General features: G+C 41.7%; 3 protein-coding genes across 6 annotated transcripts; all 3 read left to right on the forward strand.

Moving 5' to 3' along the window:
* Positions 1-11,130: 11,130 nt before the first annotated feature.
* On the forward strand, positions 11,131-100,182 carry RECK (reversion inducing cysteine rich protein with kazal motifs). 4 transcript variants are annotated; one of them, XM_077912517.1, is made up of 22 exons: positions 11,131-11,287; positions 23,025-23,083; positions 26,032-26,106; positions 27,444-27,480; positions 29,831-29,916; positions 31,541-31,588; positions 45,741-45,774; positions 47,902-48,099; positions 50,301-50,568; positions 52,763-52,942; positions 58,110-58,322; positions 59,888-60,024; positions 62,067-62,207; positions 63,861-64,049; positions 66,003-66,125; positions 69,822-69,993; positions 81,599-81,791; positions 82,901-83,111; positions 84,656-84,729; positions 85,552-85,707; positions 86,612-86,716; positions 88,341-89,371. In XM_077912517.1, the coding sequence occupies exons 1-22, from the start codon at positions 11,188-11,190 to the stop codon at positions 88,533-88,535; spliced, it is 2,994 nt and encodes a 997-aa protein (XP_077768643.1). In that variant the 5' UTR covers positions 11,131-11,187; the 3' UTR covers positions 88,536-89,371. The 4 variants fall into 4 exon arrangements, with proteins under 4 accessions (XP_077768643.1, XP_077768645.1, XP_077768644.1 ...); XM_077912519.1 differs by lacking the exon at positions 88,341-89,371 and adding an exon at positions 99,703-100,182 and having other exon boundaries at positions 11,132-11,287; XM_077912518.1 differs by lacking the exon at positions 88,341-89,371 and having other exon boundaries at positions 11,132-11,287; positions 86,612-88,226.
* Positions 100,183-107,666: 7,484 nt separating this feature from the next.
* On the forward strand, positions 107,667-127,399 carry GLIPR2 (GLI pathogenesis related 2). The gene is made up of 5 exons (XM_077912531.1): positions 107,667-107,778; positions 116,999-117,107; positions 117,438-117,541; positions 119,332-119,409; positions 125,900-127,399. The coding sequence occupies exons 1-5, from the start codon at positions 107,766-107,768 to the stop codon at positions 126,058-126,060; spliced, it is 465 nt and encodes a 154-aa protein (XP_077768657.1). The 5' UTR covers positions 107,667-107,765; the 3' UTR covers positions 126,061-127,399.
* Positions 127,400-130,394: 2,995 nt separating this feature from the next.
* On the forward strand, positions 130,395-132,935 carry CCIN (calicin). Its single transcript, XM_077912522.1, has one exon. It carries the CDS (start codon positions 131,118-131,120, stop codon positions 132,882-132,884), a length of 1,767 nt encoding a protein of 588 aa, XP_077768648.1. The 5' UTR covers positions 130,395-131,117; the 3' UTR covers positions 132,885-132,935.
* Positions 132,936-144,179: the final 11,244 nt, after the last annotated feature.

Genomic DNA, 144,179 nt, shown 5'->3' on the forward strand with positions numbered 1-144,179 from the left:
TGGGACCAGGACTGAGGGACTGAGGAAGAGGCAGGGAAGCAACTTCTGCATGTCCTGCAGAGGACACATGCCAAGTTCTATGTCATCAGCCATCCGGTCTGGTCTCTCTAAGTTCCAAGACAGCAGTTTGCCCTGTGACCTCGCTTCTCTATGCATCTAAAGATTGTTGATTTATCAGTTTGTTTAGCTTTTTAGTTATCAGTAGAGTGTTGACTACCAAGCTTCTTACATGTTAGACCAAGAACTAGCCATTCCCGCTTCAAATAGCTCCAAAGTGCAGTCAAGTGCAAATATAAAATGTGGTCAGGAGGCACCTGGGTGGGTCCATCAGTTAAATGTTTGCCTTCTGCTCACATCATGATCCCAGGGGTCCTGGGATCAAGAGATCAAGCCAGAGCCCTTGTTGGGCATCCCTGCTCAGGGGGGAGCCTGCTTCTTTCTCTGTCCCTCCTTCCTGCTCGAGCTCTCGAGCTCTCAAATAAATAAATAAATAAATAAGAAATCTTTTTTTCTTTTTAAAAGATTTTATTTATCCATTTATGAGAGACACAGAGAGAGAGGCACAGAGGGAGAAGCAGGCTCCATACAAGGAGCCCGAGACGGGACTCGATCCCGGGTCTCCGGGAGCATGCCCTGGGCCGACGGCAGAGCTAAACCACCGAGCCACCCGGGCTGCCCATAAATAAGAAATCTTAAAAAAATAAAATAAAATGTGGTCAGGTGCAGAATAAGAGGCATAATTATAGCAGAGAAAGAGATACACATCAAATTTTGCAGAAAACACAATTATTATACTTCTAAACATTAACCAGAAAGCTATTAGTAGTAATATGAGTTCAGAAAAGTTAAGGAGATAGAAATAACTTCTCAAAAGTCAATTGTATTCCTACATACCATCAATACAGAAAAGGAAAAAAAGCATGAATAATGTGCTATTTACAGTGGTAAGAAGTATCCAATAATTGGAAACAAACATAATTCCAGACATGATAAAGAAAAAAATTGTAAGAGTGTTTTGGGAGTACCAGGGAAGGCAGAGCTGTTGACCAGGGAATCACTCTCAGGAGAAGGAGGGAAGAAGAAATACAATAAAAATAACCTTAATTTCTAGAGTAGAAGCTCTCAAATTGTATCAAACAGAAGACCCTCTTTACACAATTTTTTTTTTTTTAATTTATGATAGTGACACAGAGAGAGAGAGAGAGGCAGAGACACAGGCAGAGGGAGAAGCAGGCTCCATGCACCGGGAGCCCGACGCGGGACTCGATCCCGGGTCTCCAGGATCGCGCCCTGGGGCGAAGGCAGGCGCCGAACCGCTGCGCCACCCAGGGATCCCCGGAAGACCCTCTTTAATATGGACTCTATGTCTGAATATTTCGATTTCTCTAAGTCAGAGCTGAGGTAAGGCCCATAGGAAAGCTGGGCTTAGGGCTCAGAAACCTAGTTATTTAGTCTTTTTAAATCCCTCCAAGATTCCACAGAGCTACATATGTTGCTAGTGAAGAGCAACTGAACAATACAAAGATCTTTTCAAGGGAACAATGTTAGATTCTTCCTGCCAGATTTGAACTTACTACAAGGTAGCAATTACTGAAGTACATATTATTGCTTTGTAAAGTTTTATAAAATCAGTGGTATCAGAGGCATTTGAAAATTCCAGCTGTAAGAATGAAATACATATATGTCAGGTCAAAATTCACAGTGTGAAGAAAAAGATCACTTCTTAATAGTGGGAAGTCACAACTTAGAATTGAATGAAAGTTGCCTCTGATATGCATGTCACACCATACTTTGCCATACACTTCCAATGGATTGGAATTAAACATAAAATACCATCGTGATTACAAAAAGCTAAAAAAGAATGGAATAACATATTTATTCCAGCTGCGGAGAGGGTGTGATTCATTATTTTGGAAGAGAGAAGGTATCAGGATTAAAATAGACAAGTTCAAACATACATTCTATGAAACTCCTGAATAACAAAGTTTCATCAAACAAGTATCAAACGACTGCCAGATGGAAGTTTGTCAGACTCCACAAGTATTTCTTTAAAATATATATATATCCAAATAACTTTTAATAGGTAGTAAAACAATGGGCACATGCAAACTTGTGATTTTTTTTATTATTATTTTTTTAATTTTAAAGGCTTTATGCATTTATTCATGAGAGACACACAGAGATAAAGAAGAGAGAGACGTGGGACTCGATCCTGGGACTCTAGGATCACACCCTGGGCCGAAGGCAGGAGCCAAACCGCTGAACCACACAGGGATCCCCTGATTTTTTTTTTTTTACACACTGGGAGCCACTCTCACATTAGCATGCATGCCATTGAGTTGACTTCTTTTTATATAGACCTCAGAATAAATCCTTTCCTGCCATCTCTGTGCATTTTTTTTATCTTCTTTAAATGTGTCCTTGATTAGTAAAAGTGTAGTTCTGCACTGATCTTTTCTTTAATTTAGGCTGATGCACATCCGCTCGTGCATATATAATTGTACCAGGGAGTACACATAACACTGTTCTCAATTAAGTGTTGGGCAAGCCTCAGAATCATCTGCTTGGTGCATGTTCTCATCATGGTGTCATAACCGATTGCACAATAAGAAATGAACATGTAACTGGTCACACAGTAAAAATGCCACATTATAAATAGTATTGGGATTAACCATAAATTTGGGGTGCTACTTCTCTGGCTACATTTATGATAAGGAATTGAGCAGTTATCCAATCTTCTAGGTGAACCACTATTTTTTTCTGATTTTTAATGTCAAACTAGCATTTTTTAAATTAATAAACTTTGTCTTTCAGAGCAGTTGCAAAAGTGGGCAGAAAGTACAGAGAGTTCCCATACACCCCCATCTCCACACTACCATCTCCCTCATTATCAGCATCCCCCACCAGAGAGATTATCTTTGTTACAACTAATGAACCTACACTAACACATCATCACCCAGAGTCTATAATTTATTTTAGGATTTACTCTTAGTGTTTTACAGTCTGTGGATTTGGACAAATGTATAATGACGTGTTCAGCACTATAGTTTTATACAAAATCACGTTACTGCCCTAAAAAGCCTCTTTGCTCTGCCTCTTCACCCCTCCATCCCCATTAATCTCTAGAAATCCCTTATCTTTCTACTTTTCCAGAATGGCATATAGTTGGAATCATACAGTATACAGCCTTTTCAGATTGGTTTCTTTCACTTAAAAACATACTTTTAAATTTCCTCTATGTCTTTTCATAGCTTGATAGCTCATTTCTTTGTAGTGTTGAACCATATCCTACAGTCTGAATGTACTAAATAAATGTTTATTTATCCACTATCTACTGAAGGGCATCTTGGTTGCTTCCAAGTTTTGGCAATTATGAATAAAGCTGCTATAAACATCCATGTGCAAACTTTGGTATGGACATAAATTTTCCCAAATCAATATTGAAACAAAAAGTTCTCAGTATTTCTTCTTCAAGGTACTATCTTAATTTAAATAAAGGGTAGTTTGAGACTGTAAATGAGCTCTTTCAAAAACCATGACCCTTTGCAAAGTACTCATCTGTGTGAATGAGAATTTTCTCTACAGGCAACCAAAACAAAATACTGAAGTAAATTGAAGTCTGAAACTGATGTGAAGGCAATTATCATCCATAATTCCAGATTTCAAGTTTTGTGTTCATCAAAATCTCATTATCTTTGAATTCTCATTCATTACCTTTGAACCAAGTAATTGTTATAAACTTAAACTTATAAAAGAAATGTAACAATAAAACTAGCTTTCCTTCCTCTGTTTTACATAGCAGAAGTCTACAAGATTTTGTTGAAAAAAAGATTCTACTGCTAAAAAATAAAAATAATATTCTTTGAAAATTACTGGAATACACAGGCAAAGAGAGTAGAGAATGGGGGCATTCTCACAGTCTTGTGTTTTATTTTTTATTTTAATTCTAGCCAATGAACATACAGTGCAATATTGGTTTCAGGTGTAGAATTAAGTGATTCAGGGAGAATGTAGTGATTTATCACTTTATATAACACCCAGTGCTCATCACAAGTGCCCTCCATAAAACCCATCATCCAGCTAGCCCATCCCCTGCCTACCTCCCTCCATCAACCCTCAGTTTGTTCTCTATTGTTAAGAGTCTCTTATGGTTTGTTTCATGCTCTCCTGTTTTTCTTTTTCCACCTTCCCATATGTTCATCTGTTTTGTCTCTTAACTTTCTCATGAGTGAAATCATATGGTATTTGTCTTTCTCTGATTGCCTTATCCACTTAGAATATTACCCTTTAGCTCTGTCCATGTCGTTGCAATGGCAAGATCTCTCTTTTTTTTTCTTTTTTTTTCTTTTTTTTTTTTTTTTTGATGGCTGAGTAATATTCATTCATTTGCCCATTAATCTGTCAATGGACATTTGGACTTTCTCCATAGTTTGGCAGTTTCATGTCTTTAGAGGATTCATCAAGCCTAGCAGGTATTTTACCAGCATCACAGATTGAGGGTTACCATGCTGATTTTTTTTTTTTTTTTTAGATTTTATATATTTATTCATAGAGACAGAGACAGAGAGAGAGAGAGAGAGAGAGAGACGCAGAGACACAGGCAGAGGGAGAAGCAGGTTCCATGCAGGAAGCCCGACACGGGACTTTATCCCAGGTCTCCTGGATCACACCCTGGATTGAAGGTGGGGCTAAACCACCGAGCCACCCGGCCTGGGCCTGTCCCCGTGCTGAATTTTATACCACATCGGTATTGGGTGCCTTGGGGTAGGGCTTGGCTTCTCTTCTTCCTGTGAGATCTCAGTACAGGGGCCAATGGGAAGGTCATATGCACAGATTCTGCTTGAAGGCACAGGGAACACCTTTGTTCTACAAAGCCATACTCCTAGTTATTAAATTACCAGTGAACATGATAACCATTAGAAAGCATTTTCTCTGGCTGGACAGTTGCTTCTAAGCAACAACTTCTAGAAGGGCTGACGGACAGTTAGTTGTCTCTGCAAGTCCCCTTCCTGCTAAGCTACTAAAACTTTTTATTTTTATTAAAGATTAAATTAAAGGGTGCCTAGGTGCCTCAGTCACTTAATTAAGCATCTGCCTTCAGGTCAGGTCATGATCCCAGGGTCCTGTCAGGTTTCCTCCTCAGTGGGGAGTCTTCTTCCTCAAGCTTAGCTGTCCCCTCCCCCCCGCCCTTGTGCTCTCTGGTTTTCTTTCTCTCTGTCAAATAAATAAATACAATCTTTAAAAAAGAAAAGATTAACTTCAGAAATTTACTATGCATAAATTCCCGAAAACAAAATATAGAGTCCTAGCTAATTAAAATCAGCAAAACCTGCCATGTTCTTTTGTTTTGTTTTGTTTTTTTAAGATTCTATTTATTTATTCATGAGAGAGAGGGGAGAGAGAGAGAGAGAGAGAGAGAAAGAGAGGCAGACACAGGCAGAGAGAGAAGCAGGCTCCATGCGGGGAGCCCGACGTGGGCTGGGTCTTCAGGACCAGGCCCTGGGTTGAAGGTGGCGCTAAAACACTGAGCCACCCGGGCTGCCCTAACCTGCCATGTTCTTAATCAGAAAGTTTTTCTCCTCTAGACACCAAAGAGAAATTTGGAACTATATAAATGAATGAAGAGCATCAGAAATGCTTAACATGTGGGTAAATATAATAGACATTATTTCTGGTTTTAGAATCCCTTGTTTAAATAATTGGCTATTTAAAGCAAAATAATAGTGTGTGGAAGTAAGATATATGACAACATTAGCACAAAAGATAAGAAGGGGAAAATGGAATCATACTGTTGTCACGTTCTTACATTTTACATGAAGTGATAATTATTATTCGAAGATAGGCTGTAATAAGTTAAAATGTACACTATAAACCCTACAGCACCTACTGAAAAATAAAATAAAGGATAATAGAGGTAAGCCAATAGAGAAGGTAAAATGAAATCACACACAAAAAAATGCTCCAAACATTCTATTATTTCAAAAGAACGTAGGAAAAGAGAAAAAGTGGGAAAATGGAAATGAAGCAAATAGAAAACAAATAGCAAGACAGTAGATTTAAACTCAGCCATATCAATAAGTATATTAAATCTCAATGACCCTCTAGGGGGTATTATGCTAAGCGAAATAAGTCAGAGAAAGATAAATACAATATGATTTCACTCACATGTGGAATTTAAGAAACAAAACAGATGAACATAGGGGAAAGGAAGGAAAAAGAAAATAAAAACAGGGAGGCAAAATGTAAGAGACTCTTAACTGTAGGAAACAAACAGGATTGCTGGAGGGAGGAGGAGGGGGAGGGTAACTGGGTGATGGGGCATTAAGGAGGGCAGGTGATGTAATGAGCACCCAGTGACAGGACAAAATAATTTTATAAGTGCCATACTGACCTCTAAGTGTTAACCTTTCTTTGGAATGAAAGATAATTACAACAATGCTGTAGAACTATATAAGCCCCAAAGTAAACCTCATGTGTAATTTTAAGTTTTCTAACAGCCTTACTAAAAAAGAGTTAAAAAGAATTGTAGTGGCTACATGTCTTCATACATTTGTCAAAACCCATAAAATGTATAAATTACACCAAGAATGAACCCTAGTGTAAATTATGGACTTGGGGTGATAATGTCAGTGTAGGTTCATTGATTGTAACAAATGTGCCCCTCAGTGCAGGATGTTGATAGTGGAAGAGCCTGTGCCTGTGTGGAGGTGGGGGTGGGATATGGGAAATCTCTATACTTTCTGCTCAATTTTGCTGCAAACCGAAAACTGCTCAAAAAATAAATAAATAAGCTCTGTTTAAAACAAAACAAACAAACAAACAAAAAAACCTCACACACAAAAAGCAACTCCAAAAATGAATAAAAAGACAGGTGAAATTCATTTTAATAATGTTTTATATTCTTATTTTCATGCTAAGTCTTTAAATTCTGGTGTTAGCACATTTCAATTTGGACTTGCTGTATCTCCAGTACTCAAGAGCCACATGTGGCTAGTGGCTATCATATTAGATAGTATAACTGGAGAGTTTTGGCTCTTCTCCCCTGGGGTGGAGATGGGAAGTAAGGTGGAAAGTAAATCCAACCAGTCAGTTCTGTGACCCAAGTTAAAGATTGTCCATATCTTTCATTATAATTCTACAGTGTTTAACATAATTCACTGTCAAGCACTGTATTAGACAGTTTACCTATTTATTTATTTATTTTTAAAATTTTTTAAAAAATTATTCATAAGAGACTCACAGAGAGAAGCAGAAACATGGTCAGAGGGAGAAGCAGGCTCCCTGCGGGGAGCCCAATGCAAGACTCAATCCCAGGACCCCGGGATCATACCCTGAGCTAAAGACAGATGCTGAACCACTGTGCCACCCAGGTGCCCCTGTGTTAGACATTTATTTTTTATTTTTTATTTTTTTTTGTTAGATATTTTAAATATAGTATCTTCCTTCATCTTCTCAAGAAGTCCAAGATAAACACAAAGGAACATAAACAGAGAAGTTAAATGACTTTGCCCAAGGTCACAAGGCTAGTTAACACAATGAACTATTAATACGATTAACAGCTAGTTAATGCAGTTTGGACTCAGGTGTGTGTTTAGCCAATGCTCTACGCTGCATCATGTTTCTGCTGTCTCACGGGAAACCTGCTTATGGTGGTCTGATCAAAGGGAAACAGGAAATTAGCTATTGTCTCCATCAAAATACAGTAAGATAACCCCAAAATGGATGTGCTATTTGTTAGTGTGACTGAATGAACATGACTGAGGCTGTGTCAGATCACTTGCCTCAATGGGCAATCATCAGTAGTTTCCAGATCCTATCTGCTCAATACAGTCCACCCATAGGAGGGTTATTGAGCCCGATAGTAGGCCAGAAAATGCTTGGCCAAGAAGGGCCTCGATGTCCCTATTCTTGACTTCCTCCAGGATATAGTGACTGGTCAGCCGTCTTTTGGCGTGGGAGGATCTCAAGCAGCTTCTATTTGGTGGCTCATCATCACAACTCCGATTTTAGCCATTTTTTTTAAACATGTCTGTCTCAAATATAAATCTCAGTAGCAGAGAAATTGTCTCTCCTGCCAGGTCCCCTCAACTTCACTACATAACTACATGGATTTATTCGTCCAGAGCAACTTTGCTGTCATATCTCATAATAATTACCTGGAAATAAAGTCATTTCTGATTCTATAGCTAAGAGATCTCCAAGTATTCACGCATTCTCTTTGTGCATCAGACTCCAAGTGTCACCTCTGTGAGTCAACAGGAGTGCGGCCAACCACTCCTGTTATTGGGGGCTTATGTGGAGTGCAACTGACCAGTCCTTTATCCTCCTCCTTCTTCAGCTTCTCTTTCATAGTCAATGATTTCCGATGGGGAGGGTGGATAGTCTTTCCTTTACAAATCGTTATGAGTTGAACTGAGTGTCCCTGCCTCCCCCATATTCATATGTTGAAGTCGTAAAATCCAGTATCTCAGAATGCGACCCCATTTAGAAACAGGGATTATTATAAATGTTATTAAGATGAGGTCATACTGCAGTAGGGTGTGCCCCTAAGTCAACATGACTAGGGTCCTTATAAAAAGGATAAATTTGGGGCAGCCCCGGTGACCTAGCAGTTTAGTGCCACCTGCAGCCCGGGGTGTGATCCTGGAGACCCGGGATTGAGTCCCACATCGGGCTCCCTGCATGGAGCCTGCTTCTCCCTCTGCCTGTGTCTCTGACCCTCTCTCTCTCTCTCTCTCTCTCTCTCTTCCTGTATCTCTCATGAATAAATAAATAAAAACTTTTTTTAAAAAAAGGATAAATTTGGACACAGACACACATACAAGGAGAATTCCATGTAAAAGTGAAGGCAAAGATCAAGGTGATGTGTCTACTAGCCCAGGAGTTCCAAAGACTGCCAGTAACACAGCAGAAGCTAGGAGAGAGGCATGAGTCAGATTCTCCCTCACAGTTCCCAAAAGAAACCGACCCTGCCAACACTTTGATCTCAGGCTTCTAGCTTTAAGAACACTCTGAGACAATAAATTACTGTGGCTTAAGCCACCCAGTTTGTGGTACTCTGTTAGGGCAGCCTAGGAACCCAATGGTCTAATGAACCATCTGCATGGCTTATAACTATCAGTATACCAATTGAATTACCTTGGGAGTGGTATCTATTACCTGTATGATCCCATTTTTCCATACGGAAACCTGTTTACAGGCCTCTCTATGACATTTTCTAAGGTGCACAGAGCTAAGGAGTCCAACTGTCCTGTTTTGCCTGGGACTAAGAAGTTTCTGGAACATGAGACTTCCTGTTTTAAAATCAGGACAGGGCAGCCCCGGTGGCTCAGCAGTTTAGCGCTGCCTGGAGTCCAGGGCGTGATCCTGGAGACCCAGGATCAAGTCACACGGGATCAAGTCGCACGACGGGCTCCCTGCATGGTGCCTGCTTCCCCCTCTGCCTGTGTCTCTGCCTCTCTCTCTCTCTCTGTGTCTCTCGTAAATAAATAAATAAAAATCTTAAAAAAGAATAAAATCAGGACAGTCCCAATCAAAGCAAGATGTGTTGGTCACCTGACACAAAGCCCACTTCTTGCTCAGATCCTTCCAGGGCACAGTCGGGCCCAGAGCAACCATCTTAGTTCCCTCAGCTGAGTGGATTACCATAGGAACTGGGGAATTTTGTGCAGAGGATATATATATTGTGACAGAGGGGTGAAAGCACCACAGAGGTCCAGAACTAAAGGTGAGAGGTTCCGAAAGAATAGTGGCAGAAGTTCAGGGAGGGTGTGGGGATGAAGCTGGAAAAGGTGATTGGGTCCAATTGCTAAGAACCTCTGACCCCATGTTAAATGATTGTACATCATTCTGTCTGAAGAAAACAGGTGGCCCCTCAGACTTCGAAGCAAGAGAGCTGTCATCAGAGCAGATGTTTTAGAAAGATTATCATAATTTATATTTTCCTTTTGTAAGCTTAAAAGAGAGACTAGAGGAACCTAAAATACATATAAACTAACTTCAATATATGGACTTTGGAACTTGAAAAACTGTAAAAGGAAATTATGAGATAATAGGGGAAATGTAAACACTTACTGGATGTTTAATAACATTAAGGGATTTTACATTTGTAGCTGTGATTATACTTTTTTTAAAAAGGGGTAGGAGTGCCTGGGTCCTTCAAGCATCTGCCTTCTGCTCAGGTCATGATCTCACGGTCCTGGGAGCCCCTGATCTGTAGGGAATCTGCTTATCCCTCTGCCCCTCCCCCTGCTCCTGCTCTCTCTCTCTCTCTCTCTCTCTCTCTCTCAAGTAAAATCTTTAATGTGAAAGAGGGGAAAACAAGGTTTTAATTCAGGAACGGAGAGAAAGGGAGAGAGGTGCTTTGGTAACAGCGGCCCCTTCCAAACATTCCCCACAACAGCTGTGGGGGCAAGGGGTGGGGTAAGGACTCACCTCCAAATTACCTCTTAAACAAAATCTAAACCTGACATTCAAGGCTCTCCATATCTAGGTACACAGCCATTCCAATACCTACCTTGTCCCAATAGGAATTAAGTACTTAACTGTACATCAAAGACACATAGAGGCTACATATGCCAAAGAGTTTTGGTGATGAATCTGTCCCTCGGTCCCCTGTTAGTGGATCGTGTCTTCGGCAGTGCCCCTCAGATGTTAGGGGAGGCCGAGTTGACCTGAGTGCCTTCTTTGCGTGTGAGGCAGCGTCTGGGCAGAAAGGATATTAAAAGGCTCACTGAGGGTAAAGAGGAATGAGAGGGAGAGGTCCCTTTGGTTCAGTCTTGGAGTAAGCTCTAGTTCTCAGGACAACTTGCGCTGTGGGTCTCCTTGGGCAGGTGGGTCTCCTCTTTGAGCCTCAATGATCCCAGCTGCAAGGCTCGGGAGGTGGTAGAGGTGTTGCAAGGGCCCTTCCAGCTCTGACACCTCCTGACCCTGCACGTAAGGAACACTGGCTGCGGGACTCCCCTGCAGAAGCCGACACACAGCTGGGCCTTAACAAAGAGCCGGGGTCTCGGGAATGTTCCCGCCCCCCTGCAGGTTTTGGAAACGCCCAGAGCCGAGGGGGCGGGGCTTGAGAGCGTCGCAGCCAATCACGAAGGGGCCAGGCCGCCGGGGCGGGGCTTCCGCGAGCAGCGGCGGCGGCCAGGCTGGGTCCGAGCATCCCGCGGCTCCGGACCCCCCGGCCCGGACATGGCGGCGGTCCCGGCCTCCCCGCGAGGCGCGCTGCTGCTTCTCCTGGCCGTGGCGGGGGTCGCGGAGGTGGCAGGGGGCCTGGCCCCGGGCAGCGCGGGTGAGTAACTGCTGGAGCAGCGGTTCGGGGCGGTCCGGGGCGGCCGCCTCCGCGCTCCAAGATGGCGCGAGGCAGGGGGCGGGGGTGCGCGCGACCCCCAGCCCTGGCCCAAGCAGGGTGACCCGGGGTCGGGAGGCCCCGGCGGGCGGGCCAGGGCGCCGAGACGGGACGAGCGAGGAGCCGTCCCCGCCCTCGCCGTCTCCGCCCCGAACATTGGCCGCACCGGGAACGGTGACCCGGGTTCGAGGCCTTGCTCTGTCACCCACGGGGCAGGGGCCCTGCCCTCGCCTTCACCCGCGCAGCGGACTCGGGTCTGCGTCCGAAGAGGGTGCAGTGCCTTTGCCCGGGACCGTCGCGGGGGCTGGATGGGATTTGCGAGGTGCTGCCGCCCTACCGCCGCCCTGGCCAGTGATTGTAACTTGACCCCCAGTTCAGAAAGGGCAGACCTCGGGCGGCGAGCCTTGATGGGCCCCACAGCCTGCCAGGTTCAAGTCTCAAGAGCCTGCTCCTCTGCTGCCGTCCGCGGCGGGTGCGCTGCGCTGTGAGTCCAAGGTAGCGCTGGGCTCCGGCGGGAGAGAGACTAAAACTCAGTAGACCCTGCTTTCTGGAGGCTGGTAGGCTTAAGGAGAGTGTGTGCTTGCTCCTGAGGACTTAAACCAGGGACGGATAAGAAATTGTTCAGTGTCTCCCGCGTGCTGGACTTTAGAAGTTGATGCCAACGGAGACATGGCATCCATCTAGGGTGGGAGGAAAGTGGAATGAGCCCCCCAATTGCGCACACGTTAGATTTATACGTGCAAACTGGTGGAGAAGGGCATTGCCTACAGGGAGAGACGCCTAGAGCAAAATCAATCCCAACAAGATAGGTTACAGTGTTAGAGTTTTTGTTTGTTTTTAAGACAGAGTACTTAAGAAGGAAGAGAGTTGTATCAGGAACCTGGGATTAGATAGTTAATTATAATTGGATTCTAAATGTGGCTGTTAATTAGACATCAAAAGAGGGAAAGAGAATGAGAATATGGCTGTGTATTCTTGGCTACCATCAGCTGACCTTTCTGGGCCCCATTTTTCTCATTAAGTTGATCTAAAGCACTACCAAAGCTATGGCCCATAGAATACTGGTTGTCCGTTCTCATCCCACAACCAGTTGATTTTGTGGGAGACATTCGAGTGGAGTAATTAAGAATATAATATTGAACAAGTTACTTGACCTTAGTCTTTTTGTGCGTTTAATACCCACATTTATTATATATAGTACCTTAAGGATTTTATTGTGAGAATTAATAAAGCAATATATGTATAGGATTTAGAATAGCATCTAGTAAGCACTGAAATATTAGCTATTAAATAAGTTTGGGAGACACTGCACATTGTACTGTTCTCTTATAAATTCACAAAACAGGGGATCCCTGGGTGGCTCAGGGCATGATCCTGGAGTCCTGGGATTGAGTCCCGTCGGCATCAGGCTCCCTGCATGGAGCCTGCTTCTCCCTCTGCCTGTGTCTCTCATGAATGAACAAATAAAATCTTTAAAAAAAATTTCACAAAACATTAGATTTACAATAAAAGGTCCAAGGATTCCTGTAGTAAAGAAACTTGTTTGCTGGGGGAATGGGAAAAAGATTGGTGATAGGTATGGAGTTTCTTTTAATGGTAATGAAAAATTAAGTAGTAATGATGGTTGCACAGCTCTGAATATTTTAAAAACAACTGAATTGTACATTTTAAAAGGGTGAATTTAATGGTTTGTGATTGTTAATGTATGAACTCAGGCATATTAAACATTTTAAGAGTTTATTTGAGCAAAAAATGATTTGAATCAGGTAGCTCCAAATGGGAGGTGACAAGAGCTAGAGGAAAGATTTTGATAGAGAAGAGGTGAAAGCAAAGAAATTACTTGATTGGCGATAGCATAAGTGGTAGCCTCACTGGGAACCGCTAACCGGCTGTTTTTGATTGGTTGTCTTTAGGTTTCGCTTTTTTAACCTTGAGGCATTATAGACTTACGTTTGGTTTTGCTTAAGTAGGCTACCAAGGCATTAAAACCGCCTCAGTCTAATGACCTCCTTGTTTAATTAATTTAACATGATTTATATCTCAGTATTATTATAGAAAGAGAGAAGCTTGTTTGCTTATGGAACTCCTTTTTTTGCTCATGATACCTAAAGAACACTTGAGAATATTCTGGGCTAGATAATTTCTAAAGGCTTCCAGCTTTAAAAATCCATGACAACATACAGTTTGGATTGTTTGATAAAAAGAAAAATTCCAAGTTTGATCCAAAAGTCATATTTGTCCCTTGTACTAAGTTCTAGGAAGCATATATTGCCTGGTCCTTACGTAAAGGACATTGACTAATACAATGGACAAAAGCTTCCATTGTGTATTTGTAGGAAGTGTGGGGAATGTTCTTCAATCCTAAATAAAAATTGAGAACACAGTATTAAATTGTGTTTCAGCGAAGGCCTGACTTTTATTCCTGATCAGACAGTCTTCTTTTTCCTTTTCAAGGCTGGGTACCCTGTATGCTCTGGTATAAGGCTTTACTTACAAGTCTTATCTGTTCTTAGGGGTTTTTATTGCTATTCTTGGGGGTGGAGGTGAGGGAATGATACTACTTGCTCAGTGATTATTATTTCTTATGAAGTTTGGGCACAAACTTCTACCTTCTACATTAGAGTAATGCCACTCTTCCTATCCTAGTGTACTTTCCAGTCCCAGCACTGCCCCCCTGCCCCCCCATTTCTGATGTTTTCTTTGAAGTATAGGATAGGGACCCTATGCTGTGGTCTCAGGATCTATGTGTCATGGCATCTATTTAAGATGTTTTGTAATGGTACAAAAGAGGGTAAGATGAAACATTAAGGGCTAAATTTCAATAAGTTGGCATTTAAGAATTATGTAATAGTCAGCCTAGGATCCTGAAAAAGAATGTAGTGAATTTTAAGTTAGAAAAAGCAAACGCCTATCTGGAGGGAAGTAATAGAAAGCAGATTCTCTTCCCAAAGACATATCTTGGCCCACATTGTGGAAAGAACTAAGATTAGTAATAGACCAGATATGACAGTTTATCCTGGTATGCTGCTAAAAGTCCTATCTCATATCTATAGATTTAAGCAGTCTCAATAACCATACTTTTCACTGTGTGCCTCTTCTAGAAGAAAGTGTGACGATGTCGAGGAAGTGGTTTTTGTATAATTTAAATGTGATTTTTATTTTTAATTTTTTTAAATAATAAATTTATTTTTTATTGGTGTTCAATTACCAATATACAGAATAACACCCAGTGCTCATCCCGTCAAGTGCCCCCCTCAGTGCCCGTCACCCATTCACCCCACCCCCTGCCTTCCTCCCCTTCCACTACCCCTAGTTCGTTTCCCAGAGTTAGGAGTCTTTATGTTCTGTCTCCCTTCCTGATATTTCCCACACATTTCTTCTCCCTTCCCTTATATTCCCTTTCACTATTATTTTAAATGTGATTTTTAAGAGCAAAACATCCTACAAAGGTCTATTTGTTCAAAAAAAATATATTGAGTGCTGGCTATATGTCAGGCACTGTTCTAAGTACAGTGCTACTCTTAAGGAGCTTACATTCTACCAGTGGAGAGAGACAGTAAACAGATAAATAAAATGATTTGTGATAGTGATAAGTATGCTGTGAAGGAAACCAGCTAATAACAGAATCTTGTGAGTAGAGGGAGAGAGATTCTTTACATACTGATTACAAGAGAGGCCTCTTTGAGAAGGTAAAGTTCACAAACAAAATCTGTAGACTGAAAGTCTAAAAAAGGAATAAGGACCAGAGAGTGAAGAGACCCAAAGGCAAGAAGGAATCAGTATGGTTGCAACATAGTGAACAGGAGAGCAGGCTAGGGTTAACAATACTGAGTCTTGCAAAAAGCCACATAAGGATTATGGATTTTATTCCTTGTGCAGAAAGAAACCAATAGACTGTTCTGTAAAAGATGTAAGCTTTGATTTATATTTTAGATCACTCTGGCTGCTGAATGAAAAAAAGTAATTGTAGTGTAGGAGTAACAGCAGGTCAACTAGAAGCGCTCTGCAGTGGTTGAAGCAGGAGATAGTGGTGAATTACAATGAAGTGGTGGTGGAGATAGAAGAGAAATTAAAGATTACATGTAGATTTTTACCTCAAGCAGTTTAGTTAAAAAATGATGCCATTTACTGAAGTCTGGAAGATGAAGAGGAGCAGATTAGAGGAAGGTTGGCAGATGAGCCGAGAAGAGCATCAGAATTCCATTTTTATATATATTTAAAATGGATATTAGGAATAACTGCCATAGGTCCATTTCATACCTGTCAGTAATCCATTCAGCAAATATTTGTTAAGCTGTTATACTGTGATAGGTGCCAGGCATAAAGGGGTAAGCAAAAATAGACGTGGTTTCTGCTTTCATGGTGTTTGTTTATTAGGAAATTCATATATATATCTACATTGCTAACATTATGTGGTTGTATTAGTACATATCTATATTCTAGATCTGAAGAATATATGAGGAAAAATGTAGTTTAGTCAAGTATGTAGCACATAATATGGATGCTGTAAAGCACACAGATAACATGAAAAAGACATCAAGAAAAGTATAGTATTAAGAGAAACTTTCTGATCATGGAATATACTACTGGGTACCAGACATTTATACTTTTAGATTTGTTGTTTTATAGATGAGAGGCCTGCAGCATAAAATGGGCAAAGGAATTATGCAAAAATACTGGCTATTAGCCTCTTTGGGGAGGACCTTAGGAGAGTCGTTTGCTTTAGTTGTTTCAGAATGATGAATGTCTAGGTTAGGGCTCTTTTGACCCCCTAAGGGAAGAGAAACCAAGGTAGCTCGGGATTAGGGGGCTAGTATGTAGCATCTAGCAGGGAAGCAGAAATCCAAAGGTAGGAATTTCAGCAAAGCAGACCTTGGGACTGCTGTGGGAACTAGAAAGCTTCCAGGAGCTAAAACTACTATTAGAGACCATCTCTCTCTCCGTTCATAGCTTCTATGTGCATCTCTTGCATTTCCCACTCTCCACCAAACTCTTTTTATTCATTGTTTCTGGGCTACCATAAAACTTCAGCTTCCCTAGCTCCACCTCTTCTTGACCTTATGGCTTCAGGGCCCACCACCTTCAATGCCTGAATCTATGCTGCACACTTCTGTGCCTGAGTATTTGATTGGGTCCAATTTATCTTTTCACTTAGGCCAAAACCTCATATGATATTGCTAAATTATGCATTGGTCACCATATGAAATATGGTACTAAAGTGCCCCAGTGGGAGAAATATAACTTTTGTACTTTTTTCTGATAAAAGTCATTGTGTAACTAGGAAATTATTACTTATTAATCAATGAATATCATTTTTTGAACTGAGCAGTATGCTAAATGGATATAAGAAGTTTATAGTCAGGGATGCTTGGGGGGCTTAGCAGTTTAGCACCTGCCTTCGGCCCAGGGCATGATCCTGGAGTCCGGGGATTGAGTCCCACATCAGGCTCTCTGCATGAGGCCTGCTTCTCCCTCTCCCTCTGCCTGTGTCTCTGCCTCTCTCTCTCATGTCTCTCATGAATAAATAAATAAAATATTTTTTTAAAAAAGTAGTTTATAGTCAAATTAGGGATACCATAAGTACACACATGAATTGATTAGAGAAAATTTAAATGTTAAATTTGCCATTTCTGACTAGAATATCAGGGCCTTCAGTAGCCAAAAAATCAAGAGTTTAGAGTTATTGGAGGAGAAAGTCTTACTAAAAGTTGAGGTGGGATTTAAGCCTTGAATGGTGTTTGGATTTAGGTCAGCACAAAACACTAAACATTTCAGTCAGAATGCTGTGTTCAGGGTAAATGTAGGCTTTCCTTGTTAAAAAATAATAAAAGATCAAGGAAGGTAAAGTTGTAAGAAGACTTGGAAGGTTTAAAATTGGAATACCAAGAGGCCATTGTGAGCCCTTTATTAGAAGAGTGACATCATGAAGGGTCTATCTGGCAGTCATATTGGTAATAGAATCAAATGAATATAAATGACTGTTTTGGCACTGGAGTATAAGACAAACAATGGAGAAGGATATCTGTAACTTGCCAATGACTCAGAAAAAAGTATGTCTAGACACATAAATAAAGCAGTATGATGAAATGTTAGCAATATTGAATCCAGGTAGTGGGTATATGGGTAATCCCTTTACTGTTTGGCTCTTCCTTAGATGATGATATATTTTGTATAGAAACACAAACACATATATTTTTAAAGGAGTAAATGTATAAAATTGCAGGAATGTACTTGTAAGTTGAAGGGGTAGCTATCATTTAAATGTTTTTAAAGTGTCAATTTCCAGGCTGTTTTGAAAACAAAAATGTGATTAAAAGTAAGATGAGTTTTTTTATTAACATCCTTTTTTAAATATTTTATTTATTTATTCATGAGACACACAGAGAGAGGCAGAGACATAGGCAGAGGGAGAAGCAGGCTCCATGCAGGGAGCCCAATGTGGGACTCGATCCCGGGACTCTAGGATCATGCCCAGGGCTGAAGGCAGGTGCTAAACCACTGAGCCACCCCGGCATCCCAAAGACATCCTTTTTATTAGACTGACTTTTTCCAGTATCAGCTCAGATTTAGTTTTTCTCCCCTTCAATAGTGGTAGGATACATATATTCTGTTGTAATTCTGTAGGAAGACATTAATTAGGCGGAATCTTTATTTTCTTTAAAAAAGAAAACAAGAATGGCTTTTCATTAACTAAATTGAATTATAGATTTTAGGAGGTTTCTGTGGCAAAATTCCTCCTAGCTTAAAAAATCCTATAATTCCATGAATATTTTAGTTTTAGATTAGGGCATTTATTTTTGTAAGTGCTGGTGGGTCTTAGAAGCTGCATTTTTCCCTTGTGGCTGGAGCATGTACTTCCTGCTTGCTGGCCTATCTTTAGTACGCACTTGGCCCAAGCTGTTAGCCAAACCTTGATGTTTCTAATTATTGGGTAATTCTGCTTGCATATTTCTAGGTTGCACTAATACCTTTTTAAAGCCCGTATACATGGCCTTCAGCCATCTCTTTGGTTTTTATTAATTTTATAATTATAGACCCTTAGAATAAGGGTGCAAAATATGACACTCATCCTTACGTCTTTAGTGAGGATAACACCTGAGCTTTTTATTTTCATCATGTCAACATCAAGTTTTATTTTGAACTAATTTACCTTTATCGGTTCAATTCCCCTTCTTGAGAATAAGCAGTTTTAAACTATTTTTCTTGAAGAACAAGAAATTAGATTAGAATCAAATTATAAAAACAAAACATTTCTAGAATTAATTGTCTTATATAAAAACATTAGGCCTTGGAGAGTTTTTTTGCACTCTAATTGTTAAATGACCCAATTAATCCATTTTAATAGCTCTAAAAAAGACAAAGACCTTTAATTGCCACATTAATTGCCATTTGAATCCCTTCTCCCTATTCTTGATGAAGGCGTATGAATTGATGTTTATTTGTAGACATTTATTTCTTGAAAAATATGTAGTGTTAAAGATTTTTTAAAGTTTTGTTCTTTCAAAGGAAGGAAAATGAGCACCAATATAATAATGGCTAACGTTAAGAACAGGGTATGGAAAGTGTGATGGAGCATAGGTCCCCTAGCCTGTTCATGGAGTGTGGCAACCCTCTTGAGGGAGGAAATGTACTATTACAGAGGAATGCTCCATTGGGAGGGGGAAGGAGTTACTACCAGAAGACTTTGGGCTGTCCTCTGTAATCCGTATTGTCAGAATGATCAGAAAGCTTTTGGAAAGACTAGAAAGAAATATGTCAAAATGTCAACATAGATTCTGGCAAGACAGTGGGAGTATAGATCATTTTTCTTATTTTCCAAAGTTTGAGGTTTCTTTTTTTTTTTTTTTTTTTTAAGTTTGAGGTTTCTTAATGAAAAAGAATTTTTTTAAAAATTTAACTTTGAGGGTAACTATAAAATTGACCTTAACTATTAAACAGAAAAAAAAATAGGCCTTTATAATGATATTTTTAATAAAACTTTCCATTGTTACTGGACTTTCATTATAACACTTTTTGTTTCTGTTCTAAATAGACCTTTGCTCCAAGAAACTGTTTTTCAAAGATCCCTAGGCCCAAATCAGACTCTTGTCTGCCTGAGTGTTTACTTTTTGCTAAGCTTGTGCTTATTGGGACCATATGTTATCCTGAGTTATCTTTGCTCATGATCAGCTGGATTTTTTGCCCTCAAATGACCTTTGTGTTAGAAAATAGTAAAAAGTGGCAACTTCTACAGCACTTCAAAAGAACACTTGATTATCACACAAGAGAGTCTTTTTTTGTTTTGTTTTTTCTTTTTCCTATCTGCCCTCCCCATTTTAATGAGTAAGAGACTGAGGACATAACAGAATCTTAGAAGATGGGGAGAGCATGGTGTGGCCTGGTAGGGGAGAAGGGGTGTTTGGAGAAAGCCTCATGACTTATTGCCCTCTCTCCCCTTGAATTAGAGTTTCTGAGAAAGCAACTCTAACCTTACAAGCAAGGGACTTTTTTTCTTCTGAAACTTAGTGGAATTTTTATATTCTTCAGAATCTTTAAGTCAAGTGTTAGAACTGAAGCCACTTTTTTTTAAATAATAGAAATAATATTGAAAAGCCAGCCGCAATAGTCTTTTATGAAACCAAATATAGGAATATGCCAATAATATCATATACCCTGTCACTGTTTTGTGGAAAACAATTTCCAGTTTTGAACAAGAAGCTTGTTGGTAAAATCTAAAGAGCTCTTTGTTTATTCATCTATTCACTCATTTTCTCCCAATACAAACCCTACCTTCAATCAAAAAAATTGCTTTCATCTAATTTATGTACTGAAATTGTATAGATTGCATTTGAAGAGATTATGTTGCAAATTTATATTTTAAACCACTGTATCAGATCCAGCTGCCTGAAACGTAATATTTTCATCTCTGCTCTTTTGACAGCCCCTAATCAATCCAGCTGTATCTTTTTTTCCATCAGGTACACTCTAGAATAATAACATGTCCCTGCCGTTTATCTCTATAGCCCATCTATGCATTTCTTGGTCTGTAATGCTGCTTGGCAGCGTTTTTCCTTTTCTCTAATTTGATGTTTCTCAAACTGGCATTCTGAAATGTTAGTAAGTGGAATGAAAAAAGTGTTCTGTGTTCTGAGAAATCTGTCTACTTAGATCCCTTTTTGGAAGATTAGTAATGTATAAACATATTAAAGGCTTTGTGAAGTGCTGCAGTAAGGAATTCTCTTTAACTTTTTTAATCCTTCATTTCCCAGTTTGTTTGAACATGAAACATTTTCTCCTGAGGGATAAATATTAACAACTCATGAGTAGAATACAAGTTTGAGAAAGGCATTTATAGTTGTCTCCTTTCTGTGTTCTCCAGAGTGACTGCTCCACACCTCTACAGTTTGACCTCAAACCCTCAATCCTTTTTGTTTTCAGACCTAATCTGTTTCATTGAGAAAATGAAGGATGTCAGCTTCCCTCTTAATTTATTAGTATCCTTATATCCGTTCCTCTTGTCTAGACTTTGTTTTACCATCAGGCTGTAACCTGGATAAAGTCAGAGAACGTAACATTTATTCACTGTTGCATCCCTAGCCCCAAACTCAGTGCCTTTTCTTAAAACCATATCCCTTCCAGCAGTCACCTCATTTCTCCAATATTCTGTTTCAGTCACAACTGTATGTATGGAATCTCAATTCTGGCACTAATCACCCAGAGTTAGAACAGACTTCATGAGTTAAAGGGCATGGTCCCCAACAAGACAGTATTTAGCCCGGATACCAGCTTAGGTGGTACCCAGGCCACCCACACTTCTGAACAACTGGCTGTAAACCCAGGTTTCCCACAACCACCTCAAAATCAGTAATTCACCAGAACGATGCTTAGAGCTCAGGGAAGCTCTATAGTTATGATTACAGTTTTATATGAAGGATACGAATCAGGAAGACCGGCCAAATGAAGAGACATATAGGGTGAGGTCTGGGAGGAGATGCAGAGCTTCTGTGCCTTCCCCTCATGGAATCAGTGTGCATCACCCCCTGGCACATCAGTGTCTTCATCAACTAGATACCGCTGAGCTTTGGTATCTAGTGTTCATTGAGATTTCATCACATAGAAATGATTGATTAGATTATTGGCCATATGGTTGAACTCGATCTCCATTCCCCAGTCTTGCTAGAGATTGGGCTGCTATCACATGGCTCAAGGCCTCAACCTTCTAATCAAATGGCTGATCTTTCTGGCCAGTCTCCATCCAGACTATTTGGCAGCAAGGGGGCTCATTAGCATAACAAAGATGCACTCTGTTACTCTAGAAATTCCAAGGATTAGAGTCTTCTCCCAGGAATCAGGGACTAAGGCCAACTAAAAAAGGGAAGGGAGGGTTTTTCCTTCCCTGATCCTGCATCTTCCTGTAACTGCTACTCTCTTTTTCCCTCCTTTAAAAAAAAAAAAGATTTATGTATTTATTTGAGAGAGAAAGAAAAGAGAAAGAGACAACAGAGGAGGGGCAGAGGGAGAGGGAGAGAATGAGAGAATCCCAAGCAGACTACCTTCTGAGCACAGAGGCCTACTCCCCGGCTCAATCCCTGAGCTCATGACCTGAGCAGAAACCAAGAGTCAGATGCTTAACTGCATCATCCAGGTGCCCTTTCCCTGCCATTTCTGCCAGACTTACTGAGAGCCAATGTTTGTTGTCTATACTTCCTCAGTTCCTCCTGTTTACTCCTTAATATCATCCATTTCTACTAGCTCCATAGAAAGTACCTTGTGAAGGTTACTAAGTGGTCTCCTAATTAGTAAATTCATTTCCTTTTTTTTCATCTTCAATGTAATCCAGATGGTTTGGTACATGACATTAACTACTCCCTCTTCTCTTTTTTTTTTTTTTAATTTTTTTTTTATGATAGTCACAGAGAGAGAGAGAGAGAGAGAGAGAGAGAGGCAGAGACACAGGCAGAGGGAGAAGCAGGCTCCATGCACCGGGAGCCTGACGTGGGATTCGATCCCGGGTCTCCAGGATCGCGCCCTGGGCCAAAGGCAGGCGCCAAACCGCTGCGCCACCCAGGGATCCCTACTCCCTCTTCTCTAATGCCCAAGGCTGACCTACCTGTCTGACTGTTCCATCTCAGTGTCTTTTCTTGTTAAACTTTGGTTCTGTGATGACTTCTCCCTAGAAACTCTACCTAGGCAATGTCATTCATTTCCCTATACCTCCTTTATGCAGGTGACTCAACTTGGATCTTTCATTATGGTTCTACCTGCAATCCAGGCTTTGGTTTCTGACTTTACTTCCATTCCATCTGGATTTCCTATAGGAACCTTAAATATAACTTGTCCCAAACAAAATTCACTACCTTTTTATCACTTAGTCATACATTTTAGGTATAATAATAGAACATAGTCTATAGGGCAATTTTAAGAATTGAATGAGATGATGCTTAAAGGAAGCTTAGTAAAATTCTGGCACATAGAAAGTCCACGTGACAGTCTCCACTGTTAGCCTACAAGTTTCTTGAGGACCATGTGCTCAAAGTTGACACTGTCCTTGGCTTGTAATAGTTATGCAGTAAAAGTTTGTTGAGTTAAAAATGAATAATAGTAATCTGTTGAATAAATGTTTTGTGTAGCCATCTGATTTAGTTTAATTATCTTGTTTATTCAATAGTGGGCAACATCTGGTGTTTATTTTTTCTCTTAGGTGCACTGTGTTGTAATCATTCAAAGGATAATCAAATGTGCCATGATGTATGTGAACAGGTAAGCTTACATGATCATTGTTGAGGCTATTGGGTATGTAACTGTTTATTAAGTATAATTGTTTTGGAGAAATCTGCTGGATAGCACCTTAACCAAGTTATCACAGTTAACATCACCAATAATGAAACAAATCCATATAGGTCTGCTGACACAATGCACTGAAAAGAAGCCAGCATCTTAAGGAGCGTTCCTATCAAAAATGCATAACCTGAGTCATGAGGAAACAATAGGGCAAACCCAGATTGAGGGATATTCCTCAAAACAACAGTTTGTACCCTTCTTAGTTGTCAGTTTTAAGAAAACTGCAGATTAAAGGGAACTACAGAGATATGACAATTAAATGCAATACATGATCCTGGATTGGATCCTGGAATTAAAAAAAAAGATTACTATAAAGGAAATTATTCGGATAAATTGGTGAAATTAGAATATGAACTTGAATAATAATGAATCAGTGCTATGCTCCTAAATTTTATGGTGATTGTGTTGCAGTGACATAGGACAATGTCCTTGTTCTTGGGAGATAACATGCTGGGATTTAGGAGTAAATGATCATGTCTATAATGAATTCCAAAATATTTCATCAAAATAACAATATCTGTATATGTAGAAAGAGTTAAAGCAAATGTTGCAAAATGTTAATATTGAGTAATCTAGATGAAGACTATCTGAGTGTTGTACTACTCTTAAAACTTTTGTGTAGGTTTGAATTTTTCTGATTGAGTCTTTGAAGTCAAGTTGCACTGTGAAACTGCAACTGCGAAAAAGAACTGCGAAATACCAAAATACTGTCAATATACCTGTTCATAAAGTTTCAACTTTCTTTCATCACCTTGGTCGTGCAGCTTTGGCCTTGGCACTTGAGAACGAATGGCCTCAGTTATCTTTTGAAGAGTTTTCCATAATGTAGATTTTGTCACTTCCTAAAATATATAGAGCTACAGAACTGGAATTAAAACTTCTCTCAAATAATATTATGAATTTAATTACTTACATATTTTTAAAGATTTTATTTATTTATTTGAGAGAGAGAGAGAGCCCATGCATGCACAAGCACAGGAGGGGCAAAAGGAGAGGGAATGGGAGAAGCCAGACTCCTTGCTGAGTGTGGAGTGTAGTGTGGGGTTAGGGGTTGGATCCCACAACCCTGAGATCACACCCCGAGCCGAAACCAAGAGTTAGCAGCCAACTGAACCAGCCAGCTACCCTTCAAATAATATTGTGAATTTAGAAAGATTTTTCAAGATACTCTTTAATTATAAAACAAGACAGTGACTCAACTTATCTAAGTAGCTGCTATAGATAGAGTTCATGTCAAACACTATAGCAGGACACCTGGATGGCTGAGTCAGTTAAGCATTTGCCTCCAGCTCAGGTCGTGATCCCAGGGTCCTGGGATTGAATCCTACATTGGGCTCTGCTCAGTGGAGAGTCTGCTTCTCCCTTTCCTTCTACCCTTCCCCACCTCGTGCACAGACTCTCTCTTTCTTGCTCTCACTCTCTCAAATAAATACATATCTTTAAAAAAAAAGAAAAAAGAAACCCACTATGGCAAATTAAGTTTTCTGCAAATTTACTGTCAGAACAACAGCTTTTAAAAGCAAAAATGGCCCCTAGATGGTGTGACCATAAGGATGCTGAAGCACTGCTCTCCTGACTTTTCTTATTTATTGAATAAATCTGGTAATTCATTTATCCTGTAGAGTTTCTTACAATCTGAATTACGCTATTTGCAACCTCATGGTATTACTTAATGTGTTACTCTTTCCTCTCTTTTTCTTAGTAATTAGTAGGTAGATTTGGAGCAGAGTTATCTTAAAGAGCTTTCTGCAGTGATGAAAATACTCTATATCTGTGCGATCCAGTATGGTAACCGCTAGCTACATGTGTCAAGTGAACATTTGAAATGAGTTTAAAGAGGTTAAGGAAAAAGATTTTGAGGAACTGAATTTTAAATTTTATTTAATTTTAATTGATCTAAGTTTAAATTTAGGTAACCACACATGGCTAACAGTAACCTAATGAGATAGGTCCAGAGGCTTGAGATTCAGGTTAGATTTTGTATTGTTTTGGTTTTGTTTTTTTGTTCAGCAGGTCTTACTCATAACTTTATTGTGTCTGGTTGTCTCTTTTTGTAATTAACATTACAGTAATTATTGATAATTGCCTAAGTGCATTAATTCACTAGTGGTTACAAAATGGTGATGTTCTAGCTCTCGTCACTTATTATAGTTGATAGTTTGGGAGAAAAATGGCTACTAAAACTAACTAGAGATAAATCCTTTTTCATTGTCCTTAGCATTCATGGATTTCACAGTCTTGACTATTTGCAGGTAACCGTGAAGTTCTATCTGATAGATAATGGTTTATAATTTACTGAGACATCAAATTATAATTGCATTAATTAAAATTCTATTTGGAAGAGAGCCAGTTAGCCTGGTGAGTGAACTTGTCAACTCCTTAGCATTTTTATTAAAAATGGCTTTGTCTCCATTTAGTGGTATTTTATGGAAGTTTATACCATAATGCTATTCACGGATTTGTTATATCAAGGGTATGACAGTCTGTTTTACATTGTCATTGGTTGACTAAAAGCAGTTTGTAGAACAGTTTACAATAAACTTTTCTTTTTTTCTTTTCTGTTTTCTTTCTTTTTCTTCTTTGTCCTTTAACAGATTTGGTAGCCTGGTTTTCTCCATTTTTGGTCATTAGAAAAGGGTCTAGACTTGCTATGGACCTTCTTGATTATTTGCCAGACTAACCAACCTTTTAAGAGATGTTACCAGCTTAATTTAGATCTTTCCAAAGGTTTTTAGTATATAAAAAGAAGTTGGAAAATATTCTAGACAACTGATAAACATAGAGGACAATAAATTTTGCCTCTTATGTCTTACGAAAAAATGCCACAAAACTTTTTCTTTTTCTTTTCTTTTTTTTTTGTCAAATAGATATTCTCCTCAAAAAGTGAATCCCGACTAAAGCATCTGTTACAGCGAGCCCCAGATTATTGCCCCGAAACAATGGTAGGTCATATTTAACTTAACTATGGAAGCTTTTGTCTAAATGAAGCCATTTAATAAGTTAACTTTTCGATTCAAGAAAATTTTCAAAGTGATTTGGGTTTATGACCAAATTAAAATGTCAGATTTAACTGAGTACTTTAAAAAGATCATCATACAAATTCCTAGGTAGAATGTCATCTTTCATCTTTTATTGTTTATCCTATAATGTATAAAAGTAAATATAAATGTATTACAGTCTTTAGATTTCATTATAATAGTTTTTCTGGAATTTGGAATTTTGCTTATTATTTTGATAATTTTATGAAAACCATAATAACTAAGTCTTCTGTTTATTTTGAATTTGAAAAGTTAAACTTCGGATAAGGGGAAATGTGTGACTTCTCATTATTCCTGTCTTCCCATTTTTTTGTGTATTGTAGATATATTGCTTGCCTGTTTCAGTCATGTAACTTAAAATGCTTCAGTGCTTGGGCCATCCTCAGAGTTTGGGATACTGGTGGGCCAGGCCAAGGAATTCTGAGCTGACATGAGACAGGCTTGCTTACTTACTTACTTACTTACTTACTTACTTACTTATTTTTAAAGATTTTATTCATCTACTCATGAGAGACACACACAGAGAGAGAAAGAAAGGCAGAGACACAGGCAGAGGGAGAGGCAGCCTCCACGCAAGGAGCCTGACATGGGACTCGATCCCGGGACTCCAGGATCACGCCCTGGGCCAAAGGCAGGCACCAAACCGCTGAGCCACCCAGGGATCCCCTGAGACAGACTTTTTTAGATGTGTTGGCTTGCATTATGTGAGAGGGGAAAAGTTGTGGGTTTGGGGTATTTTTTTTTAAGATTTTATTTATTCATGAGAGAGGCAGAGACACAGGTGGAGGGAGAAGCAGGCTCCCTGTGGGGAACCCGACGTGGGACTCGATCCCAGAACTCCAGGATCATGCCCTGAGCCGAAGGCAGATGCTCAACCACTGAGCCAGCCAGGTGTCCCATGAGGGGGGAAAGTTGATCAAACAATTCTGACAGACACATTTGCCTTTACTTGCTCTCTAGACATTTTTGGTTTTGTACTTAGAAGCAGTGATTCCAATAAGCATCCTGAGTATCCAGACTCATTATTAGTGCTCTTAGATGGGAAAATGGGAAAAGAGCAAGCAATATTTTTACATCTCAGTTTTATTTTTTTCTTCCCTGAATAGCTGTTTGATACTCATGTAGTCTGAGAACATTTACTATACAGAGCTAAACATAATCAAATTAGCTATACATAATTTCTGATATTGTCATATTTAAGAACTGGTTATATAAAAGCCTTTTGGTGATTACAATTTTAGGTTGAAATTTGGAGTTGTATGAATTCATCTTTGCCAGGTAAGCAAAAGAATTATAACATTTAGCACTTAATCTTTAAAACCTTATTTTGTCCTATAACCTGATATATCCCTCTTGAGTTCCTAACTTCTTCTTGTAGGCACCCAAATTTTCAAATGTATAATTTATTCTCATTCTCTCAGTCATTAACTATACTCTTGTCTCTACTTCTACCATTCAGTGAAACTGGTCTTTGAAAGAGTGCTAGGATCTCATGGTACCTAAATCTTATGGTCATTTTTCAGTACTTACTACTTTTGACTGCCCTGCAGCACCTGGTATTGTGACTATTAGCTCCTTTATGACTTCACCTTAGCTTCATGACCTTATCCTCTCTTACCTCCTCTTTCCTTCTCTTTACACACTTACCCTGGTAATTGCTTTCCTTCCCAGAACTGTTAACTAATCAGCCCTGGAAAGATAACCTTCAAATCCAAGTTGTTACTCATGACTTCTAGACATGTCTACCTGGATTTCTGCATCCTGGTGAAGACTGAAGTACAAATCAAAAACCAAACTCATAACTACCTATCTTGTGAATGACACTAGACTGGAATCCCTCAAGTTATCTTTGCTGGCTTTTTCTTTTTAGCTCCATTGACTCTTCTTGTAAAATCTTGCATCTGTCCTCTCTACTCCTAGTTCAAGCCATTGTTATTATGTTCTGGGGCTGGAATATTGTAACAACCTTGTATCTGGTATTTCAGCATCTCATAATTGTCCTCCCTAGCTCCTTCAAAAAAAAAAAAAAAAAAAAAAAGAGCCCTCCAGTGGATAGCCACTTCTATCAGAATAAAGCCCAAACTCTCTAGCCTGGCATTCACAGTCTTCCAGGATTAAAGCTTCCAGTCCTGATTAAAGCCAGTGCCTTGAAAAAAAGGAAGTGTATTTTATATATCTCTGAACTCCAAAGGCTTTCACACTGTTTGAAGTTTGTATTTCAAACAAATCGTACTATTTGCCTTCTTGGAATTGCCCATATCCATGCTTGTTCTCCCAATTATCCCTCTACCTAATGTCCTGGAATTATTTATATATAATTTATATCTCTGATACATATACATATACATATATATATATTGCATATATATTGTATATATATAATCTACATAATGGGATAAAGCATATATTTTCTCTATTTAATAGCCACATAATACCTAATGGAGTGCTTTGCACATAATATTGTAAACCCTTGTTGGACAGTTTAATAGTTTCTAGGAGGTCACTAGGGGTATGGAAACAGCAATATACTGTATTATGGTATAAAAGTTCACAGAATTTATGACGTATACTGATTCCACTCAAAACAATTTTTAAAATGTGAGTGATTCTAAATAGTAAACAGCAAAGAGTTAGAGGAAGCTATACTAGGCAAAGGGGCATTTCTGAAAAGAGATAAAGAGGAATGGACCATATGCCTATAAGCATATGTCTTTCCTCTTTATTTATTTATTTATTTTTAAAAAAGATTTTATTTATTCATGATAGAGAGAGAGAGAGAGGCAGAGACACAGGCAGAGGGAGAAGCAGGCTCCATGCAGGGAGCCCGATGCAGGACTCGATCCCGGGACTCCAGGATCACGCCCTGGGCCAAAGGCAGATGCTAAACCACTGAGCCACCCAGGGATCCCCTGTTTTTCCTCTTTAGATAATCATTACTGTGTCTCTTAACTTTATCCTAGGAGTCATTCATTGACATTTATACTTGCAAAAATGGATGTAAGAAATGGCATTAGGATACTTTTATAATTATATCACCTTTTGATATCACAGTAATTTGGTTGGAGAAATAGCTGCTGTGTATAAATTGAAACAGAATAGTCATTTTGCCCCATAATTAAGTGTATTCATCAAAGTCAGTTCTTGCCCACAGGAAATGTTCCTGTCTGTTCACTAAGTATCAGTTTCTAAACTACATCATGGGTTTTATACTATTCTAGGTATTCAAATTTAATATTTTGAATATAATAATCTTCATGCCATTTTTCATTTGCATGTTAATTTAAAATCTTTGCCTCTGCTTCACAGTCTAAAGGGAGGAAGGGCTCTCCTTGCTTTTCTTAACTTGTGTATCCTCTAGAGATGCTGTCTACCCAAGAGTGAGAATGATCAGAAGAGAGATTAGGGTGGCAGCGAGAAGAGAGAAAAAACAAAGCACCTGATATTATGTTGTGGGGGTTCTGAAAGAGTGACAGCATTGGGGGTAAGGGTGGGAGGAGGGCCTTAATAATTTTGAGGCCCTGCTATCTGAGCTAATTTTCCTATGGACACCTGCTTTAACTTTTTTTGGCATACCATCTGTGTTTGTTACTGTTTATGACCAAAAAATTTGAACATTTTGTTTTTTAAGGTGTGTTTAAGAAGTCTGATGGCTGGGTTGGCTTAGGCTGCTGTGAACTGGCTATTACCTTGGAGTGTCGACAGGCATGCAAGCAGGTAATACTGAGCAATCAGGCTCATAAGCAGCATGGAGTACAGTTTGAGTATTAGCTGTGTGTATGTTTTGGACTTTGCCTACCTCATACCTTTGGAGAGGTGACCCATAAAATCTACAAATTTACCATCTCTTGCATAGACCACTTCCTTTACAACTTGCTGTTTTCTCAGTTACAGTTGCTGCTATGAGACCCTCAACCTTTTCTTATTCTCTCAGTCTTTTCTTATTCTTTCTTCTCTCTGCCATGCAGGAGAGAAGAAAGAATATTATTGGAACTGAGGCCTTTTGTACTCTGTGGTCATACTTAGTCAATGCCGAGTGACTTCAAATGATTGTGTAAATTTAGAGTATGCTTGGATGGGAAGCAGATGACACAGCTGACTTATTTAGCTTTCATCTTTCCTTCACTCTTTCATCATGGTTTTACCCTGAGCATGTTCTTATATTGCTTCTCTGCTCCAAAGGTGAGCATGACTCCGACAGTGAACTGTGACTTCTCTTTGATTTGATAGATCTCTGGTCCAATTCAAGTTAGGTCCCTCTGTTCTTCCTCTCTGTGTGTATTTTCATAGTGGTTCCTCAGAGTACTATGGGAAAACTGGTCTGTTAGCTGCTCATACTCACAACTGGTAAGAGTAGACTTAACTGGAAAATTTAGATGGACTGGAAACCACAGCTGGAAAGCATTCTCTTATTTTTTTCTTTTAGTGACTGATCTCTGGATCAGAGTACATGAGACATGTTGTCACCTTTACTTTCATACAGACCACTGTACTATTTAGCCTGAGCAACAGAGCAGCACACAGCCTAACCATCTCTGCCACTCTCCTCCAGCCATTGAGATGAATCTGAGTTGCAGAGGATTTGAACTGTAATGATGGGTCTATGGGGACATAAAGAAAATTATATAAAAATAACTCTTTTTTTAAAAGATTTTATTTATTTATTCATGAGAGACACACAGAGAAGCAGAGACATAGGCAGAGGGAGAAGCAGGCTCCTTGCAGGGAGCCTGATGCAGAATGTGATCCTTGGACCCTAGGGATCACGTCCTGAGCTGAAAGCACTCAACCGCTCAGCCACCCAGGTATCCCCAAAAATAACTTTTGTTAATTGCCTGGCATGGCCTTTCCCTCTTTAGTTGCCCCCTTCGTTTCATATGGATCTTTTCCGAGGAAAAGATACTGACATAAGTCAGTATGAGAATTTCGAATATAAAGGGTTAAAGAAAAAGGAAAATATAAAAGCTCTGGCAAAGCTTCATAAGAAAATTGGCTACAGAGTGGAAATCAACTAAGAAAAAGTTCTCTGATTTACATTTTCTTCAAAGTCATCTAGTTTCTGAAATAACAAAAGGACCCTGTTATTATGTGAGATTAAAGCCATAAAATAGTGAAATTTTAGCATATCATGTAGGTTCTGGGGCTGATGTTTGTTTTAAAGAACTTGTATGAAATTTGTTTGTTGTATTTTAGAGGAACTTTTAAATATTGGAGCATAAGGTTTTCTTTGATGAAATAAAGAATACCATACTAGCAAGTAATGTATATTAATTTGTATTCTTTTTGTCCTATGTTGAATAGCATGTGTAATAAATTAATGGAGAAATTTGTTATCTTTTAGGCATCATCAAAAAACGATATTTCCAAAGCCTGCAGAAAAGAATATGAGGTATGCATTTAACAGATTTGCATAGACTATTCAGATATTCTCAGAATTGATAAAACCACTTAAGTTTTAAAAATGAACTCATTCTTACATAAGTTGCCCTTTACTTTATGGAAAATACAACCCCAACAAGATGTAGCTTGTCATTTAACTTGTTTAGAAATGTGACGACTTCAACTTGTTGAAATTGAGCATTAATTTTAAAGAAATGCCCTGTTAGCTATACATGAATTAAGAAAATAAAATCTTAAAAAAAAATTTTTTTAAGTAATGCCTAAATCACATATACAGAGACTTTAACCTGTAGTGTATTCATAATAGCAACTGGTTATACCCAAGATTGTAAAATAGTTTTTCTTAGGTTCCATATCCTTTTTTGCTCCTTTTCCTATACCTTGACCTATTCAGGTATCCATCTTTACAAACTCTCTGGAATTGAAAGAAACAATCACACTGCCAGTGCGAGTAGCTTCAAATTTTCCTAGCTCTCACATTTGGCGGAAAAAGTACTAAATTACACAGGCTATATAATTAATCTAAAGGACTCTTGTCTCCCAATAGTAGTATTTCAAACACTGTGTACTAGATGGGATAGTTCCAAGGGCAAGGATAGAGGAGATATTTCATGTCATGCAAGTATGTTCAGAAGATTGTCCCTGATGTGAAAAAGCTCCTCATTAGACTACTTTCTCTAGTTTCTAGAACTCCATTGTTAAATGTGACATTATTGTCCTTCAAAGTGGAAGACCATGCAGCTAAGGATAGTTACGTCCATATGCTTCATTCATCATTTTTATCTTATACACATTGGGATTCCTTTACCTTTAATAGTCTGTGTTCTCTTGGAGAAGAAAGAATAGTTCTCTTAGCAGCTTCTAAGTTATAGTTCTGCCTTTTTTTTTTTCTTTTCTCGGTGCCTATAATTATATCTCTTGATTAATATTTTTAAATTGGGAAAATCTTATTTATCTTTTGTCCCTTTGCTAAGTTATTTCTGTTTCTCTGAAGACACATTTCCAAATTAACTGCAACTCTCTGTTCTTATTAAAAGGAGCCTTGCTGCAAAGAAATAAAAGATCTTTCTTTTTTTTCCTTATCTCTCTACCTTTGAAATAACTAGTTTTAGTTTCTCCTGAACAAAGTGGCTAACTGTGATAATTCCTTCTTCTCTCCCACATGATGTCTGACACTGTCCATCTCCTGTAGCCTGTCCTCCATTATTTTAGTGTGCTTCCTTCTCTTGTCTGGATTTCTGCATTGCCCTAGGAAGTCTGCCAGTATGTGTTGATGAAGGACGGGACAGGAAAGGTAAGAGAGATAAACACTGTCCAATGAGAGAAATACTAAGGATAGTTTACTTTTCCCAGTCTGTCCTCCCTTATTGGCCTACAATTAAGCAACTGTTTTCCAAAAATCTACATGCAAAGAAGGTTCTTTTACATATATATAAAATATATGTGTGTAAAAATAAATATGTAAAATACATATATGTAGTATAATATATATGAAAAATATACATATGTAATATAAATCTGTTAAAAAGTGACTAGAAGTTATTCAAGATAACTCAAGACTCCATTTGATTCCTTTTTTTTTTAAAGATTTTATTTATATATTTGTGAGAGAAAGACAATATGAGCAGAGGAGGGGCAGAAGCAGAGAGAGAAGCAGACTCCCCACTGTGTGGGGAGCTGGGGGGCTAGACCCGGGGACCCTAGGATCATGATCCGAGTCAAAGGCAGATGCTCAACTGACTGTGCCACCCAGGCACCCCTCAATTTGATTTCTTATGTGTTAGAAATAAAAAGGACAAAAGTACTTCAATGCAGAAGGAGGATTCTGCATTATAAACCTCAAATAACAGTGACACTCATAATTGTTGAAGTCTAGTTCAAGGATGACTATTTTGTAAGTGAATGGGGTAAATTTGGTGTAGTGCAACCTATTTTAACTGGATTGGCTGTTTATCAATATAAGAGTAATTTCTAAAACTAGACTCTTGGTATCTTTTCCTTAACATTGGGGTGGTCCCTGGAGTGAACTTCCAGATGTGTAAGCTGTTACTTTAGGTTTACAATTATATGGGTTAACATTTACCCTGAAGGATGGTTTTATGTGGCTTGATTAGGTAGTCAAAGAGTGAGTAATTTTATTTGGAGGAGCTAATGTTAGTCTTTACTGGTAAGCTGCTGCAGTATCCCCTGAATTTCCTGAGAAATTTGCTTCTATGAATAAAGTTTAAAATTGTTAATGCCATTTAAAATTCTGTTTTGTTCCAGCCAAGCTAAGCTAAAAGAGTTAAATGTTATGTCTGATTTTAAAGCATCTGGTTCCTTTTCTTATGCAAATCAACAATTACTCATTGAATATGAGAGACAGTTTCATATAATAGAAAGCATAAACTTTGGAGTTATACCTCACTTAGAATTCCAGTTAAGCTACTTATAACTTAAACTGAAATACTAAAGAATTGTATCTGAGTGAAGAATTAAAATATATACTGCACACAAGAGGGCTCAGGGAAACCAAAAAGCAGAGTGAGCACATTTGGGATTTATCAGGGGAAACTTTGCAAAGGAGAAAGGCCTGAAAGGATTGGCATACTTTGGTAAAAAGACTTTGGACTAAAAGCATGTTAGCAAAATCACACATGGCTTATGCAGGGGATAGAAAGAAAATAGGCCTGTTTGGGCTGAGAATCTGTGCTTATTAGTTGGATAGGCAACATAGGACCAGATCCTGGAAAGATGATATTTGAGGACTTAGCCCATCATTAAGTAGAAGGAGGTGATGAAGACTCTAATAGGAGACCAACATAACAAACTCCGTATTTTAGAAAGCTAAGAGCCTTAATTGTGTACATGCTAAGTTTTGGGTTTTTTTTGTTTTTTTGGTTTTTTTCATGCTAAATTTTAGATCCCGCAGACCCCTCTTAACTTAGCTAAAAGCAGGTAAGGACCCAAACTAGGATGATAACAATAGAACCAAGTATTCAGGAATAAATCAGAGATTTAAAGGCAGAATCCATCAACAGGATTTGTTATAGTGGATTGAATATAGGAGATACTGTTCAGGAAAATATACAAAAACAGTTATTAGTGAATTGGGAGGTAGAACTAAAGAAATTGTATGGACAAGCAACACAGAAGGACAGATTGAAAGAGAGCTTAAGGAACATGGGAGATAAAGTGTTCTGATTGGAATATTAGAAGAAGAAAAGAGAATATGGGACAGAGGCAATATTTGATGAAGCCCAACAAATCTCCAGCAGGATGAAAAAAAAAAATCCATACATTACAGACACATCTCATAGGAGTCAGAAAAAAAAAAAAAAAAAAACATTGCCTTCCAAGAAGACTAACCGCTGATTTCTCAATAGCAATAGAGGAAGCCAGGCACAGTGGAATGATACCTAAACTGCTCTGAAAGAAAATAATTATCAACCTAGAATCCATATCCAGTAAAAATATTTTTCAAGAAAGGGCAAAATTAAGGTATTTTCAAAAAGCAAAAATGAAGAATTGCGATTAATGGACCTTTTATAGAAGTCTAGAAGCAAAAGAGAATGAGAATGATGAAAATACAAAGTGACTAAGTTAAAACACACAAATTATAGAAAACAATAACAATATTCAGTTTTTAAGCCAGAGAAAATACACAGCAACAATAGTATATATGTTGAGAAGGAAGTTTAAAGAAATTAAGGGATACTGAGTGTTAGATGTTTTTAAATGTAAAAACCTATATCTCAGAGGTAGTTCAGAATATAGGACTAACGAAGAGAGAGATCATGCCCAAGTCAACTGTGAAGTAACCCTGTGAAGTCAAAGAAAACTCGATGAAAGAGAAAGTGTTGAAAATCAAGTGGAGAGCTGGATTTTGAAATTCCTTTTTTAAGGACTGGAAGAGAAGGATCCAGATATGGATTAGGAGGACCCTACCTGTGTTGAATGACACTGTTGGAATGAGATGTTCCAAGAAAAAGAGAACTAACTCCCTATCAATGGAAATGTTCAAGCAAAGGTTTACTTGATTCATGTATTGTGGAAGGGATTTCTGCAATAGATGAGAGATTTGGCTAATGATCTCCCAAGTCTGCAGTTCTCTTTTTCTAACCCATACCTAAGAAAGAGTACTTCCTTCAGTACTGATGAGTACTTTTCCAGAATCACACTTTTGATTAGAGCCACCAGTATCAACCAGTGGCTTGATAACTCTGACAAAGACATGTTCAGGTATCATGGACCTGCTTAGTTCTAGGTTCTCCATGCATTTTCACAGGCACGGTCATTGGCCCACCTAGAAGTATCAGTCAGTCCACATAGATTCATAAGTTTGTGATACTAGAACCAGGGATGATCTTCAAAATACCTAAGAGCTGAAATGACCTTGGCACCAGCAGAACAGATGCTAGCTGGAAACCATCAGCAAGCCATCCTAGTGCACACTGCCTCATTAGAACCAAAGTAAAAACGAACTCATATTTTCTGTGAGTTGTGAGATATCTAGTATTATTTTTCTGTGTAGCCTTTGTCTGAAAGTTACCTCTTCAGGTAGTTACCTCTTCAGGTATTTTCTTCTAGCCCTCAAAATGGTGATTAAAGAAAGAATTTTGTTATTCATAGTTTCTTTCTTAAATGTCAGAATGTTAACATGTTGTGAGGCTGATAAATTTCCAGAGGCTTGTTAATGGCTGTAGAGTGATGACACAGATTTTAGTTTCAGGTTCATAAATCTATTTCATACCTTTATGTTGGGCTTTACTGCCATTCTTATAATGGTCATAAATATAAATACTTTTTCCATTTGCTGCATGAGCCACTGAAATACAGTGCTACAGATTTGTCATTTATTTGTTTCTTCTTTCTTTCATAGATCCTTCTCTATACTTTTATTCTTTTTAGAAATGCGATTTTCAGTTCTTTCTTTCTTGGCTTTTTTTTTTTCAGTCATTTGATCTTACCTCATTAAGTAAACTGAGAAATTATAAAGGAGAGGCAATAAGTATTTTTGTGAGGACTCTTTTATCTTAAGGCATTTAAGTTATAAACTAAACAGTTGATAAACTAAACTAAATCTGTTCTGGGGCTCTGGTTCTGTGATTGCTAAGATAAAATTAAGATTCTGAGGATAGTAAAAAGAGGCCCTAAGAATCACAAAAACAAAGGTAGTTGGCCTTGTGAGTTTCAGACTCAATTCTATCAGCACCATCCTGTCAACAGACAGCTCAGTACATAAGAGAAAGGTTCATGTATGTGTTAATTTTTGATTTTTGAAAATTCTAATGTTCAAAATTCAAAATGATATACAATAAAAAGTCTTTTTTTCAACCTTCTGTACTATGGCCACCTAGTTCCTAAAGTCATTTATGCATATAAATGCATATAAAGATAAATATATATTTAATTCTTGTCTACCCCCATAACACAAATGGTACCTTGTCATATCCCTGGATGCCAGTGTTTGGTACATATTTATGTATGCCTACACGGGCTGTACAGTGTATTCTCAGGAAATGTCACAGTAAAATGTTCTGCTTTAAAGATTTCTTATGTATTTTATTAATTTTATTTTCCTTTTTCTCTCAAATTAACCTTGATTCTAGATTTACTACCAGAAGCATAAAGGAAAGGGATGAAGAAGTAGTCCTAAAAATTTAGAGATAAGAAGGCAGGGATGTCAGGGCCAGCAGGATTCTCTGGACAAGTAGAGGCATCCAGTGCCTCATGTGATTAGATCTTTTTTGCAGTGTTCCAAGGGTAAACCATCTTGTGTGGCAGATGACTATCTAGGCAGTAGATAGTGAGCTTTGGGAGATTTAGCAAAAAGAACAATGTGGTACTTTGCCCCAGCAAAGCTTTCAGGACCTAAATGTAAAGCTTCTTTTAGTTAGTGCTAAGGAAATTCCAAGAATTGGCAGAATATAGTAAATAGAAGACTGTGAATGGGAGGCTTGTACATGATAAAATGCTATACCAAGACCCTGATCAGAGTAGATATGAGCCGTTACCTGCAGCTGATGAGCTCCAAAAAGAGCGAAACCTATTAGGTCCTGCAGTACTGGCTTAAGATATAAAACCTTGATTATATTCCATTTGTATGTGGTTTTGTTGTGTCATATTTTGTATTAGAAGGGAATAACTCCTATTCAATGTCCTTGTGCCAATGTCTGCTCTCTAGTCCGTACTTCTCAAGAGTCATCTGAATGAGATCATCCCAAAGGGATGTTGGATCAAGTTTAATTGATTAGATTGTGACCTGGTCTTTTTTTTTTTTTTTTTTTTGTGACCTGGTCTAATCTAAATGGCCAGGTATTCCCCCCCCCCCCCCCCCCAGACAATCTCATCTACTCCCGTAGTTTTAATTGTCCCAATGTAATGAGAACTCTAGAATCCTCTTTGCTAACTTCTTTCTCTGAGTTCCTGAATCACTACTGGATATGTGTACTTTTGATGTTCAAAGAACATTTCAATTCAGCCAGACTGATTGTTACCTTCCCTACTTCTCCATCCTTCTACCTCACTGCTGTGTGCACATGGACACACACACACACACACACACAAAACTTACATTTTTCATACATTTCTTGTTTGGTTGTTCTAGTGCAGTCCTCCCAGATACACAAATTAAAAGCCTAAGAGGTGTTATCTACACTTTCCTTTTTCTCACCACCTCCTACAAATAAGTGGCTATCAAGCCCTAAAGATTTGCCGCCAAAATTGATCTTCAGTCAGTCTCCTTTCCAGATCCTTGGTTACTGCCTTACCTCAGGCCCCTATACCACTTTTCTGGACTACAGTAATGCCCAACTAGCCTTCCTATTTAATTTCTCCCCCTGTTTACTCTCTCCACTTTTCATAGGGTGATCTCTTTAGAGACGAGGTGTGGTCATGTCACTCCCATCCTTAAAACTCTTCAGTGGCTCACCTGCACCATATAGTCCATGTTCCTCTACCTGGTAGATGAAGCTTTTCTCCATCTAGCCACTGACTATCTTCTCCTTGACACTTCAGTAGTATGCTACTTGTAACTTCCCAGACTGACCATGTGTTTTGTTGTAGTTGGACAACCTGTTGGTTCTACTAGAATTCCCTCTCCCAGAATCCATCCTAGTACTCTATCCAGGGGTATGCTGGAGCTAATGCCTACTAGCGAGGGAGAACTGTTTGTTAAATATTCAGGAATTTTGCCAGCCAGTTTTTAACTCAAAAACATCAATGATGGGGGTATTTTCACCACAAACATCAGTAAATATTACAAATCAGGACTTACCCTCCACCCCCACCCCTGCAAAAGCTGGTCCTATCACACCAGTACTCGTGTCCAACTGGCAATAATCTTTGCCTCAAATTCTGGCTTAGATAGTTCTTTGAAACCTTTCCTGCCTAGCCCTCTTTTTTTTTTTTTAAAGATTTTATTTATTTATTCATGAGAGAGAGAGAGAGAGAGAGAGGCAGAGACACAGGCAGAGGGAGAAGCAGGCTCCAGGATCAGGCCCCGGGCTGCAGGCAGTGCTAAACCGCTGCACCACCGGTCCAGCCCTCTTTTTTTTTTAAAGATTTATTTATTTATTCATGAGAGACACAGAGAGACATAGGCAGAGAGAGAATCAGGCTCCCCGCAGGGATCCTGATGCGGAACTCTATGGATCCCAGGATCATGCCCTGACGTTCAACCGCTGAGCCACCCAGGCATCCCTCCTGCCCAGCCCTCTTAACTCTACACACATAAAATTGCTACTTCTAAACACTTTACATGCTTAATTATAGCATTTGTTACCTTATAGTATAACTCTTTGTTTACATGTCACATTTTAATATTAAACTCTTGAGTTCCTGGGGCAGAGTCTACCTCTCAGTTGTCTTTGCATCTGTCATTCATTTCACTCAACATTCACTGAACTGATATACACCGACTGATATACTTAATGTATGTCAGGCCCTGTTCTCAGGGTATAGGAGTGAAAGGATTTAGCCATTGTCTGTAAGAAGCTCATAGTCTAGTCTATGGGAAGAGAGAAATTCAAATAGTTTATTAAAATACAGTAAGACAAGTACATTGCTAGAAGTCTATACAAGACATTGGAACCTGAAGGAAAAATAAATCCAAACAAAAACCCCTGCCCAGTGTAATGGGAAAGCCTTCACAGAGCAGGTAAGACTTAAAGGATGAACAAAAATTTGTTGCCTATAAATAGGTGCTACAGTTAGTATTTTTATAAATAGAATTTTTTAATAGAAATGTTTTCCATTCTGGAGCTGAATTATACAAAGTTTCTTTGTTTCAGAGTAAATAGCAGTTTTATGTGGAAACTTTGTGTAAATGTCTACGAATTAGGCATTCTCAGAATGAGTACAGAAAGCACTGAATTCTGTATCTGTTATCACAATACTGTTGTATAGCAAACTATCCCCAAACTTCATAACCTGAAACAATAACAGTTTTTTGTTTCTTACAAATCTAAGGCAGTTCTGATCCAGCCAAGCTTAGCGGATTTTGGCTGGGCTTATTCATGCTTCTGCAGTTAACTCACAGGTCAGCCTGACCCTAGCTTCTTTAAGGATGCTTTTGGCTAAGCTCAGCTCTCCTCCATGTGTCTCTTCTAGCCCTCTAGCTCAAGCATGTTCCTGTGGTGGTGACAGGGGTCCAAGAGAAGAAGTAAAAAAGATGCAAGTCTCAGTGCAAGCCTCTGGTTGCCTCAAGCTTGCTACTACTGTCCACTTGACCAAAGCAAATCATGTGGCTAAGTCCAGAGTTAAAGTGAGAGAAATAGAGGGAAATGTAAAGAACTGGAGCCATCACTGCCATCATTTTACCACACTTTGCTGAGCTCCTTCTAGACCTTGTGTTACTCTACAAATGTTACTTGCACTTGAATTTGCTTCCAGTTGGTTGGATGCTCTGGTGATAATGAGCAAACTTCTTTGAGCAGTCTAGACCTATTATTCTTTATTTTTAAGATTTTATTTATTTATTTATGAGAGACACAGAGAGAGAAAGCGAATCAGAGACATAGGCAGAGAGAGAAGCAGACTTTCTGCAGGGAACCTGATGCTGGACTTGATCCCAGGATTCCGGGATCACGACCTGAGCCGAAGGCAGATGTTCAACAACCAAGCCACCCACATGCCCCTAGACCTATTATTCTTATTTCAACTTTTGATGTTTTTTTATCTAACTCTTGAAATGATATTTATTATTTGGAAGGCAGAAACTAAATCACTTGTCTAGTGATATCCATATCATGATATTAAATGCTTATTCTGGTCACTTAAACTTTTTGACTAAAAAGCCATGGTGTCCACAACAAGGAAAAAACATCTTGTAGAGGCTTACAACCATGTTTGTTTTTAAAGATCAATTATTTAGGGGTACCTGGCTGGCTCTGTTGGTAAAGTATATGATTTTTGATCTTGGGGTTGTAAATTCAAGTCCCACAGTGGGCCTAGCACTTATTTAAGAATAGAATAGAATAGAATAGAATAGAATAGAATAGAATAGAATAGAATAGAATAGAATAGGTCAATTATTTAATCTCTCCAACTTAGCATATGATAAGCTAGATTCCTCATATGAAATGCAAAATTTCAAAGTGGAAGAAGTTTCAGTCCATTTATGAAAGAGAAACATTTTATTTATTGAGGCCTTAGGAACAGAGCATCTCCTTTACTTTTATTTTTTTTATTTTTTTTTCTCCTTTACTTTTAACTTGTAGCCTTGCGAACAGGGAACATTAAATAACAGTTCATAAAAGTGCTCTTTTGGATCTTTGTCCAGAAGTGACTAAAACATCCAAAATGAACCTTTTTTTTTTTTAATGAGGTTCATATGATCAGTATTTGTTTAGTTTTCCTCATCCTTGTCATTGAGACAAGTGAGCAAATGGAGAAATGTTAGAAAGGAAAAAAGAAGTCCCAGAAATGGAAAAGTATATGTGGCTGGGACAGAAAATGAATCCACAGAGCCTTCTTGTGAGCAAGTGTTTGGACCAGGAAAGTCTACCTCCCAGCTGTACCCTGATGGCTTTTCCCGCAAAGGAAGATCAATGTGGCTTGAAGGATAACTATGGTTCCCTTGACTTGGATTTTACTTTGTTTTTACTTTTTCTGCCTGGTTTGCCCCCTACTTCCCTGCTCCCAACACTAGGTGGAAGGGCTTGCTGCAATTCTCTAAAACCATTGGGAATAGAGCAGGGAACTGGAAGTAGCTACCTAAGGAAAGATTTCATGATCAATTTTTTTAAACGACTTTATTTATTTATTTGACAGAGAGCAAGCATAAGCAGGTGGAGTGGCAGGCAAGGAAGAGGGAGAAGCAGGCTACCCACTGAACAGGACCCTGGGATCATGATCTGAGCTAAAGGCAGACGCTTAACCAACTGAGCCACCCAGGCGCCCCTTGTGATCAAAATATTTTTAAGAGAAATATTATGAATCTCAAGAAGTGATGTTTTCCCCACAATTTAATGTGCTGATTCTAAAAATGGGAGACTGTTAAAAACTAATTATTCAAAAAAAAAAAACACTAATTATTCTGTGGACATAAATTCAACCTTGCATTGGCTGCATTTGGAAAAATAATCCATCTTCTTACAGTGTAGTGCCATGAGAGAGCAGTCTGTGTTCTAGCTCTGCTCTGCCTTTTGTTTACTGTGTACATCTCTCTCTCCAGCTGGATAGTGAAGGCTTTTGGATTTGAAGATCCCTCAAAATACTGTCAACTCCAGCACACTGCTGGGTTCTTTGGGTCTCTGAGGTTGTGGTAGATCCTCATCTTGGTAACACTGCAATTTTTTTAACACTGCAATTTTTATCAATTCTAGAGTAAGATGAGCAGAGTGAAGAAGCTGTTATATGGAGACAGCATGGGTATAGTATTGACAGAAGGTCAAAAGAGGCTCCATACATTATTATGAAGCCTCAGTAACTTCCTTTGCCACCAGATGGTGACCAGGCATTTGCAAGACTTAAGAATTGGCTTTAGCCAAGACTAAACAAATGTCTTAAGAAATGAAGAAATTATAAGTTAATGGTGTAACTGATTATGTATATGTCTTAAACCCTGTCAAACTAATCAGCAATAGTTTAAACATTGAAAAGGTAGAGCTACTTATAGCTTACACATTACAAACAGTTACCTAAGGTATAGTTTATACTTACTTATAGTTATCTAAGGTTAGGAATGTTTTATCAAAGAGGGGGATATGAGCAGAGTTTGAAATCATGATGAGTATAAAGTAAGCAACAGAGAATTGATGAATTCATCAAATACTGGTATACTTGAATGAAGGACCATTCTTTAAAACCTTAAAATTAATAAACATTAAAGTAGAAGTGTAAAAAAATGGTATTTATTAATACTGGAGGTACTGCTGTGTGGAAATATAAATGCTTTTAGTTCAATAAAATAAGGTAAACCTATCCATGAAAGGTCTATCAATGAACATTAAGAGAAAATCAGAAGTGCTTGAGGAACATTTCTGAATTCTGGATGTGACATCGAGGAAGACAATTGTGACCTCCTTCTACCTCGGGTTGGTAGGCTTTTTCTATAAAGGGTCCAGATATTTTAGGATTACAGTTTATATGGCCTCTGTTTACTCAACTCTACCATTGTAGCATGAAGTAGCCATATACAATATGTAAATAAATGAGTGTGACTATTATAATAAAACTTTATTTGCAAAAAAAAAAAAAAAAGGCAGCAGGCAAGATTTTGCATATGTGCCATAGTTTGCCAACCCACTTGTAGATGAAAGCTAAAGTTCTAAGTATTTCTCCTTTTTAGGCCTCCATCCCTGGCTTTGGTCAAATAAGGGGTTGAATTAGATGATCTCTGACTTTTTTCAGTTTTGTGTCCTTTAGTATCTTTCTCTGAAGCTAAGTGATTCATCAGGCCAACTCAGAATGATATTTCTTTCACTTGTAAGGTCAAATTTCAAAAAATCCAGCTTGGACAAATTTGTCTCTAGAACAAGGTTTCTGAACCTTGGCACTATTGATATTTTGATCTCTCTTTTTTTTTTAATTGCTGTTGTGGGAGAGCTGCCATGTGCACTGTAGGATGTGGAGCAGCATCTCTGGACTCCTCTACCCATTAGATGCTAGTAGCACACACCCTCCTCCTCCACACCCAATGTCCCCTGGAAAGCAAATTACTCCCAGTTGAGAACTACTGCTCTGTAGACTTGTATGAGTAACTGGAAGAATAGCAAAACTGGAAATCAGGCCATTTGACCCAGAATGGCCACCAAGATAATAAACACATTCCTTCAGGTACAAGGTCAAAAAAGTCAAACCCAAAACAGCAACCAGTTTATTAAAAAGAGAAAGACAAAAAAAAAAAAAAGACAATGAGAATCAAAAGGGCCTGGTAAGTTGGTAGTAGGTTGCTTTTTTGTGTTCTTTTTTTTTTTTGGGGGGGGGGAGTTGTGAAATGGTGAGAGGCAGGGCAGAGAGAGAGAGAGAGACAATACTTTTTTTTTTTTTTTGAGAGAGACAATTCTAAGCAATCTCCACACACAGTGTAGAATCCAACTGGGGGCTTGATTTTATGAACCTGAAATCACGACCTGAGCCAATATCCAGAGCTGGACGCTTAACTGACTGTGCCACCCAGGTGCCCTAGTAGATTGCATTTTAATATTGATTTAGATCATTTTATGGAAAATGTTCCTAAAACCACTGAACCAAAATAGGTGGCTATCTTTTACAGGTAGGTAAAAAGTCAAAGAAACATGGATGAAGAGAGATGTAGAAAAGATCATTAGTACCAAAAATGTTTGCTTTTCACTCATAATGCTGATGATCAATCTCTAACAGAAAGAATTCATACTGGATAAATTCATTAGCCCTTATCTATGAAGTATGGGTTTTTTGTTTTGTTTTGCTTTAAATGGATAAATCAAGTATGGTTTATTTCTACAGTAGAATATTCTTTAGTGGAGAAAATGAATGCAGTATAACTTCACACAGCTACATAGATGGATCTTTGAAGGTAGATTTTAAAATGTCAGTAAAGCTGGTCCTTTAAAAGTCCAGATCACATAGCTGGCTTGTAATTTAGCTACAATTAAAAGCTAAAGTCATCTTTATTCAACTTAAAGAGCACTAGATTTCCATCTACCGTTTATTTATGCCCATATTATTTCTTCTAAGAATTCATTCTCTTAAACCTGATGACTCCTAAAATTCTAAAAAAAAATTCTCTTCCAATTTTAAGGGATATTAATCATAGCTGACAAGCCCTGAATATCCAAATCACTTTAAACAAGATATTTTTTGTTTTTTGTCGTTTTACTTCTTGTTTTCCTTGCAGTGACAACACAGTGTGGTATTTTCTGAACAATGATATAAGAACTATAGAAATACTAATTCTGGTCTCAGACTCTGCTTTTGACTTGTTCTATGACCTTGGGCAGTCTTTCTAAGGAAACAGCTTGTTCATCTTTAAAATGGTAGAAAGATTCTCTAAATTCCCAGGGTGGCTACATAAGAATCATCTTTTTAAATTTTATTTTAGTTCCAGTATAGTGTTATATTAGTTTCGGGAATACAATATAGCAATTCAACAATCACATGAGAATTATCTCTGAAGCCTTGTTTAATATTTAGATTTCTGTGGTTCATTCCCAGATTCTGATTCTGTAGTGTAGGGTAAGGCCTAGGAAGCCCAGGTAATTCTGGGGCATGGCCATATTTGAAAACAATTAAAGATGATCCCTAAGGACCTTTCAACTCTAAAATGCAATGGTTACATGAAATCTCTATTTCCCTAAATGCCTTCTATTATATTATCTTCTGGGAGCTCTCTTATATACTGCAAGATATAATTGAGATGAATACATTGTAAGGCTACTGCACATACACACATAGGTACAGCTTTGGTTTGCTATAATGTGATCAGCTTATGGCTCAGGATGAGAATCTTGACTCCAAAAACAAAACAAAACAAAAAAAAAACTTGACTCCCAATAATTGTGTAAGAAGATGGTTTCCCTTTTTTCACCAGGGTGCCATCTCAGCTTCTTTGTCTTCCTCCTTGGATTTAAAGAAGAATTAAATAATTTGATATTCTGATTTTCATGTACATAGAGTGGAATAAAATTAGAAATTCTACGTGGTGGTTAATTTGTTTGTTTTTCTTTAATTTACAGAATGCTCTTTTCAGTTGCATTAGCAGAAATGAAAGTAAGTATATTGTCAATGGTTATGTGAGCAGTCCAAAGAGCAAAACACGGTTTACAGAGTACAATTTAGCTGTATTGCCAAGACCTGGCATTATGACATGGGCTGTTAGTAAACTACCTGAAGGCCCAGCAGGATTCTGATAGGCTCTTTTCTCTGCGGAGTTCAGGCTATTCATGAATTATGACAAGTGCTATGTCTTACCTGCAGATTTACAAAGCAGATAACTATTGTTAGATAGGAAGGTCATGCCCCACTTGAATAAATAAAATTACTTGCCAAAATTAAGCATTCCCAGGTGATAACAGCGTAGCACTTGCCAAGGACTGCCTGTCAATTCATTCAGCAGACATTTACTGACTACTAGCTCTGTGGAGACAGACACAGGATATGGGCTAGTGTCACTGATAAAAGTACTGTGGGAGTTCAGAGGAAAGAGGGATCACATGCTGCAGGGGCACTTAGAAGTGGCTTCATGGAGTTGGTAGCTGAGCTGGGCCTTGAAACATGGACAAGATATAAACAGTGGAGATTGGAGGAAGGACATCCCAGGTGAAGGGAGTAGTGAGAGCAGTTAACAGCTGAGCTGAGGAATAGAAGAATTGTTTGGATTCACTTGGCAGTTCAGTGGATCAAAGAATAAGAAACAGTAGCTGGCTATACTTTATCTTCTATCCCTCTCTAATTAGGGCTTAGTTCACAATTTCCAAGATAGTCTCACAGTAATCTCTGTCCTCCCCCACTGGTGAGGAAGCCAGCCTAAAGGAGGAATCAGAAGATGAGCGTCCTTGGCTTTTTCTCACTTGTCTCATCTGTCCTTAGTATTCCCCACCCCCATGCCTCAGTTTATCCTAAAGTTAATGGTGATAAATGTAGCCATTAATTATTCTTTATGTTGAAATTGAACAGTTCAGCAATGAGCACAATAAGTAGTAATTATAAGTTAAAAACAGGTGGCACAGTAAGTGTACAACAGTTTCCTGGTGCAGGAAATAGGCCTATCCTGTATCAGTTCAGCCCTAGTTTAATTTGTGTATAATTTTATCATTGTCATTATTTCTGGAAGTTGCCTGAATTCCCTGCTCATTCCCTGCTCTGTGGAATTCACCAAAAACCTGATTCTGGTTCCTCCATAACCTCTAACAATTATCAGAGATTTTCTACCCGTTTCCTGCCATACCTCACCAGAAACTTGATTCTGGTTCCTCCATAAACTCTAATAATTATCAGAGATTTTTCTTACTGATTTCCTGCCCTTCCTGCCCTTTTGATTCCCTTCAACCTCCCCCTAACCTCTCCTATGTGGGTCTCTTCGTCTTCTCCAGTATAAATCCCACATCTGCACCCCCAGTCACTCATCTGGCTCCCCCAAAATACCCAAAATGGTCCCCCTTGATTTCTAAAAATACACAAATCAAAAAATGTACTTCAAAGATAAGTTTTACTTTTCAGTATTAAAACCGGTCATATCAGTTGTGAGGTAAGGACCGTTTCAACTTAGGCATGTTCTTAGAGGTGTTCAAATTGAATAGAACTTTCAAGATTTTTTTCAAGATATACAGTTATATAACTATCAAATTTTTGAAATGAGCCTAGGATCTCTTAGTTTTTACTGGTCCTATTTTATAAATGTGAGGCATTCGGGGTCTGGTTTTATTTTGGTTTTGTCTTGCTTTGTTTATAAATCTCCACAAATCTAACATGGAAAGAAACTGTTTCAGTGGTTCTCAGCATGAGCAGTATTGGCATTTTGGGAAACTGTTTTGGTTGTGTGAGACTAACCTGTACATTACAGAACAGTTAACAACCCTGACCCCATGCACTAAATGCCAGCAATAGTCCCCAATCATCATGAAAACCAGAAACATTTGCACATGCCTCCAGAATCTTTCAGAAGGATGGTACAGCTCTTGATGAGAACCACTACACTATATAGACTGTAAGTTGACAAATAATGACTTTCTTATACCAGTGAACACCTGAATGTCCTCATGACTATGCCTATCTTCTGTGCCATGGTTTTATTTCTCAAATTCAAAAAGGTACATTTTGTTCTATTAATATTATGATGTTTTATTGTTAGCAAATGGCTGTTTCCATTTCAACATCATCTCCTTTTTTCCCCCATAGTGGGCTCAGTTTGTTGCAGTTATGCAGGCCATCACACAAACTGCCGAGAATACTGTCAAGCCATCTTTCGAACAGACTCTTCTCCTGGTCCATCTCAGATCAAAGCAGTGGAAAATTATTGTGCCTCTATTAGTCCCCAATTAATACACTGTGTGAACAATTATACCCAATCTTATCCAATGAGGAATCCAACAGATAGTAAGTAAAATGGACATATTCCTCTCATTTCAATCTTTGGTAAAACAATTTGTTAAAGGGAAGTAAATTCTTGGGGCACTTGGATGTGTCAGTAAGTTAAGTGTCCGGCTCTTGATCTCAGCTCAGGTCTTCATCTTGGGGTCGTGAGTTCAAGCACTGCACTGGGCTCCATGCTGTGGCGCCTGTTTAAAAAAAAAAAAGGAAGTAAATCCTTGTAGATATCTTTAGTCTCAGTCATTTGGGAAACACCAGACTTCCTTTGGTATTTAGATTTGGCAGATTGGGTATTATTACAGCTGATAGCTGCCAAGAAAGGTAGAGCTGTCAAGGGTATGAGGAAGCAGGCACTCTGTTTTGGGGATGGGAGAATTCATTGGTATGGATATTTTGAAAGGAACTTGGGTTATGACCATGAGAATTTCAAATGATCATACCTTTTAATCTGGCAATTTCATTTCTCAAAATTTGTCCTTCAAGAAAACTTATAAATTTACAAAAATATGTATACGCCTGTAAAGAATGTTTGCTACAACACTGATGGCAATAGAAAAAAATTAGAAATACTCATCAATAGGGTATTGACTAAAATTAATGAAGTAAATTATATATCTGTATAATAACAATACTATATAACCAACATAAAGAAAAAAGTATGTTTATCTAGAAAGAAGTCCAAGATATAGTAAACCAAAAAGTCAAGTTGCAGAACTAACTGTAGAGTATGATACATTTTTAGTTATATACCTATTCCACATTATATGTTTTTATAATGTTTGAATTTTTATAATGAATAATTATTACTTTTATAATAAAAGCATCATAAAAATGAGAAGAGATCCTGATACTTTTGAAAATCAGGGCCTCCTAATGAACCTGCACCTTGTATGGTCTTCAGAGTCTCAGCTTCATACATCCTCTACTCCATTTTCTTGATTTAGAGGTGAACACACTTTAAACAATTGACTAATTAAACCAAACTGACAAAACACGTACAAGATTTATAAGCCGATGCCATTGTTTTGATTCACAGTGAGATACTGTGAGACTTGTTTTTGTAAACCCAGAAGCAATGATATGTGCCCTCTTGTCCAGCATCTAAAGGAGAACTCTGATGCTTATAGCATTCTGTGGTGTGGCTGTATGATGAAAATCAGACGATGACATCTGCCACAAACAACCTTCATTCATTTTATTTTTTTTAAAGATTTATTTAAAAAAAAAAGATTTATTTATTTGAGAGAGTATGTGCATGAGGGCAGGTGCAGCAGAGGAAAAGGAAGAGAAAGAACCTTAAGCAGATTTCCCCACTGAGCACGGGGCCTATGTGGGCTCCATCTCAGACCCTGAGATCATGACCTGAACCAAAACCGAGAGTCAGATACTTAACTGACAGCACCACCCAGGTGCCTCAACCTTCATTCTTTTTCTTTTTTTTCCTTCATTCACCTTAAAGGCAGGAGCAGAAGCAACTTGACATCTTGTCAGAGTTTGCTATTATATTATTTAAATTACAACTTAAATTAACTTGCACAGGTATACAAAAGCTTTATACCCTAGAATGTGATGAAATATGGTTTTTGTGGTCTTTGCTATTGAAATTAGTCATCTCTTTCATTCTGTCAGGAACACAATCCTTTTTATTATTATTTTTTTAAGATTTTATTTATTTTTTCATGAGAGACACACAGAGAGAGGCAGAGACACAGGCAGAGGGAGAAGCAGGCTCCATGCAGGGAGCCTAACGTGGGACTCAATCCCGAGTCTCCAGGATCACACTCTGGGCTGAAAGTGGCGCCAAACCGCTGAGCCACCCAGGCTGCCCGATATAATCCCTTTTAGGGAGTTATTTCTAACACGAAATAATTCCAGTTTGATCTGTAATACCTTTTCCAGGAACATAAGATACTTCGCATGTAAAGACTTCTTAGGTGTAGGATTTTTCATTTCTGTGGGATTGGTGCTAAAGATCCCATGTTTGGAGACAGTGGTAAATTCTGGTAATAGATACCTAGTCCATCTTAGTCCTTCAGTTATTTGTTACACTACAAAGTAATGGAGCGAGAATTCGTAGGCCCTGTGTACTGCAGATACTGACATATGACTGAGTAGTAGTGTTACCAGTACACCATCATGTTCTTCTGTTCTGAGCAGTGCATGACATAAAATCAGCTAATTAAGTCATATATATTCTGAAAATGTAGGTTTATATTGCTGTGACAGAGCTGAAGACCATGCTTGCCAAAATGCCTGCAAGAGAATTCTGATGTCTAAGAAAACAGAAATGGAAATTGTTGATGGCCTCATCGAGGGTTGTAAGACTCAGCCTTTACCTCAGGATCCTCTTTGGCAGTGTTTTCTTGAAAGCTCACAGTCTGTTCATCCTGGAGTCACCCTACACCCTCCTCCCTCTACAGGCCTTGATGGGGCTAAATTGCATTGTTGTTCTAAAGCAAACACTTCAACATGTAGGTCAGTATCTCATTTTCCTTTATTAAAACCAGTAGAAAATAACATTTTAATTAGTGATTTTAAGTCTAGCAAATGTGTGCCATATTTTTGCATTGTGTAGACTTAAGCGTTTAGAAGATATAAAATCTTTCATCCAGCAAATACTTAATGAGCGTCATGTGTATATAAAACATTGTTTTTAAACATTGCTAAAAGAAATCAGTTTTGGGGTATAGAAGATTAACATTGGCAGGGCAATAAATATTTAAAGATGATGCAACGTGGATTCTACCCCCAAGGTCATCATTTAAATAAGCTTACAATTTAGAAGATGTTTGGATGTGACATCTAAGGGATATTCTGTTTGTTAAATTATGAAACTTTGAACTGTAACTAACCTTTGCATATATTGGTGAATGATCTAGATTGGCACTTATACTCAAAGTTAGACTGCAGTTATATTGTCATTCATTTGGATGATTCATGTAGGGATAAAATAATACAAATAGAAGATGGAAGAAACAATCTAGAGACAAGAATAAATGGAGATAACTAAGGTCGTGGTAGAACACAGGTAACAGAAGTTTGCCTTATTAAGGATATTTTAGGTGAAAATGGACCACATATTACCAGAATATCCTGAAATGAGTATCACTAGGAATGAAACAGTTTTTTCCTGTGGTTTCTAAACTGAATGGACCTTTAGCAAAAATTGTGCCTAGAATAGCTCATCAAACTTTAACAAAGATATTTAAAAAAAAACAACTAGATAATATCCAAAGAAAATTAACAGAAGAGCTTAAGAGCTTAAGAGAAGTTAAATTAGTCCTGTGATTAAGGACATTGGATTGCTGATAGGAGTCAATAAATGTATTTATTTATGGGGGAATGCTGAGTAATTCTTTGAATGTCCTTAAAAGTGTCTATGCTCTAAAGTCACTGGAGACTAGAATTGCTATGTCATCCTAGAAGAATCTCACTAAGAAACATGTGTCCCACCTTACCTTGATAATAAGGTTTTATGGTTTGCTTCCATCTTATTTCCTCTTATATGAAACCTTATAAAATGATTGTTATCATCTTATGGTTGATATCAGTTTGTCTAATTCCAGCTTATATATAGAAAACTAACTTTGCAATGTTATTAAAAGTCTGTCCAAAGTTATAGAGAATGTTAAGAACTAGAGAAAGGACTGGTTTCCAGTTCAAAGTACCTAATTTAACTCGATCACAGCTTCCTCATCTCTATAATGCTCAATGCTCCATTGAGAGCAGAGATCTTGTCTCTCTTATTTCCCATTGCATATCCAGTGCCTTGAACAGGGTCTAACACAAAATAGGCACTCAGTAAACATTAGTAGAGTAATGAATACACTTAAAAAAGTAAAGACATCTTCCTCATAGGGTTAATTATGAAAGTCAAATAAAATGTGGCAAGAGTGGAGAATTTTTCTTGTGATTTTACATGTTTTGGTAGTATCATATTTTATATTACATGTATTATGTTTCTTACATTTTTATTTCATTTATCAATTTTTAAAATTAAACTTATGTGTAGCACTTTGGAAATAGTACTGATATTATTTTAGTTATTTACAAGTTGTTTTGTAATCATCAAGTACTGCAAATAAGATAGTTATATATTAGCTACAATAGTATATAAAAGCTATGGAATTCATAAGCCTTTACATGTAGATATCTTGGCCTATCTTAAGGAATATAAGTGGCTTCGGGATAATTTTTCAGGGAGAAACTGGTGAACCCTGAGTCTGTAAAGCTTCTTAAATCTGAGGACCATGTCACAGTTTTATGTCCTGTGATTGAAACATAAATAAAAGGGAATCTATCTTTGTGGAGGCAAAACATATGCCTTACCTTACTTTACGTAAAGGCAAAAGAGAGGTCAGAAATTAGAAGATATAATTGTGCCAAGAATAAGGATATACAAATACCGTAATTAAATATTACAGTTAGCACTGAGCTATGTAGCAACCATAGCAAAAAGGAAAGAGAAGGATGACAAAAAGATGGCCAACATTTTCATGGAAAGGTTCAGTTTATGGGTCTAAATTATGGGAGATAATTTTTAGTCTTTTGACTTTTGTACTTTTTTCTTATTTATATTCTAAAATAATAGTTTATAGAATTGGAGTTTTATGGAAATCAAATATTCATTTGGCTCATCTGTGTTTCTGCATTTGTGCCTTTGTTTCAGAGAACTGTGCACTAAACTTTATAGCATGAGCTGGGGCAACACACAGAGCTGGCAAGAGTTTGATCGTTTTTGTGAATATAATCCAGTGGAAGTGTCCATGTTGACCTGTTTAGCAGACGTTCGGGAACCTTGCCAGTTGGGCTGTAGAAATCTTACTTACTGTACTAATTTTAACAACAGGTAAGAGCAAACTGTTGTACACGGAATGGAAGTGTTTTATCATTATCTTGTTTTTAAATAAGTGAAAAGACCACTTTACTCTGATTTTTACTCTGGTGCTAAGTTAAAAGGAAGTAGTATTTTTTTATTATTTCATCTTTAAATGCTATAACCCATCCAGTAAATCACCTCTGGGAAAGGAAGCACTGTAACAAAATCCTTTCTAGACTAAAGATTTTAAAGCATCTATAATTCAAAGAATCTTTTCTGTCTTTGATCTACCATTCTCCCCCTCTTCCTTCTATTACACAACCAGTGGAAACAATCCACTGCAGAATAAATCACCGTGAACAATTTGGTCATCCAAATGCCCTCTTTTCAACAGTTTACGAAGTTTACTTCAACCTGTCTGAAGGTCCCACTCAGTGATTTCCCTACTTCATACAAAAAAATATTTTCTTACCTATTTGTATTTTATTGAAGTATCAAGTATGTTCAGAAAAACAAGGGCCCAAAACTGAATGGGTGAACAAACATCCAGAAGCATAGAGAACATGATATCAGAGAAGCCAGAGAGAGAGTTCCTAAATAAGAAGGGGCTGGTTTTGTGAGTTACAGCCTGGAGATCAAGAGGGTGAAGAGGAAAAGGATAATTCAGTTGGGCCAGAAGGAAGTTCAAATGAACATAAATCCTATTCTTTTAAAAGTATTCAGAATAGGGGCACCTGGGTGGCTTAGTTGGTTAAGCATCTGCCTTCGGCTCGGGTTATGATCCTGGTGTCCTGGGATGGAGTCCTGCATCAGGCTCCCTGCTACTCCCTTTCCCTCTACCGTTCCCCTGCTTGTGCTCTCTCTCTCTCTTTCAAATAAATAAGTAAAATCTTAAAATAAAAAATAACATTCAGAATATTTTTAAAAAGGTATTCAGAATATTATTTCAAGTAAGAAAATTGAGATATCTTTACAGCTGATGATTGAGTGTTAGCCAATAAGGACCTGGCTTAGAGATTGAATAAATTTGAAATCTGAAATGTTTGAAGTTAAACTTGGGCGTGTAGTCTGGCTTCTGGGGATGGTGGAGTAGTTTGTATCAAACTAATACTTCTGCAAGTACCAATTATGAACTCTGTACAAAATATTTGGTAAGTATTGTTTTAAAGACATTAGAGGGTGACCAAAAGCAGGAGGGGCTGTATCTCATAATACAGAGAACCACACTGCATGAGAGCACATTTATCCAGTTTTTCCTTCATGGGCACTCTCAGCCCCCTTGCATGGTATAAAGAATTCAAGTAAAAAGCATTAGTCTTGGCCTGAGGAGTTAGAGATCAGAGTTTAGGACTGCCAGAGTAGCTAGATGCAGGAGTAGAAAACCCCAGAAAAGTGGGAACCATGAAAGGAGATGTCCTCAAATCTGCAAACTCCCCATAAATCCTTAAATTTAATAAAGTGACAGTATACAAGGTTAACATACAAAAGCCAATTGTATTTCTGTATGTTAGCAACAAACAATTGGAAAATGAAATTTATTTTAAAAATACAAATTTATACGATTGCATCAAAAAACATGAAATAGAGTAAATCTAACAAAAGAGGTATAAGAACTATATATTGAGAACCAGAAAACTTTATAGAAAGAAATTAAAGACAGTGAATAAACAAAGAGAGGTACCATGTTCATGAATTAGAAGACTCAATATTTTTAAGATGTTAATTTTTCTGAAACTGATCTCTAGGTTCTTTTTTTTTTTTTTTTTTAGATTTTATTTATTTATTCATGACAGACACAGAGAGAGAGAGAGAGAGAGGCAGAGGGAGAAGCAGGCTCCATGCAGGGAGCCTGACTTGGGACTTGATCCCAGGTCTCCAGGATCACACCCCAGGCTGAAGGCGGCGCTAAACCGCTGGGCCACCAGGGCTGCCCTGATCTCTAGATTCTGATCCCAATCAGAATCCCAACAGGCTTTTTATTTTATTTTTTTTTAAGATTGATTTATTTATTCACGAGAGAGACAGAGACACAGGCAGAGGGAGAAGCAGGCTCCATGCAGGGAGCCCAATGTGGGACTCGATTCTGGGTCTCCAGGATCAGGCCCCGGACTGAAGGCAGTACCAAACCGCTGAGCCACTAGGGCTGCCCCACAACAGGCTTTTAAAAATAGAAATTGGCAGACTAATTCTGAAATTCAACTGAAAATATGAAGGACCTAGGATAGCTGAAAGAATTTGTTAAAAATAACAAATTTGGAGAACTTACAGTACCTGATTTTGACCCTAATTATAAAGCAACACAAAGTGAAGCAATATAAATTGGCATAAGCTTGGGCAAATAGATCAGTAGGACAAAACAGAGATGCAAGAACAGACCCACACACAGTAAATTGATTTTCAACAAAGGGAGCAAGTTAATTCAATGCAAAAACAAAACAAAACAAAACACATCTTTTCAACAACTGTTGCTGGAACAGTTGACTGTATGAAAAAAAAAAAAAAAAACCTCAACCTCAATCTCACACCATATACAAAAACTAATTTAAGGAGTACCTAAGCAGTGCAGTCAGTTAAGTGTCTAACTCTTGGTTTTAGCTCATGTTATGATCTCAGGGTCATGAGATTGAGCCCTGTGTCAGGCTTCGTGTTCAGCATGGAGTCTGCTTGAGATTCTCTCTCCTCCCTCTACCCCTCCTGCTCATTCCTTCTCTCTCTCTCTCTCTCTTTCAACAAATACATAAATAAAATTAACTGAAGATGGATACTAGAACAAAACAAAAGCTGAAAATGTAAAGCTTCTAGAAGAAAACATAGCAGAATATCTTGAAAACCTTGGTGTAAACAAAGATTTTGTAGACAAGAGACAAAATGTACTAATTATAAAAGGAAAAAATTAATGAGTTAGGGTTCAACAATAAATACTTGTTCACCAAAAGACACCATTTAAGATTTGAAAAGGCAGGCCACAGTTTGAGAAAATATTCAGTGTATCACATTTGCACACTTACAGTCACACAAATTTGACAAAGGACTTGAAACCAAAATATATAAGTAACTCTTACAATCCTATAATAAAAAGTAAACCCAATAAAAAAAAAAAAGGACAAAAAAATCTCAAGGGTCTTTCACCAAAGAAGACATCAAAATAGACATTTAAGTATATGCAAAAGTTCTTTGTCATTATTTATGCAATATGTAATTAAAACTTCAGTGAGATGCCTCTTCACACCCATTAGAATAGCTAAAATTAAAAGACTGAGAAGCAAAAAAAAAAAAAAAAAGACTGAGAAGCATGTGAAGCAAGTGGAGCCCTCATACTTCACCGATGAGGATATGAGATGGTTTAAGCACTTTGGAGAATTTTCTTGCAGTGTCTTAAAAAGTCAACTCCATGACCTAGCAATCCCATTCTGAAGCATTTATTCAAGAGACATGAAAACCTAAGTCCCCCCAAAAAAGAAAAAAAGACTTATACAGCAGCCTTATTCATAAGAATCCAGAATTTGGAGAAAAATAAGTCAATCATGGATCAAGAAGAGAATGAAAGAGCATATTGTGGTGTATCCAAACAATAGAATAGTACACAGCAAGGAAAAAGGAAAAATCCAAACTACTGATAAACCCCATACGTGGATGAGTCTTATGTTGAATGGAAGAAGCCAAACACAAAATATAATCTTTATAATTTCATATATATAAGTTCTAAGAATAGGCAAAGTAATCTATGAGATAAAGATCAGAAAGTCATTGCCTTTGGAAGGAGGAACTGGCTGTAGGGGATCATAAGGGAACTCTATGGGGTGATAGAAATATGCTATATTTTGTTTGGGGTTTTGATTACATGGGGTGAATACAATTTTCAAAACTTACTGAACTCTTAAGATCTATACATTATATTCTTTGTAAATTATATCCCAATAAAATATTTTAGCTAAATAAAATAAATTTTTAAATTTTAAAAATTTTGTTTATCAAAAGATACCATTAAGAAAATGAAAAGGTGAGGGGTTACCTGAGTGGTGGTTTCACCTTAGGTCATGATCTCAGGGTTGTTGGATCAAGGCCGATTTTGGGCTCTGTGCTCAGTGCAGAGTCTGCTTGAGATGCTCTCTGTCCCTCTCCCTCTGCCCCTCCTGCTCATGCTCTCTCTCTCTCTCTAAAATAAATACATCTTTAAAAAAATGAAAAGGCAAACCACAAACTGGAAGAAAATATTTGTTATACATATATCTGACACAGGACTTATATCCAGAATATATAAAGAACTCTTTTATAATCAATAGTAAAAAGACAACTTTTTCTAAAGAGGGTGAATAGCTAGAAAGACACTTCACAAAAGAAGATACCCAGATAGCCAATAAGTGCATGAAAAGGTGTTTGATGTGATTGGTCATCAGCAAAATGCAAATTAAAACCAGTAGAGTACCACTGCATGCCAGCAGAGTGGCTACAACTAAAGAGACTGACAACAGTTCCAAGTGCCTGGAACTTTCATACATTGCTGCTAAAAGTGTAAAATGGTGTAACCACTTTGGAAAATAGTTTGGCAGTTTCTTAGAAAATTATGCCCCAACAATACCATTTGTGGCCATTAAGAGACACATGAAAACTGGACACAGACTCTGTCTATAAACAGGTGAATGAAAAAAAGAGTGTTTCTTAAAGTGTGGTGCATGGTCTCCCAAACACCATGAGATCAAAACTATTTTTTTATAATAATACTAAGATGTCATTTGTTCAAACTCTAAATTCGAGTATAGTTCACACACAATGTTACATTAGTTTCAAGTGTACAACTTGGTAATTTGACAAGTTTTATACACCATGCCATGTTCACCACAAGTATAGCTCCCATCTGTCCTGTTTGTATATTTCATTTTTATATTATATCTGTTTCTAAAAGTTGGATCATTTACTTTGTGATATGAAAAAATGGTACAATCTAAAGATGATAGCCCCACAAAGAGCATTTTGAAAGTTCAACTGCATCACAAAATCTTTGTTAAAAAGGAAAGATGTAGTCACAATCTTAATGTGTCTACGTTGAATCTCCATACATTCAAAGCTGATATTCTTTGATGCGTTGTATGTACTTAAGAAAATCAGATTTTCCTGCTACATCAGTATGTTAGGATTTTACCTATTCTCTCTAGAAAATAATTGCCTCTTGATTCTTTCTGGCCTTTTTTCTTTTCAGGCCAACAGAACTTTTCAGGAGTTGTAACGCTCAGTCAGATCAAGGAGCCATGAATGACATGAAGCTGTGGGAGAAAGGAAGCATAAAGATGCCATTTATCAACATACCTGTTCTTGACATTAAGAAGTGTCAGCCAGAAATGTGGAAAGCAATAGCTTGTTCACTGCAGATTAAACCTTGTCATAGTAAATCCCGGGGAAGTATTATTTGCAAGTAAGTTTCTTTCCTCGTAATGACTCTCCAGTCTTGGTTCAGACCATGATTTGAACTGTAGCCTATTTTTAGTTTTCTCTCCCACCACTTCCCTTTGCCTATACTTCCCACATGTTAAATTTCCTCCTCTGCTTAAAATACTCTTCCATCTTCACTTACCCACTGCCTATCTTTCTTAGCCTCTCTCAGATGCATGTCATTCCTATGGAATCTTCCCAGATCTCTCCAGCTAATAGTAATTTATCCTTCCTACAAATGTCTATAGGCCTTTATTTGAACTACTCTCATGGGATTTAGTTCCAGAAACATTTATTGAGTACCTTCAATGTGCAATTCTGTTTTTATATTTAATATGTGTACTTTTATTCTGTTAGAGTTTGTTCTCCTTGAGGAATTTATTCTTCCTTGTGACTCCTTTTTCTTGTCTCTTCTTTTCTCTTTTTCTCTTCAGGGATTAGCATAATCCTGATACACAGTAGGTGTTCCATACATGTTTGATGAGTAAAGGAATTAGTGAATATAGTCATTAGGGCCTGTTTCTAGGGAACATTTTGTGAATTGTTTGCTTAGGAGATCTAGGATAAAGATAAAAAAAGCTGCTGTGCTGGGTAAAACCAGAAGCATTAACCATGTAGTAATTTATGCCACCTGATCTTCAAGCATCTATTTTTCTAAAAACCAAGTTACTATCCAGCCCCTAAGTTGTTGGTGTGTGTCTTGGTGTTATGGGGCACTTGATGACTGATGGCATATTATTTCAACCTTAAACAGTGTCCACATCTATTCTGTGGCATGACTTGGGGAAGACCTGAGTAAGGAGAAAGATGAAGAGTAACTTTAGTGACAAGCAAGAGGCAACCAGTGGGAAATCTATGGATTCTTAGCATGAAAACTTAAAGAATCAAATCCCTTTTGAAGACTAAGAAAATTTTAAAGTAGTGTACTTTCCAGTTGTTATGGGCCAAACACCTTAATGTTGATAATTTTTAAAATATTTAAAAAGAGAATGGGAGAGAAGGAGGAAGAACCAAGCAAGCATAAGGTCCTGAAAGAAAGGATTTTGCAAAGAGCAAATCAGACTAGTCTAGTTTAATTTTCTTTCTTTTTTTAAATTTTTAAAATTATTTATTTATTCATGAGGACACAGAGAGAGAGAGGCAGAGACACAGGCAGAGGGAGAAGCAGGCTCCATGCAGGGAGCCCGATGTGGGACTCCATCATCACACCCCAGGCTGCAGATGGTGCTAAACCGCTGTGCCACCCGGGCTGCCCTAATTTTCTTTCAAAAACAGGGACAAGCCACATTGATCGTAGTAACAGTATGAGTATAAAATTTGAGCGAGGCCTTTGATCTCAGATAAGAGGAAAGGATGCTTTGATATTACAATACATTACTTACTACTATGCAACCTGAAGTCTTCTCTGACTTCTGATTTCTTTTGCCATTACTCTAACCTACCAATTGAAATCATTGTTATGAAAACTCACCTTCTAGAAGGCTTCAGAAACAGAATTGATGTTGACAAGACAACATGAGATGATTTGTGTGTATTTTTCTTTTTAAGATCAGATTGTGTGGAGATTCTTAAGAAATGTGGGGACCAGAATAAATTCCCTGAAGACCACACAGCTGAAAGTATTTGTGAGCTTCTGTCACCTACAGATGACCTAGAGAATTGTATACCTTTGGATACATACCTCAGTAAGTACTTTGTTTTTTTAGATTTTGAATACTTCTCCCTTCCATCTCTGCCCTTCATGTTTGCTTTGGATGCACATCTATCTGCTGAAAATGTGTGGTTTAATGATACAATCTCAATTGCAGACTCTTATTTGTTTGGCCCTTTTGCCCTTGGAAAGAATTATCATCTTAAAATACATAAGCACAAGTGATGATCTTATTCTAAGGAACTGATGTACTATTGTCAATCAAGAATTCTGAGCAATGAATCTGGGGTAATCATCTTAGATAACAGCTCCATATCATTGTCATGATTTGACCAGGAAGTGGAATTTACCCCTAGGGAATCTTTAGCTTTTAGTCTTCAGAATATTAGTGGACCTGAGCCAAGCTTGGCTTAGACCAACCCACCAACGAGGGAGTAAGGAATGACGGTCTGGGTTAGTACTTGAAAATGCAACTTTTGTCTCTGCCAAAATAATTCTGCTAAGAGCTAGGCCAAGAGCTAGAAGAGTAAGTTGGGTATCCCATTGAGGGATCCTGAAGCTGAGTGTCTTAGCAGGAGAGGACCCTGTGCCTTGGAAATCGGAGGGAACTCCTACACACCACTGTTGTTAGGGTAGCGAAAGTGTCTATTGCTGCCGCCAGGGGGCGTTAGTGCTCTGAGCTGGCTGGAAAGGGGGACCAAGAATTCAGCTCCTATTTAGTTTTCCTTTGTTAGGACTGAGTTCTACTGCAAATAACAGAACAACGGGTAAAAGAAAAGGAAAGCCATAAACAGATAGATAGATAGATAGATAGATAGATAGATAGATAGATAGATAAAGTAAATAAGTAAGTAAGTAAGTAAGCCCAGGGCTGTTACAGTACTCCACCATCCAGAGTCCACGCTCCTTTTGCTTTCCACACTGTCCTTAGTGTTTGGCTTCCATCATCAAAGTTACTTCAGGTACTTTATCATCTCAACATGGCTCCTGGAATTCTAAGCACCATGTCCTAATGTAAGGGAAAACCACCCTAGCTGTAAGGGAAACTGAGAAAGATGATCTTCTTAGCTGTGAACCCATTGTGTCATACTATTATTAGTAAGCAGGAAGAGAAGAGTAGATGCTAGATTTGCAGCTCGTGATATCAGCCACACTTTCTTAAGGCCAACATACTATGTCCCTCAACCTTTATGACCAATATAGCACCCCCCCCAATAAAAAAAACATTGTACTAGAGTTTAGACCTCCGTGGCTTTGAACAGACCACTTCTTTCAACCTCAGCTTCCTTATTTATAAAAAGATTGGGCTGTATGAGATGAACTCCAAGAACCCTTATGCCTTTATTAGCCCCAGTCTGAGTCTGGCCTAAAATCAAGTGAGCAAAACTAATGTATTCACAAGCCTAGACTCTATTTGAGCAGTGAAATATATGTGTAGAAGGGAAAAAATTAAAGAAATGTTTTTGTTTGAATTTTAACACTCTTTAAATATCACATACACTTTATATGAAGTGAGACTCTTCCATGGTCATTATTTCACAAGTTGACAAATATAATCATGGTACAGGATCCATCTTACTATAATGAATTATTATAGTTTATGGTAAAATGTGCAGAGTTATTCCTCTTAGGCATAAGCACCTATTTGGCCACCCTATCCAAAGTATACTTACCACTTTCCATCCCTTTATACTACTTATTACTTATCATTAGGTAACTTTTTAAATTTATACACACAGAGACACACATGTATACATATACTCCTAGTCTATTTCCCAAATGTAAATTCTACAATAGAGATTTGTCTATTTTGTTCACTCCTGTACCTCCAAAGCTCAGAACCTTTCCCAGTATATCATAGGTACCCAGTAAATAAACAAGTGAATGAATGTATATATGTTTATGCTAAATTCACAAATGATCAGAGAATCTCTGTGTTTTGATAATTTACTAGAATTAGGCCTCACTTTCTACTCACAAGCTCTCCATTTATTCTAGCCATAATTAATTCAGATAATTTACAGACCTCTGTTACCTTTTTGGGTTGGATAATCCGATCTGTGTTTGGTTTTTCAGGGCCAAGTACTTTGGGTAATATTGTAGAAGAGGTCACTCATCCCTGTAACCCAAATCCTTGCCCTGCTAATGAGCTCTGTGAGGTAAACCGGAAGGGGTGTCTGTCTGGAGATCCCTGCCTTCCATACTCTTGTGTTCAAGGTAAGACGTAGATGGGTGTGGATGTGGGGTGAGTGTGGATTTGTGCTGCTGGTTATGTCTTTATAAGGATTATCTTTGGAGTGAGCTCACAATGAACTTTACTTTCTAAGTTATGTTTTTCTGTAATTTTGAGGTTTTCCCCATAAACATGTGTTAGTTATATAGGCAGGAAAAGACAAAGACAAATGTAATTTTCAATGATCATTTAGATTGTAAACTGATTCTCATGATGAGCTACAGGGTTCTTGACAACAAAAGAAAAGAAAACCTTGAGCCAGTTTTTTGTACATTCTCTCCCATGTTGTAATGTTTGAAAAAGTGTACTGCACATTATTCATGTTTTTTCTTTTCTTTCCTTTAGTTATATGGAGAAAAGACATACTCAAGGAATGTACAGTTATCTCCATAAGCTTAATGTTTTATTGAGATGCATATGATTTTAAGACTGATTTATTTTTTGAAATGCAGGAGGCCTCTTGAATAAGAAATATTTATCCCATTGGATTTTGATGTCTTTATCTCTGTGCATCCTTTTAGAGTACAGTGGCAACATTTTGCTTCCTTTTCCCTATTTCCCAATTGAAAATGTTTCTTTGTCATATTAAAATCACCATTTAAAAATGTCTGTGAAAATAAATAAAATCTTGGGGCACCTTTATTGCTCAGTGGTTGAACGTCTGCCTTTGGTGCATGTCGTGATCCCAGAGTCCTGGGATTGAGTCCCGCATCGAGCTCATCTGCAAGGAGCCTGCTTCTTCCTCTGCCTATGTCTCTGCCTCTCTCACTGTGTCTTTCATGAAAAAATAAATAAAATCTTTACAAAAATAAATAAATGAATAAATAAGTATATCTGTGAAATAGGGGTACCTGGGTGGCTCAGTCAGTTAAGCATCTGCCTTTGGCTCATGTCATGATCCTGGAGTCCTGGAATCAAGTCCCACATTGGGCTCCCTGCTCAGTAGGGAGCCTGCTTCTCCCTCTCCCTATGCCCCATACTCATGCTTTCTCTCTCTCTAGTGCTCTCTCTCTCTCAAATAAATCAACAAAATCTTTTTAAGAATTATCTGTGAAGTAAAAAGGAATAGAAGATTAAATTAAATAATTAAATAACTGTGATGTCTCAAAGGATCATTTATAATATCTGTGTAATACCAGAATATATCAGCTATAGAGTCAAGATAAATCTTGTTAAAATTGGAAATGAATGGGTTTTCCTTAAGTCCAATGAAGTACTCACCTTTACTTTGAATTTATAATATGCATGCTTTCCATCACTAAAAGTTTTCCTGACCAAGTGTACTCTAAAAATATTATCAGTTTTTATAGTCCATTTTAAAAATATCTGTGATTTTTTAAATATCCTTGGTAAGCCTAAAGAAGTAAAAAACAACAAGAACAACATACCTTATAGCATTTTTGTACTGAACTATAGCTAGCTTTGGGGTATAGATCCGTAATCACCACCATCTCACGGACCATAGACTTTTCATATGAGAGGAAATAGTTTGGTCAGTGAATCAAACTAATTCTTCAACTTAGTGAAAGTTCTATTACATAATCTTTAGTACCACACAGTGCCTATAAGACTTATGTAAAATATTTTTAATGTTATAGAACAATACCATCTCTCTCAGCTTATTTTTGTTTGTACAGGTTGCAAATTGGGAGAAGCCTCTGATTTCATTGTCCGTCAAGGGACACTAATTCAGGTGCCATCATCTGCAGGGGAAGTTGGTTGTTACAAAATTTGCTCATGTGGACAAAGTGGACTCTTGGAAAACTGTATGGAGATGCACTGTATAGATCTTCAGAAGTCGTGTATTGTCGGAGGAAAAAGAAAAAGTGAGTCTTGAACTGTATTTGCGTTTTTTCTTTTTATTTTTTTTAAGATTTATTTATTTATTCATGAGAGACACAGACTGAGAGAGAGAGGCAGAGACATAGGTAGAGGGAGAAGCAGGCTCCTCGCAGGGAGCCTGATGTGGGACTAGATCCCAGATCCTGGGATCATGACCTAAGCCAAAGGCACGCCCAACCACTGAGCCACCCAGGCGTCCCTTTTCATTTCTAATATGAGATTAGTTATCTTAACTTTATAAGAACATTGGGTAGATTCCCACCAAAGAGTAAGGTCTACAAATCATATCCTCCAGGGCAGCATTTTTCAAACTGTACTCTACAGGACACTAGGACTTCTAAGGAACCTTCTTAGGAGCCTCCTCAAGAAGGGATTAATAGGGATCCCTGGGTGGTGCAGCGGTTTGGCGCCTGCCTTTGGCCCAGGGCGCGATCCTGGAGACCCAGGATCGAATCCCACGTTGGGCTCCCAGTGCATGGAGCCTGCTTCTGTCTCTGCCTCTCTCTCTCTCTCTGTGTGACTATCATAAATAAATAAAAAATTTTAAAAAGAAGGGATTAATAGCTAATAACAACTAATTAATTAATACTTACTGAACTTTTAATTGTTTTAAGCACATTCAGTCCTCGGCCTGACTCCAAAGCCCTTGCCTTCCACAGGAAAGGACCCATGTGTGTTCTTCCCATCCCTTCCTCAATTGTGTCTCTTTACCAGTAGTAAAAGTCAGAGTTTGGCATCCTAGATAGTGAACTGGAGGGTGGGAACTACACTGTTGACTAGGCATTGGGACAGAGCACATGAAGAAGTGCCTCCCTTTGATGCCCTCTCTAAAAGTTGGAGGGTCTTGTTTTCTCACTGCTTCCTTAACCATGTTTTGCTTATAGCCCTAACAACCATTCATGTCAATATAAAACCTCAAAAATTGTGGGGAAAAATGCTACTTTTGAGAATGTACTCCCCCACAGCTGTTCACTCTGCTACCCTCTCCCCTCCATTACCCTATACTCATCAACCAGAGTAGTTCAGCTTTAATATGCCTCTTGGTTTACTCTTCTGTCTGAGATCTTATTTGAAAGAAGAGTGCTTTTGGCTAAAAAGAGCCTGTAATTGTCTGCCCTAGAACAAGTCAGGTATTCATTTTTTAGCCCATATTCCACTTAGCCAAAATGTAAGGTAGGTACCATGTATCACAATATTTGAGGATAAACAAATTCATTCCTTCCATGAGTTCCACTGGCTAAATACCTATTCTTTACAGAAGAACATACTAGCGCCTTATGGGGCTAAAACTGGGGTGAGGGATTGAGGTCATGCTGTATATGATCAAATGGGGGAGAATTGGAGCGCAAAAGGAGCAGATCAAGTGTCTTCAAGGACCTAGTCATTCCTGCCAGGGCATCAGGAGAGTCTTCAATTCAAAGATGGCATCAGGGCTGATTCTGGAGAGATGATCAAAGTTCCAGAAGGAGAGGAGCAGTGAGGCAGAAAGGGAAGCCAAAAACATTCCCAGATAATAGGGAACAGTCTGGTGAGACTAGCCATTAGGGGTTTAGAGAGAAATGGTGGGAGGTAAGTATGAAAATATAAATGTTACAGATTTAACTTTCTAGTCTGTATATTCAGAAGTCATCTTTCAAGAATTTCTATTTTAAAACTTAAACTAGGGATCCCTGGGTGGCACAGCGGTTTGGTGCCTGCCTTTGGCCCAGGGCGCGATCCTGGAGACCTGGGATCGAATCCCACGTCGGGCTCCCTGCATGGAGCCTGCTTCTCCCTCTGCCTGTGTCTCTGCCCCTCTCTCTCTCTCTCTGTGACCATCATAAATAAATAAAAATTTAAAAAAAAATAAAATAAAATAAAACTTAAACTATTACATTTTTAATTTATGATTTACTCATAAATGCATGTAATGGGTCAACATTTTCTCTTTTTCTCAGGTCATGGGACATCGTTTAATATTGACTGCAATATCTGTTCTTGTTTTGCTGGCAATTTGGTGTGTTCTACCCGCCTATGCCTCAGTGAGCACAGTTCCGAAGATGACCGTCGCACCTTCACAGGTAACCATGGCCACCCATTAGTGGCCATCATCCCTTTATACCCATTTAGCTTCAAGATAGCTTTGCTGGGCTAGCCATAACTGCAGATGTACACAGTAAAATAAATACATAATCCGAGAACAAGGTACTTTCCCTCTCTGGATCTGTTTCCTCCTCTCTGAATGGAAGACATTAAACTAAAGGGTTCCTTAGGGGCACATGGGTGACTCACTCAGTTAAGCATCTGCCTTCAGCTTGGGTGGTGGGATCAAGCTCCATGTCAGGCTCTCTGCTCAGCAGGGAGCCTGCTTCTCCCTCTCCCTCTGCCTACCACTCTGACTGTTTGTACTCTCTCTCTGTCTTTCTCTGTCAAATGAATGGGTAAATAAAATCTTTAAAAAAAAAAAAAAAAAAAGATTTCTCAGGACCCTTCCAGCACTAGTATTAAAATTCCATGGGTCAAAAAGAACAGGGCCAAGTGATTGGGACAGTTTCAGTTAAGAGGAACTTTTCCACTTGCTAAAATACCCCATCCACCCCTACCATTATGTTATAAAATGTATTTGATAAATTTGTTTGTGTTCTAGTGTTTTTCTCATCACCTTTTTCCCAGTCCTGCCTTAGTTTACTGGATCATTAGGTACAGACACCTATAAATAAAGCTAGATGTAGGAAAAGCAAAGAATGCTCCCTCCAATCTAGTTTATAAAATCTAGAAATTAGATGTTAATATCTGGCTTGAGGAATTTCTGGAATGTCAAAGGGTAATACCGAAGACAAGACAAGGACAAAGTTTGTAAAGTCATCATTGTAGGTTCCTTCCACTCTTCATCTCCTTAGGGAAGGGGAAGAACAAGAAGGTACCTTAGGAAATTATTGTAATTTTGAGACTTAAGCATTTTTATGAACATCTCTGAGTTGTGTTTGGACTAGGACAATATCTGAGTCTCAAGAAATGTGGTATACTTTGTGGCCAGTAAAATCTCCTTAGAGTCTGCCAGCTAAATAGTCATTACCTTCATTTATCCCAGAACATGAGGGGTTATATGCTACAGGTGAAAAGGGTCCTGCTAGTTGGAAAGTTCATCTTCCAAAAACATTTAGATGTAAGTAAGTTGGTAAGTAAATTAAATAAATAAGTAGTCTTCCGCAGAAATCTTTAGTTCACTCTTCATCCCCAATGGTTTTATGGTTTCTCTAAGCAGAATGAATTGCTCTTATCAAAGCAGAGCTGATAAAGGATAATAACAACAATGATGACAATAAAGCCCCAGGGTTGGTACTCAGAGTGGATAGAGGATGGGGTGTTAGTCCTGCTTTCACTTCTCCAGAAACCTGCTGCACACTTCTTATTTCTGATTTACTTTTTATTTCCAATGGGCTGGAAGTACAAGGTCAGTAAACTCCTAATGTGTTCTCCTTCCACCCCTCTCCATGTGTAATACTAACTCCTGGGAAAGAAGAATCAACTTGCTGCTGCAGTGGCATGAAATGGAGTAAAGGCAGCTACCTGGCTCCTCTTTGCCCAGAACCAAGAGTATTTTAGATCTAGAGCAAAGCCATTCCCAGTTGATTCCCGACCGTGCTGTTGCTGTCAACAGCTGTAGCTGCTTCTCAAGAAAAAGGCATCTCCTCTCACTAGCCTCTTAACTTACTGGAGCATAATCCAGCAGCATAAAGCAAAAGAATGTCAAGAAAGTAGTTTTCTTGATTGATTGCTCATAAACATTTTTAAGTCTCAAAATTACAATAATTTCCCAAGTACCTTCTTGTTCTTTTGGTATTACCCTTTAATACCATTCCAGAAATCCCCTAAGCCAGACTTCAGATGTCTAACTAGATTTATACACTAGAATGGGAGGAGCATTCTTTACTTTTAGTACCTTTAGCTTTGTTTACAATTTTTTTGCTCTTTTCCCACCCTAACTACAATATTTTACCACCTCTTCATTTTTAAGATTCTTGCTTTTTTACTTTCATATTTCTACAATTACAGGTCCTAGATATATTTTCCACTTCTAGATTCCCTTCAACATACTCAATTTTGGGAGATATACAAGATATGGGTTTTTTTGTTTTGTGTTTTTTGTTTTCTCTGCCTCATTTTGTTCTACAATGGCTGAAGTTTATACCTTCTAAAACATGACCACTATGCACCCAAAACCAAATGCTATACCATGCTGGTTCGTTCTGTGAGATGCCTCATTCCCATTCTGCCCTCCTTTTTTATTTCATTTATGTTTTGGTGGTCAACGTTGGAGCCCTCTACAAGTATTTCTGGTTTATATAAATTTGGGACTGAGCATCTTCTAATATATAGAACTTAATATACTCAGAAACAAGAGGATCACCCTCTAGAACCCCTCAGGTGGACTACATTCTCCCTCCACTCTAACTTCACCACCACCATCTCCCAGTCCCCCCACTGTTTTTCTCTTCTCCTTTTTTTTCCTTTTTTCTTTTTTTCTCTTCTTCTTTAGGATTCCTGGCCTTTTATTTTTTACTACTTTGTTTTAAAGTTTGTTTTTCACTTTAGTGGTCCTTTTGTTTTATTTCGTTCTGATCTTTGTTTTCAATTTTTGGTCTCTGACCTCAGCAGAATCATCTAGGGTGAAATTTACTTAGGTTGTGGTTGATATTCTTGATGCAGCCCGCTCATACAGCCACTCTTCATGGAGCAAAATGACTAGAAAGAAGAACTCACCACAAAAGAAAGAATCAGAAACAGTACTCTCTGCCACAGAGTTACAGAATTTAGATTACAATTCGATGTCAGAAAGCCAATTCAGAAGCACAATTATAAAGCTACTGGTGGCTCTGGAAAAAAGCATAAAGGAATCAAGAGACTTCATGACTGCAGAATTTAGATCTAATCAGGCCGAAATTAAAAATCAATTAAATGAGATGCAATCCAAACTGGAGGTCCTAATGACGAGGGTTAATGAGGTAGAAGAACGAGTGAGTGACATAGAAGACAAGTTGATGGCAAGGAAGGAAGCTGAGGGAAAAAGAGAAAAATAATTAAAAGGCCATGAGGAAAGGTTAAGGGAAATAAGTGACAGCCTCAGAAGGAAAAACCTACATATAATTGGTGTTTCAGAGGGCGCCAAGAGGGCCAGAGGGCCAGAAAGCATATTTGAACAAATCTTAGTATATGTGCTGCTGAAGCACATATTTGAACAAATCATAGCTGAGAACTTCCCTAATTTGGGGAGAGAAACAGGCATTCAGATCCAGGAGATAGAGAGGTCCCCCCCAAAATCAATAAAAACCGTTCAACACCTCAACATTTAATAGTAAAACTTGCAAATTCCAAAGATAAAAAGAAAATCCTTAAAGCAGCAAGAGACAAGACATCCCCTAACTTATATGGGGAGAAATATTAGATTAACAGCAGACCTCTCCACAGAGACCTGGCAGGCCAGAAAGGGCTGGCAGGATATATATTCAGCTTTGTTTATGTGGGTCTCTACCCCAGGGATCAAGGTTTGGAAACCCCTCAATTAGCAAGCAATAAATGGAACAAAGGAAAGCCATTTTGCAAACAAATGGTTTTTCAGAGCCTTACCACCTTTAAAAACACTGTCAGAGACTGGAGGAATGCTTTTTCCTGATTTAATTCACAATTCTATTTTAACTTTATATCTCCATGTTAATTAGGAAATATGGGCAGGGAATGTACAGGTACCCATCACTGAGTCTATGTCCTCTCCACAGGTCTGCCCTGTAACTGTGCAGATCAGTTTGTCCCTGTGTGTGGGCAGAATGGACGTACTTACCCCAGTGCCTGCATTGCTCGCTGTGTTGGCCTCCAAGACCATCAGTTTGAATTTGGATCATGCATCTCAAAGGATCCATGTAATCCTAATCCCTGCCCAAAAAACCAAAGGTAAATTAAATGGCTCTTTTTATTTTTTCTTTGTTTATTTTAATCATCTGGTACTCATCACCTATTTCGCCCATCCCCCCACTCACCTCTCCTCTTATAACCATCAGTTTGTTCTCTGTAGTTAAGAGTCTATTTCTTAGTTTCTCTCTCTCTCTTTCTCTTTTTTGCCCTGTGTTTGTTTCTTAAATTCCATATCTGAGTGAAATCTTCTATGTCTTTCTCCAATTTACTTCCCTTAGCATTATACTCTTTAGTTCTATCTATGTTGTTGCAGATGCCAAGATTTTATTCTGTTTTATGGCTGAATAATATACCCTTGTGTTGTACACACACACACACACACACACACACACACACATACATACACACACCTCATCTTTATCCATTCATTCATCGATCGATGGATACTGGGCTGCGTCCATATCTTGGCTATTATAAATAATGTTGCTATAAACATAGAGGTGCATGTATGCCTTTGAATTACTGTTTTTATTTTTTGGGGGGTAAATACCCAGTAGTGAGATTACTAGATCATAGGGTAGTTCTATTTTTAATTTTTTGAGGAACCTCCATACTGTTTTCCATAGTGGCTGCACCAGTTTGCATTCCTACCAATAGTGCAAGAGAGTTCTTTTTCCTCCATATCCTCGCCAACACTAGTTGTTTCTTGTGATGTTGATTTTAGCCATTCTGACAGGTCTGAGGTGATATCTCATTGTAGTTTTGATTTGCATTTCCCTGATGATGAGTGATGAGCATCTTTTCATGTGTATATCGGCCATCTATATGTCTTATTTGGAGAAATGCCTGTTCTTGTCTTCTGATTATTTTTTAACTGGATTATTTGTTTTTTGAGTGTTGAGTTTTATAAGTTTTTTATATATTTTGGATACTAACCTTTTATCAGATATGTCATTTGCAAATATCTTTTCCCATTCTGTAGGTTGCCTTTTAGTTTTGTTGATTGTTTCCTTTGTTGTACAGAAACTTTTTATTTTGATGTAGTCCAAATAGTTTGCTTTTGCTTTTATTTCCCTTGCCTCAGGGGACCTTTCTAGAAAAAAGTTGCTACAGCCAATGTCAGAGAAATTACTGCCAATGTTCTCTTCTAGGATTTTTGTGATTTCAGTCTCACATTTAGGCCTTTATTCCATTTTTAATTTTTTGGTGTGTATGGTATTAAAAAAGTGGTCCAATTTCTTTCTCTTGCATGTTGCTGTCCAGTTTTCCCCACCATTTATTGAAGAGACTTTTTCCCATTGGATATTCTTTCCTGTGCCATCAGAGATTAATTGACCATATAATTATGGGTTTATTTCTAGATTTTCTATTCATTGATCTATGTGTCTATTTTTGTGTCAGTACTATACTGTTTTGATTACTACAGCTTTGTAATATAACTTGAAGTCCAGAATTGTGATGCCTCCAGCTCTGCTTTGCTTTTTCAAGATTGTTTTGGCTATTCAGGGTCTTTTGTGGTTCCATAAACATTTTGGGATTGTTTGTTCTAGTTCTGTGAAAAATAGGGATTACATTAAATATGTTGATTGCGGGCAGCCCCGGTAGCACAGCGGTTTAGCACCGCCTGCAGCCCAGGGCATGATCCTGGAGACCCTGGATTGAGTCCCACATCAGGCTCTCTGCATGGTGCCTGCTTCTCCCTCTGCCTGTGTCTCTGCCTCTCTCTCTCTCTCTCTCTGTGTCTCTATGAATAAATAAATAAAGTCTTTAAAAAAAATAAATATGTTTATTGCTTTGGTTAATATAGACATTTTAACAGTATTTGTTCTTCCAATCCATGAGCATGTAATGTCTTTCCATTTCTTTGTGTAATCTTCCATTTGTTTCATCATTATTTTCTAGTTTTCAGTGTATAGGTCTTTCACCTCTTTGGTTAGGTTTATTCTTAAGCATCTTATTATTTTTTGGTGCAACTGTAAATGGGATTGCTTTCTTAATTCTCTTTCTGCTACTTTTTTGTTGGTATATAGAAATGCAACAGATTTCTGTAAATTGATTTTATATCCTGTGACTTTACTGAATTGTTGGTGGAGTCTTTCTGGTCTTCTACATATAGTATCATGTCATCTGCAAATAATGAAAATTTTACTTCTTCCTTACTGATTTGGATGCCTTTTATTTCTTTTTGTTGTCTGCTGTAGCTAAGACTTCCAGTATTGTGTTGAATAAAAGTGATTAGAGTGGTCATCCTTGTCTTATTCCTGACCTTAGGGGAAAGGCTCCGTTTTTCTCCATGGAGGATGATGTTAGCTGTGAGTTTTTCATATATGGCCAGTACTATGTTGAGGTATGTTCCCTCTAAACTTACTCTGTTGAGGGTTTTTATCATGAATGGATGTTGTACTTTGTCAAATGCTTTTTCTGCATCTATTGAAATGATCATATGGTTCTTATCCTTTCTCTTAATGATATGATGTATCACGATTGATTTGCAAATATTGAACCACTCTTACAACTCAGGAATAAATCCCACTTAATCATGGTGTATGATTTTTTTTAGTGTGTTGTTAGATTTGGTTTGCTAGTATTTTGTTGAGGATTTTTGTGTCTGTGTTCATCACCGACACTGACCTGTAGTTCTCTTTTTGTGGTGTCTTTATCTGGTTTTGGTATCAGGGTAGCTGGCCTCATAGAATGAATTTGGAAGTTTTCCTTCCTTTTCTATTTTTTTGGGATAGTTTGAGAAGAATAGGTATTAACTCCTCTTTTAAAATGTTTGGCAGAATTTGCCTATGAAGCCATCTGGCCATGGACTTTTGTTTGTTAGGAGTTTTTAAGATACTAATTCAGTTTCTTTGCTGATGAGCAGTCTGTTCAAATTTTCTATCTCTTCCTATTTCAGTTTTGCTGTATATTTCTAGGAATTTATCCATTTCTTCTAGGTTGTCCAATCTGTTGGCATATGATTTTTTATAATATTCTCTTATAATTATTTGTATTTCTGTGATGTTTATTGTTATTTCTCCTCTCTCATTTGTGATTTTATTTATTTGGGTCCTTTCCCTTTTTTCTTGATAAATCTAGTTAGAGGTTTATCAATTTTATAGAATTTTTTTTTTCTAGCTCCTGGTTTCATTGATCTATTGGTTTTTAGTTTGGGGTTTTTTTTAGTTTCTATATAATTTGTTTCTGCTCTAATCCTTATTATTTCCTTCCTTCTGCTGATTTAGGTTTTGTTTCTTCTTTTTCTAGCTCCTTTAGGTATAAGATTAGGCTGTTTAGGAGATCCCTGGGTGGCTCAGTGGTTTAGAGCCTGCCTTCGGCCCAGGGCGTGGTCCTGGAGTCCTGGGATCGAGTCCCACATCAGGCTCCCTGCGTGGAGCCTGCTTCTCCCTCTGCCTGTGTCTCTGCCTCTCTCTCTCTCTCTCTCTCTCTCTCTCTCTCTCTTTCTCTGCGTCTCGTGAATAAATAAAGAAAATTAAAAAAAAAAAGATTAGGCTGTTTATTTGAGATTATTCATGCTTCTTGAGGTAGGCCTGTAATGCTATAAACTTCACTCTTAGAACTGCTCTCGCTGCATCCCAAAGTTTTTAGACTACTGTGTTTTCATTTTCATTTGTTTTCATGTACTTTTTAATTTTTTCTTTATTTCCTGATTGACCCATTCATTGTTTAGTACCATGTTATTTAACTTCCATGCATTTGTGATCTTTCCAGATTTTTTCTTGTGGTTGACTTCTAGTTTTCATAGCACTGGGTCAGAAGAGATGTATGGTATGACTTCAGTCTTTTTAAATTTGTTGAAGATTGCTTTGTGGCCTAATACGTGACCTATTCTGGAGACTGTTCCATCTGCACTTGAAAAGAATGTAGGCTACTATTTTTTGATGGAACATTCTCAATATATTTGTTAAATTCATCTAGTAAAGTATGTCATCAAAGCCACTGTTCCCTTGTTGATTTTCTGTTTAGCTGATCTGTCCATTGATATAAGTGGGTTGTTAAAGTCTTTACTTTGTATTATTGTCAATTAGTTCCTATATGTTTGTTATTAACTATTATTATGTATTTGGGTGCTCCCAAGTTGGGTGCATAAATATTTATAATTGTTATATCTTCTTGTTGGATTTACCCTTTATGATTATATAGTGTCCTTCTTTGTCTCTTATTACAGTCTTTGCTTTAAAGTCTATTTTGTCCAATATAAGTATTGTTACTCCGGCTTTCTTTTGACTACATTTGCATGATAAATGTTTCTCTATCCCCTCACTTTGAATCTGCAGGTGTCTTTAGGTCTAAAATGAGTCTCTTGTAGGCAGTATATAGATGAGTCCTATTTTTTTTATCCATTCTATCAGCCTAGGTCTTTTAATTGGAGCATTTAGTTCATTTACATCCAAAGTAATTATCGATAGACATATAATTATTGCCATTTTATTGCTTGTTTTATGGTACTTTCTGAAGATTTCCCCTATCCTTTCTTGTCTTTCTCTCTTGTGTGGTTTGCTGGTTTTCTTTAATGATGTATTTGGATTCCTTTCTCTTTATTATTTGCATATTTATTAGTGGTTTTTGAATTGTGGTTACCATTAGGTTTGTATATGACATCATCTGCATATAGCAGCCTATATTAAGTTGATGGTCATTTAAGTTTGAACTCATTCTTTACTCCTCTCCTCCCCACATTTTAGGTATATGGTGTCATATTTTACATCATTTTGTTTTGTGAGTTTTTTTTTTACTGATTTTTTTTTTTTTTACAGAAATACTCATTTTTACTGCTTTTGTGTTTCCTACCTTTACACTGTCATTTTTGGGGATGCCTGCGTGGCTCAGTGGTTGAGGATCTGCCTTTGGCTCAGGGCATGATCCCAGGATCTAAGATCGAGTCCCACATCGGCCTCCTTGCAGGGAGCCTGCTTCTCCTTCTGCCTGTGTCTCTGCCTCTCTTTCTCTGTGTCTCTCATGAATAAATAAATAAAATCTCAAAAAAAAATTTATACTATCATTTTTGGTCTTTATACTCAAAGAATACCATTTAATATTTCTTGCAGGGCTGGTGTAGTGGTCATGAACTCCTTTAGATTTTGTTTATTTGGGAAACTCTTTACCTCTCCTTCTATTCTGAATGATAGCCCTGCTGGATAGAGTATTCTTGGTTGCCGATTTTTCCCATTTGGCACTTTGCATATATCATGCCATTCCTTTCTGGCTTAGAAAGTTTCTACTGAAAAATCCACTGATAGCCTTATAAGGTTTCCTTTGTATGTAACAGTCTTCTTTTGTCTTGTAGCTTTTAATATTTTTTTATCACTGTTTTGCCATTTTTTTTAATTTTTTTTAAATTTATGATAGAGAGAGAGAGAGATAGAGAGAGAGAGGCAGAGACATAGGCAGAGGGAGAAGCAGGCACCATGCACCTGGAGCCCGACGTGGGATTCGATCCCAGGTCTCCAGGATCACACCCTGGGCCAAAGGCAGGTGCTAAACTGCTGCGCCACCCAGGGATCCCTGTTTTGCCATTTTAATTATAGTATATCTTGGTGTGGATCTGCTTTTATTGATTTTGTTGTGAGTTCTCTGTGCGTCCTGGATCTGGGTATCTGTTTCCCTCCCCAGATTAGAGAAATTTTCAGCTATTATTCCTTTGAATAAATTCTCTGACTCCTTTTTCTCTCTTCTTCTGGGACTCCTATAATATGAATGTTATTAAGTTTGATGGAGTCACTGAGTTCCCTAAGTCTGTTCTCATTTTCATAATTCTTTTTTTCTCTCTTTTGTTTAGGTTGATTACTTTCCATTACTCTGTCTTCTAGGTATTTAATTCATTCCTCTGCTTCTTCCAGCCTGCTGTTCATTCCATCAAGTGGGTTCTTCATTTAGTTTACTGAGCCCTTTATCTGGGCCATGTTATTCCTTATCTCCATGTTAAGGGTCTCACTGATGTCCTCCACTATTTTCTCAAGTTCAATTAGTATCCATATGATCATTGCTTTAAAGTCTTCATTAGCATGTTACTTATATCTGTTTTGCTTAGATCTCCTGCCATGGCCTTGTCCTGTTCTTTCATTTGGGACAGATTTCTCTGTCTTCTCATTTTGTCTAAGTTATTGTGTATTAGGAAAGTCAACTACATCTCCTCTTCTTGAGAGTAATGGCTTTATGAACAAGTCCTGTAGTGCCCTGCAGCATAGTGTATACCCTATTCCCCAGGGCCTGGTGCTTCTGAGAATGTCTCTAATGTGTGCTACATGTGTTCTGCTGTTATATCCTGGCCACTTTGTCCTTCAGGCCAGTCATCTGCAGAGGACCCTTGCCTGTTGTGGGCAGTGTTTGGTCCTGGCCTGAATATGGGGCATTTTAACTTGGTATGCTCTGGTCTGTTTGTGAAATGAGACCTGTTGCTACTGCTACTAGAACCAAGGCTGTGCAAAACTCCCACATGGGGAGATGCAGTGTGAGCAGGGGTTTGAACTAGTCTTGTGGGGGAGGGGACCTGCCACACTGGGACTCAGGCAAGTGTGACTGTAAGGGGGCAGTTCTACTGAAACATGATGGGGTGGGACTTGGTGTAAGCAAGTAGCAAATATTGGTGCTACACTGGTTCCCAAAGCTGACCCTATACTTATGCGAGGCAGGGCAGAAACATGGCACCTGCCAGCTCCTTTTTTCCCTGGAGGGATCTCTGTGTGAATGCTATCTCTCTGTGACACATACTGAGATGAATGAATAACCTCCCTACTGTGTGCCCAGGTACTCTTCAGATTGCTGTTTCCACAATATGTCTGCAAGCTATTTTCCCTGCCTTTTCTTCAAGAACAACTTCAATGTCCTCTGAGCTCTCCCAGAGCCAAGCACGTTGACCTTTAAAATTCCAGACTTTGGGGATCCCTGGGTGGCGCAGCGGTTTGGCGCCTGCCTTTGGCCCAGGGCGCGATCCTGGAGACCCGGGATCGAATCCCACGTCGGGCTCCCGGTGCATGGAGCCTGCTTCTCCCTCTGCCTGTGTCTTTGCCTCTCTCTCTCTCTCTGTGTGACTATCATAAATAAATAAAAATTAAAAAATAAATAAATAAATAAATAAATAAATAAATAAATAAATAAATAAAATTCCAGACTTTGGGCAGCCCCAGTGGTGCAGCGGTTTGGCGCCGCCTGCAGCCCAGGGCGTGATCCTGGAGACCCTGGATCGAGTCCCACGTCAGGCTCTCTGCATGGTGCCTGCTTCTCCCTCTGCCTGTGTCTCTGCCTCTCTCTCTCTCTGTGTCTCTATGAATAAGTAAATAAATAAATAAATAAATAAATAAATAAATAAATAAATATCTAAAAAAAATAAAAAATAAAATAAAATAAAATTCCAGGCTTTAAGCCTCACTGGTGGAAGAACTCACAAAATTCGGTCCCTCTTGCCTTCCAATTCAATTGCTCTGGGGATTTGTTTCCTCCATGCACTCCCCTGTGTACTAGTTTGTCTCTCACCTTTCTCCACAACTGTGGCTGCCTCCCCACCACAAGGGGCCACAATCCATTTCTCTCCCAAGCCATGTCTCTGGACTTCCTACCATCTTCTCTACCTTTAGTTGTGGAGTTTGTTCTGCTAGTCTTCAGATTGATTTCTAGAGTATTTAGGATGGTTTGATAGTTAACTAATATATTTGTGGGATGAGGTGAACCTAGGGTCCTCCTACTCTACCACAATCTTCCCCAATAGCTCCTTATCTTTTCAACTGGAGATCAGCACTTACTAAGCATCTGTTATATACAACCCAGTGAAATACAAAGATGAGTTAAGAAGACCTCTGCCCTAAAGAGTTTGGAGTCTACAGGGAAAGAGCCATGTAAAGCTGTTTGGTAACATACTATCTATGATTGGGGGCCCAGAGTGGAGTTGATGCAGCCTGGGGGAGTTCTAGGAAAGCCTCTAGAGGATGTAATACTCAACTAAAAAATGAGGAGGAAATTGCTAGCAAGATTGACAGTGGAGGAAAGGTGGTGTTGGTGAAAGTACAAAGAACAACAGGAGCAAAGATCTTGGCTGCTAGAAATGAGGAAATAACATGGTATCTCCCTGGAGCTATAGCACTTCTATAAGACCAAAACGGAAAGTGTGAGGCACAGAATGGTAGCAAATAAGATGAGAGAAATGGATGTATTCTCAGTATTAGCTATTTATACCTGATAGTAATGGATATTTTCTTCTACTTATCTATCTCTATTTTAGGGACTGGACATGAGAAATCTCTGGAAATGCAACTTCAGTTTTATGTGAAGTTATTTGTTTAGGGGCTTCTTTCTCTGCAGTTTCCTCATGAACTGAAAGTACAGTTGACCTAGACTTAATGAAGGAGCCATAGGGCAGGAGTCCTGCAGATTCATTTAGGGTTCTAGAACAGAAGTTTTACTAGCCTTCTCGGAGACCTGAACAGGATACATCCTCTCCTTGTGAAGGATGTTGTAGAAAAAAAGCAATTGGTTCTCCATCCTGAAAACCCTGATGCAGTACAAAGCAAGGGGAAGATTGTCACACATTAAAAGAAATGGCAAAGAGAACTGATCACCCATCTGGCAAAGTTTATACCTTGAAAAAAGCCCAAAAATTTCCTATGGAAAGAAGACAGCATACTGGGAATAAGAAATAAGCTGATAGGGTAATACAGTGTGTTGAAAGGTAACTTGAGGGTTGTTTTGGTATTTGTTCATTTGTTTTCTCTATTAGCTAACCCTTCTGAACAAGGTTGTTTCACTCTTATAACAATAAAATCTTAAAGTGGGAAGGTCTTGCTGGGTATAATATAAAACCAATATAAAAAGAAAAGATTGAAAATAATATAAAACCAATATAAAAAGAAAAGATTGAAAATCACAGCTACATGAAAATGAAAACTTTCTGCATGATAACAAATGACAAACTAGAAAGAATATCACAGAGAGAGGGCTGATGTCCTTACAATATAAAGAGTCCCTACAAATCAACATGAAAAAGATCAGCAGCCTAACTTAAAAATGGGCAAAAATAAAAAACCTAATAGAAAAATGAACCAAAGATATAGACGTAGAAAAGCACAAATAGTTTTTAAACATTTAAAAAGAAGCTTTTATTAGTTAGAGTAACTCTAACTAGTATATACAAACACAAAAATATCAGTACCTTAATATGATAGAAGTTCAAATATAATCCATTTGTGTGTTCAGCAGGTGGTTTTCCACATAGTGATTCAGAAACTTAAGATCTCTCCATCTCTTGACTCCCAGCTTCTGCAGACTCATAGTCCTCCATACCTTTTCCATCTGGCCAGCTGATAAGAGAAGGAAGATGAAGAAGGTTGCTCTTGAGAAGTTTTTATAGGCCAGATTTAAAAGTGACATTCAGGGTGCCTCAGTGGCTCAGTCAGTTAAGCGTCTGCCTTCGCCTCAGGTCATGATCCCAGGGTGCTGGGATCGAGTCCTGAATTGGGTTCCCTGCTCTGTGGGAGCCTGCTTCTTCCTCTGTCTCTACCTCCCTCTCTCTCTCTCTGTCTCTCATGAATAAATATATAAATTTTTAAGAAAGGGGCACCTCAGTGGCTCAGCAGTTGAGTGTCTGCCTTCGACTCAGGGTGTGACCCTGGAGTTCCAGGATCGAGTCCCATGTCAGGCTCTCTGCAGGGAGTCTGCTTCTCCCTCTGCCTATGTCTCTGCCTCTCTTTCTCTGTGTCTCTCATGAATAAATAAATAAAATCTTTTTTAAAATAAATAAAATTTAAAAATAATAAATTTTTAAGAAAAATAAATAAAACTGACATTCATTCACCTCTACTTCCAGCCATATTCCCCTACGTAGAACTCAATAATTTGGCCACAACTACTGCCAGGAAACCTGGGAAATATAATCTAGATATGTGCCCAGGAAGAAAATTAAATGAATTTGGTGAACATCCAGCCAGTGTACCACAATGCTTCACCTATCTCATATTAAGAAAAATGAAAATTAAATTAAAACTACAATTATACATCATTTTCCATCTACCAGATTGACAAAGATAAAAAAACTGACAACATAATGTAAGGAAACAGGCACTTCCACTCCCACCCAAGGGGGGGAAGGGAGGGTTGGTACATTCTCTATGGAAGGCAACTTGGCCAAGCCTATCAAAATTTTGGATGGACATACTCTTGACTCAGCATATATAAATGTTTATACTTACATAAAGGATCTCTGGAAGACTAAACAAGAAATTAATAATAGTAGCTGTCTCTGGGAAAGGGTTAGGGTGGCTGGGATGGAAGAGAAGGAGATAGACTTATTTTCCACTATACACGGTTTTGTATCTTTTCAGTTTCACCATGGGCTTGTGTTATCTGTTCAAAATATAATTGTTTAAAAAATACAAAGTTGTATTCATTCATCAAATATCTCCTGATGTACCAGCCATCTTTCTAAACGCTAGGATACAATAAGCAAGACAGAATTCCTGCCCTAATCATGTTTAATTTAGCTCCTTGGATTCTCAACTTTCCAATGGATCTTACTTCTCTGTACTCAGAATTGATAGTTTTTACTTCAAAAATTACCAAATGTCTCCTGATATCCTTGGTTTTCATCCCTCCATGTTAATGGATAGTAAGTTCTAAATATTCTTTTCCATTATTTCTTTTCAAATGTCTTCAATTTCCAAAAAAACCATAACCATATGCATTCTAACTTAAATCTTGTCAGAAAAGGTGGCCATAGTGGTGGTCATTTCAGAGCAGGAGGCTTATCCCTAAAAAGAGAAGTAATTTCCTTTGAAATTAAAATAATGCTAGTGGCTAAATTCTTCTGCTTTTATTTTATAGACCTAATATTTGTGTATTCTGTTATTTCAAATGCCCAGTGAAAGCTAAAGATTTTAATAGGTCTTCTTACAGAAAGTTATAAATGCCCAATATAGAAATGAAAGAACAGAAAAGTCTAAAGAAGAGCTATCATATCCATCCCCTCTGAAGAAGTTCAGAAATTGAGAATAAAGCAAGGCCCTGATGTGACTAGGAAAACCCAGCTACAGGGGTGGCATTCTCTCTGTGAATTGCAGCCAGCCGGTGGCAGGTCCTCAGTCCATAAACACAGAAGCTTGAATTTCTCAGCACATACTAAAAAGCCTTCTCTTAAGACAGACTCATATTAGCCAAGCTGAAAATGAAACCCAGAAAATGCTTCATTTATTATTGACTAAAAGGCCTCTAGCATCAAACCCCAACCCACCTGATGGCCTCATATCATGCCACTTTTATCCCCATGACCTTGGTTCCTGCCCTCAGGGTCACTTCCCCTTTCCTCTAGCACTGTCCCTAGCATCACACCTTTGCTCATGCTGCTCTGTCAGCCTGGCAGGCCTATGCAGTCCTCCTTATGCTCCAGGTGGCAGCCAGGACACCGCTTCCTCCTGTTGCTCCCTCCAGGCTCCCAAATCAGAATGACTCATTCCCAAGAGATTTTGTGTGTAACTTACTAGCTCACTTTGTATGCATGCTTGACTCTCCCCCTTACGTAAGTTCTTGGGGATAGGGACTGTTTCTGATTTCCCTCTTGATTTTTCCTCAACTTTTTGTACCTTGTCAGTGCCTTACTGGCCCCATCATTGCCCCTCCCAGCATTGGCTGATGGTGTCACACTTGTGTTTTTCAGATGCATACCCAAACCACAAGTTTGCCTGACGACTTTTGATAAATTTGGATGTAACCAATATGAGTGTTTGCCAAGACAGCTCACCTGTGACCAGGTTCGCGATCCTGTCTGTGACACAAACCACATGGAGCACAGCAATCTCTGCACTTTGTACCAGAGGGGGCAAAGCCTCTTATACAAAGGCCCTTGCCAGGTACAGTTGTTTGGCTGACATAACTCAAGCACACTGAGCCTAAAATCAGTTTCTGATCTTATATGGGTGAGGCAGCAGTAATACCACTTGGGAGTCTTTGTGAATTCTATCAAATCTAAAGAACTAAAATGAGCCATCCCAAGACTGGTTTTTTCTCCTAACTCTGGAGGGCCTTCTTGCTAGTGCTTATACCTCTGTACGTCTAGTGGACAAGCAAGAATCAAGTGGCTTCCTGCCGACCACCATTAGGAAGAGAATACGAAGTTACACACCCCTAGTACGCATCAGTAACGTTTTCACTTCCCCTTCTGTGGCCATCATTAGAAAACAGCCTGGGAAGAATGCAAGTTAAAAACACCAAGAAAACAGTCCCTTCCCACTCTTTCCACTGAAGTCCCACTCATACTACTGAAGAGTAAGTGAAAATTTCTCCAAGACTTAGTCTTTTTACATCAATTTATCTCTCAACCTTTTACATGTATCACTGCATGGCATCCCCTGCCTGTAGCCAACCAACACCTGACATGATTGCTTCTCATATCCTGGTCTTCACCAGCAGGAAAATTGCTTCAGCTTGTCTTCTTAGGTTTGTTTTCCCTCAGAGCTGGTGTTCCAAGTACACTGATACCATCTACCCTGAATTCCCAGTCTTTTCTTCCTATTTGTTCCCTCTCACTGACTATAAGCTTTGTCTTACTTGTCCTAACCTACCTGATGGGGCCAGAGTCTCTGCCCCACTGATCTCTCCACTCTTCCCTCTGCCTATCCCATACTCAGCATGAAATGATTAGGCTTCTGAATTTTCATGAAGATTGATCTTGTTTTCTTCAAACAGGTATTTCTGGAATAATAGAAGTCTGGGGTGAAGGGGGGCAGTATCTCATATCCGTTCACAAGGAATAAGCACCCAAGTCACAGAGAGGCTCAGAGTCATCATTTCAATTCATCTCAAGACAGCCCTATTGACCCCACCCCCAACCTGAAGTTTAGGAGCTTAACTAAGAGGGTCCTGGAATTTTATACCTGTGTCTTTTTCCTTTCTATTCTGTACTCTTGGTTAGAAAAAATGTACTATAGAGGTTTACAGGCTAAATGTGCTTTGTTGTCAGCCCTTCTGCAGAGCCACAGAGCCCATCTGTGGGCACAATGGGGAAACCTATAGTAGCGTGTGTGCTGCATACTCAGATCGTGTAGCAGTCGATTACTACGGGCCCTGCCAGGCTGTCGGGGTCCTCTCAGAGTATGGTTCTGTAGCCGAGTGTGCTGCTGTGAAGTGTCCTTCACTCTCTGTGACTGAGTGCAAACCCATCATCCCACCAGGTAGGTGGCAGGATTTGGAGTAGGGCAAGGGTGGGACTGGGGAGACCTGCTTATACACCTCCATAGAGTAGGTCACTCAGAACTGAGGGTTGACCTATTTACTTAAGTTTTTCAGAAAGTTTGGCTTGGGGCACCTGGGTGGCTCCGTTGGGTAATCAATCCTTCTCTTGATTTCGGCTCAGATCATGATCACGAGGTCATGGGATCCAGCCCTGAGTTGAACTCCATGCTGAGTACAGAGCCAGTTTGAGATTCTCTCTGTCCTCCTCCCTCTGCCCCTTCCCCCACCCCTGCTCTCCTTTTCTCTTTCTAAATAAATAAATAAAATCCTAAAAAAAAAAAAAAAAGTCTTAGCTTTACCTGATGCTGATTAGATGTATTGCTTTGGGTCTACTTTAAAATGCTGTAGTTTACCTTAGACATCATCTTATCCATTGGATTTAAAACAAATAGCAAGGGTGCATGGCTGGCTCAGTCAAAAGAGCATGTAACTCTTGATCTCAGGTTTGTGAGTCTGAGCCCCATGTTGGGTGTAGAGATTACTTAAAAATAAATAGACATAAATAAATAACAAACAATATATGGCAAACTTTTTTCAGGCCAATTCCCAGCAAACACCAATATATAAACAGATAAGGTACTATTTCATTCAAATGCAAAAAGTTTATTCATTATAAAGTTAATGAACAAAGAACTAGTAGTTAATGAATAAAGAATAAGTAATTAAAGAATGAATAATTGAAATACTTTTGATGAACACAAACATTTGAAATTCAGAGAAACATAAGATAGTGGTCTTAGATTGGCCTTAGCATCTAGTTGCATATAATCAAAAAAGTCTTATTTCATAGACTGTTGTAAGTAGTAAGTTTTCTTAGGCTACTTGCTTCATAGTGCTGTACTTTTCAGTTAAACAGAGGTAACAGAAAAGACTTTATCCTGCACACAACAGGTTAATCTGGAGTCTAACAAGTTCATTCCTCCATCCCTGGATTCATCAAATGTTTCTCGAGCTTCAGCCGTATGCTAGAGACTCTTCTAGGCATGGGGGCACAGCAGTGAGAAAAAAAAAGCCTCTTTCCTCCTGGAGACTATGTTCTGCTATTTTGTTATTGTTTTTTAACAGCTTAAAATAATTTTTAAAATTAAATTTGAATCAAACACTCATGGGATCCCTAGAACATCTGCTCTCTTGTTCTGCAGACAGGAAATCAAAGGCCCAGGAAAGCACTTGCACAGGATCACAGTCGGTTTTGAGACAGGACAGGGTCCAGGCCCCACACCTCTTGAAAGGCCAGTTCTCTCTGCTGTCTTCGGCCACCGCACCTCCCCCTGAGAAGTAATAAAGGATGTGGAGGAAGGATTTGAGTAAATGTATAGATAATAAGATCCAGATTGGTCAGGGAATATATCTAAAAGTACAGTCATCAGAGAGGACAGCTACAACTCACCTCACACAAAATGAAGGGTTGGTTATTTCAGCTACTATTTTGAATTCTCATTTTCTAATTCTGAACACATATAAAATGGTTTCTGTTATACAGGTGCTTGTTGCCCATTATGTGCTGGAATGTTAAGAGTTTTATTTGACAAAGAAAAACTGGATACTATTGCTAAGGTAAATTGCTTTATGTGCCCGGTACTGTTGAAACCATATTGATAAACCTCTCCTTAATCCTGCAGAGTAGAATGTGTTGTCCCATTTATAGAGGAAGAAAGTAATTCACAGAAAAGTGACTTGTCCAACCCTGTATAGCTCATATGTAGGAAAACTAGGGTTTGAGCTCAGGCTGTCTGGCACCCAATGCTGTGTTCCTTTCCTCTACACCTCGGCTGTTTGGTAACTTTGCTCTGCACAACACCACCTGAGCCTACCTTAGACAAGGTCCCCTGCTTGCATAGTATGTAGAGTGAGGGCTGGAGGCAGAACCAAGCAGCCAGAGGCTGGTAGATGCCCAGATTATTTCAATGCTGCCTGCCCTCACCTCACAGTCCCCATTCTTCCTGGGGGGTGCTTCCAGAGCCTGTCACCTTCCTGTGGTGACTTTGCCCTTTCCCTTTTCTGTACCGTCACTTCTGCTCCACTTCTGTGGAGACAGGGCTCCAGCCAACACTTGCCACTACCTAGAAAATTATCCCCATTTACATTGAAACACCTGTGTTTTTCTGGGAAGACTTTAATTATTTCCCTGTGGCTCCCAGCTCAGAACAGTCCCTTAAAAGGGGCTGGGGGTCTTCTGATGAGAGTGTTTATCTTGGCTACAAAGCTCAGCAGTCAGACAAAAGCCCTTGGGAATGGACCCGAGAGATTTAGAATTCAGCCAGCAGGGCCCCTTTTGGGGCCCCACACTTAGGGGTTCTAATAGACAAGGTAGCAAGGCAGCCTAGGCAGTAATAAGAAATTCCTCTTTTATTCAAGTAACAAAGTTTTTCTTTCCAGGTAACAAACAAAAAGCCAATTACAGTTCTGGAAATACTTCAGAAAATCCGCATGCACGTATCTGTCCCACAGTGTGACGTATTTGGATACTTCAGTATTGAATCTGAAATTGTGATCCTGATCATTCCTGTCGATCATTATCCAAAAGCTTTGCAGGTGGGGCTCAGCATGCCTTGTGCAACCTTCTTGTCACTTTCACGTTTGGAGGACTTAAGAGTGGGGAGGAAATGGAAGCATTTGGAAAGTTAAGGAGGGCAGGAGGGAGAAAATCCAGGCAGCCTCTGGAGAACAGAACTATACTGGGGGATCACTTTCCAGGTGGTTGAGGCCAGGCACACATCTGACAGCAGAATGGGTGGCAGACCAGAGAGACTGAGAGGTAGCTCAGAGAATGTAGACATGGAAGGCATCTGCTTAGGTACAGATGAAGTGGCTGAGGCCTAGGGAGGGAAGTGGCTGATATAGGTCATGCAGCAGATACCTGTCTCATGAGGGCTATGCTCCTACGGGAGGAGAAGCCCACCGGGACTGGTCTCACGTACCCCATTTTTCTTCCTCATATTCTAGAGGTGAGCCTCACTCCTGTGGGTCCAGGTGTCAGCATCAGAACAGTGGGGGCTCAAGTGAAGGGGGTGAATATAAGCGGTTTGTAAATTGCCGCAGTCTGGAAGCTCAGTAAAGCCTCATTGCTTTCCTCTGGGATGAGTAAGGAGGCACCAAAAGCTCATTGACTGGGACTATGGTTAATGCGGCTGTTACTGTGAAGGTAATAATGTCTGTCTAACTGTGGATGAGGGGTAAGGGCAGTGGAGCTGTGCCTCATTCCTTTTCTGATTTAATTTCCAGTGATGCTGTTACTATTGGTGTAATAAAGTAAGACTATATTAAAATATGACTTTGGTTAAGAAAAGAAGGACAGAGAAAGCATATTCTCCCTGTTGGAATATATGTGGATTTTGTCTGACTTGACCTTTTCACAGGCTCTGTGGTTTTATTTTTTATTTTTTATTTTTTTGGCTCTGTGGTTTTAGATTTTAAAAGTGTGATTATCCTCTTCCAGATTGAGGCTTGCAATAAAGAAGCAGAGAAGATCGAATCTCTTATCAACTCTGACAGCCCCACTCTGGCATCCCACGTCCCTCTGTCTGCCCTCATCATTTCCCAGGTACAGATCTCGAGTAGTGTGCCATCAGCTGGCATCGAGGCCAGAGCCCTCTGCCCCTCCTACCTCCTCCTCCTCAGCCTGGGCCCTGCCTTGCACATGGTCTGGACACGTAACTGACCACCCCTGAAAAGTGCAAAATGTTACTCCATTGAATTTTTCTACATGGTGAAAGACATGCAGGACTCCTGGTTTGTAGTTGAATAGTGGCTGAGAAAAAGCACTTGTCACCTCTGTTCACCACACAGTATTTTTTTTTAATCTGCCAATATTAGGGTTTTTGTTTTGTTCTTACAAATGTTAAAATATGTTCTTCCAAATACTAATGAAAAGAGGATGTCTGCTTTTGATGGATCAGAATAGTTTATACTTTGCTCCTTAGATGGGTCCTTCCCACCGTAAAACAAATTCATTATCATTGATAAGTGAGATGATCACTTTTTTAGAAAAGATACCTCACTTTACTATAGGCTTCATACCCAGAAACTTCATTTCAAAGTTCTTTTAAGTATTAAGGCGCTCCTGATGTGTGCGTGTGTTTGTTTACAGATAATTAACTACTCTATCTAGAAGCTAGGGGTCACCGTGCAGAGCTTGCTGTTAGAGTGAAAAATAAAGATAGTGCATCTTTGGAATTATCATATAAATCATCAGGCAAATTTAATTTACAGAAATTTAATTCAGGAACCCATCTATTGTGTGAAGCAAAGCCAGCTAAGGAAATGGCATTCACATGATACATTACAAGCAGTAAGCTCCGTGGTTACTAATGTGTGTATGTGTGTATGACTTTTGTGAAAGGAAGAAGTTATATCACATCAAAGCGTATTGCATTATGCATTTTTTATATTAACCAGATATATATTCTTCGGTATTCATCCGAGTCAAACTTAGAGTTTTTAAACATCAATCTTTAAACCAATTGCTGCTACTTATATACTTGCCAAAAAGTGAAATAATTAGTAGTTCATGTAAATAATACATGATATTTCTATTTTATTATGAAGAAGGTAAATAGCCATATTTGTAAAATGACAATCATGTATGTTAACCCAGTACTTTCCGTTCATGAAGACACATTGCTTTTTGTGATATGCACAGTGTGGATAAATGTTCTGTCTTTCTTTTTTGATATAGAATTATAAAGAATCATGGTTTATATATTTTAAAATGTCAGTCTAAGTATTAAAATGTTTGCATGTTGTCTAAGTAATTGAATACTTTGAATGTGTTTCACAGTTTGAAATAAGCTATTCAGTGTAATGCTTCTTGTTTGTATGCACCTAAACTTAGATTTTACATGAAGTATTTTTTTCAGTATTATATGTACCTTTTGAAATATATAGGGATATGCTCATTATACCAAAATATTGTTTAAAAGTGAGCACTTAAAGCTTTCGGAATATCTCAGTGCTGATGTAGCATATTTTTTGCAATTGCTTTTTCTATATAAATGTCTTCAATGCAATATACTGGAAAGCTTTTCTATTTTAATAAAAATAATTTTATATGACTATGTGTACTTCCAAGCAGTATGGACATTTAAAATGAAACCCACTGATAACTTTTGGGTAAGCTATGTCCTTTGCTCTGGAAGAAGAAATGATAGGAGTTTTATTATTCCAAGCCAAGGGCCCTGGGAAAGCAGGACAGCTGGAACAGAGCTGCTCAGATGAGAATGAGGCATGACCAGAGGGCATACTGTGGCAAGAAGTCAAGTACAGAGCTTCCCAGCTTTAGGCCCTCCAAGACCGAGGAACAGACTACGCAGTCCTACTTCCCTGCCATGGACCCAATGTTGCAGCTCCAGGGTACATCCTGAGGCAGAGAGAACTGTGGGCTCTGGAGACAGAGGGCCTATTGATTAGAGCCTGGGAAGTTCTATCCATCAGCTGAGGCTGAGGCCCCAAACCTCCATGGCTGACAACAACAGAGGCTCTCATTTTACTTCCATCACATGTTTACTGTGGGTCAGCTGCACTTCTGCTTTATACCATCTTTACTCCAGGACCCATTCCAGTGTCCTCACAAAGTGGGAGGAAAGAGCCTGGAGTTCTGGGGGAGCTACTCGGAGCTTGCTCTTGGGCTGCCGGTCCTAGCATGGTCGACAGCACAGGTGGCGCTAAGGCCCAGGCTGACGATGGACCCCTGCCCAGATCCCGGATAGGCTGCTGAGGTCACCACTTCCACCACATCATGGATTCACATCCAGCTGTGCTGCATTCCTGTGCAGGAACTAGGAGACCCATTGGTGCATTTTCTGAAGGCATGGCTGGCTGACTTGATCTTCAGCCCAGACCAAGTCATAATTCTGAAAATGGAGAGGATGAGCCAGGTCCCGCTGATAGTGGACATACTTAACTCTGGAGACTTCGCTGAAATCACCATCTTCAGTCAGCCCTATATACAAAATCAGGTGAAGAGCATACCCCCAAGCCTGGCATGGTGGCACCAGGAACATTGTACCGGAGATATGTGTGTGCACAGAGGAAAGACCACATGAGGACAAATCAAGATAGTAGCCATCTGCAAGTTAAGGAGAGAGGCCTCAGAGGAAACCGACCCTGCTGACATCCTGATCTTGGACTTCCAGCCTTCAGATCTTTTTTTTTTTTAAGATTTTATTTATTTATTCATAGACACACAGAGAAAGAGGCAGAGACACAGGGAGAGGGAGAAGCAGGCTCCATGCAGGGAGCCCAATGTGGGACTTGATCCCGGGTCTCCAGGATCACACCCCAGGCCGCAGGCGGCACCAAACCGCTGCGCCACCAGGGCTGCCCCAGCCTTCAGATCTTTGAGAAAATAAGTATCTGTTGTTTAAGCCAAAAAGCAAAACAACAACAAAAGGATGAGGGGAAGAGACAGAACCACAGCTGTCCCTTAGGTCTCTGCTTAGAAGTGACTCTCTTATTTCTGCTTACATCTTACTGTCCCAAGCAAGTCACATGGCCACTCATGAGTTCAAAAGGTAGGGAGGTATAATCCTTTGTGGGTTTGGGGGGTGGTGTAGGGGGAGCCAGCAAGGATGGAGCTGGGGGAGGCACCATGAGTATTTGGAACAATAATATAGTCCACCATGGAGGTTGTTTCTCATCAGAATAGCCAGGACTGACTAAATTTTTTTTTATAAAAAATCAGTAGTTTTGTGTTCTGAGAAGGAACTAGAGGAATGAGAGAGGTGCTTTGGTTTAGGGGAAGGGAAATATTAAAGGAGAGAAAGCTCTACAGGTCGCTCCTGCTCTCATGATACAACTGTGAGATCTCTGAAGATAGTAAGGGGCAAAACAATCCTAGGTTAGGGCAGTTTGGGGAGATAATTCGCCTCACTTGCATGTTGCTATGACGAACACACCCTGCCTGCCATGTGTATGATTGTCGGTGGCTTTCCAGCACCAGTGCAGGATGGAGCCCCCGCTGGCTAGCTCTCTAGCATTCTAACAGCTGAGTGTGCCAAGCTGGTAGAGGCCTTGAATCAGGATTCTGTAGGAGACAACTTGGGCTGTGGGAGGAAAGAAGTGATGTTCTTGCACCCCCATAATTTTAGCAGGGAGGACCTGGAAGTTCAGGATGAGGTGGGTCTGTAGGAGGACAATTTAGAACGTGAGATAACCACATGAAAAGTAGTTTCCAGAGAAAGATCCAGAGGTTTCAATGGCCATAGGTAATGAAACCAAGATACCAGAAAAACAAATGAAATAGCTCCCTGTCCAGTCTACAGAAAATAATTGGACAGGAACGGATCCCAAGAGAGTCATTGGTCCAGCCTGGATCACATGCCCACCTCTGTGGCAGAGAAGGAAATGTAGAGGAGCTCTGGTCCCACCTCAACCTGATAGAATGGATTTCTCTCAGGAAATAATCCTTTTCCTAGAAGAAGCCTTCTGATATGTCCTCTGGGGAGTGTCTTTTTTTTTTTTTTTTTTTTCTTTTCTTTTAAAAGGTTAAGTACTTGCTCAATGACTAGGAAATGCACATCCTACATTCAAGCATACCTCCCTGGATTTTTTTTTTTTAAAGACTTTATTTTTTTGTTCATGGGAGATACACACAGAGAGAGACAGAGACAGAGGCAGAGGGAGAAGCAGGCTCCATGCAGGGAGCCTGATGTGGGACTCGATCCCGGGTCTCCAGGATCACACCCTGAGCCAAAGGCAGACGCTCAACTGCTGAGCCACCCAGGTGCCCCTGGGGAGTGTCTTTCTAACAAGCCATGAGCCATAAACCAGTTCAACCTGTGAACACACAGCAATGCCTCGCCCTTGGGCCAGGAACACACCTAGAGTCACCAGAGCCCAGTAACAACCAAGGGGGTACTCTGAAAGCTGACCTACTAAGAAAGGGAATTATTCAAAGTGACTAATAATAATTGTTAAAACAAGAACAAAAATGGGAACAAAAAAGAGAGTCTGTGATGAGTGCAGAAAATTTAAATCCATTAGTGCAAAAAGAAGCAGGCCAACTTGAGGAAGATGCTGCTTACTTCTGGATGCCTCACTTCAGAACCAGTTCTATCAGGCAGTTTCCCAAGGGCTCCAGGACAGAGGACCCGAGCTTAAGTCTTGTCACTGGGCGACACTAAATGGTTGATCTCTCCAAAATCACCAGTTTTCTATAGCACAGGGATAGCAAATGTATGTCACTCATGCCACCACATCCTCATTTTGTGTCCATGGTAGAGATCACAGCTCTGCCATGGTTTCCTGGTGGTTGTCTCAGCTCTAAGCTAAGCTTTAAGCACAGCCTTATGAGCAAGAAGAAAGACAAGAATCATAAGTACCTTCACCAGTGCCTCTTATGAGTAAGAAAAATACTTCTCGGAAATCCTTCAGCAGTTGTCTGTTGTGCCTCCTGGGCCAGGATCAGGTCATATTCCCAGCCCTAGACAACTGGCCAAGGAGAGCAGCATGACTATAGCTAGTCAGGGTCTGTACACTGCTGCCCAAGCCGAGTCAAAGTCCAGGAAGATCAGTAAGAAGGCAAAGGCCAGCAACAGCATTTGCTTCAAGATAAAACCAGGTTTTTTGGCAGTCTCAGCTTGTTAGGGTATAAACATGAAAACGGTTTTACTTTTCTTTTCTAGTAACTGCCCTCAGCTGTGCTTGGTAGTAGAACCCCATATCAACATTGCCTCTGTATCTTCAGTCTTACCTCAAGTTATCTAACCAGCCTCATTTCATTTCTCAGGCCTCTTCCCTGGTTATTTTAAAATTTCAACCCCACAGACCTCTTTGGCCTCTAGCCTAAGCTCACTTCTCAGTGAGTTAGTGAGCTTGGCATAGTATCACTATTGGCACCAGTCACAGTCACTAGGCCATCTTCAAAACAAGCTTTGGGACATTTGTTTCTGGTTAGAAGGGTGGTCAGCGAAGATCTCCTGAGTGGCACTGCCGTTGGTTATGGTTTACTCATACACCACAGGAGTGGATAATCTAATTGTACAAACAGCATGCCTTGGGAGGAGTTAGGAGGAGGAGAGAAAGAAGACAGAGGCTTCTTAGATATGGTTTGGTTTGAGCAGGGCCTGATAGGAAGGCTTTGCCAGATGTCTTTAGGAGATGCATTCTTGGTAACAGGTACAGTTTGAGCAAAAGTACAGAAGCGGGAGAGTCTGTGTGAGTCCCTGTGACACAAGAGTGGATCCGACAAGTTAGGAAGGGGAGGTATCAGGCAGATCGGATGTGCTGGCCTCAACTGTCAGGCCAGAATGGCATCCAGGGTCTCTGCCCTCGCCCTCCCGGCTATCCCAGCTGACCTCCGTAGCTCTGGTGTGCATCAGACTTCAGCGTCGGGGGAGACCTTTGATTTGAGATCATCCACTGATCTCGTTATCAGACTGTGCTTTCTTCATCCTGTGAACATCCTGGACTCTACTGAAGAAACATTCACTGAGCCAGGCCAGGTGCCAGCCTCCCCTGCCTCCCACCCCAGGCCTAGGCTCCATTCTCCGGATTTAGCCTCAGCCACCAGGCAAAGAAAGTTAAGCCTGCCAGCATTGCTGATGGCCTTGGCACAAAATCCCTAGAAGACATTTTATTTTCCTTCATTTGATTTAATGGTTTTCCCTCAGCCCTGGGCTGCTCTATTTCTCAAAGGAACAGAAGGCCGTGCTCCGGAATATTCCTCTCCCCCTGTCTCCTAGCTATGGAAGTGGCTTGAGTTGTGAGCCCAGCCAGCTGAGGAAGGGACAGCAGAGGCATCATTCCCAGGAAGCTCCTTTCCCCAGTCCAGCAATCTTGGGGCTGGGAGGTAGATTTCTACTTTGTACATAGAGAGAAACAGGCCCAGAGAACAGAAATACCATCCAAGGGTCACACAGCGAGTCAGGGCAAGGCCAAGGCCTGAGGCCAGGTCTAGGCTTTCCTGGCACAAGGGGGCAGGATATGTGCTGCTCAGGGATGGAGCCAGCCATGTAGGAGAGCTCCACAAGGGTGGACATGGGGGGGGGGGGGGCAGAGTGAACTAGGTTCAATGTCAGGTCAGACTGACAAGGCAGGCACACTAGGTGGGGTCAGAGAGACAAGTCCAAGGAGCAATAGAAACCATGAGAGTAACTGATAACAGCTCTCCAGCACTTTTGACGGTTTATGCAGTGATTTTTGTCTTGTTCTCTCAATGACCCACAGCAAAATGTGCACAAAGACAGTACGCAAGTCAATGGTCGAGTAGTTTCTCAGGAAATGAGGCTGGTAGGAGGCAAAGGTAAGGCAGGAAACCTTCATACGGAGAAGCATGCTGCACCCCTACCCCCAACTCCAAACAAACACTTTCATTTTTCCAAAATGAAGTGTACTGTATTATTTTCTATTATAAAAAATAACATTTGCTTCCCCCAAAATACCTGGAAATATAAACAAAGGAAAAAGCTACCCACAAAGCTCCTTCCTCTCCCTGCCTCTACCAGTGAGTGCATAATCCTTCTCTGTACTAAGATCTCTACCTAATTGGGACAGGACCCTCCTCTGTCCACATGGGGGCAGAGGTGGTTACCTCACAGCCCTGTGAGGGGCAGTTCAGAACAGGCTTTCATATTTGGGATGTCTCTACTGTCTCTGCTAGTTTGGCCCTTTCCTGCCAGAGGGGAAGCCCCATCTTGGCTAGAACTTGGCTTAACTAGGTTAATCAGATAACATGCTACCTCTCCCTGAGTACCACCTCCCCTGCCTTCCTCCTACCAAGCTGGCACTGAACTCTGCTGGAGATGTGAGTAGTTGCTTTCCTGAGCCAGCAGTTAAGCTTTCATGTTGGCCCTGGCCCAGCAGGGAAACAGGTGGCACCCCCCATTTAGGATCATTTGAGGAAAGCTTGATAAGGAGACTATTTACAAAGTGGGGAGCAGAGTGTAAGAAACTGCAGGGAGAATGAGGGTGCCAGCCGTAACATGGGGCTATAGGGCCCCTATACCCAAAGCGGTGGGCTGGTTACCAGGACACAAGGAGAGCCCTACAGGGACCACCATTTCCTCCACCCAGCCAACCATCCATTGCTGAACCCAGTCAGAAACCTGAGGACAAGGGAGCAAGGGAGCCCCTGTGCTGCTCAGCCTCCCTGAGGGAGAGCCCAGCTGAGCCAATTTAGGGAAGGAAGTGGAGCAAAAAGAAGATACAAGCACAGTAGCTCAGGGCAATGCCAAGTCAGAGGAGGAGGAAGTGTGGCAGCATCTGCCCACTTGTTCCAGCACCGCACCCACAGTGGGGAAGGCCTCTCGGCTTCATCTTCTGGAGGTGTCCCCCTACATGTTCCTTCCTTCTTGATGCTGCTCACCTCCCGGTTCCTCTCCCAGCATCTCTCCCCAGCTCAGAGACTCCCCACCCTCCCCTCCCTGAGGAAGGACACTTCCAAGGGCTCCCAAGCGCTCTGCACCTTCCTTACACAAATACCTCCTCTCAGCAGCGCTTGAGACCCTAGGCTGGGCTGGGGTAGTGTGCGAGGTGGGCGCTCTGGATCCAGCTCGCCTGCCCCACCAGCAAGCAACCTCGAGTAGCAAACATCCCTCTGGAAGAATGAGCATTTGTTTTGTTGCTAAAAGCACAGACTGTTCTTGTGAGGAAGGGATGCGATCCTCAAAATGCATGTGGCCATGTGTCTAAGGAAATGAATCTATACCGAGTGCTTCCAAAATGCAGTGCTACTTTCATTCCTATTCTTAACTTGCCCCCATGATACAAACTGGTTATTGATGCTATGTAAAAAAGCTATTATTTATTGATTTGAGAGACAGCATGCACAAGACAGAGAGTGCCAGCAGAGCTAGGGAAAGAGGGAGAGAGAGAGAACCTCAAGCAGCCTCCCCACTGAGTGCAGAGCGTGCATTGGGCTCAATCTCAGGACCCTGAGATGATGACCTGAGCCAAAATCAAGAGTCAATGCTTGGGGTAGCCCGGGGGCTCAGCAGTTTAGCACTGCCTACAGCCCAGGGCCTGATCCTGCAGACCTGGGATTGAGTCCTACGTCAGGCTCCCTGCATGGAGCCTGCTTCTCCCTCTGCCTGTGTCTCTGCCTCTCTCTCTCTCTCTCTCTCTCTGTGTCTCTCATGAATAAATAAGTAAAATCTTAAAAAAAAAAAAAAAAAAAAGTCAATGCTTAACAGACTGAGCCACCCAAGCGCCCCCTATTGATTTTTTTAAAGTATTTTTTGGTTCTGGCTATTATTTTTTAAATTTTATATTAATTTAACGGCTTTTCTTAGGTTTTTCCAGGAGGAAGCTTATAGCTCCTTCTCTCTCCCTTCCAATATCCATGCTTCTTATATCTTTCTGTTGCCCTAGTATTGGTTAGAACTCCCAGAACCAAGTCGAATAACAGTGATGATAGCTGGAAACCTCATTATGTCCTTGACTTTAATGGGAATATCCATTATTTTACTGTTAAGCGTGACATGTTCAAGTATGACAACTCTTACTGTTTGTTTCAGGGGGCTATACTTTATTGGGAGGGTTTTAAAAAAAAACTCAGTAATGAATATTGAATTGTATCAAAGACTCATTTAGCCTCTGTTTATGTTTTCCTTTGACTTATTAATATAAACTGAATATATTTCTTAATGTGAAACCATCCTTATACCCTTGATATAAATTTTATTTGGGCATAATGTATTATTCAAATAATACACTACTAGATTCAATTTGATGACTCTAGCATTTATTTTCATAAGTGATGTTGCACTACATTTTTTTGTATTTGCTATACTTTTCAAATTATGGAATCAAGATCATTCTAGCTCCATTAAATGAACAGGGTGGGTTTTCTATGCCTTAGAATATATAAAAGGTATAAGAATCATCTGTCTCTCAAAGGTTTGACAGAACTTGGCTGCAAATCTAACTGGGTCCGTCTCTATTTGAGTAAGCAATATTATTTTCCATTTTTACAAATGACTATATTGGTTCTTTTAGATTTTTTTTCTTTTTTTTTTAAAGATTTTATCCATTCATTCATGAGAGACACAGAGCGAGGCAGAGACACAAGTAGAGAGAGAAGCAGACTCTATGCAGGGAGCCCGATGCGGGACTCAGTCTCAGACCTCAGGATCACACTCTGAGCCAGATAGGCACTCAACCACTGAGCCACCCAGGCGTCCTATTTTTTTCTCTTTTAAATAAATCTTAGTAATTTGTAATTTCCGGGGATCCCTGGGTGGCTCAGCTGTTTAGCGTCTGCCTTTGGCCCAGGGCATGATCCTGGAGTCCTGGGATCGAGTCCCACATCGGGCTCCCTGCATGGAGCCTGCTTCTCCCTCTGTCTGTGTCTCTGCCTCTCTGTGTGTGTGTGTGTCTCTCGTGAATAAATAAACAAATTAAATAAATAAATAAATAAATAAATAAATAAATAAATAAATAAATAAAATCTTAAAAATAAAATAAAAATAAAAAATTTGTAATTGCCCAATCCAGAAAAACTACTAGTGGAGAGATGACAATTTTATCTATCTGAACACTCCTGAGAAGAGATTATATCCTCTTTTCTTTTATTACTAATATAGTACATTTGATTTTTCTCTCCAACTTTAGACTTTTTTATTGATTTGATTTTGTAGAGTTTTATCTATTTTCTATGCTTTCCAGCTCTAGGATGTATTTTTCAATTCAGCTCTTTTTCTGTTTTCTAATACATAATTTCCTGTTAACTATATTAATTTATTTACTCAATTTTTAAATACTTTATTATGGAAGATTTCAACCTTATAAACAACTTGAAACTGAAAATCCGTATATTCGCCATTGAGGTTCTACAATAAATGTTTTAGTATATTTGCTTTATCACTATTTATTCATCTTTCCATCCATCTTATTTTTTTGTGTTTCAAAGTAAGTTGCAATCATCAATACATTTTGCCCCCAAATATTTCCGCATTCATTCACTAACTATAGTTCAATATTTATGGTTCTTTTCTTTATTTTTTGTAATTTGTCTAATTCCTTTCATCCAACGCTTAGTTTATTTTTTTTTTTCTTTTAAAATAAGTATATGGGGCACCTGGGTAGCACAGTAGGTTAAGTGTCTGACTCTTGGTTTTGGCTCAGGTCATCATCTCAGAGTCCTGGGATGGAGCCCCAAGTCGGGCTCCATGTTCAATGTGGAGTGTTCTTGAGATTCCCTCTCTCCCTCTCCCTGCCCTCTCACTCGCTGCCTCTCTATATATACATTAAATAAGTAAATAAAATATTTTTAAAAATAAATAGTATAATAATATTTAAAATTTATTGAGCATCAGTCATATTTTAGGCCATCTTAGGGGCATTTTTAAATCAAAGATCAAGGGATAGCCTTCTCTTTCCAGACCCCAAATTAGGTAATAGATTGTTTCTATAACTTAGTAAATGTAAGGTCCAAAATTCTAAGAGACATGGTTAAGTCAGCTTGGGCTGCTCTAACAACCTACCATCAACTGGGTGGCTTATAAACAACAGAAACCTATTTCTCACAGTTCTGGGTGCTGGAAGTCTAAGATCAGGATGCTAGTAGGTTGAGTTCTGAGAAGGGCCCTCTTCTGAGTTCAGTCTGACTTCTAGTTTTATGTTCACATGGCAGAAGGGAAGGGGGAATTCTCTTGGTTCTCTTACAAGAGCACAAGTCCCATTCATGAGGACGTCCCACCTCATGACCTAAGATCGTCCAAAGGCCCATCTCCAAATACTGTCACACTGGAGACTAGATTTCAACATACAAATTTTAGAGGGACACAAGCATTCAATCTATAACAATACAGATTATCAGTAAGAAGGGATTTTCCTTAAAGTCCCTTTATTTTCAAAGGATTAAGTAATAGTAAGTCACTATATATTTTTTCTTGACCCTTTGATGATGAAGTTTCTCTCCTTACTGGTTTTCAGATGAGGTCTCTCTCCTAGGAAGGGAGGACAATAAGAGGCTCGTCTACCGTTTAGCTCTATGGATATGATGTTGTGACTATTTCTCTCCCTTCTACCTTCCTACTTTCCTCTTATCCAACATTGACAGTGATGTCATCTAACAACAGCTTTTCTTTCTCATTTGGAGCATTGAGAGATGAACTTGGTCTGTATGTTATCAGGAATACTATCCTGCAAATCAGCAAAATATAAAATCTAAGAAGACACTCCATGCTCAGTTACATCTTACATCTATTATCTCATTGGACCAACACAGCCTGAGCCTTGTGTATCATACTCTTCTATTGACAGTTCCTACTGGAAGAATAGTCATGTGACAAGTGGCCAAGAATGACCAAAAGTTTCTTGGACCACTTTCTCCAGATTGTCCAAGGATTCCTTTTACACAGGCATAGTACTAAGTGCTTTAAAGGAATTATCTCACACAATTCTCACAACCCCTCTATGAAGCAAATACAGTTGACCTTAAACAACACAGGTTTGAACTGAGTGGATTCACTTACACATGGATTTTTTTTTATATATAAACAAGGAACAGTACAATAAATGTATTTTCTCTTCTTTTTTTTTTTTAAGATTTTACTTATTTATTCATAAGAGACACAGAGAGAGAGACAGAGAGAGACAGAGACACAGGCATAGGGGAAGTAGGCTCCATGCAGGGAGCCGGACGTGGGATTTGGTTCTGGGTCTCCAGGATCATGCCCTGGGCCGAAGGCAGCGCTAAACCACTGAGCAATCCAGGCTGCCCTGTATTTTCTCTTTATGATTTTCTTAATAATATTTTCTCTTTTCCAGCTTACCTTACAGTATATAGTACATGATATATAAAATGTGTGTTAATCGACTATGTTATAAGTAAGACTTCTGGCCAATGGTAGTCTATTAGTTAAGTTTTCAAAGCATCAAAAGTTATACACAGATTTTTGACTGCATGGGGGTGGTCAGTGCCTCTAACTACCGCGTTGTTCAAAGATAAACTGTAATATTATTAACACTATTTATAGTTGATGCAATTAAGTCTTGAGATTAAAGAATTTCTCCAAGGCTGGTAAGTAGCAGAGCAGGGACATTTTGAACCTAAGTCTAACTAAAAGCTTTTGCTCATATTATTATACTGTGTATTTTCCTTTAAGTACAACTTTGGCCGCATCCCATATATTTTCTAACAACAGTAATAAAGAGAGTATAACAGGATAAAATAAGGAGATTTTTCTGCCAAGGTTTTTAATTTCTAGTTTCTATGGCTTTCTACCCATTGAGCTACTACAGTGAAGTTTTTGTTCTAAAAACCTCTGCAGAACAAGAGCCAAAGCCTGTAGGGCTTAAAGCATAGTCTGAATCTTAAAATATGGGGAAGACTTGATAACAATGTAAGAGCTTAGAATGAGAAGGGCTGAGTCATGGGATGAGGCACATATTGGGGAAATAGATTTTAGGACAAAAACAAAATGCCTTTTTCTGAAAAGGGAGAACTGGTCGACATTTGCTGAGTTTAGGCTGCTCAGTTTGTGGAGAAGTCTATATCTGAGCATGAAAGATCTTGTACCTAACTACAGAAGCTGCAAGGGGGTAGACATTCATTTCTCTATTTTCTTTCTGAAAACTTGTGTGAAGGTATGAGACCCTGGCTCCACCAAACAGATGCTCCTGCCAAGAATCTGAGTCTGGAGAAGTTGACCCAGAAATGTGGAGAGAACCAGGAAGGATTCTGGATTGGTTGAGTATTAATCCACAAGAGACTACAGTAGATGTGACTAAGTTTCCTTCACTGTTCAAGCTTAAGTTTTCTGCCATCACTTGAATTTGGACTTAATCTACACAGAGAAACAGAGTTCCTTTTTACATATCTAAATTGTGATTGGGAAATGTTACACACGGTATAAACAGTGATGTTTAAAAAGTGCTAAATAGGGCAGCTTGGGTGGCTCAGCGGTTTAGCGCCACCTTCCGCCCAGGGCGTGATCCTGGAGACCCGGATCTAGTCCCACGCCTGGCTCCTTGCAGGGAGGCTGCCTCTCCCTCTGCCTGTATCTCTGCCTCTCTTTCTCTCTCTCTATGTCTATCATAAATTAAATTAAATTAAATTAAATTAAATTAAATTAAATTAAATTAAATTAAATTAAAATAAAATAAAATAAAATAATAAAATAAAATAAAAATAAAAAGTGCTAAATGTCATCTCATGTAATCAGGAAAAAATCCTCTAAGTATTACTATCTTTATATCAACACCTGAATCCGAATCACAGTCACTGGGCAGCAAAGCCAGAACTTGGACGAGGGCCACATGACTTCATGTCCATGCCCCACATTCTTAAACACTATAGTTAGTATTCTTATTGTCATTCATCTCTGAACATCTGCTTTGATTTTGCCTTTCACTGCTCTAGGAGGAGCCTTTAAAAAAATTTATAAATGGTTCAAAATTTTTCAGTTAACCTTTTGTTACTAAGTTTTAGTTTTATTACATCATGCTCAGAAAATTTAACTAAATGGTTCTACTTTCAGGAATTTATCATGGTTTACTTTAGGCCTACTATTGGGATCAATTTTTGTATTTGTTACCTAGAAATTGGAAAATAAAGTTATCACGTTTAAGTGGTCTTAACACAAATTAAAAAGCAGATACTGTCAGCCTGGATAAAAAGAAACACCCAACTACATCTTGTCAACTACAGCTGCCCATTTTTAATGTGATGAAACAGATTGACTAGAAGTTACAGAATGAAGTAGTGGTAAACATTTCTATAGTGCTTATTCTGTGTCAAGAATGATTCTGCGGGGGACACCTGGGTCGCTTAGTGGTTGAGCATCTGCCTTCTACTCAGGGCGTGATCCCAGGGCCCTGGGATCAAGTCCCACATCGGGCTCCCCACAGGGAGCCTGCTTCTCCCTCTGCCTGTGTCTCTGCCTCTCTCTCTCCCTCTCTCTCATGAATAAATAAATAAAATCTTAAAAGACACAGAGAGAGGCAGAGGCACAGGCAGAGGGAGAAGCAGGCTCCATGCAGAGAACCTAATGTGGAACTCAATCCTGGTACTCTGGGATCACGCCCTGAGCCGAAGGCAGATGCTCAACCGCTGAGCCACCCATGCACCCAAATAAAATCTTAAAAAAAAAAAAGAAAGAAAGAAAGAAAGAAAGAAAGAAAGAAAGAAAGAAAGAAAGAAAGAAAGAAAGAAAGAAAGAAAAAGAAAAAAAGAATGGTTCTGGGGCTCCTGGGAGGCACAGTAGGTTGAGCGTCTGACTCTCAGCTTCAGCTCAGATTATCATCTCAGGGCCTTGAACTCAGGGTCATCAGATCGAGCCCTGTCTGCTTAAGTTTCTGTCTCCCTCTGCCCCTCACCCCTGACTCTTACACATGCTGTCTCTCTCTCTCTCTCTCTAAAATAAATAAATTAATCTTAAAAAAAAGGACTGTTCTAAGCACTTTACATGTTTTAGTTCATTCATCTTCACAACCATTGTATGAGGGAGATACTATTACTATTCCCATTTTACAGAGGAGAAAACGGAGTCAAGTAACTTATCTAAGGTCATACGTTGTTCACATGAAGTTTGTATTTTTATATTTAACAGAGCATTCAGTCACAAGGGGAATAGTGTGAACAATGTTGCAATAAAGCAAAAGGTACACATTTTGTCTTATATATTTCTATACTACTCAATATACATAACCTTCAAAATATGTCAAAATCAAGGGTTTTTTAATTTATTAGTTTTTTAAGATTTTATTTCTTTGAGAGAGAGCGAGAGAGAGCACAAGCAGAGGAGAGGGGCAGAGGGAGAGGGAGAACCAGGCTCCCTGCTGAGTGGGGAGCCCAACGTGAGGCTCAATCCCAGGACCCTGGGATCATGACCTGAGCTGAAGGCTGACATTTGAGCCACCCAGGTACCCCTCAAAATCAAGTTTTATGCCAATAGGCTGTAATTCTGTGAAACGTAGAGGCCAAATGGCATTCTGCTATGGGAAATAGCAACATCCTATGTTGCTGAAACAAGGAAAAAAAAGTTAAAGTGTGGAAATTAGATAAATCTATTAATACAAATTAAAAGAAAGCAAGCTATAATGACTACATTAATATCAGACAAAGTAGATTTCACAGGAAGGAATATTACCAGAGGTAGATTCATAATGATGAGGTAATTTATCAAAATATATAAGAATTTTCCGTTTATGCTCCAAATAAAATGTTTCAAAAATGTGAAGCACCCAGAGCAATCAACACATTCAGTGCAATCCGTATCAAAATACGATCAGCATTTTTCACGGAGCTGAAAAATGAAATGAAATGAAAAATGAAAAAAACAATCCTAAAACTTCTATGGAACCACAAGAGACTCTGAATAGCCAAGGAGTGTTGAAAAGAAAATCAAAGCTGGAGGCATCACAATTCTGGTCTTCAAGCTGTATTACAAAGCTGTGATCATCAGGACAGTACAGTACTGGCCCAGAAACAGACATGCAGAACAATGGAACAGAATAGAGAACCCAGAAACGGACCCTCAACTCTGTGGTCAACTAATCTTTGACAACGCAAGAAAGAATATCCAGTGGAAAAAAGTTTCTTCAAGAAATGGTGCTGGGAAAATTGGACAGCCACATGCAGAAGAATGAAACTGGACCACTTTCTTACACCATACACAAAAATAAACTCAAAATGGATGAAAGACCTAAATGTGAGACAAGAATCCATCAAAATCCTAGAGGAGAACACTGGCAGCAACCTCTCCAACTTCAGCCGAAGCAACTTCTTGCTAGACATGTCTCCAAAGGCAAAGGAAACAAAAGCAAAAAAAAATGGAACTACTGGGACTTCAAGATAAAAAGCTTTTGCACAGCAAAAGCAAACAGATGACAAAACTAAAAGGCAACCTGTGGAATAGGAGAAGATACTCACAAATGTCTTACCAGATAAAGGGCTAGTATCCAAAACCTATAAGGAACTTATCAAATTCAACACCCAAAAACCAAAAAATCCAATCAAGAAATGGGCAGATAACATGAACAGCCATTTCTCCCAAGAAGACATACAAATAGCCAACACACATGAAAATATTCAACATCACTCAGCATCAGGAAAATACAAATCAAAACCACAATGAGATACCACCTCACACTGGTCAGAAAGGCTAAAAAGTGAACAACTCAGGAAACAACAGACGTTGGCGAGAATGCAAAGAAAGGGGAAACTTCTTACCCGTTTGCTTTCTGGCCAGCTGGTACAGCTACTCTGGAAAACAGTACGCAGTTTCCTCAAAAAGTTAAAAATAGAACTACCCTATCACCCAGCAGTAGCACTACTAGGTATTTATCCAAAAGATATAAACATAGTGATTTGAAGGGGCACCTGCACCCCAATGTTTTTAGCAGCAATGCTCACAATGGCCAAACTATGGAAAGAGACCAGATGTCCACTGACAGATGAATGGATAAAGAAGATGTGATATAGATATATAGATATATAGATATATATAATGGAATATTACTCAGCCATCAAAAAGAATGAACTCGGGATCCCTGGGTGGCGCAGCGGTTTGGCGCCTGCCTTTGGCCCAGGGCGCGATCCTGGAGACCCGGGATCGAATCCCACGTCGGGCTCCCGGTGCATGGAGCCTGCTTCTCCCTCTGCCTGTGTCTCTGCCTCTCTCTCTCTCCTCTGTGACTATCATGAATAAATAAATAAAATCTTTAAAAAAAAAAAAAAAAAAGAATGAACTCTTGCCGTTTGCAAGGACATGGATGAAACTAGACCGTATGCTGAGCAAAATACGTCAGAGAAAGACAAATACCATATGATATCACTCGTATGTGGAATTTAAGAAACAAAATAGATGAACATACGGGAAGAGAGGGAAAAATAAAATAAGATGAAAACAGAGACGGAGGCAAACAATAAGAAACTCTTAACTATAGGAAACAAACTGAAGGTTGCTGGAGGGATGGGGGTGAGGGAATCGGGTAACTGGGTGATGGGCATTAAGGAGGGCACATGATGTAATGAGCACTAGGTGTTATATGCAACTGATGAATCACTAAATTCTACCCATGAAACTAATAATACAGTATATGTTAACTAAATTGAATTTAAATAAACATTTTTTTTTAATGAAGTATATGGGGACGCCTGGGTGGCTCAGTGGTTGAGCGTCTGTCTTTGGCTCAGGGCATGATCCTGGAGTTCTGGGATCGAGTCCCACATTGGGCTCCCTGCATGGAGCCTGGTTCTCTCTCTCTCATAAATAAATGAAATCTTTTTAAAAAAATGAAAGCACAACAAACCAAATTCAGTATGCATAAATACAGACATGTAGCTAAAAACAGACTTAGAGGGAAATTTATAGCACTTACTGCTTATATTAGAAGGGAAGAAAGTCTTATAGTCAATGACCTTAGCTTCCTCCTTTAGAAACTAGAAAAATAAGAGCAAATTAAACCCAAAGTAAACAGAAAAAATAAGTAATAAATAGGAAAATCAAAGAAATAGTAAGTGAGAAAACAATAGAGAAAATCAATAAAACAAAAAGGTGGTTTTTTGAGATCGATAGTACAACTGATTCTCACTTGCAGCAGTTATGTTCTATAAAATTATGGGGGACATTAGAGAATCCTGACCATTGCTGCTAGGGAAAATACTGGGTTAGGTTCCTACAAGCTTCTGGCCACAACATTTTTGTTAACGGATCAGTAATAGATTTGCTTTATATGTTTTTGTGTAAAGACACCTTATTTAATTTATATTATTGATGCATGAACATGGGAGTCACGGCCAACAGCACTCTCACTCATGCCTGAACAAAGTTTATCTGACACATAAATTTTCTCCGTAAGGCACAACCACAGCCCTCTTGCATTCAGGAGCACTAAACAACTCTTTAGCACTTGACTTGGGGACCATTTTAAACAGGAAAATCACCAAAAGAAAACACAAAAATGGCCCAAACCTGGCAACCTGGCACCACATAGGCAGCAGAAAGGACATTTGTTTACAGTATGAGAGCTGACTCATAGCTTCTCATCATTCAACCTCAGATGGGAACTTGTGTGTTGGGCAACGCAAATTTTTCGATATTTGCACGTATTTTCCAATGACTGACAGCATTGCCAAGTATTGATTTGAGGGTTACAAGTAAATCTTAGCAAGTAGGTGAATTCATAAATACAGAATCCATAAATGAGGATCAACTGTGCTGCTAAACCTTCAAAAGGCACAATATCAGAAATAATAAAGAGTCACTGTTAGACTTTATTCAATTAAAGGACAACAATATTAGCAACCTCGTGCATACAAGTTCCACCCCTTAGGTGAATGAAATACACAAATTTCTAAAAAGATAGAAGTTCCCAAAGCTCACCCAAGAAGAAAAGGACAATCTGAACAGTTCCCTATCTATCAAAAAAGCTGAATTTGTAATTGAAAACTTTCCCTCAAAAAAAAAAAAAAAAAAAGAAAAGAAAAGAAAAAGAAAAAAGAAAAAAAAAGAAAACCTTCCTTCTCCCAAAAAAGAAAAATAAGAACACCTCCATGCCTAGATGGCTTCACCAATGATTTGTAGCAAATATTTAAGAAAGAAATAATACTAATTCTACACAAATTCTCTTCCAGAAAATAGTACAGAGAATCCTTTCCAACTTCTTTTGTAAGGTCAGTGTAGATCCCCAAATCTGAAAAACACATTACAAGAAGAAAAAAAAAAAAAAAAGACATTACAAGAAGAAAAAACTAAATGCAGAGCAAACACGATGGAGCCCCATTTCGGGCTCCAGCTCATTGCAGAGTCAGCTTGAGATACACTCTATCCCTCTCCCTCTGAACAGCACCCCCCACCCATTGCTCTCTAAATAAATAACATCTGTTTTAAAAAATAAAACTTCTAGAAGAAAACAAATATTTTGTTATCTTGGCGTAGGTAAGGAGTTCTTAAATGGGACATAAAACAAAAAAGAAGTCATCACTTGAGTCAAATACTACTTGTGTCCCGGGCTGGGACCAGCTAGGTAGCAGCTCCCTGTCTAACCAGCCCACGGCCCTCGGAAGGGGGCAACTTTGTCACTGCCCTAACCTCACTCAGCACACTGTCCCTTCCACATGCCTACTGCTAAGGCCAGCTCCACAGCCCAAGCATCCCATCCCACACAGACAGACTCCAAAGATGCCACTAAGTTTGGATTTTGTCCTCCCTGCCCCCTCCAACCCCCCCTCATTGCTGTACAAGGTACTGGGAGTGAAACTCAGTGGTCCCTCTCGGCAGGCAGTAAATGGTTCCGCTGTGCTCAGCTGTCTCCACTCATGGCCTTGAAGTTTTTAAGCAATGGACACAGCCTTCTAGAGATTCTAGAAGTGAGATGGAATTCTTCCTACAGGGTGTATTTGGTCATTTCAATGGGGACTTGTTGGCAAAATGGGAGAGGGCACTGAACACAAGGGTTTGGATCTCCACCTAGCACCAAAGCCCCTTCGATTCGGGTTGGGCCCCTGTTTCTAACACTCTACCACAGTTTGAAAGTCTGATGTGGGGGGAGGAAGTAGAGGGCACCCTTGCCCTACTGGACATTTGAAGCCTGTGATGTTGCACATTCTTATGATCAGCAGGTCGGTTCACTTCAAAGCTCCTTTATTGAAAGGTCCTGTCTAAATTTAGCTTCCTGTAATCAGGAGTTACTCTAGGGAGTGACCCAGGTGACCCAGGTCCCCTCTTCATGCAAGTGCACTTCTCACACATGGGTGGGGACATGGCTGAGACCAAGTCGCCCCAGAGCCAGGTGTGTACTGACCACTGCCCCCAATGTCTAGAAACAAAGGGACCCAAAGGCCTTGAGGGATGGATAGGACTCGAATGGGCAGGGACGAGCCAGCACCCAGGCTGAGGGAACAGCCCCAGCAAAGGCAAGAAGAGAAATCTCCGAGCGTGTTTGGGGAACATCAAGAAGTCTAGCTTGACCGCAGTGTGGGACGAAGTCAGGGAGTTGAAGAGACAGGTCTGGAGCCCAACTTCAGGGGTGGGGACATGGCTTGGTTTGCCAGGCCACGAGGGACAGACCCACAGGTCAGAGCAGGGTCAGGGCTGAGCGCTGGACTCTCACCGACTCGCACCAGAGGGTGGGCGTGTCCAGCTGAAAAGAGCGAGAAGCCCTTGGAGCCCAGGGTCACGGGGGTGGGGGGTGGGGGGTGCACTCGGAGCCCGAGATGTTTGTGGGGGTCAGGCCCCCGTGGGGAGAGCCCCGGCCCCCGGAGATGCGGGCTGGAACTGTCTCTCGTCTCTCGCGCCGCGACAGTAAGCCCCAGGTCCTCCGCACCCCCACTCGCGCCCCCACTCCGCACCCCGAGAGGGCAGCCCGGGCCCCCATCCACAGCTGGAGGGCTGGACTGTCGAGGGGGCCCAGCGCCACGCGAGTTCTCCCGAGCCGGGCGAGGAGGCGCGCGGGGCGCGGGGCGTGGGGCGTGGGGCGCCTCCTCCGGGCAGTCGGCGGGGTGGCCCCGGGCGCCGCCGCCTGCGGCTGCCGCTGCCTTATAAGGCGGGGGCCGGGCCGCGCCGGGGGCGGGGGGGGGGGAGGGAGGAGGGGCAGCGGCCGCCCGGCCTCCTGCTCGCGGTCCAGCGGCGCGGGGCGGGCGGGAGAGCGCGGAGAGCGCAGCGAGCGCGGCGGCGGCGGCAGCGGCGGAGCGCGCCGAGCGGGCCATGGGCAAGTCAGGTGAGCCCGCGGGGGCCGGGCCGGGGCGGGGGGCGGGGGGCGGCTCGGGGGTCGGGGCGCCGGCTGCGCGGCGGGGCCAAGCGCCGGGAGGCTCCGCGCCGGCAGTTCCCCGAGCAGCCGGGAAGCCGAGGCGGCCGTCGGGCCCCGGAGCGAGGCAGGGGAGGCGCGACCCGGGGAGGGTGCCCCTGCCGGGGAGCCGGAGGTCGCGTCCCCGAGGGTTTCCAGGCGCTGATGGGATTAGCGCTCCGCGTCCGGCCCAGGCGTGGCTTCGCTTTGTCTCCGGAGCAGAGTTAGAAATGGCAAAAGCCTCCAAACTGTGCCAGCATCTCTTGCTGCAAACCAGCGCCCGGCCAACCCGCCTCAGGACGGCTCTGGGCATCCTTGCCTTCCGTCGTTGTCCCTCCTCGCCGGAGCGCGCCCTCTGTGCCAGGCTAAGTGCCAGGCTCAGTCTGGCTCCCCCGGGTACATGCCGGCGCTCCCCCTGTACGTCTGAGCGGTCGCTGCCCACCCTCACCACCGTGGCCTTCCCGGCGACCTTTCGACAACGCGGACCTGGCCTGTCACTCCCTGACACCTTTCATCGCGTTGTCTGCAGGTGAAAGAGTAGCGCCCCGCGGGGCTCGGGCCCTCTGGGAGTCGGTCCTCAGCCCCGACCTCCCTCCGCTTGCGGCTGTTAGGAGGCCGGCACCCTGCTCCCTCCCCCTGGGTCCCCTCTCCCAGTGCTCACCACCCCCCACTCTGCCTCTCCCACTTCCCTGAAGTTGCAAATCCTCCCCAACCTTCTAGGCTCAACTGGAGCCTGAGAGCCAGTTCCTGATTTCCCTTTCCCCCCAGGAGGGACGCCCCACCCAGTGTCTTGTTTGCTGCAGCCCCCCCCACCCCCACCCCCGCCTCCCCGCCCCAACAGCTGGCTTGGGACACTGACCCAGACTTCCACCCTTTCCCAGACTCCTCACTGCTGGTGGCGGGGGCGTGTCTATCCCCCCACAGTTCCTGCCTCACAGGAGGCTTCAACAGAGTTCAGGAGCCCTGCTTCATGGGGAGGTTGGGGTTGTCATTCTCAGGAGGGCGAGGCTGGGCCCCTCCTTGAATCTCTTCTCCGGATCCAGACTCATGCAGTACTGGTGTTGGGAGTAAGCGGCTTTCCCTGGCCTTCATCCTGACCTGCCGTGACAGGTCTGCCTTTCTCAGCCCTGGCTCTGCTAATCACTGGCTATGTGATCTTGAACAAAGCTCTTTACTTCTCAGTGTCTCAGTTTCCCCATCTGTACAAAGGGTGGGCCATATACTCGCCAGTATGGAAAGGTGATGGAAGGAGTAGTCGGTAGTTCAAGAACAGGATGATAGGCAGGGATGGAGCAAGAGCATGGCAGACGTGAAAAAGCATTTTGACAAGTCAGCTCCTTTCTCTGTACCTTAGGAGAAAATCCACAAATTCTCTAAAGCTACATTTGTATCAGTGGTGTCTGGCTTCTTCCCTAAGAAACAGTTTTCCAGAACTTCTGATACTCTGCTGAATGCCCATTCTTCAATCGGTTCATCCATCTATCCCTCCCTCCCTTCTTCCCTCTTTTCTTCCTCCCTTTCCTCTTTCCCTCGCTGCCCTCCATCCCATCTGTTAGCTGTGTGCCGGCTGCAGACCCACTGCTGTGGAGGCCATGGCCTCTGTCCTCAGCAGTATTCATTTGGATGGTGAAATGAATCATGGAGCTGATTGAGGTGGGGGTGGATAGGCTCCAGTGAGAGGGTGAGAGGTGGGAAGTGATTCAAGCCACCAGGTGGGTGCAGGTGGAGAGTGGTAGGAGATCAGAGGACAGAGAAATCTCTGTCCTCTGCAGAGTGACCATTGAACCTCCTGGAAGGTCTTGGGGATTTGGATTTTACCTTGGGACTTTGGGTGCCATTGAAACACATTGATCTGAAAGCCCAAGTCGTGCCAGGGTAGAGGGTGGATCAGATGGGGAGAGTGGAGGTGAGGGTCAGGGGAGATGACTGCAGTTACTTGGGAGGGAGATGACAGAGGTATATCTAAGGACTGCAAAGGACGAACAGATGGCTTTTGGAGATGGTAGCCAGAAGAGGACTTGGTGACTGACTTCTGGTGAACATGAGGGAAGGGCCAGCAGTGTGAGGCTGGTACAGGTTGGTGGTGACACTTTGTAGGACCAGAGATGCCCAGTCGGGCTGGTTTCAGAGGAGGAGGGCAGTGGCAGAGGTGAGTAAGGACTGATTCAGGCAGGCATCACTCCCATCCCCACCCCCACCACACATACCCAGGGACCTTCCAGAACAGTGATCCAGGCCTATCTCCCTCACAGCCTCATGCACTTTATTTGGCTCTCCAAAGACTATGAACCCCAGGACAGTGTCTGGCTCCCCTTAGAGTCCCCAAGAGAAAGTGGTCTTTCGGGGTGACCCAGGCACCATGGACCTTCAGCACAGCCCCAGCCTTGAAGTTCCAGGCCACCACCCTGGGGTTAGCTGTACCTGCAGTGCCTATAGCACTTACAGATACTTATCCACACAGGGGCTTTATGTGGTTCCAGAAAGACCAGGTAGGAAGCCAACCCCTGCCTCTGCAGGGCCTCAGTTTCCTCATCACAGCATAGGAGCCAATCTCTTTTTAATTTTTAACTTCAGATATATGTCAGAGCTGCCTGGGGTTGGGGGCATTGCTGAAAAAATACTACACAACTGACACTGCTTAAATTCCCGAAGACAGCCCAGTGCTTAGAGATTCCCAGGACCTGCTCCTAGCCCCCGTCTCCCTGCTGGGCTTCAGTCTGCAGCAGGTGTGATGGAGGCAGAGAAGAAAGGCAGTGGCCTCGGACTCCTGTAGAAGTCTCTAGTCCCTAATAATAGTGATTAGCAATTATTAAGCTCCTAGTGTGTGCCTGACTTGAAGCTAGATATTTTATACGTTTTTTACCAACATTGGTAATAGCACTACAGGGCAGGGATTATGAATTTTATAAGTTTATAGAGGTTGAGTATGTTGCCCAAATTCACACATTGACCAGTAAGTGGACAAACTGGGATTTGAACCCAGGTTTCTGACTTCCCAGCTGTATGCTTTCCCCTCTACCACGTGGATCACTTGCCACCTGCTCCCCACCTGCTCCTCACCCCTGGAGGGACCTCTCCACACCCTGCATTTATCTCTAAGAATCTTAGTGTCTCTGCACCCACATCCCCTAGCACCAGAGGAGAGCAGGGCAGAAGGCCTTTAGGGACCAACGAGGCCAGCAATTTCCCAGGAAGCAGGCCTCTCACACCTCTGCTGGGGAGAGGCCAGGTCATCCCCACAGCTCCATTTTCATCTGTTAATTTTATTGAAAAAAAAAAAAAGAAAGAAAAAGGCAGTGGGGAGTGGTTCAAAGAAGGATTTCCTGCTTTAAAGACATTTTGAAAATCACAGATGTCATCCTTCCTTCACACAGTTGGGGAACCAGGACCCAGAGAGCCAGGGACTTGCACAGGCCTGTGGCAGGCCTGAGGGGTCGCAGCATGGGCAGCCACTCCTCAGGCCTGAGCCAGTCCTCTCCCTACCCAGGCTCCTTCAGTCCTTTAAGGCCTCTTGTCTGCCCGCAGAGGGGCAGCCTGGGGCCAGCACTCCCCCGCATCCTTGTTCCCAGCCAGATACGGGGCAGCTCTTCACTGATCATCATTTTTGCCATCAGGAAGAGGAGGATGTGAGGTAGAAAGTGTGCAAGATTTGAGGGAAGGGTGATGGCGAGGGGAGGGACATTCTTGGATCTGACTTTCATGTGTACTCATTGTGTGGCCTTGGGCAATTCACTTGTCCAACTCAAAACCACAGTTTCCTCATCTGTAATGAGAAGGCTCCCATCCTAGTGCTTGCCCGTGGTACTCGTATGGGGGGCCTCCAATCATTTGTCCATGTTCTCACTCACTCTGAAAATGGCCCACCCAGCCCAGGGGTACAGAAAAAAGTCATCAAAGAACTGATTTAAAAAATAAATAGATAAACAAACAAACAAACAAACTGATTTAAATACTATCATCCCTGCTCTCTTTAAAATCTAGGCTTTTTGTTTTTATTTATTTATTTGAGAGAGGTGGGGCAGAGGGAGAGGGAGAAGCGGACTCCCCGCTGAGTGGGGAGCCCAACTTAGGGCTTGATCCCAAGACCCTGAGATCATGACCTGAGCCAAAGGCAGATGCTTAACCAACTGAGCCACCCAGGTGCCCCCTATAATCTAGGCTTTGACAGGGCACTTTCTCCCAAGGCCAGAGGCCAAAGGGTCTCTGCCCAATAGTGATGATATTAATTATAGTTGACATTTAGGAACTGTTCACTGTATTCCAGAACTGTTCTAAAGCACTTACATAGATCAATTCATTTAATTCTCACAACAACCCTGTGAGGTAAAAACTGTTCTTCCCCATTTTCTATGTGGCAGAAATGAGGCACAGAGTGATTAAGCAACTCGTCCAAGGTCATGCAGCTAGTAAAAGGCAGAGCTGGGGTTTACCTCTCGAATTTCCTGGAACCCAGGCGGAAACAGCAGAAGCTACCCAGGCTACCCATTTGGAACTCATGCTTTGTTTTTTAAATCAACTTACACTTTTTCCTCCTAATAAACTAGCAAGACCAATCTTGCCCCAAAGATGGGACCAGGTTGCTTTCCAGCCTCTTGCCACGGGGACAGCATGGGCCTGTTCATGATTTCTACTCTGACCCCTGATGGGCCTCTTTGGTGGGGATTCTGGAGGAGACAGAGGAATGAGTCACACTGGCCCAGGGAGGCCTCTCAGAAGAGGATCAATGCTGAGGGCGGAGTCTGTCCCAGCCGACAGCCCAGAGGGAGGAAGGGCACGACCTGGGTTTTTATCTGGCAGTTAGAAGCCTGGGCCCCAAAGGAGCTTCAGGAGCCCCCATCCATCCCAGTCCAGCACCCCCTCCCCTGGTGGAGACAGCCCAGGACACTGTCCCTCAGCCGCAGGGAGCCAGGCCCAGGCAGCTCCTTCCACCTCCCGGCAGCTTTGACCTGAAGCCCCACAGCTGTCCCCTGGAGCTGCTACTCCCAAGCCCCGGATGTGCATCTGGGTCCCCCCCACCCGTCCCCCCCACACCCCCCCACACACCCCCCCCCGCAGGTCTGTCATAAAGGGCTTGGCATTCAGGAGGCTTTTAAGAAAGTTCTTTTCTCCTCTTCCTTCCTCCCTCTCAGAGATTGGCAGGCCCAACCTCACCGCGCTTCCTCCCCCTCCTCGATTTGGTGACACCTCTGTGTCTTCTATGTGCTTTCCTCTGTCGCCCGGGCTTCAGGAGGGGTGGTATGGGCCTAAAGACAGGGTTTCCCTCTTCGTGGGTCTACTACGCCTGGCCCACTTGTGGGAACTCAGACAGGTTACTTCTCTTCTTGAGCCTCCATTTCCTTATCGGAAAAAAAAAAAAAAAAAAAGAAGGTATAGTAATGGGGGCCCCACAACAGGCAGCATTAAGCAAGTAAGATCATGCCCAGGCCCGGTTGGTCACCCGAAGAAAGGACCTCCTTCGCTCTGGGCAGCCACCCTGGGCCTGTAGGAGTTCTCTGAGCCTCAGTGTACCCTCCTACAAAATAAGGACATTGTCCCTCCCCTCCCCATTGTGGAGGATGGGTGGCTTTTCTTTGACTTTTAATCTATATGTTTATCTGTGTTCTTGGGTTTTTCCTACAGAAGTGAGGTGTGCCTCTTGCTGGTGTGTTCACAGGTGATATCTTGCCTCCCTGAGGCCGAGGCCCACCCCTGAGGAGCCGCCTGGGCGGGGACTGGCCTGAGTTGGCAGGGACTCCTGGGGCCAGCAGAGGTGTGGCTCTCCTTTTCTGGTAGGCTCTCCTACCAGAAAGTCCTCCCAACCCCTTTCAGGAAACTGGCCCTGCTGGCAACAGTGACCAGCTTTGGCTTTTGGGCACCAAGCTTAGATTGGGCACAGGAACTTTCACTTTTGTTTCTTGTCACTTCCCACATCCTGGGAGTGCAGTGACCTAGTTTTTTTTAGCAGCCTTATATGTCCCTCTCTGCCAGAAGGATCGCGGGACCTACAGCACTGCTGGATCCAGTGCAACCTGAGCCCGGCACGCAGGGCTGCCTTTAAACTGGCTTCACCTCAGCTACCTACCCGCTTGCCTGATGTCCCCCTCCTCCCCATAGCCCTGGATCCACCAGCTCCCAGGTCCACCCTGGCTTTTTCTGTGCCCCCTTTGCCTCCTTCTTGCCTCCTCCAAGGAGCCTTCCCCAGTACATTGGTGGTCACTGCCCACGACTTCCCACGCTGCTCAGTCCCATGACTTCCTGTGGTGGCCCACTACGGCCTGCTGGGGACATGGGAACTGGAAGGGACATTAGCGTGGGCCTAGCCAAGCCTGTCCCTCAGATGGGGACCCTCTGCCACCTTGACTGTGTGCACTCACACCTGCCCCTGCACAGACACATACACCTGTTGTGATCCCTCCATCTCCTTAAAGAAGCTATGAACTCCTTGGAAGTCCGAGGTCATCCATTCCCTTGTCTCCTCTCACCCCACCCTGATAGGACTTTATGGGATCTCAGAAATGAAGGGACTTTAAGGTCATCTGACTGGCCTTCAGTGCCTGAATCCTTTAGAGAAGAGTCACTTGCTTGTATTCACCCAGTCTGGAGAGCTCATTACCTTGTGAAGTCACTCTTTCAATTTTTGGAAAGCTTTTTTTTTTTTTTAAAGATTTTATTTGTTTATTCATGAGAGACACACAGAGAGAGGGGCAGAGACACAGGCAGAGGGAGAAGCAGGCTCCATGCAGGAAGCCCGACGTGGGACTCGATCCCGGGTCTCCAGGATCATGCCCTGGGCCGAAGGCAGGTGCTAAACCGCTGAGCCACCTGGGGGTCCCCCAATTTTTGGAAAACTTTGATTGAAAGATCTTTCTTAGACTAAGCCAAAATCTATCATCCTGCCCTTCCCACCCATTGCCCCCAACTTTGCCCTATGGAGACCCAGAGTTCATCAGAGGCCTCTGTGTCTTCCAAAGTCCTATCTCTAGGACGAAAAGATCTAGTACTTGCAAACTTTCCTTATAAAACCCCCATTTCTAGCCCCTTCCCCACCTAGTCACTACTTCTGGACACACTTCAGATGGTCGCCACCTCCCAGACAAGGCGGGGGCCAGGCCCCAGGAAGCTCTGCCGCTGGATACTGGCTCACGCAGGACAAGCAGTGCATTGCCCGCCAGCTGGTGGGTTTCTGGCTGCCACTCTACCTGCTGACTCTTTTGCATATCATCACCAAGAACCCCTCAGGTTCCCACCAGTGGCTATGGCTTACACCTGAGACAGTCTTTTTTTTTTTTTTTTTAAGATTTTATTTATTTATTCATGAGAGACACAGAGAGAGAGAGAGGCAGAGACACAGGCAGAGGGAGAAGCAGGCTCCATGCAGGGAACCTGACGTGGGACTCGATCCAAGGACTCCAGGATCACGCCCTGGGCTGAATGCAGGTGCTAAACCACTGAGCCACCCAGGGATCCCCACCTGAGACAGTCTCTAAGAACCTCTGTGACTCCGTTCCCCAAATACCACATTAACATACTAAACCCCAAATCCTTTTTATTATTGTGATAAAAACCACAGGAGCTAAAATTTACCATCTTAGAGCATACAGTTCAGTAGTGTTATGCATATTCACCTTGTCGTCCAGCAGATCTCCAGAACTTCCCATGTTGAAACTCTGAAACCCTGCCCATTAAACAGTACCTTCCCTTTTCCTCCTCCCTCCCATAAGCCTGAAATCTTTATCTTTCAGGCCAGCAAGGGTTTGGCTCCTCTCTTGGCCGCAAAGACCTGAAGGGTTTGGGTGGCAGCTCCGCCTCTGTCTCGCACACACTCCCATCACCCCTACGTTCACAGTGTTTCCACCACCCCACCCGTTTCTTCATGTTAGCCACAACCTCCCAAATCCAGGGGTTCACTGCCCCCTACCACATTGCTATGACTGGACCTCACTAAGTGCCCTGCTGGGCCCCAGAGTCCTAACTCTTCAGGTGATTGGAACCCTGTTGGGCATCTCAACTGCCACCTACCATGGGCATGGCCTGCAGTCACCTCACCTCTCATGGGCCACATTTAGCCCAGAGCTCCCTGAAGGGGTGCCCTGGGACTTCCTTCTCCTGCATCTCCTCATAGACCCAGTGGGATTTGATTGGAAACCCCAGGAGATATGGGGAAGCTGGCCCAGGGAAGGGAAGAAGACTGATTCCCTCCCTGTCAGTCTCTGGTTCATCTTAGCCTCAGCCTCTGGGATGCAAAGAGCAGAGGATAGGAAAGGTCACTGGTGAATGACCTGTGGTAGGGGAGGGAGTGGCACTTGGTTCACCCTACACTTTGCACCCTCACTGCCCATGGCCAAGCCTCAGGGAGAGGCCCCTGCCAGATGAGACTGGCTCAGTGTGAGGGCCCCCATGGCTCTCAATCATGACCCACCAACTCCCCTCCATTTCACAGAGCAGCATCCCCTAGATTCCTAAGGTTGGTGCTCAGTGCCCTCGCAGTCAGCCTGACTGGCTCCTGCATGGGTGACTTTGGGGCCTCAAATCAGGGGCCACCTTCCCGATCCCCCAGCCCATGGTAGGTTACTTTTCTCCAAGTTTCTCTTGACCTGTGCTCACGTGTACCTTGGCCCTGGCGCTCCCTGTTTGCCAGTATCTGTTTACTAGGCTGTCTTGCTTCTGTTTGTGAGCCCTCTGAGGGCAGGACAAGGTGGCTTTATCTCTGGACCTCTCACCCAACACAGGACCCCGCGTGGAGGAGGCGCTCAGAGAGCAGTGGAACAGATGGGTGGGTGATGGGCGGCTGGCTGCTGCTGAACAGATGATGAATGAAGAGATGGACAGATGAGGAAGGGGTGGGGAGACGGAGGGAGAGTGTGGGACGGAGGGGGTTCCATTTCAGTTCCAAACTGGGGTGACTTCTGTCCGCTGTTGACCTTGCCCCTGCCCTCTTACTCTCTCCCTGCTCTAGCCTCTTTACTGTGTCCTTCCTGAGAGCACGGCCCAGTTGGGCACAGCCTCTCCCTCCTCCTCACCTCATCCCTGGGCCCAGCTGACCCCCTACCCTGCTCCCCTCCACTGCCATATTCTGAGGGTTGAGCTGGGCGTCACTCTGAAGCCTGCCATCATCCCTTTTTTTGGTGGGTCTTTTCTCTGCACTGAGACCTTCTCCATTTTGAAATGATTACAGCTTCCAAGCAGTTTAATAACGAGGTCCTGAAGGCCCACAACGAGTACCGGCAGAAGCATGGCGTCCCCCCACTGAAGCTCTGCAAGAAGCTCAACCGGGAGGCTCAGCAGTGAGTCCCCCAGAGCCCCGGGGTGACTCTGGCCCTTCGTGGGGCTGTTGCTGCAGTCCTGGAGGGGCACTGGGGTAGCTAGAAGGGTGTGGGTTTGGGGGCGCAGAGACAGCCGGGCTTGAATAACCCTTGTGCCACTTCCCACCCTGAGCCTCGGTTTGCTCCTCTGTAAAAGGGGGCTGTTGTGGGGGCTCAGAAGAGATCTGGCGGGACGCTCGTGGTTCCCACACCAGCCCGGGGCAGGGAAGGAGCTCAGGCCGGCAGTTGAGGGCTCGTACTCTGGGGCTTCCCGGGCCGGCCCTCGCTGAGGCAGCGCATGGACTCCGGCAGGTATTCAGAGGCCCTGGCCAGCACGAGGATCCTCAAGCACAGCCCGGAGTCCAGTCGTGGCCAATGCGGAGAGAACCTGGCATGGGCCTCCTACGATCAGACAGGTAGGTCGCTTTCTCAGCCCCCTCCCCTCGGCCGAGCCAGGCCCGGGGCATCTTCCATTCTGGCCCCGCTGGCCCCAGCACCCTCCTCAGTGCAGCTCTAGTGCGTAGGCCCAGGAAGGGAAAGAACCCCGGAGCTCTCTGTGTGTGCTCCCCGGGGCTGGCGGCAGTTCGCCACAGTGTCCCCGATGGCTGGCTCAGGGCCAGGCCTGCGCTGGGTGCCAGGGACACAGAGATGAGTCAGATTGCCCGGCCCTCCCCTTTCGAAGAGCTCCCAGCTGAGGAGTGGGGGCGGGGGAGACACATCATTTCTGGTTCCCTTTCTGTGCAGTTTCAGTCTGATCCTGGGGCCTCTGGAGTATGGCCAGCTACGGTTTTCCTTTCTTCACATTTTGCTTTCTTTTTTAAAAGTGTGGGTGTATTAACTTATCATCAGAAAAATGCAATTGAGTTTTTTCCGTGTTAGAAAAAAAGAAAGTGAGAGACCATCAATCCCTCCATCCAAGGTCGCAGCCTAGAGTGGTGATCCCGCCACACTGACCAAACATTCTCGAGCTTCCTGGCTCTGGCCGTGCTGTCGTGGCTTTTTAGGAAAAAAGCTGGAGAGAGCTACTTTGCCCTCTGAAGTCTTCTCCAGACCCCAGCGGGAGGATGACTATTCCCTCCCTGCTGGGCCTGACATTCCTGGGGGTTCCCTGGGGAGTGCCTGCAGGCCTGCAGGAGGAGTGTGCCGGCGTGCGCATGCTCCTGAGGAAGGGGGGGAACCCCCACCCCCGCCTGCGGCCTCCTTTCCCTGCCACGCTTGGGCCTGGGGGAAGCAGGCTCCCTGCAGGGGTGGGAACAGGGGGAGCAGGTTCCCTGCAGGGGTGGGAACAGGCAGGCAGTGGCAGTGATGGGCCCCAGCCTCGCATTGGCTCCCTCCGTGGAGCCCTGGGCCAGTCGCCACCCTCTGTGGCCCCGGTTTCCCCCACCTCTGTCCCCGCAGGCTCTTTAACCCCCCCCGGGCTGCACGTTGGGATCTTTTGCAGCGCTTTTACAAAAGACCAAGGCCTGGGACCCTCCTCCAGAACACTGATAGGTCTGTGGCAGGCCCCAGGCCTCAGCCACGTTTCAGTGCTCCCCAGGTGAGGCCCACAGCGGGAAGCAACAGCTTGCAGGAATTTGTTAGAAATGCAGACTTGGACCTGGGAAGTCAGAATCTGAATTTTAACCTGCACCCCAGGTGATTTATGTACATATCAAAGTTAAGAGCAAGACTTCCTGCTGTGGCCTTAAGGTCCACAGCTCCCAGGGAAGTGCTGTGGGTTTTCTCCTAGCAGCACTAGCTGGGCCTGCGGATGTTCCCAGTGGGGACCCCTCTGCCTGCCGTGGAGACCCTGGCCCACCAGCCCGATTGCCTTTCCTCCTGTGGATGTTTCAGGAGATAGACTCGGGGTGGGATGAGGGCGGAGTCTCTGGAATACCCAGAGCATCATTAGAAGCTCTTGGAGAACATTGCATTCAACCCGTGTACAGAGGCCCAAGAAGGGAAGGCCTTGCCCAGGATTACAGAGCAAGTTAGTGGCAGGGCAGGTGCCCCAACCCCAGCCCGGGTCCCTTCCTGATCCCCAACAAGACTCTCTCTTCAGCCTGGATACGCTCCTGGGCAGGAGATCCTGTTTCAGCTCGCTGGTGCTTTACCAGACATCTAACTGTAGGGTGGGTGGTTTAGGGTTAATGGGAGAAGGCGGAAGGAGTAGTGAGTGGGTTGCTGATTTTGCTGCTGAGATTGAAACACTGTCTTTTCCATACAGGAAAGGAGGTGGCTGATAGATGGTACAGTGAAATCAAGAACTACAACTTCCAGCAGCCTGGCTTCACCTCTGGGACTGGTGAGTGATGGGGTCACCCAAGTGGCCTGGGCCTGGCCACGGCTGCAGTTTGGGTGTCTGACTTTGGAAAGGAACTAACCCTCTGAAAATTCCCTCCTGTTTTGCCTCTTCTGTATTTCTGTGGTTTCGATTTTGCCCAAAGGGCAATGCTCTCTTTCCCCATCACTTCACACACACATACACACACGCAAGCACGCATGCGTGCACACACGCTTCTCCATCTGAGAAACCCCTGAGCCATGGATTCCTTCCCCACCAGCTCCAAGTTCTCCAGGTGACTGGTGCGTGTCGCAAGGAGGCTGTAGACTTTAAAAGTTCCGGAATGCCTCCTCCCAGAAGCAGTGCTATAACCGGTCATCCTACTGCCCGTCTTGTTCCCCTCCAGTCCAGCCTGCTCCAGCAGCCAGAAGGTTCTAAGGCCTCTCTTCAGGAAAAGGGCCACACTGCTCACTCTCTCCTCCTGGTCCTAACTCCCTCCTCACTCCTACCCCTGCCTCCTTCCAAAGTGCTCCCCACTCGACAGCCTCCCAGGCATCCCCCCCTTCACCTTTTCTCTCCAGCTTGGAATGCAGACCCCCTGGATCTGCTCTCAGCTCCAGCCCTATTAGTTGCGTGAACTTGGGTTGACTCGCTGTCCCAGAGGGAGAGGGACAGCGCGGTAGGGGACCGTCTGAGAGCTAGTGTGCGCCCACCCAGCTTTTCTGTGAGGCTTCCAGGGTGAGGGGTAACCGAGGGCTGCGCTCCCTCCGGGCCCTCAGCGGCTTCCTCACCGCCGACTCAGAGCGTGGCCGCCCGGGATGGGTTACAAGGCCTGGGAGTTCCTCTGAGGGAAAACCGAAAAGGGGATTCTCTCTGCCCGGGCCCAGCCCTCGACCCTACCCCTCCCACCCGTGGGTGGAGCCACTGTGGCCTCTCACCCTCTGGAGTCTTCTTCCAAAGCAGGAAATGACACGTTCTGTTCTCTTCTCGGTGCCAGTCACCGTTTCCTGTGGTTTACTGCTCACCCCTTTGGGGCAGGGGTTCTTGCATCAGTGTGGGCAGGACGGTAGGGCAGAGGTGCAGCAGCTGCTGGGGCCATTTCTCCTCTGAGCAACCAGGGCCGGGCTTAAGGAAGCTGCTCTCAGGGCCCTAAGTGGGAATTGATGGTTCTGTGGCAATTAAATTCGAGGACTGAGGGAGGGAACAGTAACAACCTCCTCGTGGTGATTAAGGATGTGTACACAGAACCTGTCTTCTTTTTCATAAAGTTCAGTGCCCAGAAGACGTTTTATTTCATAGCATCTGGATTTGCTTTTCCCATGAGCAAGACTCACGAGCAATTGGACATGTGTCAGAGCAAGTTATTAGCGTTGCTCATGTGTGCGTGCCACTCGACAATTAGAAAGTGCCTCCGCGTTCACGGCCACGTAAGCCTCACAACACCATTTGTAGGTGGGGCTTTGCTCTACCCATTTTGCAGAGGAGGAAACTGAGGTCCAGAGAGAAGAGACTTCTTTTAGATCTCCTATTCTCAATCGAATACTTTTTCCATGGCTCCTGCCCCAAGGTGGGAATCTCACAAGTGTCCGAGCTGGGAATGGGCTTTCCATGATCACTGACCACCAACCCGTTGCCCCAGATCTCTCACCCCTAAAGAGGAAAACCCCCTCAGAGCAACTAGCCCCTAGGCTGTCCCAAGTGTCAGGAGGCAGTGCCTGGGGACAGACAGAGCCTGATCCTAAAATAAGAGCACAGCTTTGAGTGGTGCTATTCTCAGAGATTGTAAGACACTTAAAGATCCTCAGACCCATTCCCCATGCCTCAACCTCCCCCAGAGCTGCTTCTCGCTGCACCGTTGTGTGGAGATTCCTTGACCTGAGTCCATGTTGTAGGGAAAGAGCCTTTGAAATATCCTGTAATCTCTCCCCACCCACACTGGGTCAGCATCTTGTGATGAAGGGCCCAGTTCTGTGCTATGTGCTGAGCGGAGAGAAGCAGTTTCTTGCAATTCCTTTGATATACTCTTTTTTAATGAGTAGGTTGGTTTGTTTACTTATTCTGAGTAAATAACACTTTTACATGACATGAAATCTGCAAATTGTATAAGGTAAAAAGTCTTCCTTCCATTCCTGGTCTCTAGCACTTTCTCTTCCGACCACTGATACCCGTTCTTATGTACCATTCTAGAGTTGTCCTAATCTTATACCAGCATTATGTTCTCTTTTCCCCTTCTTTATACCCTGGTGTATGATCTATTTTGCACTTGCTTTCTTCACACAGCAGATTGTTAGAGATTGTTCCATATTAATACAAAAAGAGCTTTGTCATTCTTACTGTTGCACATTATCATCCTCTTGCAAGAATACACTGTAACTTATTTTTGTTTTTTGTAACTTATTTAATGTGTTTTTCAACTGTACATTCTAGAAGTTTGGGTCCATCACAGTAAAGAAGATGTGATCCCTTAGGGCAAAAAAAAGGAAGAAGAATCGGTTAGTGATTTAGTTAGAAACCACTGCGTAGCTGATGGTTGCTAAGGAAGTCGTGTCCTTTAGCTCATCTCTAAATACCCATACTTAATTATCTCTGTGGACGGAAACCTCCCTGGCCAGAGGGAAAATCACTTAGTCTCATCTGTTTGGAAAAGGCTTCCACAGGCATGCATGCTGCCGATGTTCACGTTGTGTTTGTGATCGTTTTCTTAGCAACCAGTGGATAAATGGCAGTTCTTCCTTGTCTGGGCAACAGAGAGAGTGGGCGGACAATAGCCAAAGCATGGGGTTCTCTTGAGAGAAAAGGCTTGTGTGAAAAAGGGCTTGAGCCTGAGTGAAAAGAGAGGCTGTGGAAGTGGTGACACCTGGCAAAGCAGCTGAAAGCCTGGAGCTGGGACACGAAGGTAGGAGGACCAAGGGTGAATCGGCAAGAAGTGTTTCTCTTCTATTTTGAGGTGAACAGCAGAGTTTATGGGCAGTGGTTAATACAAGCTGCAGGATAAGTGATATAAAGAAGCATAATTGAAAAAAAAAATTAAAAAAAAAAAAAGAAGCATAATTGTACCTGGGGTTTGTTTTCCTTTGGTTCTTGCTTTGGTTTTATCACAGCAACTCTACTGATGAGTATTTATGTCTTGTTATTATTGTAAATGATTTGGTAACTTCAAATCTTCTATGGCTATAGATAAATACAGTATTGCCTAAATTTAAAACTTCTGAAAATGGAGTTCATCTGTAGGGCAAAATACACAACTTGATCAATGAATGTTTATTCAGTCCTTACCATATGTGAGACGCAATGGAGGATATATCACCTGAAGGGTTGTGAGAGTGTGGATACCAGCCTTTCTTTCCTTCTTTCTTTCTTTCATTTCATGGTAAAGCATATTTACCATAAAATTAACCATTTAAACGGACACAGTTGAGTGAGATTAATTACATTCACAATGTTGTACAATCATGGCCCTGTCCATTTCCAGAATTTTTCAGTCATCTCAAATTGAACCCATTAAACAATCATTCCTGTCCCTCCTTCCCCACCTCCCCATCCCTACGCTCTGGTGACCACTATTCTACTTCCTGTGTCTATGAGTTGGGTGATTCTAGGTGTCCAATGTAAGTGGAGTCATATATTTGTCCTTTTGTCTAGCTTGTTTCACTTAGCATAATGTCCTCAAGGTTCATCCTCAAGGTAGAATGTATCGAATTTCATTCCTGTTTAAGGCTGAATAATGTTTTACTATATGTGTATGTATAACATTTTGTTTATCCATTCATCCATTGGTGGACATTTTGTTTTTTTTTTCACCTTTTGGCTATTGTAAATAACGCTGCTGTAAACATTGGTGTACAAATATCTGAGTCCCTGCTTTCAGTTCTTTTGAGTTTATACCTGGATGTGGAATTACTGGATGAGATGGTAATTCTCTATTTTATTTTTTAAGGAACCACCATACTGTCTTTCACAGTAGTTGTGCCATTTCACATTCTCCCCCAGAAATGCACATCCTCACCAATACTTATTTTCTTCTTTAAAAAAAAAAAAAAAAATCCACCCAAATGGGTGTAAAATGGTTACCCTCTTTCTTTCTTACCCTATGGGAAACTTAGCCACTCTGATCACAATTATCCTCCTTTCCTCTGTCTCTTCCATTCTTCATCAGATATTTATTGAGTATCTACTATCTGCCAAGCTCAGTGTTAAACACTGGGGATATTGTGGTCAATAAAGACAGGTGAGGGGGCACCTGGGGGGCTCAGTCAGTTAAGAGGCTGCCTTGAGCTCCAGTCCTAATCTCAGAGTCCTGAGATTGAGCCCTGTTAGCCTCTCTGCTCAGTGAGGAGTCTGCTTCTCCCTCTCTCTCTCTCTGTGCTCTCTCTCTCTCTCTCACTCTCTCTTTCTCTCAAGTAAATAAATAAAATCTGTAAAAAAAAAATTATAAAATAAAATAAGACGGGTGTGGTGCCTACCCTCAAGGAGGAAATGTAATCTCTCCGGTGTTGCTTTAGCAAATGAATGCCATTCTGCTATGGAAGTCAATATTGACCTGTCAAAAGATCTCTGTAAGTCCTAACCAGTAAAGGTGGGAAGGATAAGCTCCCAACCTCTACTCCTTGGAGACAGAAGGAGTCATTCTGTCATTGAGCAAACATTACGGCAACTCTTGACCCCAAAGTAGAAGGGGAGTTGGAAACCAAGCTATATTAAATCTTGAAGGAAGCAGTGAGTGAGGGTCAGGCAGCCTGAGCAGTGGGACACTGATGCTGAGAACCTTAGTGAACCACAGAAGCGTCCGGAGGGTCAGGCAGTAGCTTGAGAAGAGCTGTTTGGCTCAGAGCAGAGGGAATTGGAGAGGGCTCGAACTTGTCAAGGTTCAAAGAGCACAAAATGTAGAAGGCCTGTGCTTCAGTAAGGGGAGAACCCAAGTCCAAGATGGTGCCTCCATGTGCCTTTTCATTCATTCACACATTCATTCAACAAAGGTTTATTTTACACTTTTCATGTGGAGTCGGCCAGGCTTTGCCAGGGTACTGAGTACATACACTTTGGTGAATAAAACAGTTTGATTCCTGCCCCTGTGAGTCTCATAGCCTAGTGAATGAAGGAACCAAGCAAATGAGCAAGAAACCAAACACACATAACATTGCAAATGGTAAGAATGCCTGTGGGGAAAAACAGGGTGAGATAAGATGATCTTGGGAGGGAGGTGTTCAGGAAATAAGTGATTATGAAAAGCTTCTTTGCACAAGTGACATTCAGTCTGAAGCCTAAGGGATCAGAAGATGTTAGTCATTGGGAGAGCGTTCCACACACTGGCCAATGTGTACAAGTGTTCCATGGTGGGAAATAACCTGACGTATTCAAGGATGGAAAAGAGGCCATTGGGACAAAGCGTTCACTTTCATTCTAGATGCAATTGGAAGCAATTAAAGGATTTGTAAGTGGGCTAGTAAACAGCTATGACTTATGTCTAAAAATGATTACTCTGGCTCCTTTAGAGGAAGTGAATTGGGGGAGGCAAAGGTGGACACTGGAAAACCAGTGAAGGGCTATTCCAGTGGCCCACGTGAGAAACTTTATGGTTGGGACCCAAGTTTGGGGAGTGGATGGACTTAAGACATATTTTAGAGTTAGAGTCTTCAGAATTGAATGATGGGTTGTCCAGGGGGAAATGAGGAAGAAATGAGGAATACAGACCAACCCTAGGGTTGTGTGCAGAGAGGCCATTAAAGGAAGTGGAAGCTAGGAAGAGGAATAAGTCTAGGGGAACCAAAATCAAGAGTGAGGTTTGGATAGGTTAACATTTGAGATGCCTTTGAGCCATCCAAGTGGAAATGTCAAGTTACGTAGTTGTATCTGGAACACAGAGGAGACATCTGGACCAGGGAAATAAATTTGGGAGCCAGGGATAAATGAAATTGCCTAAAGAATGCAGCAAGTAAAGAAAAGCAAGCCCAGGACTGAGCCTTGGATAGTGCAAGGGCCCTCCAACATTTACCAGCAAAATGGAAGAGGAGGAAGAGGCCAAAAGGAGGGCAGCATCATGGAAACCAAAAGGGGAGGGAGTACCTCACAAAGGGGAGGAATTGGCTCTATTAAATGTTCCTGAGATGTCAAGTAAGAGAGAGACAAAAAGTGATCTTTGGATCACATGGAGATCATCGGTGACCCTTGAAGAATACAGTCAGGGGAGGGAGGGAGACAGGTGCGGGGAGGGTGGCATCCTAACTCTTGGGGTCACTCGGCTTGGCTGTGATCTCCAGGAGACCATGAAACCTTTGGGCACTAGCAAATGGTGAGGTGAGGAGCATCTGTGTGGCTGACTGAGAGGACCTGTTGCCTCTGCAAGTCAGGCAGGCAGAGCGTTCTCGGTCTCCTTCCTCTGACCAGTGTGTGTGAAGATCAAACTTCCGAAGCCTGACAAGACGGTGCAGGAGTTCGGGAATCCTTTGAACCATCCTTCTCCAGATCCTGCTAACTATCCCATTTCCCTTCCCCCCTGCCTGTGCTCCTCCAGGACACTTCACAGCCATGGTGTGGAAAAACACGAAGAAGATGGGAGTGGGGAAGGCATCTGCCAGCGACGGGTCTTCCTTCGTGGTGGCCCGATACTTCCCAGCCGGGAATGTCGTCAACCAGGGCTTCTTTGAAGAAAATGTCCTGCCTCCAAAGAAGTAATTCATTAAATGTAATGGGAAAGTGGTGACTTGACATGGATACGAAGTGCCTAGAACAACAAAAACTCAGCTGTGTGTCTGTCCCTGTGGGTGTATGTGTTTGTGTGTGTGATGCATGTGAGTGTCTCTTGATGCACACACACTTGGATATACAACTCTGTATGAACTTACGCCTCTCAAAGGAATTAGCATATGAAGCCTTTACCCTGTTGGTTACCTAAACCATAATTATTTGGACTTAGGGGGGAAAGAATCAGTTTTAAAACTTTTTTTTTTTTTAAAGCAAACTTCTTTTGTACATTTCTTATAATATTCATCCGTGGTCTTTTTCTATTCCAAATGTTTGTGATGCTTAGAGGTGAAGTTCATTTTATGTGATCTTCATGGACTGTAATCTACTTTTGGTAGATATTTAAGAATATTAAACTCTCATCTAAATGTAACGTAAAACAGCTTTAAACACGTAAATATAAAGCAGCTTCCATTGGAAACAGGGGACAGGCAGGAACTCCATTGCACAGAATTATTGAGATTTCTCAGTAGTAAGACATGATGTCATCTGCATGCCTCCTGGAATTCTCTAATGGAAATGCCAAAGAACAAATGGAGAGAAAAGTCTCACTTCCTTGCATTTTCTACCTTTAAATAGCAATGTACCACTACTACCACCATCCTCGCTTCCCTCCCACCTTCTTAAAATCCTCTGGCATGTCAGAGCGCAGCGTGTGCCTCCTGGTCTCTGGGGCCACCGGTCAGGCCTGGACGTCACCCCTCCCCCCACCTCCACTAGTGGCCCAGGGCCTGTTCTGGGAGAAAGCCCCTCACACTGCCTGGGCTCTTGGCCAAGCGGCCAAACAGATGAAGTCAGTGAGTGTGGGGGTGAGTGTGAGCTCACCAGGGCCCCCAGAGGAAGCCCTCGGGCCTCTTCCCTCCCCTCGCACCAGGGCGGGAGCCCAGGCCTGTTGCCGGCAGCTGTGCTTGCAGCTGTGCTGTTGCTCCCTCCAGGAATGTGGGACAGGCCCAAATGTTCCAGGGAGATATCCCATGTGGGTGGGGGCTTAGCGTCGCCAATTTGGTTGTATGTTTGGCCTCCAACTATACAAAGTTCCCCCTGAATAACGATTGCACAGGGTCCATGTGGGAGGAACCCCAGTGCCAAGCTGGGTGTCCTGAAAGCCCGGCCCCTCCAAGTGTTAAGACAGCAAGGGGGGGAGTTAGGAGGCTGCCACCTCGGGAGACATGCTTCTGTGCTGCACTGTGAACACAGCCTCGTGCTGTGCCCTTCTTCTCACCCAGGGATACTGACTAAGACAACAATAAAATCTTTTTCTTTTGTGTAATATCTTCCATGTCATTCATGCCCGGTTTTTAATCGGTGACCAAGATAATCATAACCCTCAGTTCCTGTCTTAGGTAACTCAAGCCTCTGAGTACTTCCAACCTCTCCCCCATATTTTGTGTCCCTTTGGCAGCTGTGTTTTGATCCATGTGACCTACCCTTGCACGGCCAATTGGACTAAAGTGGACATGTGAGCCAAGAGCAGCCAATCCCTGGGTTGGCCATGGACCACAAGTCTGAGCTAAGAAATGAGGAGAGAATTTGTCAGTGGAACTAAAAAATTTAGGATGCCATGAGTTTGAATTAGGGCCACAGCAAAACTATATGCAAGACAAGTTGCCAGTTGAAAATATATGGAAGTGGGATCCCTGGATGGCTCAGCGGTTTGGCGCCTGCCTTTAGCCCAGGGCCTGATCCTGGAGACCCGGGATCGAGTCCCACATCAGGCTCCCTGCATGGAGCCTGCTTCTCCCTCTGCCTGTGTCTCTGCCTCTCTCTCTCTCTCTCTCTGTCTCTCTCTGTCTCTCATGAATAAATAAATAAAATCTTTAAAAACATTAAAAAAAAAAAGAAAATATATGGAAGTGAGAAAGACAGTTGTTAGCGGTACAAAAGAGATGGAGTTCCTGAGCTTTCTAGCTCCAGGCCAAATCTGTGTATTGTTAAGATATATCCCTCATCTTTAGGGCTTCCCGGCAAAGTGATGTGTCAACTGATGTTCCCTATAAAGCTAGAATATTAGGGTCCCCTCCCCAAGGAAGCCACAAATCCTGAGCTGGGCAGGAAGCTGAGGGTGGGTGGAATAAAGAGACTGGGCTGAGGCCACACCCGGGCAGCCTCCATGAGCAACGGGGACTGAGTGACCAGTCAGTGAACTTCCTGGTGGCTCCTAGGGATACCTTCCACCCAACACACATGCATAACCAGGTGGTGGTCACTGGCCTACAGCCAGGCTCTTGAGTGTCTGGCATCTGTTTCCTCAGTTGGCTAGAGAAAGAAAAAAGCTGACCAAAAGAGCTTTCTAGGCTGAAGAAAAGCCAGGCAACAAAGCTGGCTGAGCAGGTGGGCACTAATTTCACTTCTTTAAGGGATTTCTTCAAGACAGCGACTCCAACAATTCTATAAAAGCAGAGGGCAAGCCAGATTGCTAGCTGTCCTTTGTAGCTGCAGGACAGAGGAAGGAGCCAGGAACCTGGCTCCAAGCTCTAGCCACCCCCCACTCTCAGAATTGGGTGCCCTTCCCCACTCTGGGCTGCAGTCCGTCCAACTGCACAAGGTCTGGCACATGTAGTTAAGTCTACTGGATCTTCTCAGGCCCATGACACCCTATGCCCAGCTTTCTTAACTGGAGAGACCTTCCTGCCCTGGTGTTCTGGCCCTTGAAACAAAAGCAAGGGGGCACAGCCACCTCCTCCACCAAAGTGCTCCCGGGTGTGGTGGCAAAGGGGCAGATACAACAGGCCTGACCCCACCCAGCCTCTAGTCTTGGTTGAAATGCCCCAGGAGGTGAGGCCCGCCAACCCTCACCAGGGCAGGCCTAGATGCCAGGGGGAGTGAAAAGGTGTCTGGAGTCAACACCAAGAGGTCTCACCTGCACCCAGATCGCTGCCACCTCTCCCGAGATCAGGGCTGGCAAAGCCTTTAGAGCTCAGTTATCCTCAAGTGGAGACAACAGAGGACACCCGCCCCCCAACCATACAGCGAGTCTGTGGTGGAGAGGCTGACGTTTAACAAGCCTCCTTTTCATGGGGAAAACAAGTTTTCAGCCTTGTGCAGAGAGATGTCAAGACACTGAGTGCCTCGGTACCGTTCAGGTGTCAAGGGGAACAGCCTCAGCAGCCAAACGTAAGTACTTTTAAATAGTTTTCAAGTTGCTAAATCCCCAAAGAAAAAGCCGGGTCTGCAACGGAAGAAGGCGGCAGGGAGACGTGAATGCTAACTTGACCAGGCGGGGAGGGAAAGGGGGAGGCTGCAGGGGCCACCCTCCCTAGAAGGGGCGCCGAGGAAGGCTAAGGGTCAGGAGCGGGGTCGGGGCCCCGGTGCTCTCCTGCCGTCTGGCCAGCGCCGCGAGCCCTTGCCGGGGGCGCCCCGAGGCGGGGCCGCGGTGGGGCCCGGCTCCTCCCCTCCCCGCCGAAGCCGGCCGCGTCCGGGGGAGCTCCGGGGACCCTTGGCCCTTCCTCGGCCCCGCGGGCACTCGCGGAGCCCACGCGCGCCCCGGGGCGGCGGAGCCTGCGGGCCCCCAGGGGTGACGCCCCAGCTCCTCTCCCGGGCTCGGCCCCGGCCGGTGCAGCCGCGCGGGCGGCCTTGCGGGGAACGTGGGCGGCGCTGCCGCGGGCGGGCCTGTCGCCGCGGGGGGCGGGCGCGGGGGCGGGCGCGGGGGCCCGCGGGGAGCGGCCGCGGCGGAGCGGGGAGCGGGGAGCGGGCAGCGGGCGGCGGGCGGGGACTCGCGGCCGGAGGCGGCCCTCCAGCTCCCCCGCGTGGCCGGACGAGGCTCGCGGAGCCGCCCGAAGGGGCGCGGGATTCCAGCCGAGCTCCAGACGCCCCCGCCCCCAACCACCAAACACCCACCGGCCCACGCCAGGTGGTTACGGACAAAGGGAGCAGCCAAGGACACCGGCGCTGGGGGAACTAATACGGTATCAATAAAGTAGGGGCAGCTAACGTGGACTGAACTTTCGCTACAGGCAAACATGGTGCTTAACACTCTCTAGTCATTTTCTCATTGAAATTCGTAATCTTCTTCGAAGTGGTTACCATCACTCCCATCTCACAGATGAAGAGACTGAGGTTTAGAGTCTGAGCCACTTGTACAAGGTGACACGTGTACGGGGAGAGCTGACCCACCACAACCCCCACAGCTGCATGACTACAGCCTTGGAAATGTGGGGAGAAGGTCCCAGTTGGCTGTGGAACTGAAATAATCAGGGCTTCAGAGGCCCTCCCATGCCCCAGGGTGTGGCTAACTCCTGTATCCCGGCTGCAACCAGGGCCCTCTACCTCTCCTCTGTTTTAAAGGAGAATAGTGTCCATGGCTACAAAGGTCAGAAGGCAAAGGGCAGCCTGAAATTCTCCTCTGATGGCCAGGAGCCTTGGCAGAGAAAGGTACTTCGAGGCCTGAGAATCAGAGACTGGGGAGAGTTAGGTAGTTAGGAGCTTCCTGGAAAGATGAAGAACACTGAGTTCTAGAAAACTTGGCTTTCTAGCCCTGGTCTGCTTCCAAACCTACTGTGTGATCTTGGGCAAGTCCCTTCTCTTCTCTGGGCCTGTTTCCCTCCTGTAGGTGGGAAGATTCTTCTAGATCCAAAAATCTCTTTTCTTCCCCGAGCTTCCTCTTTTCCCTTCCTATACCACCCCCACCCAGACTGGTTGGAACATTCCAGAAATAGCCTTGAACTGAGTTTTAAAAGCCCCAAGTAAGAGTTGCAATCCACTTCTGAGTTTCTCCTGAGCTCTGGACTCAGGGCTTGAAGTCCTGGCAGGGTATCTAGTCTTGGCAGGTTGCACGCATCAGAGAGGAGAAAGATCCTGTGCCTGTGAGAAAGGCCTCAGGGTCTGGCATTGTGATGACCTCATCCATTCTATGACATCACTCTCTCTCCCAGCCCCCCTCCTCCCTGATCAACTGCCCTGCAAACAACCATCAATCTGAATCCCAAAGACCTGAGAAGTCTGTTCTCCAGTACCTGCTGCTGATCTTCTGCCTCAGCCAGCAAAGCACCATGAAATTAGAATTCACAGAGAAAAACTACAACAGCTTTGTGCTGCAGAACCTGAACAAACAGAGGAAACGCAAAGAGTACTGGGATATGGCCCTGACTGTGGACCACCATGTTTTCTTTGCACATCGCAACGTACTGGCTGCTGTCTCTCCACTGGTGAAGAGCCTCATCTCCAGCAATGACATGAAGACCACCGATGAGCTCTTTATCACCATTGACCCCAACTACCTGAGTCCAGCCACGGTGGACCAGCTCCTGGACTACTTCTACAGTGGCAAGGTGGTGATCTCGGAGCAGAATGTGGAGGAGCTCCTTCGCGGGGCCCAGTATTTCAACACCCCACGCCTGCGAATCCACTGTAATGACTTCCTGATCAAGTCCATCCGCCGTGCAAACTGCTTGCGCTACCTCTTCTTGGCTGAGTTGTTTGAGCTCAAAGAGGTATCAGACTTGGCCTACTCTGGCATTCGTGACAACTTCCACTACTGGGCCAGTCCTGAGGGCTGTATGCACTTCATGCGCTGTCCACCTGTCATCTTTGGCCGCCTGCTCCGAGACGAAAACTTGCATGTGCTCAATGAGGACCAGGCACTGAGCGCACTCATCAACTGGGTGTACTTCCGGAAGGACGAGCGGGAGAAGTATTTCAAGAAGTTCTTCAACTACATCAATCTCAATGCCGTCTCCAACAAGACGCTGATGTTTGCCAGCAACAAGTTGATGGGCATGGAGAACAGCTCAGCCCATGCAACTCTCATTGAGAGTGTCCTTGTGGACCGAAAGCAGGAGAAGCCATCCAGCTTGTTGAGCTACCAACGGAAAGGGGCCCTGCTTGATTCGGTGGTCATCCTGGGTGGCCAAAAGGCCCATGGCAAGTTCAATGATGGAGTGTTTGCCTATATCATCCAGGAGAACTTGTGGTTGAAGCTGTCAGAGATGCCCTACAGGGCAGCAGCACTTAGTGCCACCTCTGCTGGTCGCTACATCTACATCTCTGGTGGTACCACTGAGCAGATTTCAGGGCTGAAGACGGCTTGGCGATATGACATGGATGACAACTCCTGGACCAAGTTGCCAGACCTGCCAATTGGACTTGTCTTCCACACCATGGTGACCTGCGGGGGGACGGTGTACTCAGTGGGTGGGAGCATTGCTCCAAGGCGGTATGTCTCCAACATCTATCGCTATGATGAGCGCAAGGAGGCCTGGTGCCTGGCAGGAAAAATGAGCATCCCTATGGATGGCACAGCCGTGATCACCAAGGGTGACCGGAACCTGTACATTGTCACCGGCCGGTGCTTGGTGAAGGGCTATATCTCCCGAGTTGGAGTGGTGGACTGCTTTGACACCAACACCGGGGATGTGGTCCAGTGTATCACCTTCCCCATTGACTTCAACCACCGGCCCCTGCTCTCTTTCCATCAGGACAACATCCTCTGTGTACACAGCCACCGGCAGAGTGTGGAAATCAATCTGCAGAAGATAAAGGCCAACAAGACGACCACCTCGGTGCCTCTCTTGCCTAACAACTGCCCCTTGGATGTGTCCCATGCTATATGCTCCATTGGAGACAGCAGAGTGTTTGTGTGCGGGGGTGTCACCACAACCAGCGATGTCCAGACAAAGGACTACACCATCAACCCAAATGCCTACTTGTTGGACCAAAAGACAGGCGAGTGGAAAACCCTGGCCCCCCCACCGGAGGCACTGGACTGTCCTGCCTGCTGTCTAGCCAAGCTACCGTGCAAGATTCTTCAAAGGATTTAAACAACTTTTTAAGTGGGAGAATAAGTAAATGCATTATTGTTCACAATTTAATGAGAGATAGAGGAAGATGGCCTGTTGGTTCCTTCTTAGTTTTCCAGTCTGTTTGGCCCTGCAAGTAGAGATCCTGGACTAGGGCTGCTCCCAGTGGGTAGAAATTCAGGGCTACTCTGTTATTGGAGGGATCCAAGCTGAGGCTGGAATGGAGTCCCTGGTGGGTGGGACTGAAGCATCTCCTGGGCGCTGGCCAAGGTGGTGTCTGGAAAGCCCCCATTCTATCCCCTGTAGTCATCTCGCTGGCATCTGCTAGACTGATAAAAGTGTTTGCTTGGAGTTATGGAGCCTCAAGCTCCTCCAACACTCACTCCCCTAGAGTCCATCCAGGAAGACAGGCGAGGGCCAATCCCAGGTTTGGGACAGGAGACTCATGGGCTGGGGGGAGGGAGGACATGGAGGGAGGGATATGGAGAAAATGGTGTGGGAAAGGCTCAGGGATAAGGGTAGAGGGAACAGAGGAGGCCAGGTTACTTGGCTGTTGTATTTGACCATGAAGCTATGGTGTGTTTGCGTCTTATTTGTGGGGAAGTTGGGAAGTTACAATTACAATTGTCTTCAGTAAGCAAACTACATTGAGAACTTTCTCCAGGAATACAGGGCCTGAGGGACTGGGATGGGGAGAAATCAGTAAGGGGGGAAAAAAGCAATCTATGCACTAGTCCCCCCTTGTGTGTGGTTTGGCTTCCTGTGGTCAGCTGTAGCCCAGAAGCAGATGATCCTCCTCCTGACCATCAGAAGTTTGGTAGTAGCCCAACACTATGTCGCAACGCCCCCACCATTCACTTCACTTCATCTTATCACGTAGGCATTTTATCATCTCACATCATCCCAAGAAAGGTGAGTACAGCACAATAAGATACTTTGAGAGAGAAAGACCACATTCACATAACTTTTATTACAGTATATTGTTAAAACTGTTCTATTGTTATTGTCATTAAGCTCTTAGTGTGCCTAATTCATAAATTAAACTTCATCATAGGGATGTGTATAGAGGATAAAATAGTATATAGAGGGTTCTGTGGTTTCAGGCATCCACTAAGGATCTTGGAGCGGATCCCCAGCAGATAAGGGGGGGACTACTATATCTCTGTTGGAGAGAACCTGGGGGTGAGGTGAGAGGACAGGATGAGAGAGACAGGATGGTGTAGTAGCTAGGAGCATGGCCCTTGGGGCCAGTCAACCTGGTTTAAATGCCAGTTCTACCGCCTGCTGGTACAAAACTCCTGGCCAAACTACACATCTCTGTGCCTTTGTTTCCTTATCTGCAAAAGAGACATACTAGGAGTGCCTACCTCCTGGGGTGATGGAAAGTTTCAATGAGTTCATACAAATTCCTAGGACAGACTCCCTGGCATTTAAGATGCCACAGGAGTACATTTTTTTTTTTTTAATGAAAAAAAGAAGTGTGGCAAGGGTCCAGGTTCTTGAGTCTTTATACCAAGTAAGGTCCCCCAGATTGCCCTTTGAGACTGTCTGCCTCAAAGCTTTGGTGAGCTTTCCTCAATTCTTTTTTTTTTTTTTTTTAAGATTTTATTTATTTATTCATGAGAGACACAGAGAGGCAGAGACACAGGCAGAGGAAGAAGCAGGCTCCATGCAGGGGGCCCGATGTGGGACTCGATGTGGGACTCGATGTGGGACTCGATCCCGGGTCTCCAGGATCATGCTGGAGACGCTAAACCGCTGAGCCACCAGAGCTGCCCACTTTCCTCAATTCTAACTATCCCTTCCATTCAGGGATGGATGTGCTAATATGTAATCCTCAACCATTGAGTAGAAAATGACCGTGTCCTTGAAAACCATATATGATCCTCATTTACCTACTCACTCATTCATTAATTTACATATTCATCTACTCATCAATTCACACACACACACCATTCACTGAGGCCTCTCTGGGCAGGTCCCTTGTCCAGGTGTTGGGGCCACATGACACAGACAATCCATGCCCCAGTAAGGGAGTATCTAGATCAGTGCTGTGCAAGAGGAATATAATGCAAGCCACATACGTAATTTAAATTTTCTAAAAAAAAATTTTTTTTCTAGAAGCTTCACTATGAAAGTAAAAACAAACAGGTCAAATTAATTTTAATAATGTATTTTATTTAACCCAATACGTCCAAATATTATTTAAGCAAGTAATCAGTGTAATCATTTATTAACGAGATATTTAACATTCTTTTAGTTTTTCATCCTAAGTCTTTGGAATCGTGTGTATAATTTATATTTACAGCGCAAATGAATTTGGACTAACTAAATACAGAAGGCCCCAGGAGGCTAGGGACCACTGGATTAGATAGTGCAGGACAGTTTAGAGCTTCGTGGCTCAAACATGCTCATCCCCTTTTTCCCTCTCAATCCTATTGGACCTGCTTGGCATTATCTTCTTGACCTCTCTGCTGGGTGGCCACTTGCTTCAAAGCCCACCTTCTAAAAAAAAAAAAAAAAGCCCACCTTCTGCCCAAGTCTTACTTTGCTCCCTGTGGGTGAGAACCTTGGACTTCACAGCTGACTCTCTCTTCTCCGGAACTTCTCCCACCTTTCTCACTTCTTCAGCGCTGGGCAGCCCCCACTTTTGCTTACTTCACTGCTGTCTTCCAAAGTACAAAAGGGTCCATGCCGCTGTGGCCAGCTGCCCCCACCCCTAGGCCACCAGGCTCATCTGCCCACCCCCACCCAGGCCATTCTCCACATTCTCTGATTCTCTAGTCCTCTCTGGTGTCCTGAGGCCCCGCTCTTTTCCTCTCCTCTTTCTTAACTGCTTACTTCTCATTCTGCCCCTAGATCTCTGGAGAAATAGAGGTCAAATGATCTGAGCTCCACGAACAATCCCACATCCACTAAAACTCTCCAGAGCTGCTGCTACTTTCCTGCATCTCAGAGGAAGTGGTGTCCTTCCACAATTCAACGCTGATCCCCCTCCCCTGGCGCTCCTATTTTGTCACCTCACAGCTTCTCAGGACCCTCAATTCCTTCTCTCTCTCATCCCCTTCCTGATTTTTTCTCTTTATTCCATAAGTTTTCTCAAGTTCCTCTTTTTCTGGAAACAAACCCTCCTCAGCTCTGAGGCCCACCTGCCCATCTTTTCCCTCAGTTGATCGTCCTAAATGTCTGTGCTCCCGGGCTCCATCTCTCATCCGTCTCTAATCAACTCTGTCTTCTATTGCTACCATGCTACCAAACTGTCTCCTGACAATATTGTCCTCTTTGTCCTTTTCTCTGTTGATTCTTTCCCTTGCAGTACTGGGCAGTATTGGCCTCTTCCTCCTGCGACAGAATCACCGGGGACTTATTAAAAAGGGAGATCTTGGGCAGCCCGGGTGGCTCAGCGGTTTAGTGCTGCCTGCAGCCTGGGGTGTGATCCTGGAGACCCGGGATCGAGTTCCGCGTCGGGCTCCCTGCATGGAGCCTGCTTCTCCCTCTGCCAGTGTCTCTGCCTCTATGTCTCTCATGCATAAATAAATAAAATCTTTGAAAAAAAGATAAATAAAAAGGGAGATCTTCGGCATGGTAGGATGATCATTTGATATATTAATCCATGTTGTCCTTCCTTCCTTCCTCTTTCTTCCTTCTTAAGCCCTTCCCACATTAAAATTAGACCATAAGGCTGAAACATTCGAGACTTATCACCCTGGGGAGGCTGGCAGAGCTGAATGCAGGACTTAGAGTCAAAATCTTGGTGTTAGCTGCAAGGGAAGCTTTAGCAATTCATAGCAGAGATGTTGGTCTGGAAAGACAAGGCTTTTGAATTACAACTCAGATCTTCAAACTCAGGAGCATGAAGTCTTTCCAAGGGAATATCAGACATGCACAGTTTTTAGGGAATCAGTTTCCAGATTTTCAACCTTTTTCCTAAAACCAATCTACCTGAGAATATACCTGTGGTGATTTCCTTCTAGTTCTCTTTTCCCACCTTCCCTTTCAAAATTATTCTTCAAACAGCTTACACACACACACAGACACACACACACACATACACATTTACCTATTCCATATCTTCCTAGAATGTGCTGCCTCAGGTGTCACACAAGGGTGTAAACTGATGTCAGGGAAGTATCAGTGAAGCCTCCTTTCATCAAGACACCAATATCTAAAGAAGGGTTTGTATTTTTCTGTCTTACTTAAACAGTGTTTTCTGTTAAGGTATGAAGTCTGGTGTTAAAAAAAACCATGATACTTTGGTTTAAGTTAGGGTGTTCAGAAATATTAAATAGCATGATGGAATGATAATATATTTTGAAAAGCTTTATTGAGTGGGACCCCTGGATGGCTCAGCAGTTTGGCTCCTGCCTTCAGCCTGGGGTGTGATCCTGGAGCCCGGGGATCCCGGGATCGAGTCCCACATGGGGCTCCCTGTGTGGAGCCTGCTTCTCCCTCTGCCTGTGTCTCCTCCTCTGTGTGTGTGTCTCTCATGAATGAGTAAATAAAATCTTTTTTTAAAAAAAAGCTTTATTGAGATGTAATTCACACACCACACAATTCAACCAAAGTGTACACTTCAATGGCTCTTAGTACATTCACAGTTGTACGATCATTATCACCATCAATTTTACAACATTCTTGTAACCCCAGAAAGAAACCTTAAACTTCTTAGTTGTCACCCTCTAACTCCGTCATCTTCCCAGCCCCCAGGCAACCACTAGTCTACTTCCTGTCTCTGATAAGCCTATTTAAGACACTTCATATAAATGGAATCATACAATATGGGACTTGGTTTTTTTTTAAAGATTTTATTTATTTATTCATGAGAGACACACAGAGAGAGGCAGAGACACAGGCAGAGGGAGAAGCAGGCTCCATGCAGGGAACCCGATGCGGGACCCGATCCCGGACCCCCGGGATCATGCCCTGAGTGGAAGGCAGACACCCAACTGCTGAGCCACCCAGGCATCCCTAATATGGGACTTAACTGGCTTCTTTGACTTAGCATAACATTTGCAAGGTTCATCTATGTCGTTGCATATGCCAGTACTTCATGCCTTTTTATGGCTGAATAATATTCTGCTGTATAGATATACTACATTTTATTCATGTATCTATTAATAGATGGACATCTGGGTTGTTTCCACTTCCTAGCTGGTGTGAATAATGCTCTATAAACATTCATGTCCAAGTTTTTGTGTTCACATAAGCCTTCATTTATCTTGGGTATATATACTTCAGAGTAGAATTGTTAGATCCTGTGGTAACTCTATGTTTAATTATTTGAGAAACTGCCAGATTGTTTTCAAAGCAGATGCATCGGGATCCCTGGGTGGCTCAGCAGTTTAGCGCCTGCTTTTGGCCCAGGGCGTGAGCCTGGAGTCCCGGGATCGAGTCCCACATCAGGCTCCCTGCATGGAGCCTGCCTCTTTCTCTCTCTCTGTGTCTGTCATGAATAAATAAAATCTTTAAGAAAAAAAGAAAGTTCAAAGCAGATGCATTATTTTACATTCCCACCTGTGATGTATGGCAGTTTCAACTTTTCCATGCCCTTGTCAACACTTCTGATTATCTGTCCGTCCAAATACGATCATCCTAGTGGCATCTCATTGTGGTTTTGATTTACATTTCCCTAATGGCTAATGATGCCGAGCATTTTTTCATGGGCTTGTTTTATGAAAATTGTTTAATAACCTTGCCTCTTGGGGATCCTGGGCATCTCAGCGGTTTAGCGCCTGCCTTTGGCCCAGGGCATGATCCTTGAGTCCCGGGATCGAGTCCCGCATCGGGTTCCCCTCATGGAGCCTGCTTCTCCCTCCTCTTGTGTCTCTGCCTCTCTCTCTCTCTGTCTATCATGAATAAATAAATAAATAAATCTTTAAAAAAAATAACCTTGCCTCTTCCACACTCAACACAATGAATTAGGACAAGTCACTTTTATTAATTTGTCATTGCAAAAACCATTCATTCCTGGTTTAAACTTGGCTATGACATATAACATTAGTTTTATGTAATTGCTGTATATTTTTATATAATTACTGGACTTAGTAACTATAGAATTCCTTCTACATATTGCTGGATTTCATTTGCTATCTAATCATTTTTATTTCATTTATAAAGTTACTTTAGAGAGCTATCTTAAATGGTATTTTAAAAAATTTAGTTTCTAACCACACACTGCTAGTGTAGAGAAATATGATTGACTTTCATGTGTTCATCATGTCTTACAACTTGGCTAAACTCACTTATTAATTTTAGGAGTTTTTTGGGTAGATTTCTTGAAATCTTCTAGGTAGCCAGTCATGTCATCTGCAAATAGAGGCAACTTTATTTCTTCCTCTGTAATTTGTATGCCTTTTTTATTTTATTATTTTTTAAAGATTTTATTTATTTATGAGAGACAGAGAGAGTGAGAGAGAGAGAGGCAGAGACACAAGCAGAGGGAGAAGCAGGCTCCATGCAGTGAGCCCGATGCAGGACTCGATCCCAGGTCTCCAGTATCAGGCTCTGGGCTGAAGGCGGCGCTAAACCGCTGAGTCACCCGGGCTGCCCCTGTATGCCTTTTTACTATTTATTTATTTATTTATTTATTTATTTATTTATTTATTTATTTTAAAGATTTTGTTTATTTATTCATAGAGACACAAGAGAGAGGCAGAGACACAGGCAGAGGGAGAAGCAGGCTCCACGCAGGAAGCCCGACGTGGGACTCGATCTCGGGTCTCCAGGATCACACCCCAGGCTGCAGGTGGCGTTAAGCCTCCGCGCCACGGGGGCCGCCCTGTATGCCTTTTTTAAATTAAATTTTTAATTTTAACTCCAGTATAGATCTTACTATATATATACACACACACACACACACACACACACACACACACACACACATTAGTTTCAGGTATATAATATTGTGATCGAACAATTCTATACATTACTCACTGCTCATCATGGTAAGTGTACTCTTTAATCCCCTTCACCTATTTTACCCACCCTCTGCCCATCTCCCCTCCAGTATGCCTTTTATTTCTTTTTCTTATCTTACTATATTGGTTAGAACTTCCAATGTAATATTGAATAGGAGTGGTGAGGGAATATCCTTAACTTGTCACTGATCTTAGGGGAAGAGCATTCAGTTTTCACCATTAATAGGTGAAATTTATCATTAACACAATAGGTTTTTTATAGATGAGACTTCGTAATAAGTAGGTATTGGATTTTGTCAATTTTTTTTCTGTGTATCAAGTGATTTTTCTTCATTAGATTGTGAATGTGGTGGATTAGATTGATTTGTTTTTCAAATATTGAACCAGTTTTGCATCCTGGGATAAACTCCCATTTTGTCATGATATATATTGTTCTTTTTATATGTTGATGGATTCAATTTGCTAATACAGATCTTTCTCAACTTATAAGGGGATTATATCCCAATACACCCATTTTAAGTTGGCAATATCCAAGTCAAAAATGCATTTTATACACCTAACCCACCAATCATCAGAGCTTAGCCTGGCCTACCTTAAACATGCTTACTTACATTAGCCTGCATTTGGGAAAAGTCATCTAACACAAAGCCTATTTTATAATAAAGTGCTGAATAGCTCCTGTAATTTATTGGATACTGTACTGAAAGTGAAAAATAGATTGGTTGTATGGGTATAGAATGGTTCTAAGTATATCGGTTGTTCACTCTTGTGATCTGGAGCTACCATCACTAAGGAGTATTGTACCACATACCACTTGCCTGGCAAAAGATCAAAATTCAAAATTCAAACAGTTTCAACTGAATGAGTAATGCTTTTGCACCATCATAAAGTTGAAAGATCATAAATTGAACCATCATCAAGTTGTGGACTGTATTCTGTTGGGGAATTTTCGCATCTATATTCTTAGGGGATATTGATCTATAGTTTTTTTGGTTTTTTTTTGTACTCCTTTTGTCTACTTTTATTTTTTAAAAAGATTTTATTTATTTATTCATGAGAGACACACATAGAGAGAGAGGCAGAGACACAGGCAGAGGGAGAAGCAGGCTCCTTGCAGGGAGCCCATTGTGGGACTCGATCCCAGGACCCCAGGATCACGCCCTGAGCCAAAGGCAGACGCTAAACCGCTGAGCCCCCCAGGCGTCCCTTTTGTCTACTTTTAATACCAGAGTAATGCTTGCTTCATAAAATGAGTCAGGAAGTATTCCCTTCTCTCTGTCTCTCTCTCTCTTTTTCAGGAGATATCATTTAGAATTGGTGTTACTTAAATATTTGATAGAACTGGCTCACAATACTATCTAGTGCTGGAGTTTTGTTTCCAGTGGGGAAGAAAGTTTTTCACTACAAATTCAATTTTTTAAATTGTCATAGGACTATTCAGATTATCCATTTCATCTTTGGTGAGTTTTGGTAGTTTGTGGCTTTCAGGAATTTGTCCATTTTACTTACATTGTCAAATTTATGTGCACAGAGTTGTTCACAGTATTCTCGTATTATCCTTCAGTGTTGCAGAGTACTTCATGATGTCAGTTATTTGTGTCTTCTTTTCAGTGTTGCTACTTATTTTACTGATTTTTTCAAAGAACCAGTTTTTTATTTCATTAATTTTCTCTATTGATTTATGCTTTTATCTTTATTGTTTCTTTCTTTCTGCTTGCTTTAGATTTATTTTGCTCTTTCTAGTTTCCTAAAGTGGAAGCTTAGACTATTTACTTGAGACCTTTCTTCTTTCCTAATACCAGCATATACTTCTATAAATTTTACTCTGGTGGCGCAGCGGTTTGGCGCCTGCCTTTGGCCCAGGGCGCGATCCTGGAGACCCAGGATCGAATCCCATGTCAGGCTCCCGGTGCATGGAGCCTGCTTCTCCCTCTGCCTGTGTCTCTGCCCCTCTCTCTCTCTGTGTGTGTGTGACTATCATAAATAAATAAAAATAAAATAAAAAATTAAAATAAATAAATAAATAAAAACTACTTTAGCTGCATCCCACAGAAAATACAGACTTTATATTTGTTTGTTTAAAGATTTTCTTTATTATTCATGAGAGACACAGAAAGAGAGAGAGAGAGAGAGGGAGAGAGAGAAAGACAGAGACCTGGGCAGAGGGAGAAGCAGGCTCCATACAGGGAACCTGATGTGAGACTCGATCCCGGATCCTGGGATCATGACCTGAGCCAAAGGCAGACACTCAACTGCTGAGCCACCCAGGCATCCCCAGACTTTATATTTGTATTTTCATTTATTCAGTTAAAAATATTTTTCTAATTTCCCTAGAGAATTAACTCATGTATTATTTAGAAGTGTTTTGTTTAATTTTCAAGTTTTGGAATTTTCTTTGTATCTTTCTGTTCATCATATCTACTTTAATTCCATTATGGTCAGAGAGCATGTACTGTTTTTTCCCAGTTCTTTTATACTTGTTGAAGTTTGTTTTATGACCCCAAATATGGTCTGTCTTGGTGAATGTTCCACGTACACTTGGAAAAAATGCGTATTTAGTTATTACTGAATAGAGTGGCCTACAAATGCCAATTAGATCCAGGTGGCTGATGGTATTATTCAGTCCTTCTATATCCTTGTTGATTTTCTTTCTACTAGTTCTCTAGATTTTTGTGAGTGTTGAAGTCCCCAACTATAATTGTGCGTTTGTGTTTCTCCTTTTGGTTCTGTCAGCTTTTGCATCACATATTTTGAAGTAATTGTTGTTACTTACATACACATTTAGGATTTTAATGTTTTCTTGGTGAATTGTCCCTTTTATCATTAGGTAATACATGCCTTTATCCCATTATTTTCCTTGCTTTGAGTCTACTTTGTCTGATATTAGTGTTTGCACAGTATATCTTTTTTCCGTCTTTTTACTTTTAACCTACCTATGTCATTAATCTTGAAGTTTCTTGTAGACAGACTATAATTGGTTTATGCCTTGTTATTTTAACAAACTCTGATTTTTGTATTGGTGTGTTTAAAACAGTTACATTTCATGCACTTATTGATGTTTGGATTTAGATCTATTGTTTTATTATTCATGTTCCATTTTCCCTCTCTTTTTCATCCCTCTGCCTTCTTTTGGGTTATTTGATTATTTTTTAGTATTCCATTTTAATTTATTGTGTTTTGATAATATCTTTTTGTACAAAGTTTTTAGGGGCTGTTCTAGGGATTACATACTGTACTTCATAGTATATTTAAAATTAATATTTTACTACTTCAAGTAGAATATAAAAATCTTACTCCATATAGGTAAACTTTACCCTCCCCCTTTATAGTACAGTTGTCTTCTATATTACATCTAAACACATTGAAAACCCCATCAGAGACTGTTAAATTTTTTTGCTTTCAAATATCAAACATAACTTAAAGGACATATTTTAAAGAGAAAAAGAATTGTCTATTATATTTACCCAGATGTTTATCATTTTTGTTGCTCTTCTTTCATTCCTGATGTTCTAGCTTTTATTTTGGTGTGATTTCCTTTCTCTCTGAAGACTTTCTTTTAGCCATTCTTTTAGAGCATGTAAACTGGCCGTGAAATCTCTTACTTTTCCTTCTTCTGAGAATGTCTTTGTCTTCATTACTGGATAGAAAATTCTGGCTTGATAGCTCCTTTTTTCAACACTTTAAAAATGTTGTGCCACATCTTTGGCCTTCATGGTTTCTTTCTTTTAAAGAATTTATTTATTTATTTATTTATTTATTTATTTATTTATTTATTTATTTATTTATGAGAGAGAGAACATGGGCCAAGGGGAGGAGCAGAGAGAAAGGGAGAGAATCTCAAGCAGCCTCTGAGCTGGGGGCCAGAGGGCACAATCCCATGATCCCAAGATCCCAAGCTGAGCTGAAATTAAGAGTTGGATACTTAAAAAAAAAAGAAAAAGAGTTGGATGCTTAACCTACTACACCACCCAGGTGCCCCTGGCTTTCATGGTTTCTGATGAGATTTCAACATCCATTCAAATCATAGTTTCTGTGTCAGGAATGCATTATTTTTGTCTGGCCAGGTAGACTTATTTTCTTTAGTTTTCAGAAGTTTTATTATTGTGTGTATGGGTACAAAATTTTTTGGCTTTATCTTGTTTGGAGTTCACGGAGCTTTTTGAATATGTAGGTTTATGAATTTGGCAAATTTGGGAAATTTTCAGCTCTTATTACTTTGAACTTTTTTTCCAGGTCTGTACCCTCTTTTATTCCTGGAAGATGGACCAAATGCTGGACTTTTTAAAATTGTTCCACAGATTCCTGGGGATATTTTTTTTCTCCCCTCACTGTTGTTCAGACCAATTTTTACTCATTGTTATGTTCACTGATTTTTCCCCCTGTCATTTCCATTGTGCTT

This window comes from Canis aureus, chromosome 10 (genome assembly GCF_053574225.1).
Source record: "Canis aureus isolate CA01 chromosome 10, VMU_Caureus_v.1.0, whole genome shotgun sequence".
Classification (NCBI taxonomy): Eukaryota; Metazoa; Chordata; class Mammalia; order Carnivora; family Canidae; genus Canis; species Canis aureus.

Coding starts and splice junctions, on each gene's coding strand:
- GLIPR2 (XM_077912531.1), top strand. Junction 117,542..119,331: donor GGCCTCCTACGATCAGACAG/GTAGGTCGCTTT, acceptor TTTTCCATACAG/GAAAGGAGGTGGCTGATAGA. Junction 119,410..125,899: donor TGGCTTCACCTCTGGGACTG/GTGAGTGATGGG, acceptor GTGCTCCTCCAG/GACACTTCACAGCCATGGTG.
- RECK (XM_077912517.1), top strand. CDS start 11,188: ATGGCGGCGGTCCCGGCCTCCCCGCGAGGCGCGCTGCTGCTTCTCCTG. Junction 26,107..27,443: donor ATTATTGCCCCGAAACAATG/GTAGGTCATATT, acceptor TTACAATTTTAG/GTTGAAATTTGGAGTTGTAT. Junction 86,717..88,340: donor CTGCCCTCATCATTTCCCAG/GTACAGATCTCG, acceptor TATTATTCCAAG/CCAAGGGCCCTGGGAAAGCA.
- CCIN (XM_077912522.1), top strand. CDS start 131,118: ATGAAATTAGAATTCACAGAGAAAAACTACAACAGCTTTGTGCTGCAG.